Source organism: Pollicipes pollicipes, unplaced genomic scaffold, assembly GCF_011947565.3.
Source record: "Pollicipes pollicipes isolate AB1234 unplaced genomic scaffold, Ppol_2.1 Scaffold_3447;HRSCAF=4054_pilon_pilon_pilon, whole genome shotgun sequence".
NCBI classification, from domain to species: domain Eukaryota; kingdom Metazoa; phylum Arthropoda; class Thecostraca; order Pollicipedomorpha; family Pollicipedidae; genus Pollicipes; species Pollicipes pollicipes.
Window position 1 is genome coordinate 22,228,783 of NW_023596297.1, and position 142,546 is coordinate 22,371,328.

Genomic DNA, 142,546 nt, shown 5'->3' on the forward strand with positions numbered 1-142,546 from the left:
TGAAATATAACGAATATTGCGCAACCAATTGCAACAACATGGGTTCTTCATTAACAGATAGAGGTGGACATTTTGCAAAATCGTTGATTTCTTACAGCACGGTCCGTATTACAGCCCCAACACACGGTAATAGGGTTGGACCTCCATTCCACCCACTCGTATGACAGAATCCCGGATGGATCGTGGACGCCTACCCGAAGGAACTAGCATCTCTCCATCTCACCGACAGATGTCAGTGTCGGCAGGAGGCGGAGCGTGACGCCGTTGAGCGCGATCGTCAGCTGCGTCAGCTGGTGCAGGTACTCGTCGGCGGGCGGCTCGGGTTCGCCCTGCACCCGCAGCCGACCGATGCCGACCTGGGTGTGACACACACGCCGGTCCGGTGAGGCGGCGCGCCGTCCGAGCGACCGGCGCCGATCCCGGCCGGGCGCCAGCGCTGCCCGCGGACGGACAGGCAGTGCGGCGCTCTTGCGGGCCTCCAGCGACCTCGCCAATTAAAAGCGAAACATCCGGAACAGGTGCATCTCCTCTAATAAGACTCTAACCAGAATGCAACCGCTCGGAACATGTTGACAATGAAATCTTTGCTTGGTACGGTTTTGACTGTTAAGTTGACCCAACATAGCATATTATAACCAAGGGTCTCCTGCCAGCTCGGCTTGGCGACTTCAAGCTCCCTGCCAGAGCCTCGGAGCTGCCCGTCTCCCGTCAGCACAGCGGTCCAGGCGGAGGAGCGCCGCCGCCGCCGCTCACAGTCGCTCACCGCCTTGGAGAGCCAGCGCAGAACGGAGACCGTCAGCTGGTCGCGCTCGGCCAGTCGCTGCAGGTGCGCCACCACGCCGGCCGGCACCTGGCGCGGACAGAACGCCACCAGGAACGCCGCCACGTGCGCTCTTTGGTACGTGCTGGGGAGGGGCGCGTCGCGCAGCTGCGCCTCGAGCCGCGCCAGCAGGGCCGCCTCGAGCGCGGCGCCCCGGCAGCCGGGGTGGCGCTCCAGCGGACGGTGGCCCAGGTAGAGGAAGGCGATGTCACGCGACAGGCGATCCGTCTCCTCCGGCGTGCTAGGCTGCCGGCGACGCGCGCCACGCGCCGGTCACCAGTCCAGACGAGTCAGCCCGTGTGGAGAGCGGCAGGCCGGCGTGGGCCGGGACAGACGGCCGGCTCACGGGACAAGGACGGGGTCCGAACTCGAGCCGCCAACCCAGTTACGGTCTCGCAAATAAAAAAAAAACGGACTGCAGAGCACGACACGGCGAGTTGTGTTACTCCCGCTTGCGCAAGGAACGACGCAAACCCTAGATAATCTGCGTGAAACGAGAGCACACAATTGCTATACGTTTCACCCTGTGTTTTAACCATGGGTGTTACCAATGAGGGGGGGGGGGGGGGGGGGAGACGTTTTCACTCTAAATAAAAAAAACGGATTTCGTCTCACGAATTTCGACCGTAGAATGCAAGTGCCCCAGTCTTCCTCATTCAAAATGTCCGCTTCAGCCAAGGTTGACTGTAGATTTCAGTTTAAACCCCCTAATCCCGACGCGCATTCCTCCCCTCCCAAAGGAGAAGTTACACCCATGCTGCGTCCATCACCTCACACCTAATGATTGGGCGATGAACGGAGGTCTTCAACAGCTCAGCACGTTGTTATAGCGTCAGACACATGCGTGCCACCATCTAACAGCACAGCGCTGACCTGCTGAAGAGCCCGGAGGCACAGATCCCACAGCGACTGGTGCTCGGCCGGACGCACGGGTCGCAGGTCGTTCAGAAGGCGCTGGACGAACTCGATGTCATGGATGAAGGTCCACCGAGAGTTCTCATCCTCCAGAACCCCGGGAATGGAAAGGTTCTCATTTAGAGACTTAAGTTGACCCCTGAAACAGGCATCAACGTGTTACCCCTGACGACATTGGAGCAGCATACTGCGCCCCATAACGTGAAACGGAATGACATAACACTGATCCCAAGACAAGGACACAGTCCAAAGCGTTGCCCTCATGGCTCAATGAGCCGAACTGAAAATTATCCCAATGCACATATTCACTCCCGAGCATTGCCCTCGGTTAAATGGGCGTGCCTAAAACAACGTCCACTGGACGGCGGATCGGCTTTTCACCATGGATCCAATCCGAACAATTCGGTCAGCGCCAGCCGGCAGGTGTTGGCGCGTCCTGTGCCGCCTCTCACCGGATCGTGTCGACGAGGTTCTGCTGGAGCCAGCCGGGCAGTATGCGGTGCGGCGCCGCCGTGAACACCAGCCAGATATCCTGGCGCGTGCGCGGCCGGTCGGGGTCCACCAGGGCGGCGGCCCCGCTCGGCTAGCAGCCGCTCCACGGCCGGCGTCGCCTCGCGGCACGTGAACACGGCCTGGCCGAGACGCGCCGTGGCGGCCGGCGGCGGGCGCGGTTCGGCACGCACGTACAGCGACACCAAGTGTCGGCAGACGGGCGACAGCCAGCGGCGCAGCTCGGGTCGGCTCAGCACGCGCAGCAACTTCAGCAGCGCCGCCGTGTCCTCCGGCTGCGCATCCACGTGCAGCGCGAACCGGTGCACGAGCGACATGAAGCGTCGCTCCGCCTCGGCCGACAGGTAGCGGCGCGCGCTGGCGAAGGCCGTGGTCACCAGGCTGAGCTCGTGCCACGAGCCGCAGGCGGCCGTGTGCGCCGTGAGGGCGCGCAGGTAGGGCAGCACGAGCCGCGGCGGCCAGACCGGCCACAGGTGCACGCTCGCCCCCAGCCGGCTGAAGGCGGCCAACGGGAGGTCGGGCAGCCGGCGCAGGGAACACTCGAACAGCCGGCGCACGGTCGCGTCCGAGCGGGGAGCGCCCAGCCGGCCCAGGCTGAAAAGAGGTGCACCGTTACCAGCCCAGCAAGGACAGGTTAGGTCGGTGGGTCGAGGCTTGGCTGGCCCTTGGTTTCGCATTCTGTTTGATCGCGCACAGACGGTGATCACAGAAAGTCCGCCCCAGTGGCCAGTACAGGGGGCAGACCTTCCCCAGACAGTGACGCGAGGTCGGCCCCACTGACCAGTACAGGGAGCAGACTATCCCCAGACAGTGACGCGAGGTCGGCCCCACTGACCAGTAGAGTGAGCAGACGAGGCCCAGGTCGTCGCAGTCGTCGGCCCGCTCCAGCAGGGCCGTCTTCAGGCGGCGGACGTCGTCTGCAGGTGGCCGGCTTGGACCCTTCTGCAGCTTGTGCACGTCCCACAGTGTCGCCATGGCCTGACAGAGATGGCGCGGCTCGAGCGAATCGCCCAGCGCGGCGAACACCTCCTCCGCCGTCGACACCCTGGCGGCCGGCACGGAAACCACTGTCGACCAGCGGCGGCGGTGGGACGGCCGGGGCGCCTCGTCACCGCCGTCAGCCTGGTAGCGACGATCGGCCCGCGCCAGGTCCTCGGCAATCACGGCCACGCAGGCATTCCGAAGGTGACCAATGTTCAACAACATGCTCGCGCCACGCAACACCATGTTCGCACGTACTGTTTACTCTCCCCAACAGACGCAATGTCTTGTTCCACTGGTTCAAACAATGCGTACGCTAGTGACAATCTCAGGTATATGTAGCTGCGCCTTAGTCCACCCCTGCAGGACACTCGACAATATATCTGGTCAGCCTTACCAAGAAACCAATGGGGGGGGGGGGGAGGATGGACACTGAGAATGGAGGCGACGTCCTTACAATATATCGAAATCATTACGCACAGGCCCGCTGCCACCAGAGACTAAAAAGTGTGCCAAAACAGATCCAATGCCTTTGAAATACCCAGGCGTCTCCCGCAGATGAGGCATCTATCCATATAACCCAGCACGCGTCGAAACGTTCCGAACAGTGACCGGCACTTCACAGAACCAGCATGATCGGTGTGATGTGACAGGAGCAGCCGAACACTGGTCAGTGTAGTACAGTGGCCTTGCTCACCTGGCCAGCGCCTTCAGCACGTGGTCATCAGTGTCTGGGTAGAGGTGGACGCGGACCGAGTCCAGCTCGTCTGCCTCATCAAGCAGGCTGGATGACTCGTCCGGCTCATTGCCGGAAAATGGCCGCGACAGCGGGCTCGCGACGGCCGGCAGTCGGCCAGACCGCACGTGGCCACGTGGGTGGCCTACCATCCAGCAGAGGGATGAAATGATCAGACAGGGCTACAGGACATGACACTTCATCAGCAGCCAGAAATACAGCCACCTATTGTGCCTGAATGGGCTAGAATGTCATTTTCCTGCATGAAATCTACAAAACAACAAATCATCCATCATCCATCCATCCATTTTGTATTATGTATGTGAGGCCTGATCATGCCCAGTGTGTGTGTGCATGCTTTGTGAACCAGATTCAATGATCCTGTCAACCAGTTCAGTTTGGTCATTAAGTGGAGTTGTGTGGTAGGCTGCTATTACAGTTGGAATAGCATGTTATACTCAGTTTGATGCTTTACTACTTCAATTTTCAAGACCAACAGTGGTAGCATGACAATGTAGGCCAAGAGTTATATCTGATGCCTGGATTTTCTGCCTGCTGTACAAACATACATATATATATATATATATATGTATATATATATATATTTATATATATATATATATACATATTTACACACATATATATATATATATAAATATACATACATGCATGTATATATATACAGTTCAGATTTAGTTTGTGTAATTACAGGCATGTATATGCCTTTCGCATGCAATGCCCATGGCTGAGCACAACAAAGTGCATGAAGATCACAAGACCCAGTCATTGTCTTATGGGCAGAGTGTGAATAGGTGCTCATTTTCACAAGCTTAAACAATCACATTTCCAATTTTGTTGGTGTCAAGGTTGGATTCATGTGCATTGCATTTAGGTGCAGAGTATTAAGCTGATGCATATTACTCAAACAGCAAACAGCCTTTTGGTGTTAATATCAGGAGCATAACATTGTGTTCAACTGAGTTCAGGGTGACAAGAATACAGCTGGGGGGATGTAGAAATTTCACAATTTGATGTGTTCAATAACCAAGGACAAGGAAAGCCATGCATTTATTGACATTCATTTCTCGGTAGTGTTAGGATCCCAATATTCCTCACCATCCCAAAGTTTTCCTTGGATGTTGACTGAAGATATATGCCTGATATACGAACTACGAGCAAGGCAAAATCTGGGCCTATACCTGAGGAATAAACGAATTATGTGAAAATTGTTGCTAGGTCTCATTACGCCCCAACGACGATGCCACCGGTCATACACGCGCTACCCTTCGACCCTTGCGGTACCCTTGCAAACGAGCACGCGCCATTTGTTGTCTTACATGCGTATATTATGTCGCGTCAGAGCCTGTGCGATATAGGATCGTTGTGTTAACAGCTTTGCATCAAACAACCAATTGGAATACACTCCTTACTGTAGAGTGCTATGAAACCGCTGTGAATGCTGTTGATAACAAAAGCGCGTATACGTAAACAGACTTCCGTTGATGACGTCTTCTTTCATATCATGAGACAAAAAGTACACTTTTACTGATTTGCTTCCAATATATGCCGTCTGTTTGATCTTGACGCGTTCTAGCTAACGATCGTGTGCATGGTGTCGTTTCCACTTGCTGTCTCTCGAAGATGAGTAGGTGCGCTCGCGGGCGTCGTGCCATGGGACACAATGAGCGATTTCTGGGTGCCAGCTTGGACTGTCTCCGTTGTCCGGCTGGTGCAGACAGTAGGAATGGCAGACGTCCTGTAGCTGAGTGGTTGCGGAGGGTATTGAAGCCGTCAAATGCATCCGGCCGAACATAAAAACTCGCGAAGTGTTTCATCATTTCAGATGCCCCTGGTGTGGCACGCAAAAACAAAATGGTGCTACTATCCGCTGTACCAGCAACCTCAGGCCTGACCATCCATCGAGCAGTGACCGGTCACTGCACATTATTAAATACGTTGAGCGAGAGACGACCAGGGACGGAGACGCCGTCTTCCTGACTGGCTGGGCGCAGCGAGGGCGCTAGTATGCAGGTTTAGCGCTGAAAAGGCGCTCTGGACCTGAAAATACGCGCATCGTGAATGGAAGGGCACCCTAAGGGTTGATAAGGTTCCCCTCAAGTCTGAGACTGTGTCCAAATGCCGATAGCGCGCCTCTGAGCTGAAAATGGGACTTTCAGATCACGAACAACATTCTCAAATCGACGACATGCCACTTAGGCTGAGTGCACCCCCAGACTTGAAGACGCATCAGTGGCTTGAATGATCGCCCCAAGACCAGAAGTGCGCCCGAGAGGCTTAAAAGGTTAACAGGTAAAAGGTTAAAACATTCGCGTCGGGGATGCTCAGAGACGTGAGGAGTTTCGCCAGAGTCGGACGAATGGTGATCAGCGTGATGTGCTTTTATCTATGTTCTCTAAAATTGGGCGATCATAAAAATATACCAAATTGCGCATGGCACGTGACCTGGCGCGTACAGATGCGACAACCGGCGCAGCGTGAGAGCCTCTACACTCCCGCTCCTCAGCCGGGAGGGATCGCCGCAGGAGCTCGGATCTCAGTCTCGGTTCGCGAGGCTCCGCAGGTTCCGGAGCACGTGAAACTGTCAGTTCGCTGTGTTGCGGTGGAGTGATTAAACCGCAAAGTGACATGCGCCTTATCGCGGGTGCCGTCGGGTCTGCCGGTGGAGCCCCACCTCCTGCAGGAGCGCCGGCTTCCGTCCCACCCGGCTGCAGGCGTCGCGCCACTGTGCCGATCGCCTCCGCGCGCGCCGCTGGACGCGGTGCCGGTGCCGTCAGCGGCGGCGTCAAACGTTGGGATGTCGAGACGCGCCACGGGCGAGCCGCTCTGTCCGTGCCGGCTTGGGGCCCAGGTCACATGGACCGGGTCGGGTTTGGCGTCCCGGGTCACGGGGATCGGGCTGGGCTCGCCGCTCCAGGCCACGTGGACGGGCCGGCGGGGCCTGGTCACAACTACTGGTGGATGACAGCCGACCAGGGATTTGGTATGGGAAGAGCGTTTCCAGAAACCGGACGTGACTGCGGTCTTGAAAACATTCGCCTTGATTCACGCAAACCCAATTGTTGGGTCGAGGCGGTATCATAAACTTGCCACAGAGATAGAGTCAGCGATTTTATTAAAAACACCTGATTAAATACGTAAAACAATGCATCACAAACACTCGAACACGTTGATATAGCGTTTCTACGAACGAAGTGGGTGAAGCACATGGTCCTATAGTAGCGGGTCTGGCTATGTAATCACCTTCAGTTGAAGCCCCGCCGTACCGTTGGAACGGAGCTACCGAGAGTAGGTATGACCTTCACAAGACAGCAGTCACATCACAAGAGAGGTGCCCGGCCGTCACGTCCGACGGCGTCGGCCGGCAATGCGGCCATTTTGCCACATATAGGTAATACAAACGCACAGAGATCAATCAATAAATAAGCGTGCGGTAACACCAGCGGGACGTTACGATGAAGCACCAGCGTAGTATACACAAAGGCAGCCGGCCCTGTGACTGGGCAGTGTTATCCGTCGGATCAGCAGCCCGTACCCCAGAGACCGACGGCCGTCGGCGTGGCAGGGTCTATGCTCTACCTCCCGCGCTTGCGGAAGGCATCGTGCTTGCGGTGACGTTAGGGATTAGCGAAACTGTTAATAGGGAAGCCACACGCCACCGACGCGGAACATTCTGTCGGTATAAATGAGAAGGCATAGAGAGGGAAAATCCAGCAGTATGACAGGAACGCGCGGTACACACTAGATCTGACAACATCGGTCCATTCGGTTGGCCTACGGTGAAGGACTGAGGTAATGCAACACGTTCTGGACACTTCACTATATCAATACTCGTACGTCGGCCCAGACACAAACCACTTGAGCCCATTATCATCATCGGGAACCTTCGGGCACGTCCCTGAACGTAAACCATGCAACGAGCTGTCAGTGAAGAGCGATGATCTTCGCATGCGGGTTGTAAATTTGACCACAATTTCCTTCTAATATATATATATATATATATATATATATATATATATATATATACTTACATGTTCATGACGAAGAAGCTCAATGGAATAGGCAAATAAGACCAGACACTCAACTTTACACCCACGTATGCTAATTTCTATACAAATCAAGTGTACATATAAACCTACTTTGTGCTCACGCACCTTTGTGTGCAAGTGTTAACCATGAATTGCCGCTGTAAATTTCACCGAATTGGTTGAAGCTACTTGTCAGGAGCATGTGCAGCTGCTTTTCAGGAACTCGTTCTGTGGATTGCATGTGCAATGTATGACTTTAACAACAGCAGTTTTGTCGACGCCTTCGATAAGCCAGGCAATTCGCAGCCAAAAAATTCCCTGTGTTGACTTCTGATATTGTTCAGTCAGTCCAGAGGCTGAGCTGGCGGCGAGGTCGACTGGAATGAGTCATCGGCCAGGTGGTCGTTTGAAATGTATGCAATGCACAAGGATTTGCAAGTGAGCGACATCTATGAAGCATCCGTTTAAGCAGCAGCATCCCACAGACATGGTCCAATGACGTCTGGCACTTTGCCGGAGGCAAAGCACTGAACCAGCCGTCAGGCCTGGCCAAGTCGAGGCGGAGCAAACAGCGCACGAGCTTTCGTATCACAGGCGCCGACGTTAAGGTCCATGACACGTCAGATAGTCAACAATTCCTACGACTCATTTTGTAGCCAGAGCTCAAACCTGAATAGATTTTGAAATGATATGTCGTATGTCACGTGGACGTGATAAATAGGATGAAAAAATAGCAGTGTGCCTCGCAGGACAAGAAGCCCAGAGTTCATAGAGCTGGCAGTACTGAGACAAGGCACGGCCAGTACCGGCGATTACGCGTTGACGAAAATGTGGTTGTGCCAATACCTACTGGTATGTTTCATACTGGAATAAGCGCAACAATCTATTGAATACCCCACAGGACGTATGATGCAACATTTTCAGCGTATGATAACGAAAGCAAGAACCACAATTTGCATTAAAACAACTCGTAGACTTCTGCACGCTTTGACTGAAATCCCAGCTGGAATCCAGCCGTCGGTGTGGCGATGTGCCAGACCATTGCAAGGACAGGCTGGCTTTCAGCTTTCCACGCCTTACAACAGCACTGGGATCTCGACGTGGCATAGCGGTGCAAACCTCTCGTGAGGAGCTGGGGCGACATCCACTTCTAGTGAGGCTCGAGACCACTTCAGCTAACATTTGTTTGTTGTTGACCGCGATGTTTGGATGTGCCGCCTACTTATATCACGCTGCTTCGCTTTGTTTCGCGACCAGCCATTTTCGTTTTCATTGTTTCTACGCCGAAAGAAAGCATCTATTGGCTAGCAGGCACTTAGTTACACGGCGGGGTTATATTACGCAGCACGGGTGAAAACGTAAACTACTGTTAAAAACCAAAACGCACTGCTTTGTCTCATCCGGGTTAATCTGTGCCGGCCCGTTGTTCCCATACATTCCAAGGGAGGTCCAACTGTCGACGCCTGTTTCTTTTTGGAAGGTGTCCCGACGCGCGCGCATGCCCTATGACGCACGAAGTTGCGCTAAAGTTGGCAACGGCTGTCCCGCGGCCGGGATCATCTCTTGCGCGGTGCTATCCCTCGCTCGTGAGGTGCGCTGGTAGGATTTTGTCTCTCTCAGACTGAAGCCGAGCGTGGGATTTCTTGTCTCACGCAGCGCTAAGCCTCTGGGATGCAAACTCAACTACGGAGCGGCATTTTGGGCCAGCACCTGATAGACACGTCACAGCAACGAGGTTCGTAAATCTTACGCGAGTAAGTAACGTTGAGGCTGCGACGTCGTGATTCACTCCGCTTAAGAAGACTGAAGGGCACATTGTCTCTCACTTACCGCGCGGGAATCCCGACTGGTCTAAGGAGCAATTTCGGCGTTTCAAGAGTCAGTGACGCGACCCTTGCCGAGAAGCACCTACACAAAGCTGACTCTCAGTGCGTTGCGCGTGACGGTCCGTCGGCGCCTGGGACCGTCTCAGGCGGTGCCTCCCTGAGACCTGGCGGCGGCGCGCTGTGTCGAGCTGCTGTCGGAGGTCTCGCCGTCTGCGCTGCTCAGCGAGAGCCGGCGCTGCTCGCGCTCCGTGGAGTCGGCGTGACGCTCCTTGGTCCTGGAGCCCGGACTCGACAGGCGCCCCTGCTCGGCGTCCCTGAAGGGCGTCACAGGGCTGTCCGGGGTCATGCGCAACTCGTTCTGGAAGTAGCTGTGTTCCGAGTCCCTGAAGTTGGCCAGAGAGCTGTTGGGGAACCTGGGAGTCGCGTTCTTGAAATTGCCGTGTTCAGCGCCTCTGAAGTTTGACAGGTGATTATCCGGAACTCTGGAGGCTGTGTTCGTCTGGTGCCCGAGCTCAGAGTCCCTAAATCCCGTCAGATGGCGCTGCTCTGCGTCTCTGAAGCTCTTCAGGTGGTGTTCCCCGTTCCTGGGGGCTGGACTCGTCAGGTTTCTGTGCCCCGCGTCTTTGAGGTTCGTCAGATGCCGCTGCTCCGCGTCCCTGGAGGTCGGACTCGTCAGATGTCTGTGCTCTGTGTCTCTGAAGTTGGTCAGATGCCGCTGCTCGGCGTTCCTGGCGGCGGGACTGGCGAGACGCTGCTGCTCGCCGTTGTGCCGCTCGGCGCCGGTGTCCTGCCGGCCGGGCGGCGTGCCCAGGCTCAGCTGGCGGCTGAGGCCGAGCGGCGCCCGGCCAGCGCCATCGCCGCCCTCCGAGCCGGCGCCGAGCGTCACGTAGTACGGACTGTTGGCGCTCTGCAGGGTGCGCGCCTGCGCGGCGGCCGCGTGTCGCGCCCGCTGCCCGTCCGTGCCGCCGTGGCCCAGCCGGCCGCTGACCGAGCTGGAGCGCGGGCTGCCGTACTCGCCGTACGTGAGACGCTGGTGCTCGGCGCCGCCGCCCCGGCCCGCCCTGGAGTCGAGGCTGCCGTACGTCCGGTCGGCCGCCAGCTCGCGGCGCGAGAGCTCGCCGTCACGCAGGCCGGCCGCCTCCATGTAGGAGGGTGCGGCCGGCGGTCGCGGGAAGGGCTGGTTCAGCGCGCCGGCCTGGCCGTCGGCGTTGGCGGGACGCGGCCGTGGTCGGCCGGCGGCGCGGTTGGGCGAGGAGTCTCGGCTCTCCGAGCCGCTGTCGGTGGCCGTGGTGGCCGGCTCGGACGGGTCGTCCTGCGGCGCCGGCCGGCGGCCCAGCGCGTTCGGGTGCGGCGAGAGTCGAGAGCGGCGCGCCGGTGTCACGCGCGCCGTCACTGCCTCGCGCACTGCCGGCAGACGGCGGCGGCGGTCAGGGCGCGCCGTGGGCAATGACGTGCAGGCAAGGGCGCCACTTGAACGCGGTGGAAGGACGTAGCAGAGCTTCCACGGCAACGGGCCCACCACACGTACAACACTTATCTGACCAGGTACTGACACCTTATTTGCGAGCGGTCTCACTCTCATCTTGTTTGTACTGATCCTATCAGACCCGTGCGATAATCTGCCTGATTCTGTCACAGCTCTCACCAGCCACCCTCTCGGATCTTAACATATAATGTCACTAACGTCATGAGAAACTGAATTTGCCCAAGCTCTAACAGATAGTGCCACTTTACTCCAACAGACACTGGTGGCCAGAGGCAGCGCCACGGATTATGATTTGGGGGATAAAATTTTTTTCGGGAGGCGTCCTGGACAAAATAGGGTCTCTTTATTCGGAGAAGGGGAGGGGTTCTGAGTGACGATATCGTAGTAAAGGGTGAGAAACACGTGTCCCTTGGCAAATTGTTACATGTATTAATATTACTTGAATAAATGGTGATAATCTAGAATAAGCAATCTAGAATAGAAAACTGCTGATCAATGCACAGATCTTTGCGACCAACCCCCCTCCCCCTCCCTATCAGAGCAATGGTTAACATACAAAAGGGCCTATTGATTCTGGCACGTGCTACCTAATCCATAAAGGGGTCTCCTGACCTAAGCAAAGAACGTCTTGCTGCGGAAAAAGTCCTCCGATTCCGATTTAGAGCCCGACGATCTCTTGCTGATGGCAGCACGCCTGTTGCGTAGTGGGCCGGGCAGTAAGGAGCGGCAATAACGGATGGCCCCTCACCTGACTTAGTCGGCCAGATGGTGAGCAGGTACTTGAGAATGGAGATCGGTCTCTGGAAGTCGATCTCGGTGCGGCCGATCTCCGAGTGCAGCATCAGCACGGGCCCAAAGCAGATGGCCACGTTCTGCGGCGTCATCTTGTTGCACTGCGCCTGGGAGGCTACCAGCCGGAGGTGGTCCATCAGGAACAGCAGGGTGCTCTGCGCGGGGAGGGCGTTCATCAGCGGGCTGTGCTCTGCGCGGGTAGAGCGTCTGTCAGTGGACTGTGTTCTGCGCGGGTAGGGCGTCCGCCAGTGGGCTGTGTTCTGCGTGGGTAGGGCATCCGTCAGCAGACCGTGCTTTGCGCGGTAGGGCGTTCATCAGCGGACTGTGCTCTGCGCGGTAGTGCGCCCGTCAGCGGCCTGTGGGTAGAACGTCCGCCAGCGGTCTGTGCTCTGCGCGGGTAAGACATCCGCCAGCGGACTGTGCTCTGCGTGGGCAGGATGTCCGTCAGTGGACTGTGCTCTGCGTGGGTAGGGCATCCTTCAGCGGACTGTGCTCTGCGTGGGTAGGGCATCCATCAGTGGACTGTGCTTTGCGCGGTAGGGCGTCCTTCAGCGGGCTGTGCTCTGCGTGAGTAGGGCATCCTTCAGCGGACTGTGCTCTGCGTGGGTAGGGCATCCATCAGTGGACTGTGCTCTGCGCGGTAGGGCATCCTTCAGCGGGCTGTGCTCTGCGTGAGTAGGGCATCCTTCAGTGGACTGTGCTCTGCGCGGTAGGGCATCCTTCAGCGGGCTGTGTTCTGCGTGAGTAGGGCATCCTTCAGCGGACTGTGCTCTGCGTGGGTAGGGCATCCTTCAGCGGGCTGTGTTCTGCGTGAGTAGGGCATCCTTCAGCGGGCTGTGCTCTGCGTGAGTAGGGCATCCTTCAGTGGACTGTGCTCTGCGCGGTAGGGCATCCTTCAGCGGGCTGTGTTCTGCGTGAGTAGGGCATCCATCAGTGGACTGTGCTCTGCGTGGGTAGGGCATCCTTCAGCGGGCTGTGTTCTGCGTGAGTAGGGCATCCATCAGTGGACTGTGCTCTGCGTGGGTAGGGCATCCGTCAGCGGGCTGTGGCCGTGCGTCGCGGTGCCAGCGGTGTCGGCGCGGAGGAGTCTGACTAGATCAACGCCACGAGGCTCGCTGTCATTTACAGGAGACAGTGTTGTGATGGCATGGTTTTTCAGATTACTTGTACCTCTACCACTGCTTTAACTCCGATGATCCGCTTTGCGTGGCGCCTTGCGGCCGACGAGCTCGTCATGAGCTCCGTCGAAGGGAGACGGGATTGATTCATCTCCTCAATTTTCCGGTAGAAGGGGACGTCCACAACCTAATCGAGATCACAGGGTAGTTCTGCAGCAACAAAAACCTTTGGCACGTGTTGGTGACAACAAAGATCGTTCCGTACACGAAAGTTTTAAAACGACTTAAGTGATCTTTAATGGAAAAGTCATTCAAAGTTGTGCTCATTAGCATCGATTTCCTTCTAAAGAAAGAATCCCATTCAGGTCCTCCTGAAAACTTTTTTCGTTGTTTATCTGAAACCATGGGTAGAGAATGCTGATAAGCGTCTAAGTGACACCCTTGGTTCGCCAGCTAGCGCGGAAACTTAAGTTTCACCCGCGGACACTCGAATCCGAATCTCTAGAAAGTCTCTGGATCCTGGAGTAACTGAATAAAAACAGTCTCACACAAACATAAGTATTTCCAGGTTGAGGCATGGCTTTAACAAACATCTAAATTATAAGTTAGAAGCCACATCTAGCACGTCAAATGATGCTAGAACCCGGCAGATGCCACACCGAATTGTTCTAGCTTCAACGCCCAAAACCAAGCGGAGGTTTCAACGAGTTCGCTCGGAACACTCATAGGCGCTCATAAGCGGTTACCTTTCGTTCGGGAGGTGCAGTTTTACTTGGAGTCCCATGAGGCATTCTGGATATTTTTACCGATGAACGAAGATCGTTGAAGGAAAATGCCACTCTGTGGCTACCCTACTAAAGGAATTACATGGCAAAGAAATGTCGGCCCATTGTCGACTAGCATTGGCCGATGGCGGAGCGTTTGTCCTTGACTAACATATAATATTACGCTCGTCCGTTTGCCCACGACCATCGCCCAGAACAAATGCCCCTCCATCCCGTCCCACATATTTACCTGAGCACAACAGCCCATTTCCTTTCCATGAACTATTCATGACGACGTGTTTGATCACAATAGCTGTCATGGCGAGTCTCCTTAATCAGAGAGGAAACAAGGCCATTATCTGCGGCCTTCAGGGATGCGTGATGGCATTCTTCATCGGCGCTCCCAACGGTCAGATCGGACCGACCATTCCACTACTGTCATCTGCAGTCATCCACTCCCCCTAGCAAGTGCTCGGGCCCCTTGCGGTACGCACCCATAAGCACGTCGTACGCATGCGGGGTCCGCGCTCTAGGAGCGACAGAGCCGGCCGTACCAGTGAGCGGCGCAGAGCGAGCTTTCGATGCGTACGCACCCGACTGGTCTTCGGCAGACAGTCGAGGATGGAGAGCATGAGCTTGGCGTTGGCGGCCGAATCGTCGGGCAGGCACACGGACAGAGCGTCGCACAGCATCTGGTACAGACACTTGGTGAAGAGCGGCTCAGGAAGCTCGCGCAGGTAGTCCTTGAGCACCCCTGCCGAGATGGTGTGTACCGGTCAGGCGTCTCATGGCTGGGCGTCTTGGATGACTGTATCCGTTAACTCGGACTGTCTGTGTCGAGAAAATATTATGAGATGGAGCTGACATTGACGGGGGCTGGTCGAAAACCCGTTCTAGAAAATTAGTTGCAAATGAGCGTCCTTTGTGAACTGAGCCGAAGCTGTGGGTCCAGCATTCTGATCTGGCAGAATATTGAGGACACATCTTTAAGGGTGGGATTGTGGACCTAATGCACGCATACGCGGCTCAGGTAGAGGGAGGGAGAGACAGAAACGCGGCCAGAGCAGCAGCGGCAACATCAGCAACAGCGGAGTGAATGAGAAAGCAGCCAAAGACACAGGAGGTGGAGGCTGGCCGTGAGCGCCCGATGCAGCGGCACACTCGCCTGTGATGACGTTGATGTCCGGCACGCTGTGCGGGGAGAGGTCAGCCGTGCGCGCGCCCTCCTCCAGCTGGCGGCGCAGGGCACGCGTTTTGTCGGCCGACCCGCACAGCCGGTACAGGCCGATGATGTCGAGACCGCGCCGCTCCACCTCGTCCACGCAGCGCTTGACGATGAGCGGCACGCTGAGGCCAGAGCCCTCGCGCGCCACCGTGGTCTCCAGGTCGACGCCGAACAGCGCGCCGGGCCGCGTGCTCGGCAGCCGCTCGAAGCAGCGCTTCGGCTCGGTGTAGCGCAGGCGCACGTACAGGCTGCCGTGCGGCTCGACCTTGAGCGCCAGCTGCTGGGTGCCGCCGTCGCGCGGCAGCGACGCCACGCCCATCGAGCTGCGGTAGCAGAGCTTGTGCCGGAACTGCGGGTCCCACGAGTAGATGAGCACGTCCAGCTGGCGGCTGGCGATCAGGTCGAGCTCGAACGTCTCGTCCCAGTCGAACACCAGGTCGCCGGTGCGGATCACCGTGCGCGCCTTGTGCACGTGGTCGCACTCGAGCACGCAGTAGAGGTCGCGCAGGCGGTGCTGGCGGCCGGCCGGGCGCAGGCCGCGGCCCGACAGCAGCTGCACGGACAGCAGACCGGACAGACCGGCCTCTGAGTCGGCCGCCGAGGCGCGGGACCAGCTGTGCCGCAAAAACTCTGCCGGCAGGAGGTGTCGCGCCGGGGTCAACGGTGGGGTGTGTGACGCGTGACGGTCAGGTCCGGGCTCGGGTCTCATCGGGCGCTGCGTTGTGCCATGCGGCAATGGGCGTGAGACACTGAGACACTAATGATGACACACTAATGATGACACTAATGATGGGATCGACAGGGCCGGTGCACAGCTGAACAGCTGCGAACAGCCAGCACCAAGTTCGCCCGTGATGCCGTGGCGATCTCACAGACGGGGCCGCAGCCAGCTGCCTGCGGAAGCCCTGTTTGCCTGCCGTGGCTGGACGCGCCCATGCTCACCGGCGGGGTTGATGTCGAGCACGGAGAAACGCGACCTGGCCTCGGGCTGCGGCGCCGGCGTCACGCAGCGCTCCTCGGGCCGGCGGTGCGGCAGCTGGGAAAGCGCATCCGGACGGCCGGCCTCCGACGGCGGCGCGGCGCGCGGCGCGCCCGGCCGCGAGCCGCGCCAGTACTGCGGCGACTCCTGCGGCCCGCGCAGCAGCCCGTCACAGTCACGCAGCCGGTCACAGTCACGCAGACGGTCACGGTCACAGTCACAGTAGCCGGTCACAGTCACAGTCACAGTCACAGCAGCCGGTCACAGTCACGCAGCCGGTCACAGCCACAGCAACCGGTCACAGCCACAGCAGCCAGTCATAGTCACAGCAGCCGGTCACAGCCACGCAGACGGTCACAGTCACGCAGCCAGTCACAGCCACAGCAGCCGGTCACAGTCACGCAGCCGGTCACAGTCACGCAGCCAGTCACAGTCACAGCAGCCGGTCGCAGTCACGCAGCCGGTCACAGACACGCAGCCGGTCACAGTCACAAAGCCGGTCACAGTCACGCAGCCAGTCACAGCCACAGCAGCCGGTCACAGCCACAGCAGCCGGTCGTAGTCACAGCAACCAGTCATAGTCACGCAGCCAGAGCGGCGGCGGCGAACTTAAGTCAGGCGAACTTAAGTCAGCCAGTATTCGCCTGTCAGTGGTGCGACCTCCTGAACAACAAACACCAGTCAGCGGTATTCTAGCCGAAGATACTTCTAATCCAGGAACAGGAGATCATCTGTGATTCATCTATACGTGGCCAGTCCATACTGCACAGATGATGCGTGCCTGGAGGATCCAACCATCCGTTCGTGAACGTCTTCCTATGCTCCTAAACTACATCGCCTTCAACGCGACCCGATCTTGTCACCTGGTGCCCGGCTCCAGCGCGCACGGAGACTCCGCGTGTCACTCCGTCACGGACTACTGCTCAACAATCCCACAGTCTGGTATTGACCGCTGTCCCGTACCACCCGCCGCCCCTCCCCCTCCCCCTCAGCCCCCGCTGCCCAGCTTACCGCCATGTCGGCGCCGAGGTTCTCAGCGCTGTACGTGAGCGTCACACCCCGGCGGGCGGGCGGCTGCGACGCGTCCCGGTACTGGCGGATGCGCTCGTAGATGGCGCCGGTGGAGGGCGCGCGCGACAGCCACTGCTTGTAGTCGGACGTCGACAGCGACGCCGGCGCGCGCATGCTCGGGGGCACTCCTGTGAATCGCGTGCCCAGTGAGACGGCAGCACGCCATCACGCGACGCCGAGCGTCCGCGCACCCGCTGCAGTCGAGCAAGTGGCGCAAATGGGGATCATTGCATCTCGATGTGCTATGCGTCACAACTAGTCGGGTTTCGCAAAGTCCATAGTCCATGCTGTCCTAGCACTGTTGGCTTGATGCCCGGTATCTGTAGCGTTGAAACGCTTGAGCGGTTGAGCCGAAGCACATCTCTTCTTTGTCCGAGCTTGCCTTTGCTCAACTGCGACTTACCTCGGCTGAATGGAAGCTCATCTCGCTTTTGTTGCAACCCACCAGTCCGTGGCTAGATCTCGCTTTTCCCAGAAAGCGGCTCACCATGCCTGCGCGACAACTCACTTCTCCTGGGAATTGACCTGTCCTGGAACGCTGCTCACCTTTCCCCTGTCGCAGCTTAACTCATCCTCACAGCAGCTCATTTATCACCCGTATCTAAATGGTTCACCTGAGACCACTCACCGCCACCCGCCATTCACCAACCTCTCTATCGCTCTCTCTCCTGGAGCGCAGCCCCTCTCCGCGGGCGCAGCTCGCTCTGTCTGAGCATCATCCCGTCTCTCCTCCATCGGACTCACCTCTCCGCGGGCGCAGCTCGACCCATCTAAGCAGCAGCCTGCCTCCCCTCCGCCGAGCTCACCTCTCCGCGGGCGCAGCTCGCTCCATCTGAGCGGCAGCCTGCCTCCTCTTCGCTGAGCTCACCTCTCCGCGGGCGCAGCTCGCCCCATCTGAGCAGCAGCCTGTCTCCCCTCTGCCAAGCTCACCTCTCCGCGGGCGCAGCTCGGGCGCGCTGACGGCGCCGTCACTGTCATCCGTGTTGTCAGCCGGTCCGGCCGAGCCGTAGCCGCTGACGTAGCCGGGCCGGGTCGCCAGCGCCAGCGGCTCGCCGCGGCGCGGCAGTGAGCGGCTGCGCTCGCCGACGGCGGCCAGCGGTGCGCCGAGCCGACGCGGTGCGCCGAGCCGCCGGCTCGATGTAGCCTCCGAGTCCGAGGCGTACTCCAGCGAGGCCGTGCGTCGGCGCATGGCGCTCAGGCGCCGCATCGTGTCCTGGTAGCGCATCGGGTACTGCAGCGACGCCGGCGGTCCGGCCGGCATGGCTGGCGGCAGCGCGCTCGTCCAGCTGTCCGAGCCGTCGGCCGGCAGCAGCTGGTCACTGTAGGTGCGCGTGACGCCGCGCCCGACTGCTGTCGCGCCGCGCTGGTACGTCTCCGCGCGTGACAGGCTTCCGTAGCCGGCGCGACCGCGCACGCCGTACAGGCCGGCGGCAGGCGGCGCGTGTGCGGCCGGTGAGACGAGCGCGCTCGAGAACGGCCGCTGGTAGTGGGAGTAGCCGTGTGGCTGCTCGGTCACCACCGGCGGCGGCTGGTAGGCGGCGCGCCGGCCCGACACCGCCACCTCCTGGTAGCGAGGCGGCGCGTCCGTCGGCTCGGCCATCCCCAGCCGTGCGTAGCCGTAGTGCAGCGCGTCACTGGCCGGCGGGCGGCGCGGCGGCAGCGGCGGCGGCGCCGCGCTTGCCTCCTCCGGCAGCTCCTGCTTGATGACGACCACCGGCGGTCCATTGGCCTGCAGCGCGCCGGGCGGCGGGCTGGGCCGGCCCGGCTCGTGTCGCCGCCGCCGGGTGGTCAGCACCAGCCGTCGCGGAATCGACATGATGATCACCACGTCGTCCAGCCCCATGCCGGCCACGTCCACCAGATTGACGGCCAGCACCTCGTCGCCGACACGCAGGCAGCCCGAGTTGTAGACGGCCGACTCGAGCGCGATCCGGGAGACGAACACGCCGTCGGCGCGCTCGCCGCCGTCGCCCTCGCGGATGTAGAGGCCGAGCGTCTGGCCGGGCCGCTTGACGATCTCCACGAACTGGATCGTGTGCCGACCGTCCTGCGGCGGGCCGCCGGTCAGCAGGGGCCGAGGCAGAGGCAGAAGCTACGGCGGCACGGGTCGCCGACCGGGCAATGACCATCGGCCCATCGTCCGTCGGCTTAAGTAAGGACTAATGCATAGAGGGCAGATAATTTAGCCAGTTTACAGAAGAGTGACTGATGCAGTGACGAGGCTACCAAGGCGAGAAGACACGCCGAACACCAAGTTGTTCCTCCGGACCTAGTGGCCTTCACGCTCCTGCAGTAAACTGCCAATGACCGCACAGCTAATACAATCGGACCATGCCGCAACGCTCTCTGGAGGCTCGACACAAATAATAAATGCATTGATCGAGAGCCCACTCTGGCCCGTCTGCCCGCGGACTTACGGCGCACCGAGGATGGAGCGCAGGTGGGGATCGGGGCGGACGCCGCAGCCTCACCTGCTGCGCCATGAACCCGGTGGCGATACGGTAGGCTTTCTTGGAGAGACGGCGGGGATCGAGCGAGGTGACCATCATCTCGCCTCGCTGCTCCACCAGACGCAGCGCGGCCGCCGTCGACGCGTCCAGGTCGTTCTCGACCGTCTCGATCTGGCGGAAGATCTCGGTGGAGATTCCGCTCACCTGCCGAGCCAGGGCGTCCCGGTCAGAGCACACCTTCGTCGGTACGCATCCACCCACCCAGGCACACCGAAGCGCAGAAGTAACACGGCAGCGAGCACCGCTCTGGACCCGGCTCCGGTCTTACTGCGCCCGGCTTGTAGCCAGACTCGTGGACGGAGGGGCAGTGCGACGATGTGTGGCATGAGCAGGCCGACTCGGGGGAGATTGGATCCTCGCCTTTCTGAAGTCCTTCTGCACCACCATCTGGGGCATGCCGAAGCCGGCAGCGCTGTCTGGCTGATCGTGCTGCTGCTGCTGCTGCTGCTGCTGCTGTTGCTGCTGCTTGTGTCGCGGTGACCTGGACATGTCGGCTGACTGTTCTGAGCCATCCTGCCAGCAGAGCGTCGACGCACGTCAGGCGGGGCTGCGCTAGACTCGCCGCCACTTCAGCACACGTTCCGCCCGCTGGCACGCGCCACGCTCGATTACCTCCGTCTGAATGAGCCGCTTTGTGGACCAGGCCGCTGAGTGGCACTTGGTGACCGGCGCTTGGAGTTATACGGACCGAAACACGCGATCGGCAAAATTCCTCCTTTGCCCACCAGTGCACAGGCCGTCTACTCGAGCCCATCGGGACCGCGAGTACAGCACGAGCTCATGCAGAGCGAGCTCAAGCTTTCATGTCAAGGCAGCCGTGTCCGCTGTCGACGGCTCGGTGCTTCCCGCTACTATGCTGATTCACTAGCAGCTTGGGTTTTCCCATGGCATCCAGAGAAGGAGGCCCGAATATATGTGCGGTTCGAAATTACTTAAACCCGTCGACAAAATATGCAGCAGACGTCGCACCAAGAGATTCGATTGCGATTCTACTTGCTTATAAGAATGAGGCTGTCAGTTCAGGTCTACCGTAGGGTGCCCGTATGTTTCACGAAACGTTTGTTACGACGTCTGGCTTACGAGCGAGCTATTTTTGCCTGGAATGAAATTAGCACTGACAATTTGTCAATAATAGAGGCACACGGTATGCTTTGAACAATCACAATGATCGTGCCGTACAGAATGCATTGGCTTGATGGGGATGAGTAGGCACACAGAAAGGAACGAGACCTTCATCCACAACATAAACAGTAAGCAATTTGCGATGAGGGGCACTTGGCTTCAGTCTACTAGCGCTTGTGTAAGGTGGGTACAGGGTAAGTGCACAACTGCGTCTTCGCAGTTTGTTGTCTAAGCTGTCAGCGAACATACCGCTGAACATGACAGTCTACGTCTGTCGGGCTTTCGTCTGGGAGATGATTGGGCTGCTGTGTTTGGTGCAAGACTGTAGCCGTCGCCCGGCTTCCGCCGCCGGGCGGAGCGACCACACCGTCGCGTGTCAAGGTCACGGGTCACACGCAGGCCGCCCGACCAAGACCTCGGAAAATCCGCCGCGTGCATCGTGCAGTGAGGAGTGCAGGTGCTGCCTTCGTGGCCTCAGCCGGATGGAGTCCCTGCCTTTGAGCGCAGCCGCCGCCTGTCGCTAGCACGAGACCCACCTTGGCGCGTTTGGCGGCTCCGTTCCTGAAGAGCCACACGCAGGGGTTGGCCTTGACCCGGTTGAGGTCGCACACGGGCATGGCGGTCGGCGGCCGGGGCGGCGACGGCCGGCCGACTGGGGCCGGTCGTCGCCGCACTGGCGATCGAGCGGCAGCGGGCATCGATCGCCGGCGCTGCAGCCGGCCCGGCGGGCGGCCCGAGCCGGCGGCGCCGCCACCGCCAGGCACCGGCCGCGGTCAGGACCGCGCCGCGCCGGCCGCCGCCGCGCCACGGGCACCGGCCGCCTGCCCACCCGCCGCGCACGCAGCCGGCAGGCTCGCCTCGCACGCCGCGCGTACCTCTAGCTGGCGCGGGACCAGTGCACCCTTTGGACGGGCGCTGACTCCGTGCACTCATGGGACTCTGACCCACTGGCTCGTCCGACAGGCACGGGCCCGCCGCATTCACCGGACAGCCGTAGGCCCACTACACCTCTGCACGGGCACTGAAGCGCCGCACTCGCTGGACAGACCCTGAGTCATTTTACTCATAGGGCAGGCGCCAATCCATTGCACTCCTCCCGTCCTAACAGTCTGTTATTACTAAAATAAAAAGATGATTATTGATCTGTACGTGGATGTGGTGCAGTCTGGACAGCCGCCACCTAAGCCAGAGACGCGATCTAGACCAACAAGACCATGGTTTTGTGCAGGCACTGCTTTTCGTTTCAGTAGGAAACTGTCGCTGTTCAGGATATGGCGTGCCTGCTGGCGAAATCCAGCTACCACAATCACTGAACTGCGCTTGTGGCGGGGTCGCTTTCTAACGTGGCTCCATCTGTTTGTAAATGCGCTGTGTTTGTGCAGCACGCGAGCTCAGAACTGTTCTGAAGATGCTTGAACTTTGTATACATTCGGGATTGGTTAACATAATTGATTAACAAGGCTTGGTCAACTCTTACACATCTGGGTGTGCCAATAAACACTTTGGTTATTCATCAGTGTAGATGGTAGGGAAATGTCGCTTAAAAAGCTTTAATCCGTGTGGCATGGGCAGAGGCCCTCCTGCCTCCCCACAACATCTATAGAAGTTTTACCTACGGAGTCTTTCCATCAAAGGTGGCACCATGTTGCGGAGTGATTGTCACAACATGTAAATGTGTCGTTCTCTTCAATTCCTAATCAATACAAAAGTGTACTCGGTGCAAGAATTGTGTTGACAATAATAAAATGACAGAAAGGAGAGCGTAACGCAATTCGTCCACGTTCGGCAGTATAGCTGCCTTTACTAACCGTGACCAAAGCATATTATCGCGCAAACAGCGCGGAGCACTCGTTGGCTCGCGGCGTGCACTGGACTGGTAATGTGCCCATTGAATGGGTGCTACAGTACTCGCCATGCAAGCACTGACCTGCTGTGCTAATTAGACGGACACTGACCGCCCGCACCCATCGGACAGATACTGATCCACTCACAGAGACAGGCAATGGTCCACTCCACCTGATCCACTGGACCGGCCGTGACCTGCACACGCAACGGGCAGGCCCATGACTCATTACCGGGCCAACCCTGACGGCAATGCCGGCGGCGGCCAGCCGCGCGGCCCCGCCGCTGCCGCCGGCCGATTCTGCCGAGTGGCATCCGTCAACGGCCCCGCCGCCGCCGGCCGATTCTGCCGAGTGGCATCCGTCAACGGCCCCGCCGCCACTGGCCGATCCTGCCGAGTGGCATCTGTCACCGACCCCGCCGCCGCCGGCCGATTCTGCCGAGTGGCATCCGCCACCGGTCCCGCCGCCGCCGGCCGATTCTGCCGAGTGGCATCCGTCAACGGCCCCGCCGCCGCCGGCCGATTCTGCCGAGTGGCATCTGTCACCGACCCCGCCGCCGCCGGCCGATTCTGCCGAGTGGCATCCGTCAACGGCCCCGCTGCCGCCGGCCGATCCTGCCGAGTGGCATCCGTCAACGGTCCCGCTGTCGCTGGCCGATCCTGCCGAGTGGCATCCGTCAACAGCCCCGCTGTCGCTGCGCTCCAGACAACAGACGTGTCCGAGGAACCCACACTGGGGACGCCGGCCGTGCCCAGTCGGTCGGGCCGCACCCGGCGAAGAGGCCCTGTCAGCGCCGCGGCACGTGAGGTCGGCCCTCCGCCAGAACGTGACGTCGAGTTGATGGTGCTCATGGATCAGCACCCGGTTAGGTCTGGGTCAGACATCGCCGGCGTGTAGGGCGTGCTCCGGGCAGCGAGCGGCGTCGGTGGCGGAGGCATGACGCAGCGGGTAGCGAGTGGCGTCGGTGGCGGAGGGATGACCCAGCGGGCAGCGACCGGCGCCGGTGGTGGAGGCATGACGCAGCGGGCAGCCACTGTGGGCTACGGCTTCGATGACACGTGAAACGAGCGGGGCAGGGCTTAGGGTGGCAGACAGCCCATGGACCGGTCGTTAGGCATCCATCGTTGGGGAAGATGCCACTGCACACTGGCACATCACTTAGTATGCTTTTTCGGGGGCACTGGCTGAAAGAAATGCAGAAATTATGTCGTAACGTTTGGTACATTGGGTACCTAAAGCATTATTTTTAGCACCACGCTCATTTTGTACCAAATCTTATCCTGTAGGTGTCTAATGTTCTTGTCATATAACTCCTGTATATGTCAGGCCAGACTAAAATTATTTTACAGATTGTCTACATGCCAACACCTGGATTGGGATAAAAAAACAACACTTTATTGCAATATGCGGCAGCTTTTAAAAGTGCGGGGTAGCCCCCATAAAAGTTAGCCAATGTTTCCGTCGGCCTCGACGGTGGCAGGTGTACGCGTCGTAGTGCGCAGTGTTGCCCCGCTCTGCTGGAGCCACCCTCGTCCCGGTCGGTCCCGTAGTCACCCCACTCTACGGCCGGCCGGAAGGGAATCAGGGCGGTAACAGCGCAGCGCTCTGAGGTGATGCTCACAAGAGACCCGTTCTCGTCCCCAAAAGGCCCCTTCTGAAGCCCTCAGCCTTTGCCTGCTCCATCTAACAGTTATCGACACATCTGTTGAAAATGTTGTGCAAGCTCAGATTTATTTTTGTTTATGGGTACGTCTTGGAAGCGTACTTTAAAAAATTATCGCAGGCTCTTACACGCGTGTTTTAGGCCGTTTTACATAAATCCGTCATTTTGCGCCTCGGGTCACCTTCATGAATTATGAATGACATCTACTTTTGTTTATCACAAAGGCTCCAGCGACTAAGATTTTGTTCTGTGGGTTATATCCCGCTCTATGCTTTTCAGAAAAATGCGGCTGCCTTGAGATGGGAAATTATTTCTTCCCAGCAAAACAGTTTTTCAATCCACGGAATGTCTAACACAGTATTTATTTAATTCTTACTTCGAGGAGGCAAACTAAAGTGGCAGGAATTCGAGGAGAAGTTACGTTTGTTAGGTTAGGTTTGTTAGGTTAGGTTAGGCCAACCTTATCGGCTTAGCCCCCCCCCCCCTCGTTACCCCCAATCGATTTTCGAGTTACAACCCCGCGCGCACAGGTTTGTTTCGCGATTCCGCTTTGTTTCTTTTGTTTCGGATTAAAGTCCTTTCGCTCAGTAATGACCATGTTACGCAAATGGAATGGGGGAGAGTGGCTCAGAGTAATGTTTGGGTTAAAGCCTTTTTCGGATGGATCATTTCAGGGTTATGGAATGAGGGGGAGTAAACAACGGTGGTGCAGAACTACATGCACCTGATAGTCCGCCGAGACATAGCCTGCGCAGGCACTCCTATACGGGCACGTGCTCAGCGCTCCGATGGAGTTCCGCGTGGGAACACTTAGCCCGCTCATGGCTGATGCATGCGGCTTATCCCGAATACAGGGGCGTCGCCAGGATGCATGATAAAGCATGAATGAGGAAAGAAGGACGAAATCTGCGACACTGAGCCTGGCCATTGCTACCGGGCTTCAGCACAGTGGTTTGCGCCCACCGACACCCAGTAAATATATAACCCCGTCCTGCTCTAACTTTGACTGGTGATGATTTGATCAGAGTGGAGCGGTGCAAGGCATCTGACGGCGGTCGGCCCGGCCGGACGTGTTCCATTCGGCTCCGGTCCCAGCCCAGACAAGCTCGTCCCGGACAGCGGGCCGTTTGGCTCCGGTCCCAATCGAGACGGACTCGTCCCGGACAGCGGGCCGTTCGGCTCCGGTTCCAATCCAGACAGACTCGTCCCGGACAGCGGGCCGTTCGGCTCCGGTTCCAATCCAGACAGACTCGTCCCGGACAGCGGGCCGTTCGGCTCCGGTTCCAATCCAGACAGACTCGTCCCGGACAGCGGGCCGTTCGGCTCTGGTCCCAGTCCAGACAGACTCGTCCCGGACAGCGGGCCGTTCGGCTCCGGTCCCAGTCCAGGCAGACTCGTCCCGGACAGCGGGCCGTTCGGCTCCGGTCCCAGTCCAGGCAGACTCGTCCCAGACAGCGGGCCGTTCGGCTCCGGCCTCAACCCAGGCAGACTCGTCCCGGACAGCGGGCCGTTCGGCTCCGGTCCCAGTCCAGACAGACTCGTCCCGGACAGCGGGCCGTTCGGCTCCGGTCCCAGTCCAGGCAGGCTCGTCCCAGACAGCGGGCCGTTCGGCTCCGGCCTCAACCCAGGCAGACTCGTCCCCGACAGCGCGCCGTGCGACGCCACCATCTACATATGCTTGCTGCTTGGCCGGAGCTGTGCTCCGCTCGATTTCGGAGATTCAGGAAAGTTTAAAGGCCAGGTTAGAGCTTGCGGCGCCGGTAGACAATATGGCGTAGCGAAATGGGCTGGCTTTGCTGTTCTGTTCCCATGAAGCTGGAGCGCAGGCTGGCCCGCGGCCAAGCCGCAGCCTGACTCCAGTAAATGGTAACTGTCCTGATTGACCCCCGTTCAACCAGGCGTGACATTTATTGAAGCTGCAACGTTCCGGCCCCGGCAGCTGGAGACTTTGCAGCGCAACTCAGAAGGCGGTGGGCCTCCGCACCTGATTTCCATCGGCCTCAAGTTTCCGACCATTTGAGTCGTGATTATGTGATTGCACATCGCTGCTCCTGTACACCCTTCTCCGGGTGTGCAGTAGCCTAAAGAAGCACACCGCTCGCTTCAGAGCCGACGTTTCCAGCCACCACGGCACGCTCAGGAGCGGAGAGACACCTCAGGGTGAGGATGGAACCTCCTAAGATGCAATATGGATTTGGTGCACCTCTTCTGTCATGGGTGCATGCGTGACTTTCATATTGAGGGACACAGTTAAGAGTTTCTCTTCGAGCGGTCCAATTTGTCGTCTTATTTCCTCATCGTTTGCGTGTAGATAGTCCATGAGGGTTACGTGCCTCAGAAGGCACGGATGGCTACGGGACTGTGGTCCTGCTTACACACGCCGCTGCCGTCTGGTACACACTGGCAGGGCACCTGGCGGCGGGACACGCACCTTCTCTGGGCCGCAGCAGAGCATGGCGGCGGCGGCGGCCGTGTGGCGTGAGTGGTTGGGCTCTCCTCTGGACCTGGCCACCATCGGACGGCGAGAGGCGGCCACGGCCGGCCGCAGACGCACGGCCCGTCAGGCACCTGGTCACAAGAGAGCTGCCGGACGAACAGGCAACGAAGTCACCGGGGTGCCGAGACAACGCGGCGTCGAGTCGCTGAAACCGGAAACACGGGAACACAGCGACACGGAGCACCGGAACACGGTCACGCGAACAGTGGCGGGTCGCTGGAACGTTCGTACCGCGTCAGTGGAGCATAGCCACATTGGATGCATGTTTGTGTATCGCAGAGACAGTACGCCACGGAAGCACAGAGACCGGAATCACTGGAACACAACTCAAATATATCGGGTCACTGGAAAACAGAGACACTGAGTCACTAGAATGCGAGATCAGTTACTCACTGTAACTTAGACACATACCACAGCCATTGGAGCACAGAGGCGGGCGCCAACAGAGCGCAGAGATGCTACGTCATTGGGAGAATGAGAGTGAGAGTGTCAACCACCGGAACACAAGAGCACCGATCTTCGGACCAAGAGGACGCGATGTCAGGGAGTAGCCGCCAAGGACCGAAATATAGAGACACTAGATTATGGATGCAGAAAGGCACTGAATCACCCGCTCACAGGAACACAGGGGCACAACGACACTGAGCCGGCTGGATAGAGATACATTGAGTCAGAGGAACGTGTGCAGCAGGTTACTGTCTCTGCAGAAGCATTGGCCTACCGGATCTCAGGGAAGCTAGTTCAACAGGACACGACACTGAGTGACCAAACGGAGAGGTTCGCCGGAACAACAAGACACTGAGTCACTGGAGCACAGTCACGGAAGCACACTATCGACACTAAGTGATCGCGGCACAGGTCTGCCGGGCCACCTGAATACGGAGACGCTGTCACCCGAAACGCGATATGTGACGCTGGAGAGATGGCTCGAATCAACAGTAGCGCACGCTGTTTTCTGGTATAGATTGTGCCCACCAAAGCAGCCTCCTCTCAATGACGTCAAAGACGACGAAAATGGAGCATCGTCTCTAATCAAGTTGTTTCACCCGGCGTCGGCTCTTCAGTGCCTGTGTTCGCCCCACGCGCAGATTCACTGACGAGCCGCAAGGGAGTGGCCGAGGGCGCAGCCGTGGTCAGTGGGCTGGCGCGTACTCCAGGCTGGATCCGGAGTGAGCCGCGGCAGCTGGTCCAGCTGCCGGCTGGCGGTCCAGACTCAGCGCCGTTTGTGCGCCGAAGTGGCTCCACCCTTCCCAGGCCCGGGCTCTGACAAGCACCAGTGGCCGTGTCTGGCGGCCGGCGGACGATTCAGCGCAGCTGCGCGCCAGCAATTTACTGCTCGGTCGCGGAGGGGTCCGGTCGGCGGCGGCCGACAGGAGCCATTAGCCCGGTGCCGAACCCGAGCCGCCTGCGCGCGACCTTTGCTGCTTTACCGGGCGCCGAAAGGTCGTTACGACTACCGCCGGGTCCAGCCGGCTGTTTCCAGCCAGATGGGAATCAATGCCGAGGCCGGATTTGCTCTGGCCGTTGGTCTTTAAGCGCCGGCATTCAGAGGAATCAAAACTAAAAACAGCTCCGGCTCGTCCTTGCGCCGTTGTTGCCACAAGGGCGCACAACGTGCAATGAAGAAGTGTGCGCCGTGCAGGAGCGGAGGGGGGGGGGGGGGGCGTGAAAATGTTAACTAATGCTACTGTCTAGGATATTGATTCCGATGAGCATTGTCAACGCAATGCAGTGTCCGTCTTGCAGAACTGATTAAGTGGGTCGAGGGCTTACAGAGGCATACACTCGCTCTTATCCATAAGTCACCTGCATGGTTAAATGATAAGCGGTGGCGTTTGTCTGATGTTGTGATTTTGTCAACATAAAAAGCTGGCCTTGGTTAGATTTGCTTTCGTTTGTTGTGGCCGAATACTTCTTGGAAATAAATGGAAATATCGTAAGGGATATTAGTCGGAGTGAATTGGGCCTCAGGGCTGCGCAGTTCGCGTTACCCAGCCTCTCTTGTCACATGAAAATATACAGTTGCAAATGTGGTGGCGGTATCTCGGTTATCTGGTACTTGTATCTCAGATATGTGGCAGTGCCGTCAGTTGCATAGTAGTATTGTCAAGTGCAGAGTAGTGGTATCGGTTACACCATAGCAGACACGCGTCATTATCGTCTGCCCACCGACGCATCTTCATAAACCGAAACATGTTGAGGCGGATTAAGTATTTCATACCGTACAGTAGCCTGTGCAGTGTAGCTCGTGTCGCCTCTTGACCTGTTTTAGCTGCCGTGACCTCGTCGGCCCACCGTCGTCGGATCCTTTGTTCGTGCTGGGGTGAGCGTGGCGAGCCATACATGTCAGACAGCTCTAGCCAAGAATGTCACCCACTCTTTCTTCCAGCAAACAGTGCTGTTCTCGTGTCAAGGTGACGTCGGATAGCTGACCGTGACCCCTGTGTATACCCTCGTCTCACAGATTTTTTACGCAAGTTAACATTTTTGCGTTGCCTTTGTTAATCGAATGGGGAGGCTAAATTGGTGATGCTGCAAAGTTTCAGGAAATTCAGTCCTGATCGGAAATCGGAAAGCCAGATGTTTTTCTGTTGTTGTTTTCCAGCTGTTGAACGCAAACAACTGGAAAATACTACAGCACTGCTTTTGAAGGTTTCCAGGCATTCTAACATTAACACTGCATGACCCTAATTGCTCCTGTCTGTCATACTGATTACAAGCCCATCAACAGCGTGACGTAGCCGGCTGGGCCAGGCTATCAAAGCTACCAAATTTTCGGCTGGTCGGCTTTTGGAAAAGGTCAATTTGTAGCTTCTTTGGTCATTTTAAATATTACCTGAAATTTTTCCCGCACCTTCAATTAAAAAAAAAAACATTTTCACGTGGATAGCGTTGGGCCTTCCTGAAGGTGGCCGGTACAAAGGGATGATGCGGTAAATCGCCGAATTCAAAATATTTGTGATCATAGCGTTGCTGCTATTTGGGTGGCCCATCGCTTGGTGACGTACACAGATGAGTCATGCTCAGGCAGTGGTCGCCAGATACGGTAGTCATTGGTAGCCACAATAGCAGACGACTGATTCGCCCTATTCGCCACTCCATTATGAGCAGTAGGGTCATATCAACACTAAGAGTAAATGCATCTGCAGTCACGGGGTTTCGATGAGTAACCACCCGCAGATGCGTCTGAGCTCGGAGCCCCCGCCGAACGCCCGCCATGAGCGCGCACGACTGCGCCCTACTCACCCGACGGATCCTCCGAGCTGCGAGCTGAGCGCGGCACGACAGGCTGCCGTCTGGCGCCGAGAGGTCCGCCACCTGTGGCCGTCACAGGGGCAGCACGTCCTGCGGCGAGCGGCCGGTGCGGCGGTGCTGGGGCGGCGTCGGCGGCCGCGCGGGCCCGCTGCTCTGCGGCCGGTCGGCTGGCGTCACGTGCCGCGCGCCGCCGCCAGCAGGGCTGCTGCGCGCCGCGCGGAGCCGGCGTCTGCCGGGCCGATCAATAGTGCCGCCGCCGCCGGCCGGCCGACGCCCCCCGGCCGGCCCCAGCCATCTCCGGCAGGTACCCAGCGAGAGACCGACGCCGCCGCGCACTCGATACGGGGGTAAGGAGGGGGGGGGGGGGGGGGGGGCAGCCGGCGGCGGTGGCGTGGGCGGGTGTCCGTCGGCACCACCTCACCCCCGCCGCCGCCTGGGCACGCGACGCCACGCGCAGGCGTGGAGTCCAGTTAAGCCCCTGCTGGCGTCGCGTGCGGCGAAGTCGGACCACGGCACCAGGGGACCGGTGCGGGCACCATGCAGACGTCACCACCAGGCACTGTAGCTGTATGGCCTCACCCGGGCAGCCGGTCCACTCTGCGAACCTGCGAGCACAGGGTCTCGTGACAACACTGCACAGCGTTGGAACAGTCATTTGTACACACCATGGGGTGGACCGATGTGGCGGCAATACGCTGCCGTGCCGATGTTTGCATGGCGAAGCTCTTTACCCAGCTTGCCCGCCGTAAGCAGGTTGTGTGCGTCGAAAGGTATTGCAATAATGTGAATTGCGAAGACATCTCACACTGATAATCAGTTGCTCACAGCCGAGCCATTATGACGTAGCGCAACTGTTACCCAGGACTCTTTAATGGCGACTTCATCCGTCGTTTATCCATCATGGCCCCGGCACCGACTGCCATGATTCCATCGGTTGTTTGTGCAGCATGGCCCCGGCACCGACTGCCATGATTCCATCGGTTGTTTGTGCAGCGTAGTCTCGGCACTGACTGCCATGATTCCATCGGTTATTTGTGCAGCATGGCCCCGGCACTGACCGCCAGGATTCCATCGGTTGTTTGTGCAGCATAGCCCCGGCACTGACCGCCAGGATTCCATCGGTTATTTGTGCAGCATGGCCCCGGCACTGACCGCCAGGATTCCATTGGTTATTTGTGCAGCATGGCCCCGGCACCGACTGCCATGATTCCATCGGTTGTTTGTGCAGCATGGCCTCGGCACTGACCGCCATTATTCCATCGGTTGTTTGTGTAGTATGGCTCCAGTACTGGCCATCGAGACTTCATTGGTAATTTGTGCAGTATGGCTCTGGCAGTGGCTATCGGGACGTAATCGTTTGCTTGTGCAGTATGTCCTGGGCATTGGTCGCCGCGCATCAACATCACGCGCAGCACAAAGTGGGAAATCCTGGCGTAAAAGCCCCGGGGTTGGTGCCGCATGACGTCATTTCCACCAGCCTGTCTCAATCTCTACCAAACGAGGATAGCGGCGAATCTGGAGATTCACACGCTCGAACGGTACGATGGTATGCTCCGATGCCTGCTCGCGCCGCTTATGTCCGAGGCTGGTGCAACTCAACGTTCCATGTGATATCAGCTGATTGGGAAATACACGTGCTTCGTTTTCTCCGTTTATTAACCCCACTCCAACCCAGCAAAAACTTATAAAAGTATAAAACTATCAAAGGCCAAGACACGCGTCCACCAGAGTAATGATCCTCGGGCCTTCGCGAGTGGCAGCGTGATAGCACCGACACGCCAACAACAATCGCCACGACCTAAATGCGTATGCGCCCAATGCTTCGATCAATGGCAATCTAGCACCAACAGCGCCGAACTAACGGAGTCAATAAATAGATGCGATGCCAATGCCACAAGCGATGTCCCTCAAAATAGGTCCGGGTGAGTGCAGCTGCAGTGCGACACAGTTCGTGTCCACTTCTTTATCCTGAGGTATAGACGACATGACGATATTTAAACTGGACGTTCGGTTCAAGGTCGACTGCAGCCTGTCCCAAGCCCACACCCGCACATCCCGCAACCGGCGCCGCACACCCAGGAGATCAGACGCGGCGGCTGGCGGCCGCGCGCCGCGCCACCACCAAGCCCCGCACACCGGCACTCAGAACACAACGCTGTCGAGTCTCCAGCGCCAGGCACCGGGCCATAGCCCGCCGGACACCAGGCTCCAGGCGTCGGACGCCTCGCGACGCCACGCGCCAGCGGCGGCGTCACCAGATGACGGCGCGTCACTGCTGCTTGGCCATCAGCTCCTTGATGTCGTCGATGGTCATGACGTCCTGCTCTCCGAACGCCTCCTGCGAGTCGGCCGGCGCGAACTCTGGCGGCTGGTCGGGCTGCAGCGGGCGCAGCTGGCTGTCTAGCTGGTGCATCACCGACAGGGCCTCGGGCAGCTGCGCCGGCCGAGACAGCGCGTTCTGTAGCACGTTCAGGGGCGGCGGCGCGGCGGCCTCCTCGTCGCCGGCCTCGTCCTGGCTCACCGCACCGATCTGTGATGGGGTCACAGGTCACAGGACGTTTTGATTCACTGCTGTGATCTGCGTCAGGATAGTTTGTGATATATATAATAATAAACGGAATGTCCTGCAGCTCACTGATGTGATCGGCATCAGGCTAGAGTCACTTACACGGCGTCGTAGCTCAGCGCGCCTTTCTCGGGATGGCCGTGTTGGTTACGTCACGTTTACAGAGCACACTGCTGCTGGCATCGCGTTTACAGAGCACACTGCTGCTGGCATCGCGCTTACAGGGCACACTGCTGCTGGCATCGCGCTTACAGAGCACACTGCTGCTGGCATCGCGCTTACAGAGCACACTACTGCTGGCATGAGAGAAGAAAAACACGGACGTCTTCAAAGAACTTATCAGGGTTAATGAGGCCGCTGCATTTCGTTTGTTCGCAAGCATTAGCAGTTTAATGCAACGTGCGACTGCATGCAAGCTGCGGCTTGCGCACACGGATCGGGAAAACTGGGCGCTGGGGAAAGGCTCCGCTTCTTGTCAGTCTTGTATAGATCCGCGCCACAATACCCTGCGGTGCAGTGGCGGTGCTACCGGGGAGCGGGGAGGACGGAGAGAAGAGACGCGTCCCCTATCGTCGGATAGGTGGGGAAAGTCTGCTCTCCTCCAACCCCATCCTACCCCATCCTCAAAGCCTTCGTGCAGAACGCAGGTCAACGCAGCAGCAGTGCGTCACGTACATCACCTTGCCTGTATCGAATGGATTCAGCTCAAGCCACAGTCACTCTTGCCAGTAAGAAGTATGCAAACTCTGTGATCATCAAGCCGCATGTCGTTTGGAGGTTTTCATCGCCACCATAATAAATGGTAGGGTTTCCTCTGTTGTTATGTTTCGATAAGCAAACTAGAATCTTGGACTCGGGTGTCCAAGCCACATCGCAGCTGTGAGGTAAATGTGCACAAAATATCACCATGCGCAGCTTTAGTCACCGTATAAGCACACCTTTATACACGAGTATATTATATGGCCAATCGGTCCAAATGATATCTGCACCGTGTAACGAAGGCAAGTAACGAGAAACAAGTAACGGAACTGCAATAACTTGTTTTCCGCCAAAATTGGGCAACGAATATTTGTCTACGTGGCAGAAAAAGAGGATGACAGCTGTTTGGATTATTTCTTGCCGGATAACGCACACAGGGCCAATACTAAATTTTCAGAAAGCTGTAGGCCCATTCACGGGTCCATTTGGGCTATCGCATTTGGGCTAATGGGCCCTGGCCCATTCCCGGTTTCGCGTCTCCATGCCCTACGGTGGTAGGGCATGGAGACGGTGCCTTGTGTGCCTTGCGCTACGGTGCAGCGCAAGGCACATCAGGAATTGCCCAGCAATGATCATTTATGAGAACGCAAGTTATTCAACGCATGATTTATCACCCACTTTCGTTCAAGACGTGGTGTCATGGTTTTACGACCTCGTCGCGCCACACCCACCCCCTTTATCAAAAACCTGCGGCTCCGGCCCTGCTACGGCGTGTCTTCAACTAACATCTACGAGGAGACGGAATGATGCAGGTTTCCCGAAGCAGACCCAAGGCAGCGCTGAGTATTTTCCTGTTGGGACCGTGACACAGACAACTCTCCGCCAAAGTAATGCTGCGTTTCAACAGCATAGCGCCATCACTAACCGTCTCCCAGCCGCGCACGCCCAGCTCGTCTCCCACACTGCACGCTCAGCCCGCCGGCTCTCATCGCGTTCCAGCAAGTTCAGCGTGACTGGCCAGGGTCATAGAAGCAGCTGGACCGGCACGGTCGCGGCCTGCAGTATTTTCCCGGGGCAGCCGTCCATCAAGCTGCAGCCTGGGTCGTTAACTCGCTCGTGGGCTCATTTCCTCATGGGACATATGCAGACGGCTGGGCGGCGGTACGACACAACGTGCCCCCGGTAATGTGCTCACCTCACGCTGCGCTGTCTCTGTGCGCCCTCTTCACACGGGGGTCAGGGGTGAGCCAGGAGTGACCCAGAGGCGCAAATACAAGGTGCTGTCCTCGACAGCGGTCAGAGATTAGCTGGCCAGGCGTGCCCTGCAGTACCGAGCAGTTATCAAAATGTCTTCCGGTCTAGAAGTCTAGCCAGACGTGTCGTGCAGTACCGAGTAGCTACCAAACTGTCTTCCGGTCTAGAAGTCTAGCCAGACGTGTCGTGCAATACCGAGCAGCTACCAAACTGTCTTCCGGTCTAGAAGTCTAGCCAGACGTGTCCTACAGTACCGAGCAGCTACCAAAATGTCTTCCGGTCTAGAAGTCTAGCCAAACGTGTCCTACAGTACCGAGCAGCTACCAAAATGCGTTCCGGCCTAGAAGTCTATCCAGACGTATACTGAAGTACGGAGCAGCTGCCGAAATGTCTTCCGGTCTAGAAGTCTATCCAGACGTATACTGAAGAAAGGAGTGGCTGCCGAAATGCCTTCCGGTCTAGAATTCGAAACGTCCAAGTGTCTTACTCAAAATGTCATGCCGAATAAGAAACGAGCACGGCACGAACGAGTTTTCTGTAGGAAGCATGTCATTCAAACCGTCACCCGCCTTGTTGCGTACGGATGTTTTGCTAATGCTGCTTGTTTGTACAATTTTGAGTACAGCTGATATCAGAAGGAAAGGTCTATTGGGAGGTACTGGCTCAACGACGTTACGAAGCAAACAATGGCAAGTTTGACAAAACTTCACTCACTCAGTTATGGATTTACTGAACGGAATCGCATAAATACAACAAATGCTCGCTTCCTGATGTCGTTTACCAATACCTTCTAGTAATTTAAAGGCCGATCATTGTCAGAACAAGAGCTCCCAGCTTAAGAACAGCTTTTTAGTCTATGACATGGAATTTTGTCATCTTAGCCGTGTTCACTTTACAAGGTATGATGGCTTTCTTTCGCGGATTTTCGATAATATATGAATGCATATTTAATAGCCATGTGATCTACAGCGAGCAGACTTTATTGGTCTGATTGGTCCGGTCAGGTTATTCGTGTAGCCGTTTCCATAGCACGGGAACCTTATAACTCAATTGCTGACCTTTTGCAGCCCATTGCTGGGAATCGCTTTGAAGCCGTCTTCGCGTTTGACTCCGCTTCTTGTGGTACATCCTGCCAGTGCCCCCGAATGTAAACTCACTTACAGTGAGCAAATGCCAATGTAAACGTCAATCTCAAAAATCGCTCAGGCAGTAAAAAAGGCCATTGCTGGCTGATAACACGGACCCAGTACGACAGCGTACGGCAGCGGCCCTTCTATGTCGATATGAACTGTAACTCCAGCCGTCTGAGCCGAGCCGATGCAAGACGCGAGCAAAAGCTGCGCACGCAGTCTGCTGTTGACCGAGGATGTGTGACCTCTGCACTAGGCTGGTATCCCTCAGAGGGGATACTGTAACTACCGCTACAAGAGGACCACGAGGTCCGGCTTGGACTCAGCGCGGGACCATGCGGGTGGAATGTGGGTGGACTCATGCTCGGCACGTGTGCTGGCAAGCGGAAGCAGCTGCTCACTCCGATACCGACACGGAGCAGCGCCACCTGCATTCCGTGTCCGTGTGTGTTGCGCCACCACAGCGCGGTATCGGCGCAGTCGGGCATTCAAAGCTTGTGGGGTTAGCCGGCACGATAAAAGCGTTAACGGCAGAGCCTGTGGCAGTTTGGCCGACGCCGACTGCGGCAGCGTGCCATCTCGTCCGCTTCCGTGCGGACCTCAAGCAGCGTCTCCACGTTACACCCGCGCGCACTGGCCGGAGGAGCTTACGTGGTGTCACTGGCTTCGAGTGTGGAGACGGCGCCCCTGGCGGCGGCGGCGCGCGGCGGCCACCTGGTGGGACGTGGCGGAAACCTCGTCAAGGGTGCCGGGCGCTGCTGCTGCCACCTGTCGGGCCGCCGGCTCGGCCAGCCCTGCCACGGTCGGAAGGTGGCCGGCGGGCGCGTCCACGGCCGGAGGGTGGCCGGTGGGCGCGGCCACACTGGCTGGCGTGGTGTGGTATTCCACCAGGGGATGGGGAGGGTGGCGGGAGGACGGGTGGTGGCAGCGGGCGGCCGCCAGCCGGCCGGCGCCGGCGGTACCTTGGGGCGGCACTCGTGCAGCTGGCAGTAGTAGTCGCTCAGGCCGTCGTTGTGACACCAGGTGCCGTCGGGGAAGTACGTGTCGACGCCCATGTCGTTCAGGTCCTGCCGCGGCGTGTACCACGTGCCGCTGTTCAGCTTGCAGTATATGGAGCACGCGCTCCACGGCTTGCCTGAAGAAAGGTCATTCGGTGAGCTGACTCCGAGGATAACCGTAATCATACCTAGCAGCCCGGTGAAGCTTTGAGGTAAAGATGTGCTCTTAAAATTTCATGCGAGATCATCTGCCCTTTTTCCTCATTTTAGCTGTACCCTGCATCCTCGCGACGCCCCGCTGATCCGGGGCAAGCCACATGCATCAGCTATGAGAAGCTTAGGAGCACCCTGGCGAGCGGGCGCCGTCCGAGCGCTGAGCGCATACCCCGCACAGTGGTCCTCGTGCGAGCTAAGGCTCGGCGGATGGACCACCAGGTGCATGCCGTTAGTCTGCCCCACCGCTACCCACTCCCCAGCATCCCATAGCCCTGAAATGGTCATCACTGGCAGGAAGGGATATAATCCAAACCGAGCCAAATCATGCGACAAATAATTCCCGGTGGTGGGCTGTCGCCTTGCTTGTGACCCGTAAAATCATGCATTGGCGCAGATTTTCAAACTTAGGACTCTCGTGTTCTTAAGTATTTACCGCATTTCATATGAGTTGGACTGAGCCAAGGCACAGTCATTTGAGCGTAAAAGTTTCCAGACATTCAGCAGCAGTAACCATATCGGACGACCATGAAAGACATGTTGGAGAATGTTTCCTCAAGAGCATTGACAGCTAGTAGTCACTTGTGTCAGCACATCATCGAACAATTCTTGTGGGGCGGGGAGAGCCGTATCCAGGAATTAACAACCGGGTACACAATTCAAGGCCGCCGGAGAGCGAGTTGAATAGCGCTATGTGAGAAACAGCGTAAAATGTCGCCCATTATCTTGATCTTTTCATTTGTACGTCTTCAACTTCATTTTTTATTGTCAGTATTGGTTTCCTCACGTATTGGTCCGTGTAGTGAAGGTAATGAAGGGGACCATGCAAACATGACATCGAATATCATCGTACAATTACGTGCTGATGGAAACCAGGACACTCCCGGCAGGAGCGCTTTTATTCGTCTCCACCCATCCCAACTACGTGCCGATGGCAACCAGGACACTCCCGGCAGAAGCACTTTTATTCGTTTCCACCCGTCCCAATTTCATTGCAGCTCATGCCCTGATGTTATGTGGGGTAAGGGTGTGTGTGTGTATGTGTGATATCGTCGCCTTGTCAGCTTACTCACTCTCAGTGTAAGGCACCTGTATGCCCACTCCACTGGACCGGATGTCATCCACCAGCTGACTGAACTCGCGACACTTCTGTGAGGCGAACTCTTTAGCCGTCAATCGGTAGTTGCAGAGGGTGTCGTCTTCGCAGAACTCCACGTGACTTGCGGCCCCGAGGCAGCGGTCCTCCGTGTTGAGCGGCTTCGGGCTGTCGCAGCGCCTCCGAGCTATGGAAACGCCTGGTGGTGGAGGCAGAGGAGAACAGTGTGTAGGTGGCAGCACTGATGGCGGTGGAAAACGGCGGCGTGTGACGACGAGAACGCTAATGTCTGGGATTAATGCAATGTAGAAAGGATGTTCAAGATACACAAAGAAAAAAAGCACGTGAAATAACATCGCGGGATGAGAATGACTCATATCTTTTACCTTCGTAAGTTTGCTCTCAGTGGTTTATCTATTTTCACTGGTTTGTCCATTTTTACTGGCTTTTACAGGCAAACCACATGCAACACCACAACCTTCTTCTGTTTTAAATGTTGCTTCAAGCGGAAAAGATCCGGAAAATAAACTGGCCACGGGGATGCGGAGCATTCATTCCGCTATGATTTGCAGTTGAAGGCGGACCCCAGCCAGCGTTCTCACCCAGAGCCTTGTCGACGCAGCCGGAGGCGCAGGCGGACACGTTCCATTCTCCCCAGCCGCCCTGGATGACGGGCGGCGCCGGGTTCGACCAGGGTCGGCAGCTGCCGCTGATGCACCACTGGTGACACACCAAAGCGCGAGTGTGATCGGCCTGAGGTGCACCGGCTCCCACTGGTTCATACCGGCTCATAACGGCTCACGTCGGCTCATACCTGCTCACACCGACTGATACTGGCTCATACCGGCTCACACCGGCTCATATCGGCCGGGCTGGATCAGGGCCGGCACCTGCCGCTGATGCACCACTGGTGACACACTGAGGCGCGAGTGAGATCGTGCTGAGGTGCGCCGGCTCACCCCGGCTCACCCCGGCTCACATCGGCTCATGCCAGCTCATACCCGGGTCACATCGGCTCACACCGGCTGAACACCGGAAGAACGGCGGGTTAGCTAGCGGGCCTGCCCACCAGGGCAAAGCACGAAACACGCAGGAGAGCGAAGCGCATCTTCGCCCGTTTTCAGGCAACAGCGCGCCCTGGCGGCTGGACCACTCCGATGACGATTGTATGAGACCCTACACCAACAGTGTGATCAATAGAGCCCTCAATACCGGCGCCGCCGGCAGATGGAGCACGTTACCCGTTTGTTGCCGCAGAATGTCCCCTCTAGCGCCGGGCCAGCGTAGTAGTAGCCGATGCGGTTGGGCGACTTGCACTTGATCCGTTCGCAGCTCTCCTGGGGGGCGGAGAGTCGGTGACAGCGACTGTTGCGATGCGTCGCTCCGAGTGCGGCGATAACGCCAAGTGGCACATTGCCGCAGCTGCGGCGATTGAAAACTGAGCGCTGCGAGGTTAGTGTTCCTACGAACCCCGTCGCAGCACACGTAGCTGACAACACGTTCCATCGGCGGCTATCACTGCTATTATCACGGCTATCACGGCTATCACTGCCACCATTAAGACATATTGTACGCGTTTAACAACAAGCGTGTCACGACCCAAAGAACGGAGCAACGTTACAAATGCATTCGATGCAAGAGGCTGGTCAAGAGCATTCGATCATCGATACTTGTCGACATCAGGCTCCACCGACGGATAACCGCGGCTCCTAACTCCGATGGTCATGGAAGCAGCCTAAAAGGGATTCAGTCACTGTGGAATGCAATGTCAAAGGCACTCTCGTCAGAACCCCAAGCACGCATGTGGCGGTCTCTCGCAGGGCCTGCTTGTTCTCCCACCGGTAGATTTCTGACGCTGAAGAGCTCGGCATCCTTGTCCTTCAGCAGCAGCTGGCACTGGTCGTAGGCGTCAAACACCTGTCCCGGCCTCTCGTGGAAGATCCTGTGGTTCTGGACGGCTCGCTTCGACGGCAGATCGTCCAGGCAGTTGGGGCTGTCGACCACAAGGCGTTTTGTGCACTTCTCATGCATTTTGATTGATCAACTAGATTGCGTCGGTTTTAAAGGCCCATGTTCTGTACCGCACAGGTATGATGCCATGACTGCTTTATGAGAAATATGTAAGGTGTTTTACATAATAAATGAAATGTCATCAGTTCTTTGTAACCAGCTCGATGCGGTGATTGTCACCTGATTCTAACAAATTGTTGAGCTTTTGCTTTTTCCTTCAGAAACTTTCAAGCATCGTTTTTCTTGTGTTGATTGTTATCTAGCTTGCATCAAGCAATTCCAACTGTCGTATCACGGCTGATTGATAAATGTTACACTGGGCCCAACGAGGTGGTGGGACGTCTCCCCTACTCACGGCATATCCGCCAGCACCTGTCGACTGCAGGAGGACCAGGTGGTCTCGCCCTTCGTGCCACGGCTCGGCGACATGATGAAGCCGTTCTTGGGGCAGGCATTCCCCTGCGAGTCGTGGAACATACCCAGGTTGTGGCCGATCTCGTGGGCCATGATGTAGGCGGCGGTGAAGCCGGCTGACGGGTACGGCTTGCCCTGGCGAAGTGACAGGCGTAAGTTGTGGCAGGCTGCTGCTGCCGAAGCACGCGTTCGGCAGGTGCCGGCTGGCGCCACGCCTAACGGAGACAAGTGCGATGAACGATGAGATCTTTCCTTGCTTTTCGCTACGAAACATCAGAAACGCGTATCATATCGACTTGCGTCACATGAGTTTGGCGTTGAGCGCATGCCAATTTTCTCTGAGGCTAGAAAGCGGCGTTCGCAGGATACGCAGCTCATTATCGCGGACGGTTTACCTGCTCGTTGGTGGTGCCGAGCTCGCCAATGACGCAGGAGTACTCGTCGAGGCAGACGCCCGATATGACGGCCAGGCCCATGGTCACCGGAGACCTGCGGCCCTTCTGCACGGCGAAAAAGTTCAGTCTGAAACACACCGTGCGCATGAACGGCGGTGGAGCCAGCTGGCAAGGATGAGACGTGAGACCGAGACGGCACGCGAAGACGTGAAACTGGAGCGTGAGACGGCCGTGGGGCTGAGACGTGATAATGACACGTCAGCCTGGGACGGCAAGTTCAGGCGTGGGACTGAGACGTGAGGCTGGGGCATGATGAGGTCTCTCTGATGTTGAGAGTGAGGCTTCAGCACGATGCATGAGGCTGAGACGCGGGACTGAGGCATGCAGTTTGTGCTTGAGACTGATAAACGAGATTGAGCCGGAAGACGGAAGTCTTGCATCTCAGTCTCCCCGCTCTGTGTCACGTCCAAGACATGAGAGGTGCTGTGGAGCTACTACGTGGGGCCAGTTCGTGAAGCTGAGACGGTAGATACGTGGGACGGCTGATGTGAACAGACACACGGGACTGAAAATGACGCACAAGCCGCCTGGTACGAACCATAATTTGGCAGCGATCCTCGGATTGAAACGACAAGCGCGTGATTTGGAATGAGACAAGAACCCGAAACTGAGGCGGAAGACTGCGATACCTGGCTCGGACTTCGCACCGGTTTGGTGACAACACGGGAACAAGTCGGACGCCGCCGCAGAACCTGCCTGGGGACAGCCTGCTACAGCACACAGTAGGTCGCTGGGCAAGCGTTGGGCGCACACATTGCCGTGACTCCCGTTTGGATAGCGTTCGTGCCTTTCTCGAAAGACTTCCGGTAGACGCTTTGTTACGGAGAATTTCATTGGACCAGCGGCGTACTCACCCGGATAGGTAGAGGCCCATGTCCCACTGATTATCCTTGGCTTTCCCGTTCATCAGAGTATTGTATTTGCAGAACGAGGTGAGAAGCTCGCCCCGCTCCCCTCCGTAGTGACGCATCTGCTGGGTCTCCATGATTTCCAGGTAGTTGATGGTGATGTCCACCTTGACGCCCAGGCTCGGCAGGTAGTACAGCGCCTGGATCTGCAACACCGGACGGCACAACGACGATCACAACGGAACACACGCACCGGGAGCACCGCCACACGCAGGACCTGTGACATGAAGTGGGCACAGACCGCCGAAACGTGACAATCCGTCGATTTATCTCGTAGAGCGAGTGACCACTCAAATAGCAAACCGAGCGATAACACCAGCACTCGCCTGGTTGATGAAGCCCAGGATGAAGTCGACGAACGCGCTGAGGTCGTTGTCGAAGAAGGGAAGGAATGTCTCCCGGGCCGGCTTGTCCACGTAGAGGCCCAGCTCCAGCGTCCGCTTATTGCCCCGCTTGTAGCGGTCGAACGGCGGTGGCTGGAGAACCGGGGCCCGTGTTAAGGTCACTGCCGCATGGAAATGTGTACAGGCCTGCGACGTTTTCGTGCACATGTTTTGGGGTGCACCTCACGACTGGATTACCCATGACAATGTTGACGTTGGATACTGAGCGATTGCGCTCGATTTTGCATTGATGCACCTATTCCTTTCAATCAATACACTGTGAGTAGCGCAGCGGCCTGCAGTAGCGGCTCGTGATAAGCGACTCAGAGGTGACCGGCACCAGACGCTCGCCTTCGATGCCTGATTATTGCTCTCTCTAATTAAGCACACTGGCAAAGTCATTTTTGCGGTATCTGAGCTTCAATAAACCGGACAGAGAGCATTCGTTCTTACCCCCTTAAACTCCAGCTCGTCTTCCCCGGTATTCACGATGTTCTTGTTTATGTCAGGCGCATTCGGATTGATAAAACCTGCAACCGGAACCGGTATTTGAAGTCAAGCAGAAACACCTGACCACCCCGCAACACATGTCCCCTAGTCACGACCGTCTAACATTTCAATATTTTGAAGAATCCACACAAGACCGCCGGCTAACAGATCGTCGTTTTCCGTCGCTGCTACAGCTCCTGCTTCTGCATGGCTTGCGATGGTCTGCAACCCTCAGCGGGCCCGTTACCCCGCGCGCCCCGCCTGGGCGTGCCCACGGCTTGGGCGATCACTGCCACCTGCATGTGTTAAACCCGCAGATAATGGCCAGGCGAGACCGGGTGAGACGCCCGGTATGCTGCCACAGGCCTCCATTGAGGTCCACGGCGCGAGGCGGGTGGGACCGTCGAGCTGACCGCTGTTCAGATGAAGCGGCAGGCTCAGACTGGGCAGCTCTGATAGACACGGACACTACTAGCGCCGTGGGAGTATACACGAACACTACCAGCGCCGTGGGAGTATACACTAAAACTACCAGCGCCGTGGAAGTATACACTAACATTACCAGCGCCGCAGGAGTATACACCAACACTACCAGCACCGTGGGAGTATACACCAACACTACCAGCGCCGTGGGAGTATACACCAACACCACCAGCGCCGTGGGAGTATACACCAACACTACCAGCGCCGTGGGAATATACACCAGCACAACAAGCACCACGGGAGTATACGCCAACGCTACCAACGCCGTGGAAGTATGCAAATGAACTGAACGCAGGCGTTAAGTCATTCCTGATGCTTACTGGGGTACACAAAGTCGTCGCTGATATCAAAGCCATTGATGAAGGAGAAGACGTCCTCGAGCATGACGCGGCGGGCCAAGTGCGGGTGCCCGTCCTCGGAAGCGGAGCGCTTCCGGCGGGCCCGCACCAGCCGACTGAGCCGCCGGCTGAGCGGCGCGATGTCCAGCATGGTCTGGCCGTCCGACACGAACCCGCGCTGTAACCCCGGGTCACAGCAGGTCATCAGAGGTCACACTCGGTCGTCAGGGATCACGCTCGGTTATCAGGGGCCATCCTAGATCATTAGGGGTCATGTTTGGCCATCAGGGACTACGCTCGGTCATCATGGGTCACGCCAGGTCATCAGAGGTCACGGTCGGTCCTCACGGATCCCACTCAGCCATCGGGGTCATGCTCGGTCATCAGGCATCACGCTTGATCATCAGGGGTCACGCCCGGACACGCAAATGTTACGCCAGAGTCAAGCTGGGGTCATTTCTGGATGGGTCTGAAGTCCCACTTGGATTAGAGAAATCACGGGTTTTACATCCGGATCAGGGAAGGCCCAATGCCAGAACAGACGGACCGCGCATGCGGATAAGCTTGTGACAATGGCCCAGCATACAGCATGAGGTGCGCCCGTCTCCCTCGGACGTCGCCTCCCCTCTGACCGTGCAGGTAAAACATCGGACCTCGGCCTGATCTGGCCACGGAGAGCAGTCCTGCGTCACACCACACTAGCGAGGCAATTTCCGGATGGGTCTGAAGTCCCACTTGGATTAGAGAAATCACTGGTTTTACATCCGGATCAGGGAAGGCCCAATGCCAGAACGGACGGACCCGATATGGGGATAAGCTTGTGACAATGGCTCAGCATACAACATGAGGTGCGCCGGTCCCTCTCGGACGTCGCATCCGCTCTGACCGTGCAGGTAAAACATCGGGCCGCGGCCTGATCTGGCCACGGAGAGCAGCCCTGCGTCACACCACACTGGCGAGGCAGTGCACAGCGCCTGGTGGGGCGGAGGCGGGGCCAGTCATTTGTGCTCTTTAGCAAACTGAAGTAGTAAATGCTCCTGTACGTTGTAATGTGAATGTTCGAAGTCACATGCATGTGGCCTCACCGTACCTCCGAGTGCTGATCTCTCCTGGCATTCGACTGTCGGTAGAAGGAACTTCGATCTAATCTGATACAGAGCTGCAGCTGAATAAGCTTACGAATGATGTGCTTGTATAGTCACTTGACGGTTGCACAGACTTGCCTTAGCAGCACCGTCTGGCAGCAGGGTCCGGGCCTTGATGACCCTTGTGAGCCTGCTTCTACAGACCGTAGCAAAGCTCGCTGCACGCGCGCTCAAACTCAGGTGGTGTTAGATACGATACGGCACGTGATAAGAATCAGGTCTCGGTGTGTTTCCGGCGGCGCGTGTTCGCATACAGAGTGACCCGCGCCGGGAGCAGCGTCCCCTGCCGCCAGGGGCCTCCGTGCCGTGCAGCCGAGCTCGGGTGACAAATGACTCACGCCGTCCGACGCTAACTAGCGCCAGATGAGGCCGCCTTCTACAGAGATGTGATGTATGATTGTTCTGAGCGGCCGGACGGCGACACGCTTCAGGTTGCGGTACCTGACGGAGCCGGCTGGTCGACGGGGTCACCCGGGTCACTGACCTCTGCGGGGCGGGCTCCCCAGCAGACATCCAAACGGTGATCCCCGTGGTGCAACGCTTCGCAATCAGATCTTATCCACAAATCCGTGCGCTCAACATTTGACAAATGCGGAATGTAAGCCGTGGATCGCGTAGATATCATGCACTAGGTCCTCCATACGTAATGCCCTACAGCGCAAATGTCCCGGCGAGTGGACAGTTGTGGGATCCAAAACATTGCTCGAGTATGCGTGATGTGCGTGCAGCTCGTCGTGTCAAAAATGCTGGCGCAAAGCCTCCTGCTGAGACTTCGCTATAAAATAGACATAATGGATGGTCATGGAATGCTTTATCGGTTATCGGAACCATAGTTGATTGTCTTAGAAAATCGGCACGTCTTTTGCAAGCAAAATATTGCGTAGTGAAAGAGTTAGATGCATACTTTTGCGACAGTTGATGCACACGCTTGAGCAAGCATTGAGCATACCAATGGTCTGTCATATATGAGTTTCTTCGAAGTCCATATACCCATCAAATGCTAATACCATAGAAATCCTCCGGCAGGTTTGAAGAAAACGAAGCATGATACAAATGCTACAGATCTGAGACCCCATACAACTACAAAGAACAAAAATGGGTCGATAACGACTTGGTGCATTGTTACACCACTAAATGGTGTTAAACCAGATTTGGCGGCTCAAGTGTATGATCCGCCTTGAAAGGGAGCATGCCACGTTTTTGCACTTTTCACTTATCGTTTGATCACAAACGTACCACTTGATCAGTAGTGCCAGCTTTCTCGAAATCCCTCGGAATAGCTCGGAGTTTCTATTTAACGTAGCCGCTCCTCCGGAAGTGATAAATGCTACGAAAGCTCGAAGCACTCTGTTTAGACAAAAAGATAAGCAAACATGGAGCTATTGTCTGACGAACTCAACGAAACGCTATACTATGGCTATGATTTCTCTCACCCTCCCCCGTCCCATTGCGTTTGGCCACAGTGGCTCTTTTCGAGACACACTGGCTTTTCGAATGGGAGTGCCACAGGGTCCAAAATGGCGCACTGGTTCAAACTTGAATCACTGTTCTTCTTGGTCACAGGCACTTGCCGCCCGCTGGACCAATCACAAACGTTCTTTTATTCACACCGGTAAAGGTGCAACGGCGGTTTTCATGACGACGGCAGTCGTGACTGCAGAGAAGAAGCGTTTTGGTGTTACAATGCTTTGACAGCGTAATTTGGATGCAAAAATAATTAAAATCGATATCCTTATTGTGCCTTGACGGCACTGCAGTGGCACTAGCTAGTGCTATTCGTAGACATAATTGGCCCTGAGGTTTCACTAGAGGTTTTTTATATGCTGCAATGGTGGGGCACTACTTTAACTTTGAATTTCGAACGTCGCCCGCCAATTGTCACTGTTGGCCGCGTTATGTTCGAACAGCCTCAACGGTTCTGGGGGCCGTTCCACTGCAAAGGCTAAGCCCCACCGTCTTACAATAGCGTTGACATCCATCTGGACAAACTACTGTCAGAGCCGGCACGGTGCCCGCCGTGGGCGTGGTGATGTGATTTACGGCAGCGGGCCGGACCCAGAATCCGCCGTGACCATGTTGGTGAGGCCGCACCAGCTGTACGGGACCACTGGAGCTGACCGTACCGACTATCCGGGACTGCAGGAGCAAACCGTACCAGCTGCCCGGGACTGCAGGAGCTGACCATATCAGCTGTTTGGGACTGCAGGAGCAAACCGTGCCAGCTGTCCGGGACTGCATGAGCTGACCGTATCAACTGTTTGGGACTGCAGGAGCAAACCGTACCAGCTGTCCGGGACTGCAGGAGCTGACCGCCGCTGTCAGGTCGGAGCCGGCGTGCAGGTAGTGGCAGTCTCCCGTACCGCGCACGTACTCTCGGGTGACATCTACCGACAGCCGCTCAAGTATTCGGCTTGTGTCGCTCAGTAGATGGCGGTTCCGCCGCAGGCGAAGGTTATACGGTCTGTGGGCAGATGTGTTTGAGCAATGATCACAAGTGCGATGAAAGAGACGAATGGCAGACGTAAAAGACCGTATACCAGGACGGGTGAACAAAAGAATGGACGAAATATGTCAAAGACGAATGGCAGCAGAACACTGTCTTAACCTACGGTATAAACGCAATCCAAAATGCCATACTAACGGGCTGCGTCAGTTTATGACGCATTCAACTCAAAGGGCCTCTTGCAGCAAATTCCCACATCGGTTGCCGCGGGTTATGACGAATGCTGGCCCGCGTTCTCCACAACCTCCAGAATGCCAGGGACGTCTCCCCGCAATCTCATAGACTCAGAATAGTCGAGCGCATGTCCAGGTTCTGGTAACGTGGGTGACATCACACAATCTCACACACATTACAATAACTTGGTACGGCTCTTCACGGACGTATTTAAGAGGGGCCGGTGGCAGTGGGAGTACGTTCCCCTCCCTTTTCATTCTTTCACAGATACATACATGCACGCAAACAAGTGTAAACGATTAGGACATCGAGTTAACACGTAAAAAAATCAGGAAGCCAAAACATACGCTACTATATGTCGCCTAGCAGGAGAATTCGTGCGCCGGTATTTCAGTGCAAGGCCTGTGTTTGTGGCCCGCCCCACCATCGCGAAATACTGCACACGCGACAGCGACTCTACTAGGCGATTCGCCCCTGGCCGAGCGAGTCGGGCCGGGGCCTGGTTTCATGAAGGAAAACTAGTAATCTCGGCATTCTTGGTTGTCTTCGTATGAATTCAAAATTAAAACATCCTCGTCTAACGAGCACGTCATAATACTCAACGACTTAAAAATAGAAAGATCAAATACAGCATATTTGTTCCGGTTGGGATGCCTACACGACGCATTCTAAAAGTCAGTGCATTTTGTATTTATGAAACTAGGCCCAGGTCATGCACGTGACGTCATGCTCGTCCCCCGCGCCGATCGGTGGGCCGACGATGCGGGACCCGCGGCCTGACCTGCCGGGCCGCAGCAGGCCGCGGCCGCTTATCGGTGGATGTACCATCGAGATGAAATTTTGCATCTCTTTGCAATATGGAACTTTCCACGACTATTTGTCCGTTGTTTGTTATACTTAAAACTCCAAGCTAAACAATTTTAAACAGATTTTAGGCTGTATGCGTCTCTAGCGTCTTGAGAGACGTCAACAGTAAACGGTAACAGTAAGCGATTTCTGAACTGTTTTTCAGAGGGTTCTCTGTGCTTTGAGGTGAAAAGAGGCACGCGCATCACATCTCATAAATATAAACCTGAGGTCATCCTCGCAATCAGCGTGCCTGCGAGGTCATGCATTTACTATATCCCTTATACGGCATCGGTCATCTTTGTAACGGTAGACCAGTAACGCCTCGCGCTGCCTAGGTCACTGGTTTGAGCAATAGATGTCCGACAGGGCAAGTGCTAAAAGATCGTTCGATGGCTTTTTTAGGCGCACCGCATGCAGGTAAAATGAAACGAATTTCCCCTTTAAGGTGACGGGATATGTCAGCTGGTAACAAGTGGACAAGGTATCATTGATTGCTGCTAGATTTCCCCTTAAAGGTGGCAGGGTATGTCAGCTGGTAACAAGAGGACAAGGTAGCATCGATTGCTGCTAGAAGTATGCGCGTCACGCTTCTGAACCCGCGAGCCTGGACCTCGACCCTAAGTCCTGAACCTTAACGCTTGCAAGCCACTGAATTAAAACTCAGTGATGCTCATACCTATGCATTATTGAACGCAGACTTCCTAGATTTGTGTGCTGGTCTTGACACCGTCACTGGCAGTCTAGCAACGTTCTGGCGCTAATACAAGTGTGCCTGTTAAACTTCCGGAATCGTTTTGATGATCTTTTTTCTTGTCTTCTAAAGTAGTCTGATGTTCACCGACAGATGGAGACGTATCTTCGACGAATATAGCGGTGCATCTATCATTACAGAACATTACCACTGTTATCAGAATTCATATTTGTTGGCACCGCCAATAAAAGTTCCTAACTATTTAGCACACCAACAAAAAATAAGAAATAAACGGCATACGCTTTGGACCATAGCACATGCAAAAGTTTGACAGATTTGTCTGAGAAGCCCGCGTATTGGGCATACTCAGGTCACCTAAGTTCAACCGCGTCTCCGTCCCCAACAACCAAAAATACGTCACGCCGCCCGTGCCTCCAACGCATGACTGTCCAAGCTCGTACCGCGAGTGGGGCACACGGCGCCACGTCCGTGAACTCCAGGATGGCCGGGATGACGTCACCGGTGCCCCACTTCCAACCTCTCTCCTTTACCACATAGTTCTGACACGGTCATTGCTGACCGACAGAGCCCTAACCAAACCGGCCCCGTGACACGGTGCTTCATGCCTGCCCTTTTGTTGCGGGTGATTGATTGTGCGCCGAGCTGCTCTTGAGTTCATGCTCAGTATTGGACTGAGGCCCACTTAGAATTGATCGAGCGGTGGACATGACAGCGTTCCAAAGGAATTGGAAATACCTGGCCTGCTTGCTCTTATTTCAGCATTATGGACTTAAGTAAGATCCGGAAGTAGATGTGCAGCAGCCGACATTATGCGTGACATTCATGGGGCCTCTGTTGTGGAGCCTCATTTATTCAGTTTTACGGTGGCGATTTCAAATGAGAAAGACCAAAGGCCCAAGGCCCTGACCAAGACCGCTCTGAGTATCACAACATAAGAAGCCCAGTGCAGTCCACGGGGGGGGGGGGGGGGGGGTGAAGCATTCCGCGCCTGCACCGCCCGCCGCGCGCCATGGCCGGCTGAGGAAGTGCCTGCCACCGCGGCTACAGCTGCTGCCGCTCTCGGCACCTGTCGATGGGCCCGCCGGCGCCCACCCATCATTCTCCAGCGACGGCCGAGTCAACAGCGCCGGCCGGGCGTGGGCACAATGGCGCCTCTTGAGCGGCCCTGCCAGTCTGCACTCTGCACGGTCCGGCCCCTCCACCGCCCGCCACTGGGTCAAGCCGGGCGGAGGGCGGCGGCACGGAGCCTGTCGGAAAGGCGACGCCACCGGCCGGCGGTGATCGATCAGACCGCGCGCGTGCCACTGGTGCCAGGGGCCACCGTGACACGGCTGCGCTGGGTCAGAGGCCTCTGTGACGCGGGAGGGGCCGCTGTGACACGGACTGGGTGGGCCAGCGGCCGCTGTGACACGGACTGGGTTGGTAACATGAGCTGGTTTGGGCAAACAATACCCAGATTTTAAACGCCTGTGTGACCCGATGTCAAATTATTGCTGAACAATGCAAAGGTCTTCATGCGACAAATGCATTACACATTATCCGAATGGGATGTGGACAACTTGGGTCCTGAAAGGTTTCGGGAATCCAAGCTTTCATGACTGGTTCATGAATCCTGACGGGGTGTAGATAATCTCGAAGATCATTTTTCAGAATGACCAAACATAGAAAGGCGAATTTCTATGAGTTTGTCGGGTTACTGGAATAGCGCGACAAAATTATCCGACATGGTGACCTATCCTGGCAAAGGAAATTTTCGTTGAATGGCAGACTTTACAGCCGTTTTCTGATGGAATACATTACACGTTTCGCCCTACTGTAAATGTTCACATAATTGGCCCCGCCGGAGTGGCCATTTCCTAACATCGCACCCACGTGAAATTTTCAAAAGTCGAGCCAGGCAAAAGAGCCAAAGCAAAATTATCCGAGGACTTGAACCAGCACAGCTGAGGTGGTCAAATAAATGTCATGCGAGCGTCTTGTAAAAAAGATGCTTTGAATGCACCATGTTAAACCACACGTTATGTAAGACTTTTAGGAAGCAAGCCAAAATAAACGAGCGCTTCCAAGCATTAGAGACGTAGCATTGGCAGCGGGACGGTTATTCCTGATTTTATCAGCCCACTCTATCAACTGCATAATCAACCCGCTTTAGGAAATACGCTCAGGGACACGCATAGCTCGGGGATGCACACACATCCTGAACATTATGCATGCATCACTAGCCAGAGCTGAAATCCATCTGCTTCCGACAACGTGCAATTGTCTGTGATGCATGGCGGGGCATCAGTCATCAGGGTTTGCCTGGCAGGGACATCAGCCACCGGACTTTGCCTGTCAGGGGCATCCGTGGCCAGAGTTTGCCTGTCAGCAGGGGCATCCGTCACCAGAGTTTCCCTTTTACGAACATCTGAGTTGTTGTTCTGCATCATCTGTGTTGTTTTCTCCTGAGTTTGTCCGTCAACGTTGTTCATCACCGGAGCTTTCTGTTCAAGAGACATCCGTCATTAGAGTTTGCCGAATGGGCATGTTTCACCCAAGTTTGCCTGTCAGGGTCGCTGGACACAGTAGCTGTATCCGTCTCCGGCCCCTCTTACGAACGCGCGTGGGCAGGGACACAGAAGCCGTATCCGTCTCCGGCCCCGCTTACCAACGCGTATGGGCGGGGACACAGAAGCCGTAATCCGTCTCCGGCTCTGTTTACCAAGGCGCATGGGCACGGACAAAGTAGCCGCATCCTATGGAGGAGGAGTTTATTTATCGGCCCAAATGAGCGTGGAGTAGACGCGATGACGAAGAACCCGTCACGTCTCACGACATGACCAATATCTTCGAATAACCACAAGAGCAAGACCACTACGTGTCTTGTTTCAAACAAAGCATGTCGTCTCAGCCCGATATGGACACCATAAACGTTCCTGAGTTATACTGAGCCCATAAACCATTTTGATCTACGGTCATGAAGCACCGCCACAAAATAGCGATGCCAACTGTGACGAAAGGCCGAGCGAGCTGTCTGAATGTATGAAGTGCGTGGTACATACGAATGACGCTGCAAATCTCTTGCGGAATGTGAAATGTGCACCGTTTACTCCTGCACCCAAGCAGGTCAAGCACGGCGATACCATCGGCAAAGCGAAGTTGCAACTGTTAAATCAAACCTTGTTTAGCTTCATGAATCCTGAATTGTGTGTGATATGAATGTCAAGTCGAATGCGAGAAAGCGTTTGCGAGAGGCTTTAAAACGCATCGGTAGCAATGAACTAAATGCATTTTAGTTTGCACGCTATCAAATGACTGCACCAAGGAGTGCAACATGCTTTCTGCTCACATTGACGTTTACTGAGTCCAAGTTCTGGACACGCCTCAGTCCGTCCTGCTAGGATTGCCGGCACACGCAGATTATGTGGACACTATTGCGGCGGATGCTGGAGATCGAGCAAGTTCCGAGTGTTGCGGCGGATGCTGGAGATGGTGCAAGTTCCGGTACTGTGGCGGATGCTGGAGATGGTGCAAGTTCCGGTACTGTGGCGGATGCTGGAGATGGTGCAAGTTCCGAGCATTGTGACGGATTCTGGAAATGGTGTAAGTTCCGGTACCCTGGCAGATGTTGGAGATGGCGCAAGTTCCGGGTATTGCGGCGGGTTCTGGAGATGGTGTAAGTTCCGGCACTGTGGCGGATGCTGGAGATGGCGCAAGTTCAAAGTATTGCGGCGGATGCTGGAGATGGTGCAAGTTCCGAGTATTGTGGCGGATGCTGAAGATGGTGTAAGCTGCGATCACCCGAGCAACAGCGTTCAGCAGCGCATCCATCGGCCTTGATAACCAGATAGGGAAACACAGCCACACCCCAGCCATGGTGAGCAACAGGCACGCAGCCAAAATACGCGTGCGGTGAGCAAAAGCTACTCAGGCCAAAAGCCAGCTGCCGGCCGTGATGGACAGGCAAACGTGGCCGAAGGCATTTGCGGTTGTTTTTCTCTTGCCTGATAGAAGGCACATTCTATGGTTTCTAAAATCACGGCTCGATTAAAATCAGTTGGAAGCGCTGCGGACAGGCATCAGTCGCTGGCGTCACTGCGGACGAGCATTAGTCGCTGGCGTCACTAGCGGACGAGCATTAGTCGCTGGAGTCACCGCGGACGAACATTAGTCGCTGGCGTCACTGCGGACGAGCATTGGTCACTGGCGTCAATGCCGACGAGCATTCGTCGCAGGTGTTACTGTGGACGAGCATTCGTCGCAGGCGTCACTGCAGACGAGCATTAGTCACTGGCGTCACTACGGACGAGCATTAGTCGCTGGCGTCACTGCGGACGAGCATTAATCGCTGGCGTCACCGCGGACGAGCATTAGTCGCTGGAGTCACCGCGGACGAGCATTAGTCGCTGGCGTCACTGCGGACGAGCATTGGTCACTGGCGTCAATGCCGACGAGCATTCGTCGCAGGTGCTACTGTGGGCCAGCATTCGTCGCAGGCGTCACTGCGGACGAGCATTAGTCGCTGGCGTCACTGCGGACGAGCATTAGTCGCTGGCGTCACTGCGGACGAGCATTAATCGCTGGCTTCACTGCGGACGAGCATTAGTCGCTGGAGTCACCGCGGACGAGCATTAGTCGCTGGCGTCACTGCGGACGAGCATTGGTCACTGGCGTCAATGCCGACGAGCATTCGTCGCAGGTGTTACTGTGGACGAGCATTCGTCGCAGGCGTCACTGCGGACGAGAATTAGTCGCTGGCGTCACTGCGGACAATCAGCATTCGCTTGAGCCCCAGACGGCTGCAGACTCGTCGACATCCTTTGATCACAATACTGCGGCCATAATCCACAATCAACAATCCTTAAGTGGCGACCGTTACTAGATCAATTCTGACCGGGCTGGTCTTCGGAACTACCCGTCAATGGAGCAGACAGAGGCTGTCCTACCTCGCCAACAGAGGCCATACGCTTTTGAAATAAGCTTGCTGACGTGCGCTCGTTCTTACGTCGCGGAGGTGCTGATGGTTCCGCCGCTCGCTATGGGGCCATGCCCTGTGCAGCACTCTGCGCAGCACATGCTGGCGCTCTGCAAATCCGTGCTGAGTGTGACACCGCTATGCTCTCGTTCTCGGTGTTGCTCCCTTTCATCCCCTTCTCTCTCTCCCTCTCTCTCTCTCTCTCCCTTTCTCTCTCTCTCTCTCTCTCTCTCTCTCTCTCTCTCTCTCTCTCTCTTCTCTCTCTTCTCTCTCTCTTCTCTCTCTCTCTCTCCTCTCTCTCTCTCTCTCTCTCTCTCTCTCTCTCCAAGTCTCTCTCTCTCTCTCTCTCTCGCTCTCTCTCCTCTTCTCTGTCTCCGCTCTACTCTCTCTCTCTCCTCTCTCTCTCTCTCTCTCTCTATCTTCTCTCTCTCTCTCTCTCTCTCTCTCTCTCTCTCTCTCTCTGACTCTCTCTCTCTCCCCTCCCTCCTTCTCTCTTTCTCACTCCTACTCTCCTCTCCCTGCCTAACTCTCAACAGGCACTATTTGGTATGCACGCTGCATAGCCAAGGTACCGCCAAGCCGTCTAATGAGCGGCATTCATTCCCTTGATTTGCAACGCGCTTCCAATAATACAGACCGAAGCTGTGTTAGGAACTGATCAGTTTTGTCAGTCGGCTGCCTGCCTGCCTGCCTGCCGATGTCAGACACCTTGGCTGTAGCTGTCGTAATGCATGAGGCGGGCCTGGTGCTGGTTTCATGGGAAAGCAACATCGGGTTTGGTGCGGTGTACGAGATCGGTGCTACCTCTTGAGCTGTCGTTCCAAAATACTTTGCTTGACAATAAGGCCCTCGAAGGTGCGACATTAGATCACTGGATGTTTGGTCCTGTATTAAAAATACAATATCACAGGAGAGACGACCTCTGTAAGATACGATTCCGCTTATTCAGGTTAAATGATAGTCCTGATAGGGGCTATGTAATGCAACTATCCGTCACCATATTTTCTGGTAAGGTGATGTAGCTCAGGGCCTTCCATTTGCAATAAAATAAAGTTAAAAATACCAGGAAGGTTTGACAGGCAATCGTGTATCGACAATTACAACGTAAACAGATATGTGTATTTCCTTGTAGAAAACGGTACTCATAATTGTATGCTAAAACGCCGTATGATTGCTGATGGGCCGTTCCAAAATGAATCAGTGGCGAGACTACACTTTGCGAGACCCCGATTCGACACAAATCAAACTACTGAAGCACGAGATAGACCAACAGAGTGTTAATGCCATTAAGTATAGTCGCTTGCACGCTGAGTCGTAAAAAACTGCAGAGTGTTTCACAGATGCGCTTCACGCCAGGAGCGCGTCTTACCTGCCGAAGGCCTCGAACAGCACGTCCTTCTGGCGAGTCGGTGTTGCGCTTGTGAATGCTAGAGTTGGTGCCGGCCGCGCGCACGTAGATGAGCTCGTACTCGGCGAGCTCCGAGCCGAGGAAGTGGCGCACCTCTTGCGGCGTCATCAGCTGGTGCAGCTCCGGCGGCAGCTGGAACAGGACGGGAGTCACGTCCGGAGGCGCCTGCGCTGTACCATTGTCATCGCCACTCGATCCGCCGCAATGTGACGGGCTTATATAACCCATCGGCATTCATCGTACTCCCCGCCAAGGTTAAAGGAAGCTCTTACGGCGGGCATCAGTCTGCTAGTTGTCCTTTTTCTGGGACATATTTATCTCGATGGATGGAAAAGGTTTGGTGATGGAATTATAGCCAGCGTTGAGCGACAAAAATAAACCCGTATGGACACTCGCCACCTGCGTGTGCTGCAGTGTGGTCGAAGCGTGACTGTCCTTCGACAGTGGCACGTGCAAAGCGCCTTCTAAATTCAGGTGGGTCGGGCACCCCAACGGCGTCCCCGTCAAGCCCGCGCAGGACTCAGGCCACCCCCGCGGCAGACTGGTGTGGTGTGATCCAATACCGTAGCTATGTGACGGGCATGCGGTGAGAGGGCATGACACAGTCCTAGCTGGTACCTCTCTTCCAGACTGTACGACAAAAATAGCCGACGAAAGGTGCCTCTGCAATTGGCCGCCGCCTACAGTAGGTATTCACGGATAATGACGATTCGGAACTCTCCAGTTCCCCGACAATGCAGTTACACTGCTGCAAGTGTTACTAAAGTGAGATGAGGGTCTGATTTATTCCGAATGCCACGATGCAGCCTTCCTGTCAAGGTATGTGCACACTGCCATATTGCGTTATTCTGTTATTATGGGTGGTCCTGTTACTGCCCAGCGCAGAACGCACACCCCTAGTTTTACTCTTCTAAGGCCGGCTGTCATTTTACGTCACATATTTGGCGGTACGTCGACCCTGGACAACACAGGCGCTCAAACGAGCTCTCACATGCGCACGTGTATGTACGCCCACAGAAGCCAGCGGTGCAGTGCAGTGCTACCACACATGCAAACGGACGGCGTCGTTGCGCTCCTGCCGGCGGAGCTGCAAACAGAGCCGCATTCTCACAGCTAGGGCTTGCACCATTCCGAAAGAAAGCTATGTCGAGAAGCATGTCAACTGGGCCAGCCAGCGAGGAGCGGCTACTTCAAGGCATTGCCCATGGATCAAAGGGGCCGGAAATCCTACCGAGACAAGTGCAGATTACAACGTAGTCAAAATTGCACCAGCTTACGTGATCCAAGTAAATGATAACAGCTGTCAATAGGTAAATGAGCATGCCTTCACGCTATGACAAAGCAACATGTGCTTGGATATATTGATAATATGGTATAATACTTTATGGACAATAGCTTTAAGCCATGCCAATGTTTCTTTCAGGATTTCCTATAAAGGAAAACGATGCCTGAAGACAAGACACCATGTACTGGAATGTCAGCGAACGACCTGTCAAGAAGTTTATCTGCACCTTATATTCCCGATGGCTTTGGTACGGGCATCTAAGCTCATGTTGCATGAGGTATTCAGGAATAAATCAGGAAATCAGAACACCGTTGTGCCTGACCGGGTGTGTTGTGCTATCCGGTCTGTTCAAAGCCACGTTGAACTTCAAATAATGGCATTTCGTGGAAAAGCAAAGCAGCGGACGGAATATCACGTGATCAGCAGGATGGGGATACAAACGTTCCGCGTGCCAGTAGTTATTGAATTCCTTCGAGTTGAGCGACCCCGCCGGCCGGCCCGCAAGGAACCGGCACGATCCCGTGATAAAAATGCCAACAGTAACACATATTATGCCATGAACTGAGCCCTGACGTGCGCGAAAAGTTTTGTCGGAAAGTAGTGAGGATACAAACATCAGGCACGTACGGCGAGAAAGTCCATTTCATGTCCGAAGGTTGAGGCATTCAAATGTACGTGATATGTGGATTGAACTGCGGGTAAACTGGACGAATGCGTAAGGATCAATACGGTCCGCATTTACGAGTACAACTACGTTTACATATACGAGCTGCTTCCCTCACTGAAACTTGGCAGGGGATTTGACAAACATTTCTTTTCACAGTCACCGATTCTCAATACACATAGCGTTGCAGTCGAAGTAATCAACCACAGTAAATAGTAGTTATTTGAACGTATGTGGCGTACGGGTTCGGCACGAGAAGCATTCTCCCACTGATTATTAAAAAGCGGTGTTTTAAGATACTGGCCTGAGGTATGCCAAAACGCAGCGATATCACCCGTGTATCTCTAGCGTCAAAAGATGGCATGTACGCACACCGGGGAAACCCACTGGGCTCAAAGGACATGGTTTCCGTTATGTTCGACGTGGTGAGCCGTGTCACACACACTACCTCAATTACCATGACGAGACAACAGCACGAAGCATGCATTACACATCCGAATAAGGCTTTGACGGAACATCGCGAGTCATCAGCCCGATCCGGCGGCTTCCGCCGTCAACCGAACAGCTGATCTGGCGACTGCGGTCAGACGTCTGAGGCCATCACCGCAGCCACCTCCCAGCAGGCCCGCCACTCACCTGCGGCGAGCGAGCCGCCACTCCGAGCAGGGCCACCAGCGCGGCGACGACGACCAGCGGTGCGCACCCCATGCTGGCGCGTGCTCCGGTCCACTCGGCCGCAGCCGGCGGCGAACACGTTTTATGGCCGCGCCGGAGCCCGCATGGGGAGCAGGGTGCCGGCGGGCGGCGGCAGCGCGCGGCGACTGGCGAGCGGCTGGCGCCGGGGCGCCCGGTCAGCCGCCGCGCGTCATCCGGAGCGCGCGACACTCGAGCGCCGACGCCGGCGGCGGCGCGTGGGCGCCGGGCAGGCCGCCGGCCGGAGCGGACCACACGCGCGCGGTGACTCCGGCGCCCGCTCCGACTCGGGCAGGCCGCCGGCCGGCGCGGACCACACGCGCGAGGTGACTCCGGCGCCCGCTCCGACTCGGGCAGGCCGCCGGCCGGCGCGGACCACACGCGCGGTGACTCCGCGCCGCTCCGACTCGGGCAGGCCGCAGGCCGGCGCGGGCCACACGCGCGCGGTGACTCGCGTCCCGCTCCGACTCGGGCAGGCCGCCGGCCGGCGCGGACCAACACGGCGCGAAGGTACTCCCGCGTCCGCTCCGACTCGGGCAGGCCGCGGCCGGTGCGGACCACACGCGCGAGGTGACTCCCGCGTCCGCTCCGACTCGCCGGCCAGGCCAAGGCGCCGCCGGAAGTGGCGACCGAGAAAGCGCGGCGGCCTATATTGATCAGCGGCGCCGCTAGCGGGCCGTTGCAACATTCCTCCGGCTGAGCATGGCCGATTAGAGAGGTGCTCTCGACCCGGAGCCATCACGGCGGCGTGTAACGTGCGGACGGGCTGCGCGCCGGGCCGCGCTGTCTGCTGCGGTCGCGGCCGGACCGGCGATCGGTACCGGTCCGCACGGCTGACCCGCTCCGTCGCCGCACCTGGAGCTGGTTTGCCCGACCGCGGCGCGCCCGCGCGGTCGCTGGTGCGGTGCTCACCGGGTGCTCGAGCTGGCGGAGCTGGATCGGTCACGGGACCACTGACTGATCGCTCTCCGGGGGTCACTTTGAGAAGTTGGGGACGGGCAGTCAATATGGGCGGTTGAGAGAATCTTGGATGACCTTAGTCGGGAGATGGGGGCCTTATGGTAACTTGACACGGTGAATGGTGCGCACCGGGAGTGTGGGTGATCTGAGTCGTATACACGTTTTTTGTGTTCAATATAAAACCCATCGATAAGCTTGCACTCGTCACACTAGCCTAAAAGCATTGAGTAGTGGACGTTCAATATCAGTTTAATGATAGTTGCTCACCTCAGTGCCAGAGCCTGTGCGCACTGTTCCAGACGCATACAGAATGAACCGATACGCCTGCAGAGTTGTAGGTCGATGCCCCTCACAGGCACGATCTTGGTCACAATTCACATAAGGGGATGTTTATTGGTAGTCATGCGTGGAAAAGAAAAGGAAAAATATTGCTGAGATCGAGCCTGGCGTGGATGCAAGATAGTTGGTGAAGAAAGGCAGGTTTGTGAGATGCGATCAATCATCAAGGAAGTTGCCTTCTGTCACCGTGAGTAATAATTGCTTGGGCGTCATGCACGGGCTCCCACACATGCAGCACGCCGTCGGAAAACCACTGGCACCGTCTGGTCACTGTCGGCTTTGTTCTGGTGTGTCGCGAGCATTCAACCGCCGGATTATAGATGACCTTAAGCCATTCTTACAAACAAAGTGCCGCCGCCGACCGTACTGGTTTCACAACATTCCGCATAATTTGTTCTCATAACCGGCGCCCTGGAGCGCCTGTTGGAGTGGCGTAGCCTGGAGGCGGCGGTGAGATCGTCTCTCGCTGCCATCTTTGCTCTTAGTCACGCTAGTGTGACGAGATTTTCGGAGAACGCGGACTGCATGCTAGCGTGATGCGTAGTCTGTTTCAAGACGTGTTATCCTTGCAGCTATAAAGGTATGACTGGACTTTATCTACTGGATGGTGATGACAGACTGAAAGCGATTGAGAAGGTTTGAAAATTACATAAGTTGTTAAATACACCTGCGTGGAACATTCTGCACATAGATAAGACAGTAGTAATGCCTTATTACCCAGGGAAAAACCGGGAGAATGAAGGTACAGATGCGCTGATATTTCGGTAACATGCCTTTATCAAAACGAATAGCAGAAGAGAAATTCAAAATCGCCTGCCACTGATCCTGCCTGATTTTTCAAGGCTTTTAAAAACAGCAAGCCACAGTTTTTACTGGGACACCAACATTTAGGAGCAATTGCCTGCCATTGCAACGATACAGTGCATATTTGATTGAGGATTAGAACATGCGAAAAATAGGTGTACATTCAAACGAATTCAAACAAACAGGCATCACACATCGCGCTTCATTCAAAGATGTAAGTAGAAGTAAACAGTAAACAGTGCTTACTTCAACTCGATTGCATGTTTGAATGAAGCGTGATGCGTGATGCTTGTTTACCTTAATTTGTTTACATGTACACCTATGTTCTGCGCATTCTAATTATTATCTAGATATGCACTATATCGTAGTAATGACTGAAAATTGTTCCGTATTTCATCCTCTGGATGTTGGTGTCCTGTAAACACTGTGGCTCACTATTTAAAAGAACCTGCAAAATCAAGTAGGATTATCGGCCAGCAATTTTGAATTCACTTCTGCTATTCGTTTCGACAAAGGCATGTTGCCAAAATATCAACGCATGTATATTTCCCTTCTCCTGGTGCGTCTCTGAGGAATAAGGTTATTACTACTGCCTTATCTAGGTTGAAAGTTAAGAAGACAGTCAAAGCCAATAAAGCAGCAACACCGTGAGGTGTCCGCACTGTGTGTGTGTGTGTGTGTGTGTGTGTGTGTGTGTGTGTGTGTGTGTGTGTGTGTGTGTGTGTGTGTGTGTGTGTGTGTGTGTGTGTGTGTGTGTGTGTGTTTGTGTGTGTGTGTGTGTGTGTGTGTGTGTGTGTGTGTGTGTGTGTGTGTTTGCGATACTTGTTGCTCCTGATATAATCAGGTAAGGCCCTGGACTCCTATGGGAGGAGATGGAGGGGGGGGGGCACTATGGGTTTGGAGTCCTTATGCTGGCAATTACAAGCGTGGCTAGAAACATCGAGTTGTAATGAATTTACGAACGTTTGTTTGACAAAGTTTTTAATCTACACCTTCACTTGCGTTGAAGGTCTACTATGATCAGCATCAAAACGCTAAACACATAACCGTATTAGTTGTCCCACTGCCATACCAACATTAAAAGGTCAGACAGACGATGTCTCGAGGCATCGCGGCTAACACCATTACCCGAAGGCAAGCGTGCTCTATAATTTATCCAATCGATATAAGACACACAATTTTCCCAGACTTTTTAAGGCTGCTTATACCATAGCACCAGCCTGACTGGCGATGCACATACTTTAAACGTGCCGAGGCTAACTAATGAGCTTATTTGGAAAGTTGTGAAATGCTTAGTTCCGTGGTGTTCATTTTTGATTTAAGCATTATGAACTGAGCTGTGCTACATCGCGGCTAGTTGCAATCAGACAATTCGAGCTAAGTTCTGCGCTCGTGAGAATAGAGAATAGATTGCTCCAAACGGTCTATTCAACATAAACCCGAGCAAAAACAAACACCCAGCTACCCCGAACACTCCAACCCGTCAAAATTTAGCACCGGTAAAACGTCTCGTGCTGCATGGGTCGAGCCCGGCAATAACAGACTTAACAGACAATAACAGACAGACGCACCAGCGTTTTCCAGCACAATTGTCTATTCCTGCTTCTTTAGTATTACTTATCCTTGCGTTGCTACGTCAACTGGTCGAAGTATGAACCTCATTTCGACCACTATACTAGCCTCTTTTGCTGCTGAAGACATTCTCCGTTTTATATATTAAATGAAGAGACGTGTAAAATCTTAGGAATATTAAATGTTCGTTATGCAGCTATATAGTGGTTGGCGTAGGTCTTGTCAAACGGGTTGCGTGTTAGGCACCACAACTTTAAAACTTACGCTTGATGTTGCTTACAATGGTGGGCATGACAGCCGTGACGATGGGACGGGTCCAGGCCGGCTCAGGGAAAGCCGGCCCGCTCAAGTTGAAAATGCTCTAAAGGGCCAACTGAGACACGCCCAGTTTGTGGGCCTAACCCATAACCAATACATTATAGCACTTAGATGAACAGCTGCTCATCGTACCCGATCGAACATCGAACGGTTGTTCGGAACGTGCTCCTTGCCCTGCCATAGGATCGATGATTGGTTGATTAGCTTCCTATGATATGGTTATTTTTTTGTTCAATCCCAATCGTTCGCATACATGGTTTTGGGTTCAAGATCCTTGTTAAGCATGGCTTGTTGCGCGTACCCAGAACAAACCACCCAAGTTGTGCCATCCAGCTCAAAAGATGGTTTTGGCTCCACCCTTTCGCCAGCCAGGACTGCAGAGGGTTGTACGTGCCGTGCAATGCTGCAACCTGACCGCCCCGGGCCTGGGTTGACCCTCGTTGGCCAGTTGCCAGATGACCTTTTTATTTCAGTCGGGTCAAACAATGCGCCCGCCGTGGGCCCCGTGCCCAGTGCCGCTGGATTACGAATACAGTATCTGTATCCACGGTCACGAAGACGGCGATGATCAATGCATTTGGTTTAATGGTTAATGCATTTACCGTTCCTTGTACCGAATATAAGTGCGTGTCGTTGGTTTAAACGCGACGGTGGCAGCACTAATGAGAGGTTATCAAATAATGGAAGCTGGGCTAAATCTTCTACTATATTTAACTCTGCTTTCGTTTAGTTCAAGTTGTGCTTTCAAAAAGTTACGCTGAGGCGAACGTTCTTATGGTTGTCATAAAGGGGATTTGCCATGCAGCTTAGAGATCACTATTCATAGGGCATGCGTTCACATTCTGCTGCCCACGAACAAAACCCACCATGGTCAGAAAAAGGTCACAGGCAGGTCAATGACCTGACATGTCTTTAACCGTCACGGGATCAGTGACTTTCAATTAACTTTTTGATTCTTTCACGTTTTAAATAACTATGGTATTGGTGAGGAAAGCAAAAACTAACGTATTTATTTAGGCCAGTTATGTGCCAACCATACGTTAACATCAAACCACGTGTTCTATTGACCATAAGTTGCGAGGAATTGATGTGTACATGCCCAAATTACTTTATCTTTCCGCAGGTCAATTATTTCAAAATGATTATCTGAAAAACTCCAGCTGTCCAGCATGATTCAATTCACCGATGTTGGCAATTGACCTATGACCATTACAAAAAAACTATGTTGAAACCTCGGCTTGGCTTTCCTTGGTGTTTGTATCGTCTTGTAAGTGGCTGAAAGCATTCAGTTTGCTGGCGGAAAACTTATCGCAAGACGAATCTACATGATGAGTTGCATGATAAATCAATGTATGGACTCTCAAAAATGAAAGTTTATCATGGATTCGACTCGACAGGTATAACCTTGGCTTTGACGCTTAGCGTCTCGTCGATGACGAATTTCCATCATTAGACTCGGCCATTAATGACTGGAATGAAAAACAGACCAGAAAACTTCGCGTTTTTTACAAGCGCCGGGTGGCCGGTTACATATTATTCCTCGGGTAGGGAGTTCAGTTTAAACACTGATATCTCAGAAATTGAAAGAGCTAGAGACACCAAACTGGCAGAGTGTCTTGGTGTGTACGTGAACTCGCCTAGGTCAGCAATTAGGCTTCTTAGGCTATGATCTTCAGGTCAAATAAGGTCAAACAAGGTCAAACAAGGTTCCAAAGTAAACCCAGAACCTCTCACGCAACCACCGTGAGCCTAAATACCTGCTATACGCAAAAGGTAACTAGTCCTTGCTTACGGTCAGTGAACTTGTGTGATCTTTCGAATGTCATGGTGACCGAAGTCGTAAGAGACTGCTTCAATTTTCGTACTTTGAATAAGCATCAATGATTGCGCTAGGCAGCATTTTCCTATAAACAGCACGTTGACCCGGGTCATTTTTAGGTCAGTGACCTATTCCGACCTTTGGGAAATTTATGGAAGATGTATAATGCGGTTCCTGTCATCAATATATTCAAAATGAGCACTAGAAACTGCCCCATGCAGCGGACTTTAGTAATAAAACAGGTTGGTTTTGACCTTGGACTGACTTTCATGCCTGACCCTAGGTCAATGGAATTTGTTAACTCAATTGTTGTGCTACCTAGGAAACCATCACAGAAGTGCATAACTTCGTCCAACACTCGAATGTTGCATAACATTGAACGACTCCCATGAAATTGTCTTTGCTAAATCTGTGGCCTGATTTTGACCTGCTGTAGGTGAGTGACCTTACAAGGTACCTCTAAATTTTTATACCAAACGATTTTATAATCGGTTGTGTACAGCCATGCTAAATCTTGCATGGCTATGCTGCGTCGCTCGGAGACCATTTTGGGAAAACCTTCGGGAAGGGTCAAACTGACCTCTACCCGAGAGCGTGTCAAAGCATACAGCATATTTTAGTGTTCCAGGACAGCCCTCTTCACTGTTTCTTTTGCAGAACCAACGCTTTTAAGCAAAAACATTTCTGTTATTTTCGTTCCAGCACGCCATTCGTAAACCTGGACTGCTTTTCGAATTTGTTGTATAAATTTTGGTGCCAATGAGTGCGTGCCAATTCGGCAAAGACAGACAATTTGCCATGGGGCCGTAGATGTACCACAAAACCAAAGATTCATAACACATGCATGTTAACGTGCATTAGTCAGTGGTACTTTTGGCGAAATAATCAACGGAATACCATGTCGGTCGGTAACTGCAACCGAAAACGTTCAACATTTAAGACTTCAACACCCAAGTCAATAGCCAGCAGCCACGCTCGTTTGCCGATAAGGTCGTGCTACGACCGCGGTGAACGGCGGACCTGATTTTGCCATGCTGTCACCACACATGCATCCGGACAATCTGACTTCCTGCTACCAGCCAATCTGGATTTATGTTATCAGGGGATCTGGCGAGCCGACTATTCGGCTTAATCACCCGTGTTCACTCATCAAATATGCAGTGCATCAAGGCTACTCTCTTGCAGCGTCTTTGTTGTCGCTCCTGGAGCGGGTGGGAGGGGCAGACTGGGCAGTGATTTGTTCCTTCTCCCGGCACTCCCCTGACATTTCCCTGCTGCTGAAGCCGTGCGTGGCTACCTGTCACCGTCAGCCAGCTGACAAACGCTAATGGGCCCTCCCGTACCAGCATCGCGCCCCGACACGCTGGCATGCTGGTTCCTTATGTGCCACAAATGGAAATCGACCGGTCGTGTCATTGACTTTTTGCTGCCACCGTGTGTAGTGTAGAAAAAATGATTCTGCTTCGTCACATGCCCATTAGCATGCCTGCATGTTACATATTCATTGGCCGTCGTGTGCGAACGACGTCCGCTTTGATGGCGACAGGTGAGGGCTTCATCGCACCGCTATGCGACTGCAGAGTTTCTAAAAGGTCCTCTTGCTCATCATGACAATGCGCAAACTTAAAAGGTGCAGTACGCCCAATGACGAGCCAGCTATTTTAACTTTTAGTGTCCGTTGTAGTGTTTTTGTGTTATGCTATTCTGCCAAACAGCATACGCAAACACACAACCATGTGCAGTAATCACAATGCGCTGCTTTCAAGAGAGTTACTGTAAATACAGAAACATGATACCAAAACACGCAGAGGTAGCATCAGTACAATACTATGAATATCATACACTGGATGTTTATGCCGCTACGATACCAGGCATCCACCTTTTACCTCCTTTCACCTCATTATATCACATGATTCAACATATAGCACAAACGTACACATGTACACCGCAGCGCGGGAGGTGTTCACGTCCCACGCCACCGGCTCTCTCCCAAAGCCCTGCAATCCTCTCAGACCCACAGCCGCCGTTCACCGGCTCCCTCCCAAAGCCCCGCGACTCTCCTAGACCCACAGCCGCCGTTCACCGGCTCCCTCCCGAAGCCCCGCAACTATCCCAGGCCCGCAGCCGCCGTTTATCGGCTACCCTCCTGAAGCCCCACAACTCTCTCTGACCCACAGCCACCGTTCATCGGCTACCCTCCTGAATCCCCGCAACTCTCCCAAAGCCGCAGTCGCCGCTCACCAGCTACCCTCCTGAAGCCCCGCAACTCTCCCAGACCCGCAGTCGCCGCTCACCGGCTACCCTCCTGAAGCCCCGTAACTCTCCCAGACCCGCAGTCGCCGCTCACCGGCTACCCTCCTGAAGCCCCGCAACTCTCCTAGAGCCGCAGTCGCCGCTCACCGGCTACCCTCCTGAAGCACCGCAACTCTCCCAGAGCCGCAGTCGCCGCTCACCGGCTACCCTCCTGAAGCCCCGCAACTCTCCCAGGCCCGCAGTCGCCGTTCAGCGGCTACGCTCCCGGAGCCCCGTAACTCTCCCAGGCCCGCAGTCGCCGTTCAGCGGCTACGCTCCCGCAGCCCCGTAACTCTCCCAGGCCCGCAGCCGCCGTTCGCACTACGCCACGCTACTAGTTGCGAGCATACACCACAAACAGCCGCCCACGATGAATGTATAAGACGCCGCAGGCTCAGATGAACCGCAGCACCACAGAAACCAGCGCGGTTGGTTCGCAGGCGACGGAACTCGTCCCGCCACCCACGATAGTTCTCACGCGACAGAACTCGTCCCGGCGTCCACGATGGTTCGCACGCGATGGAACTCTTCCCGTTGGCCACGATGGTTCGGAAACGACGGAACTCTTCCCGTTGTCCACAATGGTTCGCAAGTGACGGAACTCGTCCAGGCGTCCACGATGGTTCGGAAGCGACGGAACTCTTCCCGTTGTCCACAATGGTTCGCAAGTGACGGAACTCGTCGCGCCGTCCACGATGGTTCGGAAGCGACGGAACTCTTCTAGGTGTCCACGATGGTTCGCAAGTGACGGAACTCGTTCCGGCGTCCACGATCATTTGCACGCGACGGTAAGACGGCGTCTTTAAGCAGCCATCCGAGTGGCGCCACCCATTAGCTGTCGCTGATGGAAAAATAGCTTCTAAATGTAGAACTAGTAACCTATGGATAAGAGATCGCGCTCATGCGTCAAAATCATGAAATTTTGCTACCTTTTTTTAGATGATGTCAGCCGCCCGCAAAGCAAAGCAGCCGTCTCTTAGTTTCGACAACCCGTCTGAAGTGCCTTGCAAAGGCGTCAAAGCTTATCCGCTGTTCTTAAAACCTCCCATTGACAACAAATTGCGTACGATGGAATATGACAAGATCTGACCATACGATTTCTGAAATTCAAGGCCGCAAGTAAAGTATATTAGCGGAAAGACTTCCGCAAAATATTTGTTGAGTAAAGCGTTTGTATACTGAAGCAAATCTTGCCGAAGCTTATTAACAATTCGACAGGCGACAAAGGATTGTCGTAAGCTGTCGCAATGCTCACGTAGATCAAAACAACCTGCATCAGCAAATCAGCGTAAAAAAACACTTTCAGACTTTTCCTTTAAGAAAAGCTTTACAACATACTGCACTCCAAACTTCGGTGTTTGGTCAAATTTTTAGTTAAAAGGCAGCTCGTTAACTTTGCACGAATCTCGTGTACTAAACCTTTCGTTTGTTCGTTTCGCTCGTGCAGCTGGCAACAATATATCCGTTGAGATGATTTGAGTGTGTCAACCAACTCAAGATATTACTTGACCTTTTAACGTCAGGCAATCGCGAAATGCATAAGCAGTTAAAGCGAAACGTGTTTTCCGCGAGGCAACATCTGAAGCGCATCGGGGCTAAGCAGACGTCAAGCGATTCCAGGCAAACCTGGAGTCGCTTGACGTCTTCTGCTCGTTGTGATTGCACGTAGGGCCGTTCAATAAGTAGGGTGCAATGTATCGTACCTGCTTTTTTTTTAGTAAGGTAAGGTTTTTGTTCTCAAGGCTTTACAAGCAACTCCAGCAACGCCTCCTCCTCTGCCTCAATCTTGTGCCGATGGCTTTCGTAAATGCAAAGAATTAAAGAAACTCCAAGCTAAATTTTTGGTCTTGTGGTATTGGTGTATGGTTCTTGAAACGAAAACGTAGATGCGCAAGTCGAGGAAAATTATGTAAAACTGTTGTTCAACTAGTACAGCAAATTTTGGTCCATCTCCTCTTTTTTCCAGCTCAGTTACTGCGTCAACGAGCAAAAAAAAACATCCTTAAACAAAATATTCCCAGGAAGAATAAAAACAGACATGAAGAGAATGTACCAATATTTCATGATGGTTCAGCCCATAATTTTTTTTAGTTGGTTCTATCGCTTTCACATCACATTCGTATAAACCTAGATAATTTGTTGTTGCTTTCGCTCATGTTGCTCCGTCAACAACATCATATCATAAATATTGGTCGACGTACATCGATGATATGTTGCAAGGGGTGGGCGATCCTAGTTCTTTTTTGCTATAACGGACTGGAAACTAGTAGAAACCCATCCCGATTGTGCGTGTTTTTCATGCAGATAGTAAAGCGAGCCGAACTCAAAAACCAAGGGTGCGATGCACCCACTGCGCTGGACTTGAAGCCGCTTTATGACACCTGTGGTGGGTATTAAGGAAGACATTGCCTAATGTTCTCACGAGTGTCGCACCCCGATGCCAAGCAGACAGTTGCTTTTTTGTTTCGCTCGATAACACGTGTCCTTGGTGTTTTAGTTGCCCCACGACTCCTGAGATGTGTCCCAGATGAACTTACAGCTATGATTCTGATCGGTGTGGAATGAAAGGCAAATGTTTTAGGGGTCGGTAAGATGAATCATCCAATCAACCAGAAACCTTACAGTTGTCGGTTAGATCCAAAATCGCAGCACTAAGCCAACTCAGGCTTCACTTCAAAACCCAGTACGCCCCTTGTCCAAAAATAGTTTTGCGCTTGTAGGAAAAGTTCCTGAAAGCCTGGTCTGTACTGTGATATACAGGTGTGACATGTGATGGGACACACACACACACACACACACACACACACACACACACGCACACGCACACACACACACACACACACACACACGCACACACACACACACACACACTCACGTGTGTGTGCGTGTGTGTGTGTGTGATATACATATATCACCACAATACGGGAATATTATCACTAAGGACCCATCAAAGCCCATCCAAGAGATGGACCAGAAAGCCGCTGCCAGTCACACACACGTACGGCAGATTCCAAAAAATGACCCTCAATTTGTCCCCCTAAAAAGCCGCAGAAACTGGCTTTGAAAAAGAAACAGTAAGTGGCATTTGCCATCCGGCTGAAGACAAGGCCACAACTGATCCATGATTAATGAAAATCGCCTGAATCAGCGACAACACCAGCTGCCACTTGAATTGGGCAGGAAAAGTCAACACCGGCTGGTAACCTACTTATTTATTAGCTTTCTTGCTACAACTTACTTTTAATACTGGCAAATACACCACCGAACAAATCAATGGCGGCACCGATCATCTTGTTGTTCACGTTAGCACACCCCACGAAAACCAAAATGCGGCACTTCACGCGCAGCTGTTAAGGGCACGGCGCCTGACCCCAGACGGCGCAGCTGCAATCCGGGATTGACCAAAATAGGACATCATTCAAACCAAACGGATATTCACATAGGACTGATTCAGCAGGGTAAATATCTAATCAAACACGCCCCAGACGACCAACGGAGACATCCACACGCCCACGATACAAAGCCATGGACGGCACAAACATCGATCTACCGTCCATAGGCGACATTCTATTGGGGGGGTATCTACCGTCCATAGGCGATATTCTATTGAGGGAGGTATCCTCAGCAATTAAAGCGCCAGGATTACCATTACGAGTCGCCTAGAAGGGTGGGTAAACTTGAGCTGCGTACCTGACCACCTCAGCACTTCACCTACCAACCTGCCCAGTGGGAAAAGGCCATGCAATTCCTGCGCTGCGGAGTTGGTGGGAAATTGTCACGCAAAAAAGAAATCCTGTGTGCCTGATCACTTGCTAACTATGCAACACGTCCTCAGACATCTACATTGGCAAGACAAAACGCATCGTCCGGGAGCGTTTTAACGAGCGCATCCGAGGTGAAAAAAGCCGCTCCACTCAGCGACCAACCCACTGGCGCACGTCATACGGGAATCGTCGACACAAACTCGCTCAAAATATCCATCCTGCAGGTATGCAAAGATATCGCTGAGTTAAAAATCACAAAATCGATTCAAATGAGAAATTGTGGAGCTCTGCTGAACACCATGACTTTGCTCTATGGCCTTTTGAAGCCTGTCCCTCATGGCACCACCTGGTCATGCAAGTTCTCTCCATTAGAGTAGCTCAATATAATGAGAGAACAGAATGCTTTTCTCTGCTGCTCGACGTTTGCGGTTTGATCGAACGCTTACTTAATCCTCATGCGGTGAGGAAAGCCACGGTTGGTATATATATATATATATATATATATATATATATATATATATATATATATATATATACTTTTGAATAAACGTATGAACATAAATACGTTTTTCTGGACTAACTCACTTCATTACGGGCATAAGATAATTTCATTTTCCTCCGCATTGCACACCGGTTTTGGACCTGGTAGTTGCCAGCCTGAGAGCCTGCCACACAGCCCTAAGGTGACAGCGTGGTGTGCCAATAGTTCCCGCGGCCTCATTGAACCTCCCTTTTAACGCACAGATGGTTTTACGGCCGCGGCCAACGAGGAGCGAGCGGCACGTCGGAATGCTGGAGCTCTTCTGGAGACAGCTGGAGCGAGAGCCTGAGGGCGAAAGGGAGGATGTCGGGTCCCAGCGTGACGTGGCGAGTTACCGCGTCCAGAACGGCCCTGACCGGGCTGGAGGGCCACTTCAGAGAGCGCACCGTCAGCTGGAACATGGACCACTCGCGGCCGGCTCACTCTCGGGACCTGATCCCAAACGTGTTGATCTGTGGGGATTCCTGACATGTCAAGTCCGCAGGAAAGGTTCTTGGCGCCTCGGTGATCTGGATACTGTCACCGGCCAAGTGGGACGCAAGATTACACCTGACACGTGATCGCCAGGGTGATCGGTGGGGGAGATGAAGCGCACATACCTCTGTCACCTTCGGAAATGGTTCACCGGGAGCACAGGTCGCAGAGTTCCTTGAAGATAGCGACGCGTGAAGGATGCAAGACACAAATCTACATTGTTTGGCGAAATTTTTGCATCCATTTGTCAAAGTGGTATGTCATCTTATGCTATTGGCAAACGAGACCAGAAAATAATTTCTTTCCACTTAAGCTTTTCATTCATTTTTGTAAATTGAGCATCAGCTCAGTCCGCCCCACAGCATTGGGTTAATGAGAAGCGTTGGGCTCTGGAGGGATCTTGCAGGTGATAACCCTCTGTCGAGTGCCCACCACCGTCTGTTGTTGTCATATCCCTACCATCTATCTGTCATATTAAACAAACACAAAATGCAACGATTTGCGATGCATTTGAACCCTTCAGCTGAATCGCATGACTGAGCCTCCGCTTGTGGATAAATATTTGTTTGGTATGTCAACCTCTTCTTTAAACGCTAACTTTCATCAAAACTTTCCACGAGCTTCGAGGCCTAGCAAAGACGACACCACGCATCTGCTAAGATTCGGTCAGCATGGTCAGCTTGACGTCTGAGCTCAACTGGGTCAAAGCCACCGGTCAGCGTGCCGAGCCGATGTCTGCTCCGCGCCATCTGCAGGGCCGCCAGCTGGTGCGGCGTCCCAACAGATGCCGCTGCTGTCGCGCGCTCTCTGAAGCAGCGGGGCTTCCAGTGCATCCACCAGAAATACACCTGACTCTAGATATTCCGTGTCGGGGACTGATTTCTGGTTCCGGAAACGGAAACTAGCTTAGAACAAGGTCGGAGATTCATCAACAATTATGGTTCTTGATAGGTTTCAGGCTTTGTTCCAAGCTGGTCCAAACAAGTATGGTGGTTCCAAGCTGGTAACGCTGCAGTATCGGTGTCATCAATACCAATATACCAGTGGGTGCAGTTTAAGCGACGTTAAAGAACAAACGCAGGCTATGTTGAAAGGAATTCGACGCTTCAAGCTGCGCTCACGGCCACGAAAGATCGTAAATACGACTTGAAATATCCAGTACACTCATGAGCATAAGCAAGGTACTGTCAATAATAATTTAATGTAACAGTTTTGGCTCTGTAACGTCACTTAACCGTTTAACCAGTACAAACTGGTATATTGAATGTGGATAACTCAGTATATGAGCTCTGAACTCATAATTCCGAAACACCAGAAGCTGAACACCTTTTACGCTTAAGTCAATTTTGCCGAGGAGTTAACTGGAACCAAAATCGAGCACGGAGCCATGGAAGTCAACAAAAACCACGATCTTGCCACAAATTATTGTAAGAAAAACAGCGCGTGTTGACGCGATGGAAATAACAAGGATTTTGTACTTTTAAGCTGCAAAAATAATATGATGATACATACGTAACTGTTAAACGGTAACCCAAGATAATTTTTACGAATGATCCTATCAAAACCAAGAACCAAGGCTTGGTGTGCTGTGAGCGAACCGAAAGGAAATGGGATATGTTGTCTACGAGAAACCAATGGGAGCAAAGAGCCAATGGAAACTAAAACGTAGCGTGGGTTGGTTGTGAAACAACCAGTGCGAACCAGGAACAAGTGTCTGGTACCTGAGAGAAAAATGTCGATGTTAGCCAGGAAGTACCAACTTCTGGAGGCTGGTAAAGGAGTCGGATCCAGGCGCCAGTGCCTGGTGTCTGTGAAAGAACAATAGAAAACCATGAACCGGGCTCCGTTGTCCACAAAGCAAGCAGCGGGAATGAGCTGGGTGCCTCTAGCTCCTTTATTGTGGCCACCTGAGTAGGTACCACGAATTGCTGTTTACGAAAGAACAAATGGTAAGGAAGATGTAAGACACAATTTTGAAGAAGGAGCAATTGTGATTCACATACAAGCATTAGGAATCGTTCCCATGTCTGGTCACCACCATAACTTTCACGGGGCCCGAGGAGGCAGTGAGTCAGGAAGTATGTAGGATACCGATCCCACCACGTGCTCATACATGATCAAAATACGTTCCCCGTGTGTGCAGCATGGCTCGGCCGGCGGATGGGGAATAGGTTAAAACTCACATCAAAATAGCGGAAAGACACGGCGTGGGGAAAACCGTTTCAGCAACCAAACATGACCCAAAAGGAGCATTACGCTGCATGGTCAGTGCACGTCGTGAAAGACGTATTCAACGAGGATCTTATCAGTGTCACGGCTGAAGAACACGAATAATCTTCATTCTAGATGCTGTAGTCATGACAGTTATGGTCACTGTCATGCTTGGGCCTGACTAGATAACAAATTTTGCGAAGGCATCTGCTACGAGATCGCTAGCACGAGGATATTTCTGATGAGATTTTATGTGACCACCAAGGGCGATGCATGTGACAGTTGCTGTTGAAAGAAACCACTGCATCGTTATCTACACAAACTCGGGCATCACGAGATTGGCCTGCGTTCGCAGGTAGGTAACGAGCAATGTCATTGTAATATTTCAGGGGCTGCGAACTCACTCCATTCTCCCCCCCCCCTTCCCCACCCACGCGGTGCGTTCTATTCAGCTGATCTGGGCGCGTGTTCAAGGCTTGCGTTTTTGAGTGTGTGGTTAAATGTCACTGTCGTCTCTTGAGTCAGGAAGCTGCTCCGGTCACATAATGGCCATGCGAAAATGGCCGTTCAATACGCTACTCGACTGTAAAAGCATGGTAAAAGCAACTGAATTCCTTTATAATGCAAGCACACGAAGATCATTACAAGGTGAGGCGTACTGCAGCAGTATTTCAGAGCTAATGGAATACAATCATGCAAACGGCACCAGCTTAGCTAAAGTCGGGGCAGGCACGTGCCGGTAAGCGGAGTCTCTGTGAACACGGCCGCGGTATCACCACGTCTACCGTGCAGACTGTCCACCAGACAGCCCAGATGATCTCTGAGGGTTTCATCGGGCGCCAGTGCCAGTGCACTGCCAGTGGAGCCGGGCTGTTGCGCATGGCTGCACGGCATGATACCGACTGTAACCCGAGGTCTCTCTCCCGTGCCAATCAGTTTGGTTGGTGGGATGGTTTATTGAATGACTGGCACCGCGAGCCGGCCCGATGGTAGAGACATGAGGGCCATCAGCCGTTCCCATCCTCATATTTGACACCGCTGTTTGTTCGCGCTGCAGGTGTCTGGCAAGCGCTGTTCGATAACGTCCGAGGAGCATGGCACTCGCTGATGGCTAGAAGTCCAGCGGAGGCGTGGACAGCAGGGAATCAAGCTCACGCGTGCTGCGGTGAGTCGGCTTCAGAAAGCGGCGATGGAACAACCCAGGAGATCTACGTCCAGGAGACTTGCGCTCACTGAACCTGCGCTTAGGAGATCTACGCTCGCTCGACCTACGCTCACGAGGCCTACGCTTACTAAACCTACGCCCAGGCGACCTACTGCTCGCTGGGCCTACGCACAGGAGACCTACGCCTGTTTGGACCAACGCTCACGAGGCCTACGTTTACTGGACCTAGGCCAGGAGACCTAATATGACGTGATGCCCACATTATCGAGTCACTGTTGACAGGCCCATCGCCACCTACCGTGGAGAGGGTAAGCGAAAGCTGACTATTGAAGGCATCACATGGCGTTGTCCGCTGCTCCATGTGTCTGCATCGCACCTCAATACCGTTAACGAAACAAAAGCGAGAGAAGAAAGAGGAGGAGAAAGAAAAGAGGAAGAGAGAGAGAGAGAGAGGAGCGAGAGGGAGAGAGAGAGAGAGAGAGAGAGAGAGAAGAGAGATGAGAGATGAGCGAGGAGGAGAGAGAGAGAGAGAGAAGATGACGTAGAGAGGAGAGGAGAGAGAGAGAGAGACGAGAGGAGAGAGAGAGAGAGAGAGAGAGAGAGAGAGAGAGAGAGGAGAAGAGAGAGAGAGGAGAGGAGGGAGAGATAGAGAGAGAGCTCTCTCTCTCTCTCTCTCTCGCGCTCTACTCTTCCTCTCTCTCTCTCTCTCTCTCCTCTCTCCCGCCTCTCTCTCCTCTCTCTCTCCTCTCTCTCTCTCTCTCTCTCCCTTTCTTCTTCTTTCTTCTTCTTTCATATGGAAATAGATGGAGAAGATATTCATTCCACAAAACGCCATAACATGGACATTGAGGACATGTCCGTTTCAGCGGACTTAGACATCTGGCTAATTACAATGTGGTATGTGATTTTTCCAGACTGCCGATTGACAACTATGGCCGGAAGGCGTTGCAATGATGCGCTCGTCCCAAGGCTATACAACGGTTTTGCAACGTGTGCACGAACTACCAAATTAGATCGATGTTCTGGAACTTATAAAAGCTACCTGCCGTCATTAGCCCAACGCCTCATTAGGTGAAGCTTCTCACGCTATGCACCCATGGACACATATTTTGTCTCGTCGCCACCTGACGGTGCACCTCTTTTGGGGTCAGGGGAGCGAGGTGTCCCCGCCCCGACGACACTTGCCCTCAGACACAACGGAGACGGGCTGGTCTTTCACTCGGCTAACAAAGGTTGCAGCGGGCTCTGCCCGGGTGCGGCGGGTTAGCTCATGTCAGCCACGACGGCATTTTAGGCTGCACGGGCGGCAGCTGAGGCTTCGTTACTGGACATCTCGAAGGCTTGGAAGACGCGTTAGATTTGAAAATTCGAAGCTTCAATTTCCTTCAACATCTTCAGTTTTTGCCACTCTTTTGCAGAGGACGTGGGTTATGCGCGTGATTGATTTGACATTGATTGATTGACATCACTTTGCGTGGTCGCATTAGGGGTTATGGCCTGCAGAGCCGGCCATCAAATGCCGGTCAGCAGGCCGTTTGTGTCGATCGGAGCCTTCTGAGTCGACGAGGGCCTGTAGGGTGAGGGCGAGGGCAGGCACCACCAGTACAGAACAGCCGGCTCCGTGTCGGTCTGGGCCTCAGGGCATATTTCTCAGATAGTCAATGAGGTTCTCCCTGTGTCGGTCAGGGTTCTAGGATGCCTAACTGGGGATTCTATGTTGGCAAGATATCTCAATTCGGCCAAGGGTAGTGTTTGCGGAGCACAAACAGAGGCCCTTCGGGCCCTTCGGAACCGACCATAAGTGGCCTGATTTAAGGGTCCGAGAGGCTGGCCGGAGGTCGCATCAAGCCCGCAGCCACAGCCCGCAGGACCGTGCTCTCAAATGCAAGTCAGAGGGCTCAGAGGGCTTACACCGATCGGGAGCTCCCGGAGTCGATAAGTGTGTCTAGTCGATAAGTATGTCTAGTCGATAAGTGCGTGACACTTACGGCCTACAGTTGGCAGATTTAGCTTGGTTGGATGGTATAAGCCGCTTTGACGCTTTAGGATATCCAGCGAAAACCTGGCTCAAAAGCCAAAGACCTGAAAGAGTCTGAGAAAAGACCTGAGAGAGTCTGAGAAAAGACCTGAAAGAGTCTCACAAGAGTCTGAAGTTTCGTTGAAACGTTCAATGCACTCTTGTCCACAACAGACGTCGCGCTAAGAAGAACGCATAATGTAACGGTAAAAACGGGTTCAAATCTCGGACGAGCCTCGCTAATGCTAATTGTCGTGCACGTTTTCTTCAACCCTCCAATGTGCTGCTAAGCGTGACAGTGGAAGGCGTGCAATATCTCGGCTCGTCCGGTATTTGAACCCGTGACCTCTCTCACCCAAAGCGAGAACCATGCATCTAGACCAACGGGCTGACAATACGTGTCCAATCATGCCAGTTTCAGCCTCTGCCATAATGCTCACATCATGCAAGCAACAATTGTCGGCGCATTGACCACACCCAGCGTTGCACAGGCTCGTGACGTAAAACGCTGACTGCAGACTGTCGCCAAGAAGCATAGCCTAGGGAACAGAGTTACTTCAATGCGTAGAAGAGCATATTGGTTTCTAGGTTGTTTTGCACCTCGTCGCTGTGAGGCCGAAGTTGTATGCACTTTTGCCAATGTTTGAAACAGATTTATTGCAATGACATAAACAAAGTCGCCGGTCCAAAGCTCATTCCCGCCATTAAAAACGCATGCAAGTCTGAAGCGTTCAGTGCAAACGGCATGAGCCAATATATAATATTTATTGAAAACTCCCCTCCAACCCATTGCGTCCAAGCTTTTCGCAGTCCTCCTTGATCGGGGCCCAGACACAGAAACGGGCTAATGAAGTGTAGTGATGGTGGTAGTGGTGACGTCATTGTCGTCGTCGTCGTCGTGGTGATGATGATGATGATGATGATGAACATGCAGCCGATGTCATGGTGAGTTGCTATTTGTTCGTGAGAGATCCCGTCTATCCCGTGGGTGTTCATCGACACCTCTCTGTTATTGTATTCGATGATTAAAAGAATTCTCGGTCGGACTGCCTCACACGCAGCGGTGAACTGCCGCACACGACGCCGACAGGGAAAGATCCCCCTACGCGCACGAGCAGCACTTCTTGCACTCCTTCCAAGGCTCATACCCGCAACACGATCTGCGTTCGACTGTCCGGCGCCACCGTGACGCACCGCCCCGAGCCGTGATTGTTCTCCTCACTCAGACATGAGTCATCGCCCCACTCGCCTTACATGCTGACACTCTGTCCCGGGCATGGTCCACCGCTACAGTTATCCTGGTGTATACTTCGCGTACAGTTTTGGCGCTCCATGCGGTCGCAAAATCCGAATCCCGTGGGGTAGTCAGATATATCCACAATATTGAACGTTATCGAGGACTTCCTGGTGACCAGCCCGATGAACGCAGTACACTAGTGCAAATTACCTTTAAATGTCGGTCCGCGTTTCGTACATACCTTTAAATTCACCGCAACAAGGCCCGGAATGGCCCAGATGTTCGCATGCCATTGTAAAGGTGGAAGAGGAAGCCAAGTGACTCAGAAAACACTAGCCGGGATAGTCCGGGATATAAAAACCGGGACCCCTCGCACCCGAAGCGAGAATCATACTCACAGACCAACAGTCTGATGGCTCTTGAAGTAATATTCCAACTGCCACCCGTATCGCTTCTTTCACATTGTACAGTTGACGGGTGCGGGCTTACTGGCCACATCCACCGCCGTCTTACAACAAGCCCATGACGTGAGGCACTGGCTGAAGAATGTCACCAGAAAGCATAGTCTTCCGATTAAGAATTGAAAGGGACGATTTGAATATCATTGATTTGCAGTGTCATAATTTAGGGCCTGGTGAGGCATGGCAACAAATGAAATTTAGAAGCTTTTTCATGTCAGCGAAACACTGTTTTAACTTCAACTTCACATCTCTTCACTTTGCGAGACAGATCTGCTAAAGCTGGCCGGCCGTCTCTCTTGCCCCAGGACAAGGCGGTGGGACAGAGAAAGGTGTTGCAGGACGGGCAGCACACAGGGCGCTGTGTAGGACACCTGGGAGGACAGGAACGGTGACTGGGCAGAGCGGAGGACACGGCAAGACACAGGATGGAAAGGACAGAGCACAGCATTGGGACGGCGCAAGACAAAGGACAGCGAACAGAAGACGAAAAGAAAACGCAGAACAGAGAACGGGGTGGAGGGCAGAGGCGGCGACACTTGGCATACGACCACATGCCAAACGTGTGCATATGTCATATGGACTGTTGGGCGGGGCGCAGTCCAGAGGGAAGAGGACAGAGGGCAGTACCAGCCAAAGAGCAGGAGACAGGACTAGGCAAAGTCGGCTCTGTTTTTTTCATCCTTTTTTAGGATCGATTCTGTTCTGCCATGGACAATAACAGGACACAAAAGGATAAGGTAAGGCAGGCAAGACAGGTCGCACCATGTCTCATTCCGTCCTCTGTTCCTTTGTCTCGCTCGTGTTCTGTCCAGTCAGCACGGAAATACACCACAGAGCCGTGCGCACTGCATGCCCATCGCGTGCACGACACTACCAACGGCGCAGCCAATACCCTTACCAGAAACATCCCAACGGCGGAGCCCCGTAATATCTTCGAAATGGTATTTAACACCCATCGGTGTCGCTCACAATCGTGCAGCCCGAAGAGTCGTCCTGAAATCGGCTGTAGCGCCAAAAGGCAGCACCAAATCGTCCATCACACATCTGATTCTGATCGTGTCGAAGTTTCGTGGTACCGGTTGAGTTATGGACCACCGGCCCGTTTGTGTAGGGATATGATTCTCGCTTTGAGTGCGAGAGATCCGGGGCTCAATACCGGACACGTGCGTTCGCTGTTGTCCATCGTATTTAGTTTCCACTCCGATGCTTCCAAATGTACATGGGTTTCCGGACCTCGGCCACCACGCACCTGTGCGTTTGGAGGCATCAACGCTGGGTGGACTTACGTTTGAGGGTGGATTGTGCTAAAGTATTATTACCGTCATGGTGATGTGCGCATCTGGTTGAACTATCAGCGATGTGGCCACACAGCACTCATCATTATTGAAATATTTTATTATCCAATGAGAATCGACTGTTCTGGCCAAATCGCTGCGTTAAGCAATAGCTGTATTTACTACCTGGACACAAGAAGAAAATAGAGTTCGCGATAAGTAACCACGATATCTTCGAGATATTCCGCGAAATAATGAAAGCTGCTCGTCGTCATACGCACGCACTCATATTAGTCATATTTCAGTATCACCAGATCATCATCGTCTCTGCGGCTATCACTTAACGTCTGCGCGTCACCTTCACGCTGAGCCTTCAGCTGACGCGCACGGATAGGGATTCTCCTGGCCGCTGTCAGGCATCGAGCCATGAAGGGAATACGGCTTCAGCGTCGCAACTTCGCGAGACGCTCGACGCTTCGCAGCGCTCCGACGACCACCTGAACTGCTGCGCACCACAGTAGCAACCGTACCTTCCACAACAATAACCGGGCTCGTCCGGGATTTGAACCCGGGACCTCTCGCACCCTAAGCGAGAATCATACCCCTAGACCAACGAGCCGACAATGCCGCTAATAAGGTCCCAATGCTGGGCCGCCCCGTTACTTTCACATCGTCCAGTGGACGGCACCGAGAGCACGCTGGCCACACCCTCCATCGTCTCACAAGGCTATAGCGTAAAGCGCTGGCTACAAACTGTCGTGAGGGAGCAGAACCATGGAGCCGAGGCAGGCCGTGATCATTGGGGTTGCGTTGGCGGTGACGGTGACGAGGCTCAAATTATTTATGGCGATGCATAAAATGGAAAAACCACTAGAACAGAAGGCTAGGACAGCAAACGGGCGAAAGATAGAGCAAGTCATGGCCGTTCATGTCCTGTCCAAAGCGGGACGAGACGGCATGGGACGGACAGCAAAACAGCAAGCATTCTGTTTGCATCTGTTCTCTTTCCTTGTGTTAGCCTCGTTATCTGTCCTTTCTCTTCTGATCCTGTCCCCAATCCTTGCATTTCTGCACTTTTCCTCATGTGCTCTGCCCCTCTGTCCAGCCTTGTCTGCCGTGCGCGCTCGTTCATTCTGTCCTGTGCGTTGTTCGCATTGCGTTCGCAGTCGTGTCCTCCTGCCCGGTGCTGTCTGTCTCTTTCTACATCAGTGTTCGGTGCACCAAATTTTTCGACCCCAAGCGATGTCACAAGTAATCTCACGTTGTGGGCTTCTGACTCTGTGTTGGGTGCGGACGGTGTGCCGGGAACCGTTACCTGAAAAATTTGAAGAAACGGCGCGGTCCACAACTGGGACGTTTAAATTGGTGTAATCGGCTTGTTGGTGTAGGGGTATGATCATTGATGCATATATGTATATATATATATATATATATATATATATATATATATATATATATATATATATATAATATGTATATGATCATCTATTTATATATATATACACATATATATACACACATATATATATATATATATATATATATATATATATATATATATATGCGTATGATCTAGGGGTATGGGGTATGGTCAGCTTCGGGTGCGAGAGGCTCCGGGTTCAAACCACGGACGAGCCCGGTTCCTGCTGTAAGAGTCACTCGCACACCTCCTCTGAGCGTACAAACGCATTTGGGTTTATGGGTCTTTCTGTGTCTCGTCTCGGCAGACTTTTTCACGCAAGCATTATCAGACAGACGTTACTTTTTACCAACTATAACATCCGCTAACCATTGGATTAGCTGCAACAGGACCATAATTTGTCGCCACGACTATAAAACTAGCCATAACTTCTCACAATGGGGGTGCGGGGGGCGTATAAATTCGATAACCATATTGTTGAACAGCAGTGATGGTGACGGGGCAAATTTGGGCTTAAATGTGGACTGTGACAGCCAGGTGTCATTGATGCCCTGAAGCTTCAATTTTTTATGAAAACAAATGGTTGTAAAATGCAACATATGGTGTGTGGCTCCTGCCAAAATTATCGCGGCTTGGCTTCCATTGCTGTTCGGCTCCGCAAGGATGCATTGCGTGAGGGCCAACTGTGAAGAACCTTGGCGTGGTGTTCGACAAGCACCTCATCTGGGTCTCTCACGTATCTGCCCTTGTCAAAAAATGCGACGGTATCCTCATCAGGCTGTCCCACGTGCGTCATGTCATCACATCCCGCCTGACCCTCCGCCTATCCTGGTCAACGCCTTGGTCCCCTTGCACGTCCCGCTATTGCCTTGCCGTCTGTGGCAACAGGCCGGAGAAAAACATACAACGCCCTCTAAAGATCTTGATCTTTGCGCCGGGTATTGTCACCGGCCGTCGCAAATGGAGGTGGGTAAGCGGCACGTGCTGTAAAGTATCGTGCGACTTTACGACACTTTCCCTCCGGAAGTCCAGACTTTATCACTCGCGTCTTTTAGGCGTGAACTGTGCGATCATTTAGCTGGAACTTGATGAATGTGTTGTGTACCTGTAAGGTATCTCTGTGTCATTGTTGCTACGAGTGTCCTCTTAGCATGTTTTGTTTATAGCATGTTTTTTTAGCGGCATGTTATTAGCATGTTTAGCATCATGTCAGGCAGAGCCTCAGTGCGAAGCGCTCTCCCACAGTCAAAGCCTGGAAGCCTGTTTCAGAGCTTTACGTTCACAAATCATATGGATGATGGTATTTCTCCAGAATGCACTTTCAGCGTTGTGTGCCCGTGTTCTGCCTATGTGTGTATAACCTATATTTTTTACGCCAGGAGACCAGGACCGAACGACATGTCGTTTAGTGTGCCTTAGTTCTAATCGTCCTAATGTTCTATTGCTTCTGAATCTGTGTCGTGATTATTTGTGCGCATGCTGTTTGCTCACGGAAGATGGGTTATGGCCCTTTAAAGGTGGTTACGATCTTAAAGAGATCCTGATTTCATCAAGTTCATTGCGTAATAGGCACCCCCTCGCTAGGCCTATTGACCAGCAACTTGCGAACATGCACTAGTTCCTGACAACAGCCTCAGGTAAGATTCTAGCTTTTGTCGGTTTCCTTGATGTCGGTTTATGTTAGATGTGGATGCAGTTTAATTTCAAGCTCTGGGCCTGGACGCACCCCCATCGGTTCACGACCAAAAAGTCGAATGAACAAAGGTGAATGACAAACATATATAACATGGATAATAAATACAAACATATGTAACACACACACACACACACACACACACACACACATATATATATATATATATATATATATATATATATATATATATATATATATCGGACCTTAGTTCCTGGTTCCGGGTAGTTCTTTCATAACTACCAGCCCTTGGTTCATGGCTCCCACTGCATCATCCGTAAAGACCATGCCCCGAGTTATAATTCCCACTGGTTATTCACAAACACTGGACTCAGGCTTCTTGTTTCCAGTGGTTCACGAAGAAAATACCAGATCCCAGCGCTGGTCTCTCATTAGTTTTTTCGTGAACACCAGCTCGGGTTAGCAACCGGCAGCTGTCTGCCACTGACCGCAAATCGCCTGAACTGAAAGATGTGTTGCATATTCACCCTTGATATTTACAAGTGCAACGAACATACATTGGGTGAATGCACTGGGGGATTCCCACTAGCTGATGACAAGAGTTCCAGGTAAGAACTGGTTATCACTGGTTATTTTAAGTTTGAACTGGATATTTGTTGTGACTTGATCCTCAGCCAAAAATCAATCTGAATCTAGTCTTGTTTAATTTCTGACCATATTTCAGGTTGGATCATAATTTTTGCGTGTCATCTTGGCTAAATCCAAGACTGGATTTTTGGTCTTCCTGGATCCCTGTGTATCTTCCAAGCCAGATCTCGGTTTTTGCTGAATCCCCTGGCTTATGGTCAAGTCGGATCCTAGTTTTACCTGGGTTTCTCGACTCAGTTTTGCATACTAATGCAGTTCCTGTTGAATCCCGAGCACGATTCCAAGCTGATTGTTTGGTTCTTTCTCGTTCCATAACCAGGAGCTAAGAACCGATCCGCGGAGGAAATCTTAAGAAACGGACACAAGTATCACTGTACGTATACTGCAGTACAGCACTTACAGCATATCATCAACGGCGACAAACGCACGAAAAACGCCAATTTCCTTAACATTCACCAAGCAATCAAACCGAGCATAAAAATGCCAACACCCTAGTTCCCACGACTTTCAAACGATAACAGAGCATGACACAGTTCACAATGCCTCTGTAAAAAGGCCTGCTCGGTATTCAGTTATATGTGGTATAGCTAAATGCGTTGTCATTACTTTGGGAGAACTTTTCTTGCTCTCGCCTCAAACGTTACCTAAATTTGACGCATCGTTATCTGTCGTCACATCGGTGGCATCTTTACTTTCAGCTATCATTGGGTGCCGTATCTAGTACCCAAGTAAGCACATGCAAGCGCCCTGTTTACAGCTAGCAAAAGCTCCAAATTTGGACATCCAGAAAATTTGTTCAGATAGGCTTTACACAGGGAGTTATCACAACAGGGTATTAAACATAACGTTCATGGTTAATCGATGCACTTCTTATTGTCCACTAGCTTCAATAACCTCTTCTGGACGTTTGAGAGTCCTCCCTTAACCTAAAATATGTATGGCAACAAACGGCAACCCCTGCAGGCTGTCCCAAGCAGCAACGGATAACGCATGCGATGTCCTCATGCGCTCATTTAAGCACTTCGGCACTTAGACCCCCTTAGTCAGTTCATCTGACCCAAAACTCAGCCTCGTCAGCGCTCTGAATATGCAGGGTGCACATGTCCGCCCGCCGCTCAGTCGACGGGGCCTCAGCACTTAAAAAGGCCCAGACTTAGGCCCCAAACGAGGCCCCAGCACTTCGAAAGAGGCGAGCGTGGCACTCCGAGGGAGCCGGCACGGGCCATGTAGATCCCTTCAACTCAGCCGACCCTGGGCGTCTGCCCACCGGTGCGGACGGGCCCTCAGCCGAGCGGCCCGCACGGGGCAGAACAGGCCGGCGGCCCGGCCACGCTTAGAACAGGCTGGCAGCGCGGCCACGCTCAGAACAGGCCGACCTGCTTCTTCAGCTGCTGACGCTTCCAGGCGGGCAGCGCGCCGAACGCCTCGGGCGTCATGCCGAACACCTGCTGGAACTCTTCGGGCGCCAGGTGGCGCTCCTTGACGGCCGGGTCGACGTCTGCCGGCAGACGATCCGGCTCACGCACGTTCAGTGCCGCCAGCGGGTAGGTGGGCAGCGGCTGGGCGCTGCTGGCGGCCAACACCTGGCGCACGCCTCGGTTGTCGGTCGCCACGCTGCGCCGCACCGCCTCCCAGTCGGGCTCGCTCTCCCACAGCGCGTCGTCCCAGGCGCCGAAGAAGCCGGTGAAGGTGGGCGGCTCGCCGGCCTGGCGCACCCGCACCACGGGCGTGTCGGCGCCGCGCCCCGCCGGGTCCGTGGCCAGGTACTCGAGCGCCGTGCGCTCGGCCAGCTCGCGCTCCTCACGGCGCGACTGGGCGCCCACCCAGACGAACACCACGCGCCAGGCGTCCAGCAGCATCACGTCCTGCGAGCACAAGTCGGCCTGCTCAAAGTCGACCACCTCGGTGACACGGAAGCGGCCGCTGGCGTCCGAGCAGTGGAAGAGGCGCGGCGGGTGTGCGGCCGGTTCGGACGCCGCCGGCCGCTCGCCGGCGTATGGAGCGCGGCCGCCCAGCGCCGCCCAGAAGGCGGTCGGCTCCTGGCCCTCGGACACCGTGTCCGGCTCCGGGTGCAGCTCGGCCGCCAGCCGTTTGGCCACCTCGCGCTCGTCGCCGGTGGCGCCGCGGCCGCACCACACGTACACCCGCGCGCCGTGACGCAGCACGAAACAGTCGCCCGAGTTGAGCGAGCCGGCGCGGCAGGGCACCTGGACGGCGCGCGCGCCGGTCGGCCCGGCGCCGCGCACGTGCAGCAGCCGCGGCCCGCCGTCGGGTGGCGCTGTCAGCACGACCAGCCGACCGCCGAACATGGCCAGGAAGTGGGGCGGCTCGCGACCCTGCACCACGCGCACCTGGACCGGCCGACCGTCCAGTGAGTCGTCCAGCTCGACCGCCTTCAGCGCGGCTGCACCACGCTCCAGCTGCGAGGCGCGCGCGCCCAACCAGTAGTAGAGCAGCTGGCGGGCGCTGCCGCCCGCCCGGTACGAGTATAGCACCAGGTAGCAGCAGCCACTGAGGAAGGTGCCGTGCTCGGCCTCGTTGACCGGCTGCAGCTCGGAGTCGGCCACGCGCCACACCTCCTTCTGGCCGCCGCCGTTATCGACCATCTGCGTCTGCGCGGCCAGAGCGCGGTTTTCGTGCAGCGTCGACGCGTCGAAGCTGGTCTGAATGGTGGGCGCGATCTTGCCGAGTGCCGCCATCTTGCCGAGGCCGACGGGCGCGTGCTTGTCACGCCAGCTCTTGAAGAGGGTCTTGAAGTCGGTCGGCTCGCCACCATCGATGACCCGGGTCACGGGCGTGCTGATTGGGTAGCCCTTCTTCTTGATGAAGCCCTGTGCGTTGCGCATGGCCTCGGCGCGCTCCTTGGCGCTCGCGCGCTTGCCCACCCACACCCAGATACCCTGCGGGCCGTTGTCGATGATGAACGAGTCGCCCGAGTCGAGGTCAGCCTGCATCAGCGGGCCGCTCTTGACCTCCACTACCTTGAGCGTGCCGTCCTGGTCGCTGCAGCGGTACAGCTTGATGTCCTCGGCCCGCCGGCGCTCGTGCCGTTCGTCGGCGTCGACGGTCGCCTCTGACTTCACCTGGCGCTGCCGCAGAGGCAGCAGGCCGTCCAGCAGTGCCCGCTCGCTCGCCGGCAGCTCCTCCTCCCGGCCGCTCTCCACGATGATGACGTCAGCGCCACCGTGCTCGCTCTTGAGAGCCTGCGCCAGCCTCGCGCCCTGAATCTTCTCCATCTTGTTGGCGGTGCGCCCCGTCCACACGAAAATCACGTCACGCGCGTCCACCACGAACACATCGCCGTCGTTCAGGTGCTCCCAGGCGACGGCGGGCAGCTGGCGGATCAGCGGGTTACGGCGGCCCTTGACCGCGTACAGCACGGGCGCGAACGCGTCGCTGACGTGCGTCAGGCCGCTGGCCGTGCCGCCGTCCAGATGGCGCAGCCCGGCCGGGAAGTAGGAGCGGAAGCGGGAGCTCTCGGTGCCCTCCAGCTCGCGGTGCTGCACGGCCGCGCCGCCCAGTAGCTCGTCCAGCTCCACCGTCTTGTAGGCGGCCACGCCAGCCTCGTCCACCGACGCGCCGGAACCCAGCCAGAAGTGGACATGCGTCTCGAGCGGGCCGCGGCCGGCGCCGGGTGCCGCACCGCGCTCGCTGCAGCTCAACACCACGTACGCGTCGCCGCGGTGGAAGCGGCCGTGCTGCTCGCGCGGCACCGGCGCCAGCACCATACTCTCCACGCGCCAGACGAGGAAGCAGGGCGCGCGGCGTGGCACGCTCCGGAATGCCGGGTCGGTGGCGGCCATGGCGGCCCGCTGCACTCTCGCGGCACTGCCGGGCGTCGGCGAGACCTGCCGAGCTGACCGAGCTGCCGTCCGCCGCGCCGCCGGTCCCGCGGCGCCACCCGGCTACACTGGCGCGCCCGCCGCGGCCGGCCGCACGCACCACCACGGCGGCAGCGGCGGCGGCCGAGGTGGGGGCCGCGGCGGGTCGGCCGCGCGGTGCCGTTAGGTGACCCCGGGCGGGCCGCCGCCGCCGCCGCCGCCAGTCGGCCAGCCGGCCGGCCGGCCGCTGACTCACCTCCAGCCGCCATCCCTGGCGATCGATCGGAGGAACCGCTGTGGTCGGCTCGGCCGCGGCACCAGGAACTCACTGTCGGGGTGACTCACTCGCAAGTCACGTGGTCGGGTAGGAAGCCACCACCGCATCCGGCCAGAGGACACCAGCGATAACAGCGGAAGCTTTCCGTGCCCTAAATCATGTTATGAACTGGCTATCCGTAGCCAGAGTAGGGCCGATCTGAGCCGATCATGAGCCAGTCAAGACTTGAGCCTCGCGTGAAACGTCGCCCAATATTTCCTACAGATGATACGTTTATGCCGCTAAGTAAACCCTTAGCAAATTATCAACACAGAGCCTCTCCCTCACCAGGTCTTGTGACTGGCTGGTATGTAGAAGTGGTCTGAAGCCATAACAAACACGCAAATATGGTCCTGGGCCTGTTGGTGGGAGCGCATGACCTAACGCGATCAGACATTGGTTATTTATTGACATCTTTGGACCGTGTCCAAGCGATGCGGACCAATGGTACGGAGTTCTTTTCGGACCCGAATAAGGTGACACGATAAAGGCATGCATTAAGCGTTCCTAATCCGAATGCCGTTTCCTTCGTGTTATGTTCGGTACTTTGCGGCGTCTTGGTGTTGTGTTTTGTATTTTACGGCGCCTTGGTGCTGTGTTCCGTATTTTACGGCGTCTTGGTGTGTTCTGTATTTTACTGCGTCTTCAGCTTCGCCCGCGTTGCCGCCTGCTCATGTCCTCTTTCCGACTTTATCCTCTGCATTCGTGGCAAATGATCGTTATCTGTTCCAGCTTCAAGCCGTTTTTTAAGGGCAGTATCATGATGGGACATCGGCTTAGGTCGCTGGTGAAGTGCAAGGCAGCACGAACTGACAAGTCACACTTGCCGAACACGTAACCCCACACATAAAGATGTCCATGAAGTTAGCGACTTGCTTAGCGACTTAGTCGTTATACAGCTGCTATCAAAATATATAGGTTGCGACGAAATTCGATTTCAATGAAAAGGCGCCAGAAAGTCAATTGCGGCACAAGAAGACTACATCTGGCGTGTGTTTTTTTTTAATCACATGCACTTCGGGTCAAATTCAAGGTCAAATGACGGGTGCATGCGGTACATTCAGATGGCGTTTCCGTGTGGTACCCCTGGGAAGCTCATGCCCCGGCATTCCGCACAGTTCAGTAGCAATAACGAGACTAAAGCTTTGCGTTCTGTTCTTGTGGATCTTGTGGACCAATGGGTGTGATTCCATAAGCCAATGCCAAAAACAAGTCATGGCATGTCAGCGACGAACCAGTCTCTGTTATGCGATATCGACAAGTTCAAGGGGTGCACTTACGCACGCAAGCTCAGACACTTAGGTGGGCGAGCTTAACCCCACGTAAGTGAGGTCAAGCATTTTATGCCAGTAAAAGCCAAGCAGCAAGACCGCATCAAGAGGAAGTTCGATTTTCCAGCTGAGCCAATACCGTATACGCAACGGAGAACCAACGGACGGACGAGGAACCAACGGAACCAACAGACCGGCGCAAGGCGCATGTCCGCAGTGGTCGCCGGACAAAATTTCTTATGCGAACGGTAGAACGAAAAAAAAACATAGAACGTAAATAACGGATAACAGAGGGGTAAATAGAGGGGTTAATATTTCATTGGGGTTTTCTTTCCACTTTGACTTATTTTTCATCGGTCATCCGCTCCATTCCATTGCTCATATTTGCTTCTTGTTGTTTCTGAATATATGCGTCTTACTAAGTTCTGCTCAACCATTGCCTGCGTACCTACCGCAGTTATGTATAAGATAATGCGTAAGAAACAAAAAGTTGGAATGTGAAACAACAAAACTGACCACCAGCTAACGCTGACTAACTGGTGGGAAGGCATTAAACATTCCAACCGCATAAGCAACTACGTAAACGCACTCAGTTTACTTGCTTCGAGCAGATACCCCGCCAAAGGAGTAGGGGCTCCGCCTTCCAATTTTGGATAATATGGAGCTATCGGCAGGTGTGGTTTGCTTACATGACACCAAACGGGAGCATCATTTTCTGTTCGCCATTTGCTTAAAAATTGCCGGCCCCGCGTGCCTACACTGGAATTAAGTATTTATGTCTGATGACTTTGGCTTAGAAATATTTCAGCTTTGATAAAACCTTTCAAGGTGCGAGATAACTTGATCAAGTTATTTAAATGTCACTGGGTACTGCTGGATACAAAATATTCAAAACTGATATTAGAGTTACAAGGAATATTCAAAGGTACAACAACCGATTTTCAGTGCCAACAAATGAATATTCCCAGTGCTTTAAGCAAAGTGCAGTGACAAGACATTATTTTAAATGATTCAGTTCAGAGATACCAAGGGCAAATCCAGTACGTCAATAACAACACTAAAAGGAGAACATGTTTTGTTTTTTCCAAGACTTAGTGGTCTTGAGGCTTAAAACTGCGATGGCCTCGTTATCTGCTATGCAGGTAAAGATGAAGGACTGCTGGCAGCTTTAGATCCACAGCCTACATATTTGTAGCGATAACGGTTTGCAGCCACATTTCGATGTTAACCAAATGCTGGGCTCTTGTGTATAGTATAACATCTGGCATCAGCACTTTTTGATCAGAATAAGCATTTTTGACTGCGGGCCGAAGTGTTTCACTAATTCACGTGCCAATGGTTATTCGGACAAAATACGACCGGAATTTGTAAAAAAAAAGAAGAGAACTATGTTGGACTGCGATTGCTGCTGAAAAAGCTTCGCAACCACTCAAAGCGGCGTTTGGTCTTTGGTGGCGAATGGCATTTGTATGCACAAGTGGTACACAACTGTGCATTTCCGGAACGTTTTGATGTTGATAGCTATGGTGGTCATAGATGGCGACTTGGTACTGCGGCTATACTGAATAAACTGTTGTGTTTCCAATCCGCGCGCCAACAATTACGTTGAAAAAAGACTGGAATTTGTAATAACTAATTCGGACTGTAGTCGTTACAGTTGAAGGTTGACAGCCACTCAGGATAGGAAGCCTTTGAAAATGAATGACATTTGTGGTGATGCATCTCCGAATGGCGTATTTCCGATAAGTTTCCTTGTCGATAGCCGCGATGGTCGTAGATGGTGGCCCCTTGCTACGGCTGGACTGAATGCACCTTTTATTAAGTGCTCATGGTCGTCTTCTCCGATGTCATGATTAAAGTAGGTATGGTGGGAAGAATGGCTTTGAACTTCTCTTCACGCTCCGTCACAAATCTCAAAAAGGCATCCACACTTAAGCCGAAATAATTTTCCAAGACTTCGACCGTTGTGAAAGAGAAATTGCAACAGCAGCCTCAGTTCTGAAAAATTAATTTAGCGGCCCTACGTGCTATCATGTAACACCCTGATGAGCTTTTCTCGCTGACATATCGTCGTTGTACGCTCTGTCGATCATTAACCTGAAGAAGGATATCTTGTCATTGGACACATTTTGGCTCCAATTTTCATTTAGTAACAAACACAAGTCATGCCAGTTTTGTCCTTCGCTCATTCTTTCACTTTCCAGCCACACCATAGTTTATTTTCCATCCCAGTTGCTATACCTTCCTCAGTTTTTGCAATGGTCTTGCGGATTGCTGAAGAAGGAGAAAGAGAGATATAGAGAGATTTGGAGAGAGAGAGCGGGGAAATGGGCAGATAGAGGGAGGGGAAGGTAAATAGATATTTACATGCATATATGTATATATATGTATATATATATATATATATATATATATATATATATATATATATATATATATTCATTCATGTCTCACGTGATCGACAACATCGACCAAATCGCAGATTTGTTCGATATCTCTCCTGTCGACATTTCGAGCTTCGCCAAAATCTCGCCTGAGGCATGTTTCCCGGTCAACATGCACCCCGTGGATTGCACCAAAAGACGACTTCTTATCATGTTTACCAGAAATTTTTATGTCTCCAGTGTTCGTTAAAATAAAATTTATTTCTTGCAATATTTTTAGTTAAGTGATATTTTTTCTTCGACCAATTTCATGAAATCAATTTGCGTTTAGTTATTGGCGGTTTATATTTTCATACGAGTGCGTAGTTTTTTCCCTGATGCACTGTCAGCGGCGGTTTCAGATTGGAGCAATGATAAATTTAAGAGGGGATTGATGATCCAGGACCCATGGTCAGCTAATGCCTTTTTGTGAGGCGCATCACGTTTAGCGCTATGTAAAGATATCATTATGTATATTATATATGTAGATATTAATACAATATCACGTACACATTGGTCTTAATATTAACTCATGGCACCAATAGATCAGTAACTTGGAGCTCTCGGCATACAGGATCACCACATGTTGGCACCTACAGGCTGCAGCCAAATAAAGCTTAAAAACTGTGTCAAAATCAGCGTAAAATTTGTCTATCTGTGTCAGCTCCATGCGCCAGCAAATATTTTACAGGATACACATGGTCACGTGGGCCCGGCGAGATAATTCGTCGGCTCTTGGTTCCGTGGGCCGGAGATCCAGCTGGCGCCGTGAACGGAGGCTGGTGGTCTGTCTGCAGACTGAGCCGTGGCACGCGGCGGCATGGGCAGCCGGGTCGGTGGCCGAGGCTCGTGTTTTTGCTGCAGCCGCCGCTGCGGGGCGGCCACGGAGCGCACAGGTGTTCGGGACGCCGCGCCGGCGTCTCGCGAATGTCGGCAGACACGGGGCGGCCGGAGCAACAGGTGTACCGGTACTCAGCAGTTTGCTCGCCGGCTTACGTCAAGGAATGCAGGAAGACATCGCGCCTTGGATCACATACGGACGAGTAGAAAGCGTCCTATTAAGAGAATGAAGGTTGACTATTTACAATTGCAAGTGTGACAAAAGCGGGGGCATGGATGGAACTGACAATGAGCTTCAGTATAGCCGTCACACAATCTTTCTGAAATATTTGGGTGGACCAGCGTACACTGTAAGGAGGAAGCGAATAAAAAAGGAATGGGGCCCATTCAGAAAACGTTTCAGAGACTAAATGGTCCCGGAACGAGGCAAAAAGAGTTTTAAACACATTCTTTCAGCCCACGCAAATGCTGGTAAGATGGTATGTGGCCGTTTTGGCAGTGTTTTCTTCCCATGATCTCGTCGTGACGCCCCCGCCGGGAGCTTTACCGGGCTGGAGAGCGCCACCCACTATATTTGTCATATTTGAAGTGCCAGTATCGCCCCATAGGGCTGCGTGTTAAAGCCGTAACTTCGTAAAAATATGATGGCCTTATCAGCGAATGCTAAGGAACGGCCCGCAACATCCCGCGAGTCTAACTGAAAGGTAGCTCTGTTTTAAGAGGCTCCATCTTATCTAGCGTCAATGTCCCCACGTAATGGGGCCGCCAAAGCCAAGCAAAGCAAATGTGCAGGAAGTGTGAACGTTCAAAAAAATGCTGATAGCCTTTACCTATTTTCTCAAGAGTTCAGGGAAGCTCCCAGCTGAATGGTTACATTTCATAGTTAAAGAAGCCTATGCAACTGCGCATGTATTGCCCCTCTCCAACCCCCGAGGTGGCGCGTGGGCCCACCAAATTTTCTTAAAAGTCTCCACGTTTGAACGTACAGCCTTCCACAAGATGGATATGCGCAGTCAGATTCTACCACTGCCGGGCACCACGCCGCTCGGAAAGCGATCACCCACAGTGGGGCGGCGGGCAGCGGCCGCACGACCCTGTGCAGATGATATGCTCCCAAGATAGCAGACATGTGCCTGGAGCCCCAAAGGAGATTCCAGGATCCGATTTCAAGATCCCGTTAACAAGGAACCACATGGGATCCCGGATCCACCCTTTGGATCCAGGCGCATGCCTACAACATGACATGGTAAGATCGAGAGCACATCCCTTCAACGGCACCGGAGGCATATTGTCGCAATGGGTCGTGCCCGCTGGCGCATCGCGGCCGGCTGCGTGCTCATCCCAGGATGATGATCCCTGTCGTCCTCCAGCCCTCCGAGCAATCTCGCACACGGGACCACGGCCGCCGTCAATCCTCCCGCGCGCTGACGACTGCCCTTGAACCGAGGCTCGTGGTGAGGCGCTGGCGGTAACGAGTTTTGGCGCTCTGTAAAGTCGGGGGCCGCGGTCTGCAGGCAGCGCCGTCCTCCAGCGATGGTTGTGGTTTGGATTGTGTTCAAATCGGGTGGCATTCCTCGGCCACGTCGCTTACTCGATTGCAGACGGTGGCGTGCGGAGACTGGAAGTGCCGCGATTTTGCGGCTGACATGGTCCGCATGGACCGCCGCTCCCCCGATCAGGCTGGGCTCAGTTGGCGTGTCCTGCTGGTTTTGCAGCTCAGCCGTGGTTTCCCACCCGATGCTGCGATCACGGCCAGCTCCGATGTGGTGGCTGCGAGCTGAGGGAACGGGCGCTGACGCAGCTTGAAGACATTATTTATGTACGTGCACCGTGGCACGGGCATCCAGGCATGTTACCGGTTCCAGGTCATCTTGCGTTTTTTTTTATTGCCTGGTATGAGGCCGTGCTGGGATCGGTGCACGTACAATAGTTAATTAGGTTTGACCATTTTTGGTCGCGTTGTGATCGACGGGTTATTGGCACCAGATTAGCTTCGACGCGGGCGAGTTGAGATCGGATCGATTGTGAGGAGGTGGTAGCTGTACCCAGTCGCCTCATGTTGATCGCGACCAAAACTGAGCTCCCCTAAGCGACATCACGGCCACTGTCTCAGTTCCCGCCAGTCCGCTGCATTTCAACCGTGGGTGCAACCCCTGGGGGCGGGAGGTTCAGGGCTGGGGGACATATTCCTTCCAGTTTTGAAGGTAAAAGATTATATATCCGAGGCTGGGCATCTTGATGTTTCCACAAGGGTACACATGAGCCGCACTAGAGAAGCGCCCTCCTGTGGCGATCAAGCAAAGCGCCGTGATGTAATCGTTGATGTAAGCGAGAAAGGCCTAGAGATTTTCGTTCTTCGGCACGAGTTGGAAGTACTTATGCCAACAATAAGTGGCCTTCAGCACAAAAGCAGGCACTGGTTACACGAAATTATAAAAATGCATGATGCTATAGCGATGTTTTGTTAAAAAAAAGCATTGCTTATGTGATAAAACATATTGATACAAGCGTCGCTTGTGTTGATAAAATCGACATCTCAAGCTCTGTTCATGGTCACGAGTGAGTGCTTCTTTCAAAAAATAAACAAAAAAATGCCGCGTGGATTTGGAAAAGATCAGACAAGCGGTTCTCACCTGCTCCTCTGCGTGAAGAAGTGACGCTGCCGACGCTGGTGTCATCGCCATCGGCGACGAACTTCGAATCGTGTCTCGAATATGGAGTGGATGTCAGTCAACACTCGTGAGCAAATTAACGCTCATGGTCATTCTGGATGTGTAGATACGCGACTTTCGATATTCAAAAGGTATCATTCAGTCAAAGCTCACCTTTGCTTCGCTATGCAAACAACTGGTGTCGCCGGCATCGCTGCGACGTCTCCATCCACTTCACATTGATCGGCATCTACTTCTGCACAGTACCCTGATTAGTAAGTGGAGCCCAAAACCATTCCTGTGTATATTCAGTTCTTGCCTTCAATGCACGTGTCAATTTAAATTTTCGGCGCATCGGGCCGTTATGTGCATCGTTGCGCGAGCTTTGCGGAAGTTTTCGACTGCTCGGCCTTTGCAGAATGTATTGCTGTTGCATACACGGTTTGGTGGAGGGACGAGGGACACTTAAAGCAACCATCCTTGCGGAAGAAGCTACGCAGTGGTATGGAAGTGGGGCACGCCAGTCTTTGTCGCTAATCTAGAAGCTCAGGAATGTTTCTGTGCGGAGCTGGGCCCCCTTAGCAGCCTGGTATGCATCCTTGTCACCCGGCACGTTTGGCGGTCGGCGGTGACTCTCTTTCTCGCTCCATTGGGACGTTTGTTAGGGTGCGATTTTGTCACCTCAACTTGCGATGCTTTTCCACTAATTAGACACCTGCACCTCAGTGGTTTTGAAGCTCGTCTCTATGGTTCTTGTTCCGTCTTCACTTCCTTTAATGGACAGCTCTCGTAATAGGAACGCAACTGCTCACACGGAACGAGGTACTGATGCCCACTCGCAGCGAGGCCTGACCAACGACTCTCCGTTAGCCCTCGGGTCACGGCCCGGGTCAATTGGCACAGAGGGCAGCACTGGCCGAGATCCAACAGTTTTCATGTCCCAGTGGTGTGTTATGCCGACGACCGTCTCACCCTCTCCAGCAATGCACATCATCTGAGTCGCATGCTTTAGGATTATGTTCGCCGTCCGATGGCGTTCGAAGTTTGTGAGCCCCGATCCGACATGCACTAAAAGTCATTGTTTTGTTTTCGAATTCAGACTCATGAGACAATCTCACACATCTCACTCTCACTCAAGACTCACAAATCTCACTCAGACAGATGTGCCGGATGGCGCCCGTGCGGGAAACGATCAGCCGCGCGTGCCCAGAACAAACATCCGCGTGTCGCACTCGATCCGGAGCCGCGCGGCGGGCCCAACGTCTGCACCGTGCGCGTGATCCATGCTACGCTCTGACGCCAGCCTACATGCCGAGTCTATGCCTTCCGGTACAGGGGACAACTTTCCTGTGGCGCAGCATTGTGGCCCTGACTCCTCGCTGTGGGAGAGCACAGCTTTTTTGACCGCAGCTGCGGACGTTGAGCACATGGAGACCTAACACACATCTGCCTCAAAAGTAGCAGTCAGACCGCCGCGGTGAGCGCACAACACAGCCCTTCTCAGGGTTCTGTGTGTCCCGCAAGTACAGTCTGGGGTATGATCTGCCGTGCTCAGACTCGTTGTACTGCTGGTAAGTTCAACAGCCTGTTACGCTCTTCACATCACTTACGTCAAGCCCTTTTGAGGGCTCTTGCCTTACTTGCCTATCGCCCGGGTGAGCCTGCTGAAAGCTTTGTCTGATCCGCGTTTTTGCTCTGAGGAGAAGACTATATGCGGTAGTTAACTTGGCCTGCCGGAGGATGGACAGCTGCCTCCTTTTTCCAGTGAGACTCCAGTGGTGGTCGTGGTGATGATGTCGATGATGATGATTATTATTATTATGGTGGTGGTAGTGGAGGTGATGGTGGTGGTGATGATGATGATGGTGATGATAATAATGATGATAACGGTGATGATGACGATAATGACTATGTTAAAACGTCTCCCTGCTAAATGCCAAACCATGCGTCTTTCGCGTGTGCCGCGACCGATGCCGGCACTGGACGGGCGTCAGATTATGTCATGTGGTTACTTATAGTAAGTGGAGCTTCAAGGCGCTTCGACTAAGCGGTCATATAACGCACATAATGTATGTCCTAATCAAAGTTAATCGAAAAATTCAAAGTGACCTGCCATGTCCTGCGGACAACCTGAGTCCGTATATATATATATATATATATATATATATATATATATATATATATATATATATATATACAACGGAAGTTAACAAGCGACAGGAGTTTAAAGGGATGTCCGATGCGTATTGAGTCGTCGCCGAGTGAACTGGAAACGTGAGAGACGGTACAGTCGGACCGAAGTACCGCAGACGTTCAACACGCAGTGCGGACAAGAAGCGAGCGCATGACGCGCAGTAAGCGTTGCGTTACATTGGCGGTACCGAGGCGGTTCATCGCGACACAAATGGTAGCTATGGCGGCGTAAGTACGGCCAACCCGCGAGTGCCTTTTAATGACTTCCTGTCACCTTGCCTTCCGGTAGGATGACTGGCATTATAGGACAACCGGCTAAAATAATTCCAATTTGCTGGTGCCTTCTGCATTCCATGCGCTCTGCCAACGGTCCCGTATAAAGAACGATATAATTGGGTAACAGGCCGTGGCTGGTATTGGATATGCTCTTGTGCATGGACGAAGCGTTGCACGCTTCGCGGCGGCGGCGTTTGCAAGCTCATTTCCAGCGATTCCTACGTGGCTTGGAATCCAGCACTGTGCTATAATCTTCTCGGCCTGGTACAAGTAGTCGAGACGTCATGAAATGTCCTGTATAAAGGGATTTGTGGGACCAAACGTCTGAATGCCAAGAGATTACTTGTGAGCCCGACAAAATCACGTGCAAGGCTCTTTCGCCGATCTGTATAAAGCAGGATGCCTTACTAATCACGAGGTCTGCCGTACTTACAGACGAATGCGTCGTGAGCGTGAATGAACGTGTGTGTTAGCCGCGCACAAAAGCGCAGCCAACGCCCGTGTCCGTTTTAGAACCGTTGGTACACGTGATTTTATATCCCTGAAGCGTTTCGATAGATTGTAAGGCTGTAGGTCCAGCAACACACGGTATGGTATCTTGTTTTCGAGCATGCGCCAAAGACACGTCGATGGCTGGCGATGTAGGCGTCTATGGAGGGGCCGGCTGACTGGATGGGCGCATCACACCCAGAATACTTAATCTTCTGTCATGAATGAGTACGACACGCTGGAAAAAAGATAAGTCACTCCATGTTTGCTCGCCGTGGAAAGCACCCTATATTTAGCGTGAAAACATATCAGTATGTGTTGGGTTATCCGAGAATTGTGACAGTAGCGTATCCCTAATAACTTCTTTAGGATCACTAGCAGTGGTGCATTGGCTTAAACGAGCAACACGGCTGCAGGAGGCGTCCGAAGAGTAGCAGTAATTTTTTTATATTTTTTTGACAAAAACTAATTTTTTTGTCAGCCCTATACCATGCTCACATAGTTCACACGGAAGAATGTTCAGGAAGTTTGAGCATCTTTCCCAGAGAGCTTTAGCACGCTGGTGGTATGCCAAATGACTATCAAGCTGAACTCGGAGAAAACGCGCACTTGGATGGAATGGTATCAACTTTCCCGTATGGCTGAATTTGCATGTCGAAACACTTCCGACGTGGACAAAAGTGGTCACTTTTTGTCCTTGCCGTCGAGAACCGGAACCCGTTAAGTACGCCCCAGGCCTCCAGGCGCCTGGCGGCGGTCTCAAGCTGTCGCTGCACAATCGCTGTCCTTGATGGACATGACCAAATGACAAAATTATCGACGAAGAGGGATTGGCCGATGGATCGCGGGAGTGTTGTGTCAATACCATTGATCATTACAACAAGTAATGTCACGCTTAAAACACTTCCCTGAGGTATTCCATTCACCTGTGACAATAAATGTGAAATATGTTGGCCGACTCTTAACGTAAAAAAGACGTTTCGACAACAAATTCAGTTATTCAATATTCATAGGGCTACGAATGCCGAGTTTAAAGAGCTCGACTAGAAGACCATGACGCTAGGCTGACTTGTAGGCACTCTTTACATCGAAGAAGATGGCATCTAAATGGCGATGCTGTTAAAATGCAGCGCGTATAGCGGTGTCAAGTGTTAAAAAGTGGTCCACCGTGCAGGGGTTTTTCCTAAAACCGCAATGAATGCTGTTCAATGTGCGTTTGTCTTGCAACAGCCATGACAATCTCATGTTTGCCACATTTTTCATTAACGCACACAACGATGATGTAAGAGAGATGAGCCTGTAATACCGCATATCTAAGCCCCTCCTACCCGGTGTAAGAACGGGCATTGTCGAAGCATTCCACCAGCCTGCCGGAAAATTGACTCTCTTCCATAACAAGCTAAAACTATACTAACAGGAGCTCCAATGCTCGACGAAGGAGTTGTGTTAATATCTTGTTGTGGATGTGATCGGGACCTTCCACTACGCTCCGCAGAGTAGAAACAGTCGCGTGGTAACCAAGTTCCTCGGACGTTAAAAAATTAACAGAAATTGTCTCAGCGCGAGCCCTATGACGTAAAACTTGTATGCTACCGCCCCCTGCTTGGCAGCGCTCCGCTAGTGCCCGAGCGATCGCATTGGCTGCAACGATGGGTTGCACGACGTCTTGGTCACGTACGCGCAACATCGGTAGTGGGGCGAAGAAAAATGATCTGAAGTTCGTTTGATCTGTGACCACACCTGTGATGTCGGGGTGGAGCTACTTAGTGGACTAATGTATTCCCCCCAGGAAACACGCTTCGCCTCACAAGTGGTGCGTCTTGCTGCCGCTCTAGCTTAGCCCAAGGCAATCAGATCAGGTCAAGTGCTACTGCGGTCAAAAGCCCTGAAGACACGTCGGCGTGCACGAATAGCATTTCGACGCCCCTTTGCCCACAATGAGACGGGGGCGCGGCCTGGTACCCCAGCAGTTTTTGGAATTCATTTATGAGTGACGTTTAAAAGCCAGGGCGTGGAGACGTTGCCAGATAAGGACTCTCTAAGTGGGTCAGCTGGGAACAAACAGCTGAGAGTCTAACCGAGTTTCGAACCTACACCCCTCAACTTGTCTAAAGCTCCATCCCTGCGCCCGAGGCCCAACAGCAGACCTATCCTGGTAGCTCTGCCAGCCACGAAAATGACCTCTGTCCATGGGATTGTCGACGACATGACAAGTAAAAGCCGAGGGCTCAAGACTTAGGTTAGTGGCAGACTTCTGGCCCGAGGGCGGCGTAACGTGCGTCTGAGCCCCAGTATTTAAAAGACACAACGATGCATCTATGCCGTGAACCGTGACAGTCCGCCACATGTGCAACGGCGTGTATATAACACATAACCACATCGAGTATAAGTTTAGAGTATTCTTCACCACAAACATCATGCATTACGGGCATGGCGCGAACAACACGAATGTCTCGGCTACTCCAGCTCTCACGTCTTAGCACCCAACACAGGTACTGCGCTAAGGGCTGTCTGCAGGACGGACGGTTAAGCCAAAAGGTTTCGGTGCCACGTACAGAGTATAAAGATAGAGCTGCCAGCGGGCATCAGTGTTCACTTCGAAGAATAGTTACTCTTATGAGCTTAATTACACATTGTTCAAGCCAGGTCCCAAAACGTTCGGGTGTTCAGACAGGGAGAAAGATTTCGAGTGTGGATCAATTCTAATGACCCTGATGTCCGTGTTGTCTTAATCTGTTGCTAAAATTTATAACCCAACATTAGTATTTGTTACGCTACGCTCTATTGCTGCACGTCGGTCTACCGTGTGTTCCAATCGCAGTGTGTACGCTCTCAGTAAAATGTGTCTCCAAGGTGTTCCTTCACCTAGTCATGAAATCTGCGTTTCGTTACAAGATGTGTGGCACATGGCTGTGGTTACAAGAAATATCATATAATGTGCTTTTCCACATGCATTTTCTCAACGTGTTCTCATAGGAGTTAGATTTGCAGCGCAGGTAATAACGGCATGAAAGGAAAGTGCACATATCTCGTCGTCTTGGGGACTTTACGACGCACTCATCTGCTAAGGCTATGTGGTGTTGTTTGCCTCTCAACCTGGCAGGAAGGGCGGGCACCGTGGGGAATCGAACCCCGTAACTCTGGTCTCTAATGCGTGGAGTGGTGGAGCGGAATGCATGTCCCTCCACAAGAACGAATTAGAGGAATGCCAAAGCAATGCAAATTGTGGTCGTCGCACATGACCTCGTGTGCTAGTTAAACGCTCACTTAACAAGCGATATCTTTTCTCAGTCACTACCCACTGCCCATAAAAACGGCAAGCACGAGACGGAGTTATACATTTAGCCTATGGCTGTGTCCACTATTGCCTCACATACATCGGTTGATATGATTCCCACCAAAAAGCTGTCCGACTTCCACGGATCCCGGGAGCATCGTCTTAGACCAAACTCCGCCGCGCCCAAACGAGGAACGCTCAGAATGGAGAGCCTCCTTTATCTAACGAGCACCCGATCAGTATGCTTCAGAAAACTAAACTTCAAGTTCTCATAACTCACACAAGAAGCACGCGATCTGTCCTTGCGGTTGCTTCACCAAAGGGTTTGAGCCGAACAAACCTTTAGACAAAACTCACAACAGCCAGAGCGATTGCATTTGCGATGCACCGCTGAGCCAACAGCCCACTCGTGCAGGCCAAGAATGATGACCATGCATCATTCGCGGTCGGGTCAGCGGTAGATCAGACAGCACAGATGGCCTCGTCATCCATGGCTCAGGCCAACCGATGGTGACGAGACACGCGCTCCCAACACCACCAATCCCGTGGTAACGGGTCGCATGCTTCGTGATGATGTTGAAGATCTCCGAATGGGGAAGGGGGACAGATAACTGTGCTTTATTGTATACATAACGCCAGCGAATCAGGTAGTAGGTATGTAGGTAACGACGGGGGTAGATAGGTACCGACAGCGTTATGCCTACAGGTCACTACGCTGCTGACTTCCAATAGCATAACCATATTACTCGTAGCGCGTCTCTTTACTCGATTTCAACCATGCCCATGCGCATTTTAGTGACGTCGGCGTGTCCCGCATCAACGCAGATGTAGCGGGCGGCACACAGCCGCATTGTTGCATACAGCCCTCATCAACCGATCAAAAGTGAAAGCTCTCCCTCATCACGTCCTCATTGCGCATAATTAAACCCTTTCGGCCACGTAATACAGCAAGCGCCCGGCCAGCGTCCGTAGCGGCACCTCGCCCAGAGCCGGCGCTGGCCGAGCGGTCGCTCCCGCCGCAGACGCGCCCCGTCCCGCCCCGCCGGAGACCGCCACCGATGTGAACGACGACCTCTTCTGTGGCGCTGCGGCGGCATGTCGGCGGCGCGGGCCTGCCTGCAGCTGGATACCACTCACAGCGCCAGCTGACGCGCCGACCGGGGCGACATCTGCGGCGCGCCAGCGGCGGTGTTCAGCGCACGCACCGCGCTGCGCTTCATACCGAGGTGTCCGTGCGGGAGAGGACGTTAGAGTCATGGGCGCTTTTCATTTGTGCGGCTACCGGAGTCTACTTGGCCATCAGTATTGCACGATAACCTTGCACCGTACCCCATCATACCGTTGTGGTCGAGAGAAGACTGGATGGATGAGGCATTGTTTTATTTGTATTTTGAAATATATGCTGTTGATGATACGCTGCTGTGCGGTTTGCAGCTGTCGTTCCGTCTGATTCAGTCAAAATAAAGGCGAAAATAAATTCCAACAGAGGCCTGTATTGATGTCCATTTCCAACCAATATACATGAGACGTAAAAAGAAGCACAGATGTCGGGACGCTCCTACTTCTCCGATGGCCTGGAACAGAATAGCGCCAGTGAGCACGGCATGTGCACTTGATATCAGAACCATGAAGTCAGCCACTCAATACCCAGGTCTGGTACGTGCGATCTTGAATATGGCTAATTACGGCAAATATTTTGTTGGTAGCGGTATGGTATGCTTAAATTCAAAACGTAACTACCCGGGATCTTTCGCTGAGAATCCAAAATGCTCTTTGCGCTTAGTTTGCGCCAGGATCCTTGCCCCTCCCAGTTTCCGATAACATCAGAGGGCAGGCCTATCCCTCAGCCGTCCAAGAACGACCCCACCCCAGCCCACGACACGGGCACCCGCTCGGAGCGCACGACCTCGCGAACGCCGCGGCCACTCGCTCGCAGCCCCCACCTTTAAAAACGGTCGACACCGACATGGACCACTCGACAGTGAGAACGCCGTGGACTGAACACTCGACGGCCAGTACTCACTTGGACCACTCGACCTTGAGGATGAGATGGTCGTATCCGAATCCGTTGAGTCGGCGAATCGCCTCCTCCGCCGCTTCCTGGCGATGGAAGCTGATGAAGGCGAACCCCTTGGAGAGGCCGGTCATCTTGTCCTTGGCCAGGAAGGTGCGCGACAGCGAGCCGAATGGCCGGAACAGCTCCTCCAGGTCGGACTCGCGCGTGCTCTCCGACAGGTTGGTCACGCGGACCGTGGCGTAGTCGTCTGCCGGGCGGCGCCGCCAGCGGTCAGAGGCGGCCGCGCCGGTGGCCGTCACCGGCGGCGGCGACGGTGAACGATGGCGACCGATGGCGATGGCGATCGGGCTCGCGGCCCGCAGAGGCCGCCACTCTCCGCCCGCCGCCGAGGTCAGCGCTCAGGGCGAGATGCAACGCGTGCGCACGCGGCGGGCGATGGGGACGGCCGGCCAGCCTCGCGGGTGTTATAACGTTCCACAACACACCGCATCTTAACAGAAGCAGATGGCAGCAAGGCCAAGTGCACACGTAAATACTAAACGATTGACAGCGACGAGCAACTGGGCTGAGGAATATCATCGAATATCGCAGTGTAATCGTACGCTTACGGTCATACACTAGATTTACACAACTACAAAACGTTATCAAGCCCGTTTCTGCCTACTCACCACACGGCAGATGCCCGTACTATTACGAGCATCAAATGGAGTTAATAAAACGAACCCTATATGGAGCAAAGCAAGCCAAACAAAACCGCAGGACTGTCGTGTTTTGTAGTCATGATTCTGGCTCCAGGCCTGCGTTTTTCATCAGCTCCCACAAAAGCTTACCACTGCAGCTCGTTCACGACGTTGTCAACTCTCACCTTCAGCCATCTCTCACCGAGCTGAATCCTCTCACCTACGCCCTTCTTACATTACGTTGTCTTCACCCCGCTCGTCACACCGTGCCGCCTGCACCCGTCACACCGTGCCACTTCCACCCGTCACACCGTGCCACCTCCTCCCGTCACACCATGCCACCTCCATCCGTCATACCGTGCCGCCTCCGCCCGTCACACCGTGCCGCCTCCGTTACACCGTGCCGCCTCTACCTATCACACCCTGCCGCCTCCACCCGTCACAGTTCCGTCTCCACCCGTCACCGTGGCGTCTCCGCCAGTCCTGTCACGCCACCCGTCACATCACGCTACAGTCTGTCGGCCGCTCACCTCTGCCTCTGGAGCTCATCATGCTCTCGCCACGCATCTTGGCGCCTTCCTTCATGAATGGTGGCACGTACTTGCCGCCGGTGGACGTGCTGCCGGCCATCTTGCTTGCCTCCTCCTCCTGTTTCGCCTGTCGTCACAAGAGCACTGAACTGTGAACGGTGCGCCGCATAGGGACACAACAGCGCTCACACGGGGCTAAATGGCCCGATGCAGATCAAACGTAGTGGAGGCATTGGAAAAGGGTGGTAAAATACAGGAGAAATATTTCTCTTCAAGATCACCCATGACCACGCAACATTGCTTATCTAGTTATCGAGAAACCACAACGCAGTGCCAACAGCGGAAGAAATTACACTTACCCTGCTAGTGCTAAGCTGGTAAAAAAATCACGAGTTTGAGTTTACCTCGCTGCTCTCGCGTAGCAGAGAAGGCGCAGACAAAAATCAAATTACACACACACACATATTATATATATATATATATATATATATATATATATGATTTTCCGAGTGCATTGAAGAGCATTGCACAGGCAAAGTGTACGAGTCATCCATGGGCGTCAAACAGATTACGAATTTAAACTGTGATTTGCTGCATCCTGTTAGACGCGAGTCCAACGTTGCCATTGGTGGCGGTGCCACCGGAGGCAACGGTGTCGCCTCCTCGCGTGGCCAAGGAGACGGAAACCGCTTGCTATATGCCTGTGACTGGAGTATTGACCGGTTCTGAGGTTACCGAGCCGCGGCAAATCTCATCGGCGAGCTGAATGAACTGGAAATAGTTCACGTCTTTGGTGACGGACTGAAAGCATTATGGAAAGACGCCGAAATTATACGTGGACACTGGTCTCAATAAACCTTACTAAGCCCCTTTGTACTTTCACTGGCCGATCTGTTTCGGCGTAGGCCACGGCGTATTGTATTTGGGGTCGGTTTCAGAAAGGGAGCCGCTGGTGGCTTCCTGGTCAACTACCAGCGCAGCCATGCGTCAGACATTATTAACGCCTTCAGTGGTTTGTATACGATACGCTGGCCTACACCGCCCTGCCGCGTTGGTCGCTCGTTTCTTCTGAACATCATGTCTTCTCCACCTACTCTGGTTACCGAGGTGAAATAACAATCCTTGAACACGTCGAAAAAGGACCTTCCATGTTCATGCACGACCGCGCGTGGGAGTCTGTATACATGTTTCCACCCCTGCCAGCGCAATCTCCCGATTTCTCCTCTATCGGCATTAGTAGGATGTGTGTCGCCGCGACGCCTCGTCGCCGAGATCTGGACCCGTTCTCGGCTCGCGGTCTTCAACTTGTCCGCGATTTGAGAATACCACGTTACTGATGCTCATCGAACGGGAGGGGGGGGGGGGGGGGTGAAATGCGGGGATGTTGCAACGTTACATAAATAGATCACCTATGCAAGCAGCACAAGCATTTTCAGTGCCTTTTAGATATAAGCATACAACGTTTGGAAATTTTTACTAATTGTTGCTGAAGATCTAGTGAGTGCGATCACGGCTGCAAAGATACAGGCCGGTCCGGACCTACAGCCGGCCCGGCCGGCTGAAGTAACAGCACTGCAACTTAGCCAACATGAGGACTCGCACAGCCTCTGGTCTCCCTCAAAACAAATACGCCGATTTAAACTGCACATGCATGAGCCCAATGGTCCAGTAGCTTTGGCAGTGCTCATGTGCAGCCAAACTCATCTACTCAAGTCATTTTGTAAGCCTACATTCTGCCAAGAATCTTATTCAGAGCACAGGACATGCCAATAGCTGAATCTTAAGAATAAGCATCAGAATATGCATGCATCGTTTTTTAACTACGGGCAGCACTTATCATCTAAAGGCACGCCCTGCCAGATAAACACGAGGATACTGGTTCTAGATATGCCGTGTCACCTGTGCCAGGTCGCTTACCTCTTCCAGGCCACCGATCTCCTTGTAGGGACACTGCGTGGTCCAGTGGTCGCCCTTGCAGTAGCGGCACTTGATCTGGCCCTTGTTCTGCTCCTTCAGCTTGGCGCGCATGTCGTCTGACTCGTCCTTCTCCTCCTCGTGTGCCGTGATGAACTGCATGCTCACTTCCTCGGCCATGATGGTGGTGGCCGTGTTGGGACCCGGCTTGTCGCCCTTCGAGAGGCCAAATTTGGACCACACTTTCCGCTTGGCCACCTCCTTCGAAACCTTTCTGTTCTCCACCTTGATGGTGGTGACCACCTGGGCAGAAATAGTATGGTCAGCAGTGTGGAAACGGAAAAGTCGCGACTGGTTGGTCTTAATCGTAAACATATCAAACCATGCTGGAACCGAACATACATTGGCGTACTGTCTGTATCATGACCGCCCCCGTGGTCTGAAGGAGAGATGCTGGACTCGTTATCCTGCAGCGCTCGGCCCGACTGCCGGAGCTGGCGCACTGGCCCGACCAGCAAGGCACCGTCGGCAGGTAAGTGGCTGAAGGGGAGTCAACCCTGGCTCGAGGTGGCCGTGCTGCAGCATTGTACGACACGCAAAACAACATGCCGTCTTCTTTAGCAGAAGGGTGAAAGCGTTATTATCTGTTGCGGTTTGAATGGGAGGAACAACAGGAATGGTGGGTTCAGGCATGGTTGGCAGCAGCAGGCTGAGACCAATTCTGACAGCGGTTTTCACAGGTTAAAACTGCCTAGAAGAAATAATGGAAGCAAAAATCGGCCTGAACTAAGCCAGTGGGAAGAAAGTGAAGTCTGAACATAGCAATATGGCTTATGGCATGACTTAGGTATGATATGACTCAGACATGATATGACTTAGATTTAGCCATATTCATATGCCATGTACCATTAATATGGTGCACTGTTTATTGACAAGACTATGGTTTGAATGAGGATTGTTGGACAGCAATTGTAGGATGTCAGAAATTATTAGATAGATAGATAAATGGATACACGTGTGTTTGAACTGTCCACGATAGACTCGTGGCTATTCAAACTCATCGTCACAGCATTAAAACAATGCATCACTCGTACAAACGTCAACACACATACACACATACAGCTCACAAACATATGCACAAATACACCTGTTTGCACAGAAGAAGTGCCGCCCTCAAGAGGGAGGGAGCAAGTAGCTGCGACATAAATGTCATGACATCGCATTACCAAAACCACGCTGACTGCGATATTAAAGATGATTTCGTTATGGTAGTTAGAAATTGTCGCCAAGTTTATTGTGGTGACAAGCAAAAGAAAATTAGATATTTGTTAAAAATTATTCACTTGTAGCCAGAAAAATAAAATCAGTTAAGTTTGCCAGGCACCTATCTTTTATGTAAATCTAAAAAAGTTTCTGGAGGAATATATTCACACCTTCAAACAGGTGAAATAAAGTAAGAATAAAACATAACCAAACTTTACACAATAAGGACAATTCAAGCCTGTAGGCTATAACTGATTTGAAACACATCGGAATACATTCAGAACATAATTTTAGGAAAAATAATGATGCTACACACATACTGCAGTCATATGATACCACAACGAATATTGTGTTAAATTCGAAGCAAGGAGTCATGATCATGTACGGCCCATGTCTGCACTGCAAGATTTTGTGAAGGCCAAAAAATGTGTAGAAGAATACTTGCCTTCTCTTTCTTGCCGTCATTGATTCGGTACTCAGTGACGATTTTCGTGCCATTGGGAAGAAGCTTCTCCTCGGTAGGTGGCAGCACTGGCTCTGACAAACAGAGGTGACTGTAAGTAAGTTCTGTGGGGCACCGACCGCCAAAGGCCACCGCCGATCGGTCGCATGGTACCGTCAAAGGGGTGGTGTTCCCGAAACAGGCAACGTTCCGTACATTTCACGACTCTCTCTCCCCCACGAAATGGTGAGCACCATTTCCGACGCAGCGCTGCACCCGACGGGGCTTTGATCAAATTTCAAGGCAGATATGAAAAACCCCATGTGGAGTCTGCCGATGCAGGTCCACTGCCAGCCTGGCTCCACCAATGCATGAACAACGTACGCCGGGGCGTGCTCAGCTCGTGCACTTATGTACATACCGTCACTCTCCTCCACCTCATCAGCCCACGAAGTCATCCTGCAAGACAGATAACAACATCATTACATCTCCATATGCAAATGACTGCAAACATGAGGGCCCCAACGCTTTAAGAAAATTCGAAACTTTACTACGCAATTTCTGAAATGTCCTTCATAACTTCGTTAAGGTCAAATATATCAAAATCATCAAAGGCCCACCCAGCTTCGGGCGTGTGCTAAGATTTGCCTGTAACTTGACGGGAAGTTTAAACTATACTTAAAAAACCCAGTTTTGCATGCAGGACTTCAAATTTAGGTATGACCACGTGTTACGGAGCCTCACGCACAAGGAACGTGTGCATGCTTTATTCCATACATTATTGGTTACCCTATATGAAATGTAATGACCGAGGTTTAATGTGTTCCACGGACCACAAGCACGGTGGGGTGCACGATATCCTTGGACAAAAAGGTCACACAAAGGTTACTTATGGTACTGATGACAGGCCAATCCGTGTTGGGTTTCATGTCCGTTTAGCTGGCTATGCGCTTGACTCGATGATATGTTGAACTCTATGCTACACAGTCATAATGCAATTCTATGTCACATGAGAGGCATGAATAATGGCATGACATAGATGGCACAGTCTTTAACCGCAATCGCGCCCTGTGGCCTTGGCACACTGGAACGGGCAGTGGTAATTCTTCCTGGATCTCCCCTTTACAAACAACTCATTATACACTCCATCGATTTGAGCACACCAATATGTCACTTTGAACAACCTTGTTTGCTAAATGAGCAAGAAACATTTGACTTTCTTCTAACCCACAATTTTCAGCATGTCTAACTATTGTTTTGGAGGGTTTGTCACCTTCTCCACAATGGGTTGACACAAAGACCTTCCAATCCTACGCCTAATGAGCCACAAACAACAAAGCCGTCAAGGGGTCAGACATCCATACGACCTCAGCGGCTCCCAAAATTAGGTGTGAGTACCTCAGCCTGTACGGCTGAACTGTCAGGTCAGGATACATGAAAGAGCAATGCTGTTTTCACCATCTGACTTCACCATGTCTCCGGAGGCTGGGGCTGGTTAAGCTATAGCATGTTGCCAGGCATCTCTGACCACAATGACACTTGTAAGTTATAAAATTGTCCAGAGGTGGCCTTGAATGGCAAAAGTAATACAAGAAACCAACATATGTGCCTTTTCAAAGGATTTCCAAGCGCCATTCCCGACAGTATCAGGGCATGACCTGGCATGAATTTGCCCTTGCAATGCCCAACACATGGTATTAGTCATGAGGAGACCATGCTCAATCCCATGGGTATAAGATATGATCATAGATCAGATCAGATGTGATTCCAACTCAGCTAGCTCAAATTTAATCATGATGCATTCAGCAGTCTGGGATTACACTGGAAAACAACTAAAACAACTCTTGAATACTTTGTCCTTATGCTGGGTAGGATCTATCTGCTTGCCTGTTGCTGATTCAACATGTCATATCAGTTTTCCCCCACTTTGCCATACTGCAGATGCCATTGCTGGTGAGACTGAACTGGCTACAAGGCTCATCAGTTGTGGCTGGGTGACATGCTCAGTGACTGGTATGCCATTATATTAGAAAACCTCAAAAACATAATTTTTGCTTAAAATATTCATCCAGATTTTCTGATTTATTGCCTTCAAACTTCACTGAGCCCAGTGATGGTTACAACCTTGGTCATGCAGGTTGAGACAATACAACGCACATGTCAGAGTAGTGTATTGTTTCACTTGTAGCTCAAAACAAACATGCAAATGCTAAGAGTATAGCAGTTTGGACACACTGTCTAAGTATGACATGGTGTTGGTTTATGACCAGGTTTTGCTAAGTAATGAGACTCTGAAGGCAACTCTAAGGCAACCATTTAAATCACCAACTGAACCTACATCATGTGAAAAACAGCCTTGGAAAGAGGCAACATCTGCACCACATGGTGCAGCAGAACAATGAGGAAACCATCACCCCAGGTCTATCTAACATCTGAAAGCATCAGTTCAAATAAGGAAATACAACATACTTTGACAGACTTGACTCCCTTCTCAGTAGGCTGTGTCATATGCAGTGTATGGGTGGGATGGGTGGGAGAGTGGTCTTGCATGTCACATGTGACCTGTACTGTGACCACTTGAATTGAGGAGGGTCTGAGAATAACCCAATTGTTGTGGACTGACCCAATTATGTACAATACAATCATGAAGAAATGTACAAGAACCCTACCTGATAGCATAAAGTAGACATACAGGAGTATATGTATCACATACACACAAGCACGTCAGCAATACTGGCCAATTGTACTCTTTTCTGTTTTATCGTAACAGCATCAGCAATGTGGTTGGCATAAGGGGCACATGACAAACATTTGTTTAAAGTTAAGGATGTGTGTACTAGTAGACAGGTATGTATGTACAGACAGACAGGTATGTACAGACAGTATCGGAATTCTCAGCATAAAAGCTGCATTGTAACACAGACTTATGATGCTCTCATTGCCTTTTTGTCCTATTCCCTGTGTGATGCTCTTTTCCTACAATGCAACATAATCATCACAGCATAATGTTGTTATAAAGAACCTGAGCCTGATATTCATCCCCAGAAAACACCACCACCAATGCCTTAACTTTGCCATCATTGGGGCTTTGTGATGCACTTAGCTGTTGAGGCTATATGGTGCCACTTGCTTGTCACCTTCACAGTAATAGCAGCTTCACAAGTGCACTGATGACATGTGAAAAACATTATTACTGTGAAAAGTCCATAACATCCAGTGTTTTAAGTTCAAATGACTGTGTGAAATACTGCAAATAAACATGGTGGAAATATAAAACAATCCTGTGATCTACACTAAACATTGACAGCAAACATCAGAGTGAAAATATACATATAGCAGTAAAGCTTGATGACACAATACATCAGCCAATCAACGTTACCACACCGCTACTAATTGTAATTGCATCAGTAGTGAATTTTACCATCAGTAAAGGGCTAAGAACTGTTTTATCTGATGGAGGTGGTCCCACCAGTATGTGGCTGTGTCTTGCTGTCATCTTGCAGCTGAATTATGCAGTTTCTTATAAACATGGTGCAAAATCAAGGTATCATCTATGATCTTCATATTTGGTGAGTTGTTGGCAATAGTAATCAACTATGTAAAGCTCTAAAAAGAGGTTTCCACATCTCACTCCTTTGAGAACAAGTTGTGTCTTTTCCTCTGTCTCAAACTTATGCCCCTTTTACAGTATGCACACAAACAAATAAGCAGAAAATAGCATGATTGCACCATCTTTCATTTAATATGCAATCACCATTGACTCAGAATGCTCTTGACATTATTTACACTATCATAAGTAAACACAATGATAAGACAATATCAATGTGTAAAGGTCAGACAGCCAGACTGCGAAAAAACACATGTTAAAGGAATGTGCCCAGTGTAACTGTGATATCCCAGCAACAATTCCAGAACCCTACAGCTTAAGCTGGGAGTGCTGATTTGGGCACAAAGGCATCACCAATTTCAGCACATAATGGGCAAACATGATAAGAATTATGACCTTCCAAAGGTAATTTCCAGGACAAATTCTGATAAAAAATTTTCAAGCAAATATCATTTGAAAATATAACAAAATTTGAAGCTTGAACACTTAGCACAATTTGGCTTTGCCTGCATTTCGTTCAAAGGCTTGTAGCGTCAATGTCACGAAGGTGACTAGCCCAGTGGACATATTTTGTGGCAGATTGGACTGAAATTTTTTATGTTGAGACATTTATGTAGTCCATCTCAATATGATTAAGACACAAGGCCGATCTCAAGCTGGAGTCTCAATGTACAGATGTTGTGCACACCAGGGGCAGAGTCCATGTCAGGCTTTACTCCAATCAAAGCCTGAGAAAGAAGACCCTGATGTAGAGCCAACCATACATGGTGAGCTAATGTACTTTCCAATTATCATTTGATTCCTCCAGTGCACATGTCCTTTAATTAATTCACCGTCATTGCAGGCATAGAAACAAACCACAAATTGGTAAAACTTGGTTTTAAACATGCAGACAAGTTGCACACATCATGCCCTCGTAACTATTATGCTACGTCATGGGGAAACGCACGGTATTATCGCCAGGACTGCTAAAGCATGGAAGCGTATTATCTTAGGACTTTGATCCATAGGCACCACAGCAAGCCATGACCACGAACACAAAACTTTATAAACACTGAATTAGCAGGTTACCAAATGCATCACTCATTCTCTAACCTATAGCACATCAAACATATGGACGACGTTCTGGAAAATGCACTCACTCGTTGTCCAAGGAAGGCATTGTATGGATTTCGGCTTTCCTCCAACAATAGAGCAAACCAACTCAGATTGATGAAACTCAAACTTAGCGAAGCGCTTGTAACTAGAATTGAATATGTCAATCTAGAAACAACCGACAGTAATCCAGCAGCCCGCGTCACAACCCCACGCTGCTTCAAGCTGCACGCTTATGCCACTCTGGTGGTGAACGAACTTGAATGCCTTTGTGCGCCATGATGAGTGACAATGAGAATGGCAGGCAGGCATGGATAAATTGCTACCAAATCAAGAATAAAGAAACGGTGTGGAAACTTTCGTAAAGATAAAATAAGATGCATGTGGCTAAAAGGTCGCGATCCAGCGCAGTGGCGGATCGGCCTCAATCGTCACTTTATCCGATTTTGAGTCCTACGATTGTCACCGTGGCTGACCTTCTTCATCACAGTGCATGAATGAATAAATGACAGCTGTCGGACGCGGCAACATGTGGCGCGAAAAAAGCGACCCTTCCGGCAAGTACCACGCCCGGAGCACGGACCACAGTGGTTCGCAAGTTGCCTAGGGAAAACAGCCTCGTGTGTCGTGCAACTTCGGGTCGTAATGCAATTTTGCCATTAAACGACCCACCATTTGGCCCGGGCACGACGCAACGCTACTGGAACAATGGGAAGGACAGACGGACGGCGAACGAACCGACGGTCCGTCTGCCAGACAGACGCATTCTTTGTTTACAGTATATAGATGTGACAATATTTGTATTCTTTTTTAGTGCCCTGGCTTCTCCAATGCTGAGTTAGGTCCCCTAGCTCTTCCCAATGTTTTTGACCGTCACTATATGGAAGCGTAGATAATAGTTGGCCACCGCACCAAGACTGTATAATTTGATCTTTTTGCACAGTGGCGTCGTCATGGGGGATGCGGTGGGTAAGTGTATCTCAACAACCACAAATTTATTTTCTCAAATAATGGAAAACTTAAGGTAATGAGTGTTAGACCATGTTATAAATGGATTTCTTTTTTGTCCGTCGAGAGTAACCCAAAAGTAACGCCTTTTTTAACGTCAAAAGTAATGCCTTTTCCTGCAACCTGAACGTGACATTTGCACTCCTGATTCACAAATCTCATGGAGACTATGTTCAGCGATATTTTGTCTGTCGCCCATCGGACGCTACACACCTGACAACATTGTTTACAACGCTACGCTACAACATTGTTTGGCCTGAAACCCGAAAATATTTGCTGTATGGCCTCGTGAGAAAACAATTGGGTAACATAATGCAATTTTTGGTGTGACACTGGTTGAAAATGCAAGCTCAGCTTTGAAATGGACATACATTGCACAAAACGGAAAAAGAAGATATTGCTGGGATCGATTATGAATCGCATCCCGTGCTGAAAATGTGTTGCTCGAACTTGGAACTCCTATCTCAATGATGCAATGACGGTCATCTGACGCATTCTGCTTCGGGCCCTTGTCGAAATAGCACGAAAGGACAACTGTCGTGTCATGCAATTGCACGGCTCTCGGCTACCCTGTAATCAGGCTGACACTGTTGAGCCAGCGATGAAAGTGCCACCTTTGGCCGGCCATATACAAACACTTGTTCTGGAAAGCGAACCCGCCACCACGCGGTTTGCCACGTCGCGAATGTGGTCAGCATAACTTTAGCGCTCTACCAAAGCTGTGGCTAAGCAACGACGGCTGTTGTGTCTTTAAGGCCATACAGTTTTTGCGAAAAAATTTCGAGCACAGTGTACGCACAGACTGTAAGGGAAATGCATCGGTGTGCGCAGTAGCAAATTTTGTCATTTAAAATACGCAACCGTGTTTATTTAGAAGAGACTTACTTTTCGGGTTGATCTGTTGCTACTTTGTAATCCTGAGGGGAGTCAGCCAATACGGAATAAAAATATCATACATTGTCATGCATGTTAAATGTAGCATACACGTATTTCGCGGACATATACACGCACCCCAGACGCGCAAAGACAGTTAACATGAGCACGAGTAGTCGGTATCGGTTGTGAGAGGGCAAACTATGACGCCTGGGGTAAAGATCAAGAAAACCAAAAACATTTTGACTGTGTATGAACTAACTTGGGAGTCGAAGTTTAAGATAGACTAGGTCAAAATGCCTGTTGACGTTTAGGCCAAATAGGTCAGACTCAAGATCGGTATGCGAACGGCCTCAAGACCTTCTCATGCAACCGCCTTGAGACCTGTCCCATAGACCCAGAAACACTAGAGACCTGTTCTAAGCCGAAGGTCGCAGGTGCTTATTTCAGGTCAGCGAACCCATTCGAACTCAACGAGGTCACGGTGAACAAAAACATCCTGATAAACCATAGAATCTATAAGTCTCAAAAAAGTATTGAAAACCTATAGGAACTTAAAGCCTATGTCAAATTGCTTTGCTTGTTTTATTGAGATACGCATGACGGAATACGTCATGCGGCATGTCCCTAGACAACGGATGATAGGGGTCACCTTAGGTCGGTGACATCCTCTGCACTGCAGGAATATCAGATAAGATGTCTGTTGACGTTCATTTGATCAAAAAATTCGAGAGAAGCATCAAACACTACACCTTGAATCACATGGTTCAGTGAAAAACAGTAAAGTCTTGACCTGCCTGACTAAAACTGACTGACTGAGTAAAAACAGTCTGACTGATGGTAAGATTAAAACTAACTGACTGAAAAACCGGCTGACTGAAACTTATTAACTGACTGACTAAAATTGTCTAACTTCATACTTGATTCGAGTTTGGTGGAGTTAGTTGTAATTCTAATCACCAACGGATAACTGTAGAAGAGCGCGCCTCATAATCGCTTTGTTTAACATCTTGTTGTTTCACCATATTAAACGATTCCCCAGGAATTACTTTGCTGACAGTCATTGCCTGACTTTGAAGTGCCATAGGTCAGCGAGCTGACTATGTACATCTAACTTTCTTTACTACAGATCCGTTGTTCAATCGCCCACAGCTCTGCAGTTCGGCGTGGCTACGCCGCGTCACAGCATGATCGTTAATGGAGCAGAATGTTTATCTTCCCAAAAACACGTGTGCTTATCGTATATAGCGGTATACAGGGGCGCAGTTTCACGAGATAAGGTCGGGGGGCTGAACAATGAAAAATGACAAAATTTGCCTCCAAAATATGTCAACCAAAAGGTTTTTCTCGGGACTTTGCCAATTTTCTTCTCAAAATTAGTGACGGGAGGCTGAAGCCCGCTCCCCCAACTGATTAGGAAACTACACCCCTGGCTGTGCACCTACCAACGCTAAGGACGGCTTCGCCGCGCCGGTCGGTAATTATTCTGAACGACTATCGAAGGGGGCTCGGCCAAAGTGGCCCCCGATCCGCGACCGCGGCAGCGCGTGTTGGTGGTAAGTAGGCATGTGGCGATCCTGTTAAAAGCACGTGCATTTTTTACACTACAGTTACAGTCAAGTCATCCTCGTCGCTGTTTTCCATGTAAGTATTGGTCGGTGTAGCTCGTTGATGTCATGGCAAAAAGTTGAGCTAAAAATGCTGTACAGCGTCCAATTGAAATCAAAATTTCGCACACTGCTCGCATGTCACAGAGAACCATGACTTCAATAGAGCATTAATGTTTTCAGGGGCATGGGGCGTTGTGACCTAGTCCAAGGACAAAAAAATGGAGTAGCTTGCGTAATTTGACCAGAAGGCTTGAGTCTCAAATCCAGTTGTTGGATCTGTTAATGTAGCCGGATGTTTGCCTTCTTATAGAAACGTATGTTTTTCGTACATAGCTCTGCGCCTACTAACACTAGAACCCTCCCTCTCCGTCGTAATAAAAAAGTTGTGGCTGCTCGCACCAACACATGAAAATCGTGGCTACTATGCGGAAAAACGATGCATTAAGCTTTACATACCTAGGGTCATAAGATATTCAAAGGTTCGTGAGATAAAAGGGAAAAGCTCTGAAGTACGGGGATGGCCGGAGACCTGCATGGCTAATCCTGTACATGTCCTCGCAACCAAAATACATGCCGCCTTCCATGGTCGCCATAAAAGGCGCATACGGTGCCGTAGGGCGGCCTCTAAACGGGCGCCCTCACTTCCCGATCAGCAGCGGTAAGTGCATGAAGTCCCTGCTCCCTGGATCCATCCCTGTATGATTACTATACTGCTTGGAATAATTTTTTATGAATTGTGCAAAATTGAAAAACACATTGCATTTCTTCAAAATGAAGTGGAATAAATCCGGTAATATAACAATGAGGGTGGGGTTTGTCATCGGGCCTTCAGTTCGGCCTCCCTCAGAATAATCACAAAAGTTGACACCCCTGATATATGGACCGGGGTGCCGGGGAGGAGGAGGGGGGCGGGCGGGCTGCACGAAGACGTTGATCTAACCTACCCACGACATAGGATGTCGCCTAGGATTTCGGACTGTTTGCTTTGTGTCCCGAGTAAGAATTAAAGAAGTTACAAAGCTATTTTATATTGTTTTTGTTTTTTTAACAAAAACCTCTCTAAGATAATGAGAGGCCCGAATAAAAAGCTCCAAATATTTCGCATATTCAAAGCTTTTTTGCTGTGGAGGAATGGCTTTCAATTTTAAGTGGATGTGAAACTGCCTTTTCATGAAAAGCATAGAATGGGCTGTAATAGATGAATGTAAATGGGGTATTCGGCGAGCTGCATCAGGAGCGGCTGGAGCGGTCTCAATGATGATTTAAGCGTCTTATGCTAGAAGAAAGTCCCGGCCGTATCATGAGAGACCTCGACTTCTCACACTTTCTTCGTTGCGTTGATGTCGTTGTACGGGAGAGTAGATGCGGCGTCCCATGTGTCTCACAGAGGCATGTCTTATCGGCGAGTCCTTGACAAGGCACGACTCGCGAGTGGCAAAAGAACATCGATGGAACTTGAGAACCCCTCAAGCCAGGGCTTCGTCAGTCGAACCTCATTCAGCTCCCGGCTCGGGAATGATCGGAACGCCCTCCCATCGGCAATGCTATCGTCATCCGTAGCTGAGCAGTTTCAAACTAGGCTCGATTCACGGTGGAGTGGCACCATGTGGGACATTCCGCACCGTGAGATGAGGTAAAATGAGGTTGTTTGGTTACCTGGACGGAATCTCGAAAAAAAAATCGGCATTGACAAGCCAGGTGGTCTTTTAATTCCTGATCACCATTGGATAATGCAGGTAGTTTGGTAAGTTACAATTAAAGCTCATTGATGCAACTGAAAACGTAAACATAATGCTCTCAAATGCACGGTTCAAATGAAATTACTGACTCCACTTGGGTTTTCCGCAAGCTAGCCACGAGATATTCTTAAGCAACCGAATTTGAACCGCTCCAAATCCCCCGCCCCCTCCCCCAAAGATAGCAGTTAAACGTGACCCCAGCTGAACATATTTATGTACCACCGCAGCCCGGCTCAGGCCTTCCAATGCCTATTGCCGTGTTTGAAGCGGATTTAGCTGCGGTGCTGCCCAGAGACCAACGTATGCCCAGCTGGACTTGCAGAGCGCCTCTTTTGACGAGTGCCGTTGCGGAATGTGAGTGGGATCTGGCTGGGCTCGGGGTCAGTTGCCCGGTCGTACTCATTTTTGGGTGCGGCGCAGGCCAATGGCCGCACCACATTTGCATTCGTTCGGATGGTGGTGGGAGTTGTGCTTGTCAACGTGGAAGACATTTTTATTGTATGAGCTAAGAAACCAACTTTGGGTGTGATGCGCCGTGCAAACGTCCATGCAGGCTGACTGCATGCTTGTAAGAACACCCGTTGCCATAATCCTTCAAAACCAGGTAAGGTTAGAAATTATATCTGAGCCGTACATTCAAAAAATTGGATGTACGTTATCCATTCCGTGTATATTAGTATATACTGAAAAAATATATATGTATTTATATATGTATATATGTATGCATATGTATTAGTTTTATTGTTTTTATCAATGAGGTTGCAAGTAAAGTGCTGTTATTATTGCTATTGTATTGTTTAGGTAACAATATAATAACAACATGCATACATATATGTAGCGCTTTATGCATGTTTATAGTATAACTAAAACTATGACTTAACTACAAGCTACTAAATTACCTGCAGCACACAATGGTGATCAGGAATGAAAACATCACCTAGCTTGTCGATCTCGGTCTTTCTGAGAACATGCTCAGGTAACCCAACAACCTCGTTCTAACGATGTGGTCGGTGCGGGACGTCCCACATGGTGCCACTCCAGCGTGAATCGAGCCTAGTTTTAAAATGTCCAACTGCGGATGACGGTAGCATCGCCGATTGAAGAGCATTCCGATCACTCCTGACCCGGGAGCTGAATGAGGTCCGACTGACGAAGCCCTGGCTTGAGGGATTCCTAGGTTCCATTGGTATCCTCTTGTTGCCTCTGAGTCGTGCCGGGCCAAGCCAGGTGCGAAGGAAGCGTGATACGACTCCCGTCAGGGGGCTGATTCAGACGTACAGGGAGCGTGACGTGCTTGTAGTACAACCACATCGAGCGGGTCGATTCCCGCCGTCAGCCCTCGCGGAACGTCAATGTAGTGGGGATCGCAGAAATTCAGCTGACGCCAAGCTCCTCTGAAGACACGCCCAGTGCTTCGCCATCGACCTATGGCAGGTCAAAGTCAGGCCATGGCTGTCAGCAAAGAGCATTTCTAGGAAATCGTTCAATGTGATTGAACTGCGGGGTGTTAGACGAAGCTGCATATGTGCATATGAGATAATTTATTAGCTAATAAGCCTACTGAATTTAACATCACAACGAATCCCATTGAGCTAGGGTCAGGCATGATGGTCAGAACGAGATCAAACTAACCTGCTTTTTTACTCAAAAGCTCAGTTCTTTGAGGTTGTTTCTGGTGCTCACTTCGAATTTATTAATGACTGGGACTGCAAAATACATTTTTCATGGATTTCTTAAAGGTCAGGGCAGGTCACTGACCCAAATGATCCATGTCAACATCTTGTATTTAGGAACATACCACCTAGCATAATCCATGACGCCCACTCAAATGACAAAACAGAAGCAGTCTCGTAGGTGTGTGGTCACCTTGACCATATTAAGGTCAAACAAGGTCATCAACAACACTGAGCTTTTGCCTACAAAAGGCATTTGGCTTTACAACACTGGCATGAAGAGTTAAGGGCACTTGAGACACCAGTTTGGAGTTTAACCTTCTTTGACCTTATTCGACTTCATGGGTATGAACAAGAAACCAAAAATTTGGACACAAGTGCGTTTTCGTACTGGTCAAGCTGCCCAGTGAGTTTGGTGCCTATAGCCATCTTAGTTTTTGAGACAGCCGAGATCGCTTTTTAATCACTAGTACATAACTTGGTCGTATGAGGTCGCCCCAATCGCCCGTTGGAGGCGCTACTGTAGTTCATCGTCACGAAAGGAGACCTGGCGTTGCGATTTCAGCTCCCAGTTGTTCATGGCCGCAACAAGCGACATACGGACGTGGCTTGTGAGCGGATTTTGCTTTGCTTTAAAGCTCGACTTTCATACACTGATGATTAGATACCAGCGTTTGACCAGGCGGCTCGCCAATACTCCCGTCGGAGAGCAGCACACCCCTACGAGGGGCCGGCTTTCCCCAGGTCTCGCGCAAACAGTCGGCACCGCCTCGTCGGCCGGCGTCGCTACCGTCCGGGCCCAATTAGGCTGGGATTAATGCCGGCGCGCTCAATTAGACGCCCCGCATAGCCGACGTCGCGCGGGCGACACTCGAGCCGGAGTAGGCAACCGGGGGCGGCGGGAGGCAGGAAACGCCGCTCGCCGGAGCGTCCGCCGCCTCCAGCCGGCCAGACAGGTCGGGGTTCTGTTACCGGCGCCGGGGGACGGCGACGCGCCGCGTCCCGTGGCGCCCAGGTCTCGTGGGCTGTGGGAGTGGTGTACGTCACTTGTGACGATACGGGCACGGCGCGGCTCAGGAGGTTGTCATGCCAATCAAGACTGTGACGTCACGAGCGGCGTCACAAGTCGGTCACGGCGTGACGTCACGAGGATGTATGCGCCTGAACCTTAGTGGTGGATGTCGGATCCCAGGAGATCATACAGGGACAAAATTCAGCCACCGAACTATGGCATCTACTTTTTCAGATATTTGTGCTCACAGTCAACGCCGTAATCTTGGCACAAGTTACGTCACGCCGTTAACCGCCACTACAGTAAATAACTGGTAATGTCACAATGTTGACAGTACATGAAGCGATGGGAATATCTGTTAACCAGCCCACACGCAACGCAACGAGTCTGCTACGGGCCCGTCACGTGTGACGCCGCGAGAAACGTGTCAAGCCTGCCCCGGTCACGTGACATCAGGAAGTGATACGAGGTTTTGCGGCACCGGGCCCACGTGACGAAGTCGATGACCTGTTGCCAGTTCCGTAAGTGAGACCCATACCGATCCCATGCGTCAGTGTTTCAGCCGACCCTGCTGCTTGCATACCTGAATTGGCGTAGTTGGTCGGCCCTGTTGCGCAGGTGCGATAGCAGAAAACGCGGATGTGGTGCAGGCGGTATGGCTAGACAGATGTGAGGAGCGTCATTTATGTAACTGGAACCGCCATCACTGTGAAGGATAGCCAGCGTGATGGGGCTTTGTTTACTGAAATGGGACATAATCCTTCGTCGTCCAGCACGTGCGTCCTCCGTCGACATCGTTGCTTCATCATACTGTGGTCTGGCTGGGTGCGGCGCGAGGTCACCAGGATTCCTAAACATCTGATCTGCCACTGCGCGTATGCTGACCCACAACATTTGCGGGTCAGCCACCGTTTTTGCTCCTTTTTAAAATTTAGTCCGAGCTTTTTCAATAAATGGATTTCTGGGATCAGAGTTCACGCTGAGCACTGCTTGTTGTGTGAAGTCTGGCTCCCGCCATCCGATCACGCAATGCTAGGTCAACGGCAAAATTTTGTGGCGAAATCTAGCTCGCCGCAATGCCCGGCACGGTCCGACCCGCTCTCTGAGGTCGCCTGACCTTCAGCGCGGCCACTGCCACCGGCCGCAGGTCATCCTGTCACGGCCAAATAGAGAGCACCTAAAGCGACACGAACCCATCCCGCAAGGGTGGGTGGATCGGAAGGCAGGCGCTCCAACCGACCGAGTCATCGGCACGGACTCTGGCGACTTCTGAGAGGCAATGGGCTGGCCGGACACTGACGCCTGGGAACACACCACAGCGGGGACCGCAGCCGGTCCGTTGACCTTTGTCCACTTGCCTCTGTGCGTACTGGAACGGCTGGCCTAAATCTTGTTTTCGGGCCAGAAATCAATGCAGGTCCATCGACCCCACACAAAAGCAGCAGTACCATTGGCGGCCTATGGTGGCTCCCTGCCTTGTCGTGGTCAATGGTGCCCTTTCATGTTTCGCACCAACGCAGTGGTGCTCCTCCCGCACCATGTGCGCGGGATGGGAGGCCGAAGGTCATCCAAGGACGACGTCTCAAGTACATGCTGTTTACAACGTTGGTTATAAACACTATACGTTGCTCAGAGTCACGCACGTCGACGAGTCACGAACATGTGATGTGGGTTCAGAGTCACGAGGTCTGTCGATAAGGCCTTACCGCCCGTGCACCGAGCGCCTACCGCCGCAGCCGGCACTGGGTGATGGGCGAGTGAGGGGGCGGGCTGGGTCGGACCGAGCGCGAACTTCTGGCGTGCAACGGCCCATCGATGATAATCCCCGCACTGCGGAGCAGGCACATTACGGACAATCCCTCGGAGTGTTGCACAGAGACTCTGAGGGAGTGTCTGTGACGGCGGCAGGTGCGGTAGAGGTGGCACCGTGTTCAACTGGCTGTTGTCCGCACTGCTCACGTTGGCGCGCTGGCTGCTGTCGCCGCTCCCGCGGGCGGCGCTGGTAGCCGCACTCGCCTACTTTTACTCCCACTACACCAAAAATTTCGACTTCTGGCCCTCGCGCAGCGTGCCTGGACACGAAGCCGGAGGTGCCCTGGGGCAGCGAATTTGGGTTACCGTTCGCCAAGACGCACCAGCTGTCAGAGTGGTTCTGTTCTCGGCATGGTGGTAAGGAGTACTGCGGCTACATGGAGATGGGACAGGCCGGTGATACTTGTCAGAGATTCAGACCTAATCCGGGCCATCACCGTCGAAGATTTTGACTGCTTCAGCGGCGACCGTCGATAATCCTCTCCCCCCCCCCCCCCCCCCCCCCCGACGAGCATCTGATGGAGGTGCTGACTGTGAAGAAAGTGGTGGAGTGGAAGGAGACGAGGACCGTCATGTCAGCTACCTTTTCCGCCAGCAAGCTGACAGCGATGCACCAGATGACGCTAAACAACGCCCACAATCTTTCCAAGCATGCCCTGAAAGAGGAGAAGCGGCAGAGTGATACGATGCGCTCGGCCGCTTCGCCATGGACAACATTGGATCCTGTGCTTTCAGCGTAAACTGCAACTCTTTCGTCGGTCCGAACTCCAGACAGACAGGAAGGAGTTTCTCCTCGGCCCGAAGGCAAGGAGATGTCCTCTTAAGCTGGTCACCAGGAGCAACGATCATTTGTGGAAAGGCGGATGCCAGTTCTTTGCCAGCAAAAACTTAATGTTAATCCTAGTATTACGTGGGAATCGAATCACCTCCAACCACGGCTAGTTTTCTCTTGCAACTGTATTGGAGACAGCTGGAAGCATATCTTTCCACTCGGGTGACATTTGTAATCGTCAAGCTAGTAGATGCCGACAAGACCTGAGTTTTCACGTCACCCAGATCAGAATCGGTGCTTGATGGTATGTTGCAACAGATGGGATGTGAAGGGAAATATACGGTCGGTCGCGCCTTGTCTAAACCCGACCGATGTTTGCCTACCGTGAAGTATGACATCATTTTCGTCATGTGTTACTGCATTTATAGGTGGTGTGCGGTGCATGCAGTCCGACAAGGGCGAATCAAAGGTAAATAAGGGGTGGAGTTTGAGCTCAGGACGACCTATTGCGACAGCTAGGCGATAGTTAGATGGCAGTTAGATCGAACGACTTGTGGAAACAGTGCTCCCACAAGTCTGGTATGCTAGCAATTCGAACATCAGCGACAGACTTGTATTGCGAACTGAGCCGTCAAGTAATGTTGTTTTGTTGGTATTGGTGTTGGGTTTATTAGCTATATTAGCATTGCTAGCAGTGTAAAAGTGTTCAAAAATAGCACTATACACACCTGGTTGTGCATAGAGGAATGCCAACTGCGTTTGCGTTTTAAACCATCGGAGGATATCATTGAGCTTTGGTGGCATACTAAAGACAAATATATGCAATTACGAGTAGCAAAGAGCTCGAACAGCAGCATTTTCTTACGGAAAGCGGCGAAATATAATTCGCATGCTTAAATGCATACATTTGTTGTGACATGCCGTCATAGCCATTGCAAGCGTTTTGCAAAAGGCATGCTTAAATACCAGCGTAAAAATGCTGAGAATGCAAACGCACGGATCTTGTAGAAAACTGGCAAGTCTGAACGCCGAATGGAAAGGTTGCATTATCCCAGGGCGCCTCTGGCCTGCTGCGGCGTAGTCGGACGCTGCAGGTACTGAGTGATCCGGCTCGATGAGAGACACTGGGGGTACCGCCGGACGCTGGATGTGCCGCGTGAGCCGGCTCGGTGACGGACGCTGGGGTACCGCGTGAGCCGGCTCGGTGGTGGACGCTGGGGTACCGCGTGAGCTGGCTCGGTGACGGACGCTGGGGTACCGCGTGAGCCGGCTCGGTGATGGACGCTGGGGTACCGCGTGAGCTGGCTCGGTGACGGACGCTGGAGAACCACGTGAGCCGGCTCGGTGACGGACGCTAGGGTACCGCGTGAGCCGGCTCGGTGACGGACACTGGGGTACCGCGTGAGCGGCTCGGTGACGGACACTGGGGTACCGCGTGAGCCGGCTCGGTGATGGGCGCTGGGGTACCGCGTGAGCTGGCTCGGTGACGGACGCTGGGGTACCACGTGGTCCGGCTCGGTGACGGACGCTGGGGTACCACGTGGTCCGACTCGGTGACGGACACTGGGGTACCACGTGGTCCGGCTCGGTGACGGACGCGAGCGTCGTCACGCGAAGCCGCCGTTTATTTTTTCTCCTGGCCAGACCGGCGATCGGTCTGCGTCACTTATCGCCTCGCCCGGCCGACATTCCGCCGGTGACGCCGCAGGCTGGGAACAGTGTTCTCTGCACGACAGTCATGCAGTCGCGGGTGCAACGGGATCAAAGTTAGAGCAGGCTGGAGAAGGTAAAGCCTGTAGCGCCCAACCGCAATCGTCGATACGTGGCTGAATTTCCCACTTTTAGTAATATCTCTAAGGCCACTAGTCAGCGCGATCAGCTGTCTATCGTGGCATAGCTGATCCCAACACGTGGGAGGTGTGCTTTTAAGAGAGCCTCCAAAAATGAGCTGATTCAAAAGTGGTGATTTATCACAAGCATGGGCAAAGCACCTGTGGAAGCTTTGCACGACGTGTCCTGTTGCTGTTTTGTGCCACACGATTACGCAAACAATATCTAAAATGGCACCATTTGCGCATCAGAGCTGCTTTGCACCTGTTAGCAACGTCGCGCGCCATTGTAGCTACACAGAGTCCTTTGGCGCGGAGGGCAGACGTGCTTGTCTATTCTGCTCATCAGGCTGTTAGAACCTGACAAAGGTCAAGATTCCGCTCTTGCCTAATTTAACTAACTGCATTTGTATCAACTGCCTAAAATTGGATAATGTTTCCTTAAGTCGTAGCAAGCACATTTACGGACATTTGACAAAAAATAAGTCCGTGCGAGGATGCAAAGAGTGCCTCCGAGCCCCAGGAACGCGCCCATTATCTTTGTGCTTTCTGGGCCTGAAGGCCATCTTCCGTTATGCTTCTTAAAACACCCACGTTGAATCAAAGACAGTGATGTTTGGCAAAAAAAGTATCAATGAAAGGAAGTATCACACATTTTTTCACTTGCTATACTAAGTTAGACCACTCAAGATCGATCTGATTGGTAAAACCAGTTTTCTAGAAGAGCTCGGAAATTTTATATGAAGTGTGCATTTCGACGGAACAAATCCCATTGGACTTGCTTTTCACCACCAAAATAATTTATATTTGCCTGGCCTTTTCCAATGTGTGTGTTATGTGATATGATCAGCACAAGAATTCACCCAAATCCTTATGTGCTTCGACGAAACGTTTGACTATTGGGTTGAATTGCTTATAAAACAAACATCGATGGCTGCTGTTGATGCTGAATATCAACTCCAGACTCTAGTCTGCCCAGCTGCTTCACCGTACGGTGCTGATGTTGTTCTGCAACCACCATGAAATATTCTGGGAAACCAGCCATTGCATGTTCAGCGGAACATTGCGAATATCTTGGTAAACGTCCTACACAATTTCTTATGCCTACCTTTTGCTTAAATGTGTTCATAGCCAACCAGCAAAGGTCTTGGTGTATTTGGTCACAAGTATTCACCTTTGCTCCCAAAAATTAGATGAAATAGCAGCATCAGTGCAATGAACTCAAACCAGCAAACCACGTATCAGTTTGTTGTGATGGTAAGAGCACATACTAATGAGTGCTACATTCCTTTACTCATGGCTTACACTCTTAGCTTTTCATCCCTTCAGCTTTACCTCGTCAGTTGTTGTCACTTTATTTGCAAAGCTTTACCAAGTCACAGCGTAGAAGTTTGCACTGAATGTTTTATTGGTATCAATGAGATATAACGGGTACAAAACAGCTCATTTTATGTGTTCATTATTAACATGCCAACAATGGCATATGGCTGAATTTACATGTCACCTCCACTGTCTACATGCCACCTACATTAATAAACAACCACAACTCCTGATTGTTGTGTTTGAGCGGACGATCCGACACGGGCTGCAATGTTGTTCCGCTATGATGTTTATGCAATGTTTTGAGAAAACAAGCTATCACATGTTGAACGGGGCCGTTTCAACACCTTGAAGATCCTTCACTCAAGATCCATCAGGCCTTCATTCGCAATTTGCATACGGTGAATCCGAGAGTTATTTAAAAATATCATGAACTTCACGATGGTTGACGCCAGCCTACGGACGCTACAATCGTCCAAGGCCTTGAAATATGTATCGCCTTCTCGCGGCATGGCATATGAGGTCTCTTAAAGAAGAAAGAAGTCTAGGGATGGCCTGAAATGTTTAACGCGTAAGTACGGGAAATACGCACTCGGCCTCGAAAATAAACATAATTAATACGAATTTGGTACACTGTTGGTAATACGGCTTCGCTATCCAGTGCTATTCATGTCAATGAGAGGTTTGAGAGTTCGCCAGACCAGGTTTTTGAAAAATGTTTCAAAGCTGGGACACTCCCTTTAACCTTTGCTCTGATAGAGAGGTCGATGAGCCCCTCCTCCACCGAAGGTTTTCTGTGAGTGCTTGTCATGATATAATAAATATATGCCTCCAGGATCACTAAACACTGAACAAGGTCATGCACAGGGGCGGTGTATAGTGTATGTACCGATTTTTGGTGGGGGGGATGAGGTCGTAAAACCACCACGGCCTTTGCGTAGCAAGAAATGGGTCATGCGTTTCATAACTAGCGCTTTCGTAAATGGTCATTGCCATACCAAGTCCTCATGTGTGTTGTTGCACCCCCGTAAGGCATGGGAAGCCAGAACCGGAAGTAGGGGCAGACAGCTTTTCGAAAATTTAGCATTGATCCTGTGGTCGTTTATTGAAAGAAATGGCTATCAGCCCATCGCCCTCTCAATGTGAAAGCACTTGCGCTATTCCATGCCAGCTGAAAAGCGTATCGCAGTGCTGCAGCTTCTCCTCAGCGAAGTGCATATTATCTTCTAGACCAGTCGGCCATGTCGCTTATCAGTGCATAAACGTGTGTATGTACAGTGGCAAAAGTTCGGCAGGGTGATTTTGCGCGTATTTTTACCCCGTAGCTACCCTACGGCTTGGACGTCCGATTCCAAAGCATTTTGTTTGCCTCTGGGAAAAAATGGCAGACTAAATCTGGCCACTACGGCGGCGAAAAAGACACCACAACGACGCGCTGATCGAGGATCACAGACTCAGCACGCTCCTTACAGGTCTGCACCACCACCGTTTATGGTGTGGTGCGCAAACCTAAGCGCAGCCAAACGTTCTTTGGTCTGGTGTATTTAAGCTGGCAAAAGCGACTGCAGTATGCCTGCATCCATTTGATGTGGCAAAAGCGGGCACGTGACGCACCCCTGCCACGTTGATTCCCGTTTGCGACACCGTAAGCAAACCAAGTTTTCAGCCCTGTCGCGTGCTTAAACTGTATTCGGCTGTGGCTGAACTGACGGGCGGTGTCATGGGAAGACGAATAAGTTTGACGACTTTGGAGATGGATCTCCGCACCTTGTGACTCGTATTGTGGAGAACACGGTGTCGATTTGTATTCTTTTGTGAGCGCCCCGCCCCCCCCCCCATGTTGAGTTGGGCCGCCCCACCCCCCAAATGTTGGCCTGACCCCCCGCAAATTTTTTATTGGAATTCTACAAAAAAACGTGAGAAAAATATGAGCATAGCACAAAGGCTATCTTTTTTATCTTTCTGCGTGGTGGCGTCTGGTACCACTCTCAACAAAAAGTCATGGTTGCTCTCACCACAACATACAAATCGTGACAGCTAAGCGGATAAGCGATGCAATAAACTTCGTATACCTAGCGTCATAAGACAAACGATGGTTTGTGAGGTTAAAGTGAAAAGCTCTAGAATATGGGGATGACCTAACTCCTTTATGGCTAACCCCGCACCCGTCCCCACAACCAAAATGCGTGCCGCCTCACCGCCATAGAAGAGCGCCATCGTCGCCTTGAGGCAATCTCTTAAAAATTCGCCTTCGCGTGCCAATCAGAGGAGGCACGTGCGTCCAGTGCCTGCTCCCTGGATCCAACCCTGCATTACTTCTATACAGCTTAAATTAAAGACTCATGGATAATACAAGGCGTAATTTACAAAAAGTCATTTACCGCGTTTAATCAAAATAAACTGGGCTAAATCTGGCTGTACTTGCTTGGCAAATCACAATGGGCGGCTCCTCCTTGTTGTTCAGGTGGCGCTGCCTTAAGGTATGTATACCAACGGGGGGTACGTGTGTAACCGTTTTTATGTCGATGGCAACTTTCACAAATATGAGCAGAAGAGCAGACGGCGAGGGCTGAAGTTTTAATCAGATGCGTTCATGCTGTTTTTTTATCGGCTGCCGTCGCCGCAGTACATCAATGCGCGCCGATGTAAACGGACTTGAATAAGCACGGTGGAAACCCGGGATTATTTGCAGCGTAGCCGTTCTCGACCTCCGAGCGCGGACCGCGCCGGCGAGACGGGAGCGTGACCTTGAGGCGTGCCACCGGAAGCGGGGCGTCGGCGGGAGCTCCGCAGCCTGCAGACGCCAGCACCTTGTCACAACAGCGCCGCTTGCGCCGCTCCTCGCCCCAAACGCACCGTAAACACCACTTAGCCGGGCGCGACATGGTGCAAAAAGCGGCCGGCCGCGGCGGCTGTGTGCCGAACAGCCAGAACTCAACGCAGCACACACGTGGGAGGGGGGATGGGGGCTCGGCCTTGCACGGCAGATGGCCGTGTCCGAAACTTGGTCACGTTCAAAGCGGAGCAAGAACTGTCCTCGGGGCAAATACGAAGAATCTGGACCGAATCCCTGCAAAGTCGCTCAGCGTATGGTGTAAAACAGTGTATCTAGCGCCGTACTTAGTGTGGTTGTATATGGTAGAGTTATCTAGTGTGCTTCAGATAGAAGACATGGTCTCCGTGCCCCCCCCCCCCCCCCCCTCTTCCTGGCTACGCGCCTGATAATGACTGGGGCTCGACGCCGCCTCGTGGCGAGCAGCATGACCCGGGCACAGGCGTGCCAGTTCCGCAGTAGCAGCAGCAGTTTTAATTCGGGTGTAATCGCCCAGTGAGGACGCGCTACCTGATAAAGCGATATGGGATGATGCCGTCCACTTGGTCGTCGGACGAACGCCATCCAGTCCTCGGCGAGGTTTCACCCAGTGCTCAGACGAAACGAATCAAGCCCTCGAGGCGGCTACTGGCCATCAGAACGGCAGAGCCGGGCTGACGTGGCGCTGACTCTAAAGAGTGCCTTCACAGTCAGGACAGGCGTTGATAGCCAAGGACAGGAGCTCGGAACAACAGAGCATCATGCAGACGTAGTAGTCCTTGGCATCGTAGCTCTCACTAGCCATGAGGACTGTGGCTGTGGCCAGTGTCGCATGCTGCCAAAAGTTCTCGTTATGGTGCAGGGGGCTTCAGATGAAATGGTCATGACTGGGTCCAACACATGTTGGCTTCCAGCGTGTGTTTAACTGCGAATTGGGTTATAATTCAACATGCACTGAAAGTGTATCAGTGAGCGCGTCGACTGAATGTGTCATTCAATGACCGAGTCTTTCGGACGTCAGTAATATCGATATAAAACTGCTTCTGACACCCGTGGCGAGACAGGCTAGCCGTATATTGATGTCGCCTCTGTCAATACAACCCTTCCGGCCGGCGGCAGGTCACGAGACTACAACGTCTGCACCCGGCACTAAACAGCCCGAGGAGATGAACAGGCAAGGGCATTATGCCGGCGCTCTAGGGTGGCCATGGTCCCATCCAATCTGTCGTCAGTACGATTGGCAACTGGAATGCGTGACGTCATGCTTGCTGACGGAGCGACGTGAGGGCTGACGTGAGACTCGGTGTGAAGGCTGGCGGGAAAGTTTCAACGTTACCTTCCTTTTTCCTTTATCCTTGTCGTACTTCACACCACAAACTCACTCTGGTTTACCGCCGACCACGACGCACTTCCAAAAAAGTGGTGCTTGGAAGTGTGGATCCTGCTCTGATATTACTATCATCTGTCCCATCGGTAAGTTGAGTGTTTTTTTCCCATTCTCATTGCGTTTCAATTTCCTCCATTCTCATTTTGCGTGCTCACTCATTTTTTTGTGTGGAAAAGGTCTATCAAGCTTTCATTCCGATTTGTGCTGGCATGAAGCCCATCCTTTCATTGAAGTCCCAGCTGTGCTGACAAAGCCCACGTTCGCGACCTGTGGCGTTTCGTTTCTGATCTCTATCTTTTACGATCAATCCAACGCTATTGATTTCCTGGGGAAAGCAGCCACAAACCACATCAGTGGTTGTCATTCACCTTTCCATGGTCTCTCTTGCATCAGACAGCCAAGTTTCCCCTTACCTACGTCGCATTCCCCCAAAATAGGAGACAAACGCCCCCACTCCACCCAACATACTGGCAAGCCCAAGAAGTGCCATACCAAACTCCCGCCTCTTTGCCAGGGTGATTTATTCACTCTGGTAGCGCTGTCTCTCTAAGCTGACGGGCTAACAAAAAATCTCGGCAGCAGCGTCAAGCGGCGCGTGACGTCATAGACTACGTGACTTTGTGTTCACGTCACGTGACGTAGGCAGAGTATTGGGCCGTAATTCGTGCTGAAAAATGTGCTGATGACAGATCAGACGCGACCCCATGACTGGTAGGGTGGGCGGAGCTGCTACAGGCATGCATGTTTGAAACCAGCGGTCATTCTGGACTTAAGCGGGGACTAATAGATTACTAATACGGAAAGTTGAGAATATTTTCTGAATGTCAGGAAAGCATTTTCGCACGCTTTTGTATCAAAGTTTCTTGCTATCAAAACCACCCAGACGTCAAATAGATGTGAGCCATGCAAATGCTACGTTTCAGTTTAAGGCATAACAATAAATATTATTACCATGCATAAGATCACAGACCGGAGTAGTCTCGGGCAGCGGAGAGATATAACTTATAGTATTTCCAGCCCAATTCAGCCCGACCCGACGTAGCCTGACCATGGCGCTATTCGAATGAACACACATGTTGCAGTTTTGCGTCGTCGGACAGCTTTCAAAAGCAGGAAATTGCACATTCTTTTACATTTGCTTCGTGCAATATTTACCATCCCTGTACGTGCAAGCTGTAGGATTTCACAACTTGACACGCAATGATGATATGACACAAACAGGCATATTTTAAGAGAGTTCCTCTCTCTCAAACAGTTTGACGCGTCAATCGCAAGTCTCAAATACAAGAAAGAGAAACGAAGAAGATGGTGCTCCCAAAATAAAGTGGGCCATATGGGGGGGGGGATCTTTCATTGGGGGAGGGTCAACGACAGGTGGCTTCTTGTGAACCCTACGTGTTCCTCCCCCCCCCCCTTACCAAGGCTCTGGCTTGCACCCTTGTCAGCAAATTTGCATGCTGTTCAACAATGTTTCGATGGGCTAGCGCAATTAAAGATCTCACTAAGGCCAGTTTACATCTTCATCCAATCATTTCGTTACAAATTCATGAAGATTGAACTGTAATTTACAAGTCAATTTGTACCGACAGTGTTGTCTGCCCTGATGGTCACCTCACCACACTGTTGAAATGCCTGTGTGTGTTTACATCCTCGACCTATTTAGTGCCGTATGCAGGCGTAGTAATCACGTGAGTTACCCACCAGTCGGGAGGGGCCCATTGGCAGAGGCAATGCCATGGTCCCGGTTGGTACCCCATGCCCCGCCGTGCGGTGTCAGATTCAGTTTTATGTCGATATGACAGCCGAAAGTTTCTGTGATTGAGTGATACATGCAGCTGGCGCTCTCACTGATGTGTTTCCAAAGCATGTTGATTTATGGCCCAATCCGCAGTTTAACGCCCGCTAGAGCCCAAGATGAGCCGGACTCTGGTCATGAACATTTCCGCTGCGTGGTCGATTGCCGTCGCTACGCTGGTAAAGGCCATTTTTAACGTGAAGCTGCAGTCATAGAGCTACAGCCGTTCCATATCGGTCGATATTGTGGGTGATGACGCTGACAGCAGCATCCGCCTGGCAGCAGCGGCAGCCAGAAGAGCTGTCTCAAGGCGTGCACGTCAACGCTGGGGCCGCAAATTTGCATTTTGCATTGGGGATGCAAACGGCGTTTTCATTGACGGTGCGCAGAGACAAAGATTAATCTGAGCGTGTGTATAAGCATTGGTAAAAGCGGTGAAACAGTAATGGATCTTGAAAAGGATTAAATTCCAAGGTTTAAAAGGTACTTGAAGTTATACTGTAACGTTTCAAACAGATTTGGCTCAAACTGACAATATAGGCTATATCCAATCTCGTCGGTGACAATAAACTTTCTCCCCCTGAATGCACTATCGGTAGCGTTGTGGGCAAATATAATGCATTATTACACTTATTCCCTTTGTGCATAAGGCTTGAAGGCATGCAATTTTGAAGCCTCTTTTGCATTGTGAGTTATGTTGCTTGAGCCTGCTCGGTGATGGTTTTGGCAATGCACGACTCGCTTCCGAATCTTTCCAAGTATTTCCAGCGATGCAACGATTCCCCCTCGGGCAATTTTTAGCACCATAGTCGAGTTCGACTCCAGTGTAAACTAGCCACAAGTTCCCATGCTCTTTGAGACCAGCCGTGCAAATCCCAAATCCCTAGCGCATGTAGCAGCGGCAGGGGCAGCGCACAGGCCGGCTGCGTCGCGCTCGGCCATCCGTTCCGACGCCGGCTTCCCTGGGGTGGGATCACGCGCGCGCCTCCTCCGCTCCTCCATCTCAGCCGTCCGCCGGCCTCGCCGCGCCGACGGCCGCCAGCCGTTGTCGATACGGTCTCCATGGCAACCGGCCGCTGTCAAGTCCAATCAGACGCCGCATTTGTCTTGGGAGGCTCCGCCTGCGCTGCGGCGGCTGGCGGCTGGCGGCAGCGGCGGCCGACGGCGGGCGGCGGTGGCCAAGCACCCCGCTGTGTTTTGAGAACTGATTCCGCTGATGCGAAACTGGAGAGGGGAGTTTCCGGGACGGTGGGGGTTGGCGTCGAGTGAAGCATGGGATTAAACGGTGGCCTGTGCGACGAAGGGAAGTGCGCCGGAGACAAAAAAAAACCAAGGCAAAAGTGGTGAGAGTTGATGAATTGAGAAATACCACATGTGGTTCAGCTATTGGAATTTCGAGTGGGTGCTGAGGGACTGGGGCGTATTAACAGGCTTCTGCCCAACAGATCGCAGTTGCCCCCAGCGGCACTGGAACACTACAGCAGTGGTTATCGTTCAGAGATTTTGAGGCGAGCTTGGACAGTTGCGGTGTGCTGATTGCGAATATCACCTCAGTTTTCCTCTCTCATGCTCGGTTTTTGAAAAACACACCATCTTTTTTATAAAACCCCGCATAGCACACGCCGCATTATGCACTTGTGCACTCCAGCTCGCAGGTACGCTAAAATTAATGGCACATTTGATAGATTTGCGTCATATGATAAATACGCTTCTAACTAGAGGTACTCTACAAGTAAGGAACGTGCCTCTACTGGTAGCAATCCTTTCTACAAATAAGCATATAGGCGCTCGGCTGGCCTCCAGCGCCAGGGCGCTGAATGCTGGTACAACGGGCGGCAGGCGTGTGTCGGTACGATCACGCTGATGTCGCGAGGCCAGGTGAACGACCCTGACTTGTTTTGCTACATACGTGGTCTTTTCATTCCAAAACGGCAGAGACGCAACATGACGGTACTCATGAAGGCGTCATATTTCCAATATTTCGGCGTGGAAGAAAGCGGCCAGGACAAGCGTTGGGCGCCTGTCACGTGTCGCGTAACGTGCCCGAATTCACTTCGTAACTAGTTTGCAGGCAAGGAAGCACGCACGCCACTTGCAGTTTTATTCGAGTAAAGGGAGCCCACGGACCACACTTCAAATTGTTTCTTCTGTGTGACAAACTTGACGGGTTTCACATCCAAAAACATGGGAAGCATAGGGTATCATAACGGTACTCATGAAGGCGTCATATTTCCGATATTTCGGCGTGGAGGAAAGCGGGCCAGGACAAGCGTTGGGCGCCTGTCATGTGTTGTGTGACGTGCCCGAATTCACTTCGTGACTAGTTTGCAGGCAAGGAAGCATCATGTAGAGGGGACCCATGGACCACACTTCAGATTGTTTCTTCTGTGTGACAAACTTAACGGGTTTGACGTCCAAAACAAGGGAAGTATAGCGAATCGTAACGGTGCTCGTGAAGACGTCATATTTTCAACGGAGCACAGCGTACCCAGATGTCCTGTCTGCCACCACACCTGTGGATCACTCCGAGCACCCACCTGCCCCAGCAACACTGGCGTGTGAAGATGTCCTGCCTTCAGATGATGACGGCGAAAGTGCATCTGAGACAGTAGACACAGCTTCGGCTACTGATGCAGAATGCGAATTTAACGGGCGGAAGCTGAGGAGGCACATTTGCTGACCCAGAGTGATCTTAATGGCCTTTAATGGTCACAAATATGTTCAGACTTCCTGGGTCACCATTATAGTGCTGACTAAGCGGACACCATCTAAGAGTTTCTTGACGCCTGCCACCAACTTGGTTGGCGCATGTCGTTCAAGAGCCACTACCTGTTCTTGCATCTCGATTTTGTTCCATCGAACCCCGGTGATGTCAGTGAGGAGCAGAAAGTCTTGTTGTATGGTTGTCAACAAGCTGATACAAACGAGCTGAACCAAAACACAAGTCGAAACCGGTCAAAAATAAGCTTTATCATGTTTTCATCACAACTGCTGCTGTTAAAAAATAGGTGAAATGAGTTGAGATGATGTTCAACACATGGGCTACTCGGAGTCAGGTTAATTTGGTTAATTGCATGGCAAAGGTGGCGGTAGCAATTTTGCAAGAATCACTGACTCACAAATGCTGTTGTAACACAAATAGGTTAGACAGAACGAGACGAGGTAAGGCTTCTTTAGGTTAGGCTTAGCTACGTGGTTATTTTCATGGAAATAAGCTTTGCTATATTGCAAGAAACAGTGACATAATATTTGCACTTCCTGGCACCATCTTACCAGAGGCCAGAGATATGTTTGTTGTTTGCTTGATTTGGTGATGTGTTGATGGGTAGGAGTCCGATACTCTTTTGTTTGAATGCTTTACACTTGTTGATTTTTGGTGTTTTGTTTTTGTTGTCGAATTGCTTTGCTTAGTTTTGTGTTACATTGATCCTGTGGAAGGGAAGTGAAAAGTGCAGCATCAAACCAAAGGTGTTTCATATTTTTTGACTCATCCCACTGTTACGAAATTACTATTCTTTAAGGTATGCTGCTTCAGTGTAATGATCTAAGACATTAAAAACATTTTTTGGCGTTTATGATATTATGTCCATGCCCAATTGAAATCTTTGTTTGCTGGAGCATCACTCACTGACTAAAAGGCGCCAACTTTTTTTAGTTGAATTTTCCACTCCTATACGGTCTTGTTGCGGTAAAATGTTTCACTATCTCCTTAGTTCGAAAGCGATTCTAGCTCACCGCTGGTGGCGGCTTATTGTTTGAGCCTGGTGCGGGAAGGCACAGGGAGGTGTATGCGGAAGTTGCGTCAAAGTGTGGTTTAACCTCATGCGCGTGTGCGTATGAAATTACGACGAATATAAAACATTTGAGTTTATGATATTCGCTGTCATAACCACCATAGGGTTTTTAACGCGGTAAACAGCAAGAAATTAGCCGTTTTCATGATGTATTAGTGCACTAAAATGCAGAATTCTAGCAATTTTTTAACGTTTCTGGGAAGTTTTAGGATTTACCACACTCTTTCACCAGGAAAGGTTTGTTTTCATGCAATGCCGTCAGCATGCCATAGGTACAACACGTGCATCCAACTAAAGAATTGATCGTTTATAAATATTCCTTCAGCTCATACTTTCAGCTCACCCAAATTCTACGAAAATGCTAGGCCTGATAATCAGCAATGTTAGTCGGTCGAAGGCATTGAATGCCGGGTGCGCCATGGCCGTTTACATCGGTGCTGCGAGGGGAAGGCGGACTTTCAGGATTATTTCATTCAAGACTCATTCATCTTGGATCAAGTTAAGACATTTGGCCCTGTAAGCTCTGTATGACATGTGAGCAAGTTCCGTGAGTACTGTAAATAAGCTCTGTGAGTACTGTGAATAAGCTCTGTAGGTACTTTAATACGCTCTGTAAGTACTGTATACCTATGAGCAGGGACGCTACATGGATATAGGAGTTTGTTCTGTCACGTCTGCGTCAGAGATGTCACCGAATGTTTTTGATAAGCTTTGAGAAGGTTCTTTAGAAAGATTCCTGGCGTCATATCTGTCCATAAAATCATGATCTTGGTCATAGTCACTTAATCCCAATGTCAACAAAGTATGTGTCTGTAAGCATGTTTTTGAATCTCTGCGAAACGCTTCCAACATAAAATCGCTCATTGAAGGTGCTTGGCTAGGAAAGAAACGCTTGGAAAATTGTTAATTTTTGAAAGAATTTTGGACCGTAACCTTTGTGAAAACGGCTATTGACAGAATATCTAGACGGATATGCAAGCGGGTAGGCACAGTTCTTACCTGTATCGTTCAACTGAAATCACCAAATTTAGAAAATCTGGACGCGACGTAGCAAACATGAGCCCAGATTCGTTTGATCTGATCGATATGATTGATTCAGATTCATTGCCGTTAGTTCAGCCCTGCACGACTTCTTCCGTTTCTGAACGCCCAATAAGGATCGGTTGTGCCGCACAGTAAGAGGAAGTCGGAGGCGCCAAGGCAGTCTTCAGATGCGTGGTGTACCTTGCATAGGTACACCACGCATTACACAGAAATGCTAAAAATGTCACACAGTGGAGAGGAGGTTTCACTGAAGGTGGGGGGGGGGGGGGGGGGAATGCCCGGTACCCCTCCCGCCCCTCCATTACCGATGCTGCGCCCTTGGCTTGCCACGTGGCGTAGTGCAACAGCATGTCACGTTGTGGGGTAGGAACATTTTAAATGATTTCCTTCGCTTCGGATTTCATGAATGTGAAGTTTGGACCATTTGCAGCCATGGGAGATCTGGCCAGTCAATACAGGCCACTCTGCAAATGCTATGGTCGCTCATCATTCAACGGCATCTGAACTTATCTATGGTATCTTATCCACGTCCTATGTTTTTTATCTTTGCTAAGAATCATAGCACTCAAATCAGAAGGAGATGCCGTAGCTGTCATGCAACGACTAACAACTGCGACAATCTTACACGCAAATTTATCTCGCGAATTCACACCAAGCCTGACTGGGCGAGTTATCTCCTGGGCCAGTCACTACAGCTGGCCGCCAGTGACCGGCGATCCGTCGGCGCCTCGCCTAGCGCGTAATTAATAGAGCGGAGGTGAGCGCCTGGCTAATATCACGAGCATCAACACATGTGCTTGCTGAAGGCCATGTCAGGTCTACAATTCCGAGCCATCTGCAGGAGAGCCGACGAATGTCCGCGATCCCATCGCATCACAAGCGCCATTTGTTGTTGGACGAGTGAATCTGCTGTAGGCCTGAATGCCCCAGCCCTCATTTGTGTCGCACAGCATACCAGATAGCAGGAGACGCATCGGGCGAAGTTGGACAGGACGGTTCTCTTCTGCGCTTCAAGGAGGTCGTGAACGGGGTGGCAGCCAGGCGTCGACCACAGCACCGGGTCAGGAGAGTACCTTCTGTAATTAAATCAGGTCATTTTATCTTCTCGCGCGGTTTCGCTCGCTCGCTCCGTTGCCACCTGGTCTTCCCTCTACCTCCCGTTCCTGATCCTTTTAGATTAAAGTTGCTGACAGTGCAACATGTGCTGGGTTGGGCAGTGGCGACCCAAGATTCCGTCAAGAGGGCGGTAGGCGCAATATCGTGGGGTCCTCCAAAAGAATCCTCTGACTTCGGTCCTTAAATGTTAAGGTTCATATGCATGGTGCTTTTACACGAGGAACCCTCTTCCTGTGTACAGCCCTAGAAAACTAGGCGCGGCTCGTATGCACATCCTTGGAGTGCTTCCGTTCTCCCTAGGCCATAGTGGGTCTTCTCATTTCAAGGCTAAACATTTCGGAGAATATATGGCAAAATGGGTTAAAGTTGGCTGCTAAATTCCATCAAAATCACGCACGTCAACTCATTCTAAGGCTGGTTAGAGCTATGATGGCTTACGACTGATGCGGAGTTTGCTTTGGCTGTAATGAAGAAGCAAAATGTATTCTTACATTGAAATGTGGGAGGAGTTTTTTCATTTTTTTCTTTTCAAAAACAGCTTCTCGCTCACTCTTGTGAGCGAGAAGCTGTTTTTGAAATGTTAGACAGGTCCGTGTCATGACAGGATAAATCAGGCAGACAGACAGACAGGGCCATAGCCAAAGTTCTCGAAGAGGACCATGATTTGCGACGGCAGAGCTGATGTTTATTGTTGAAGGGCAATTTCCAGCCTTATTGGGAGTACCTATACACTGCCAACCAGAGGCGTAGCCTCCCAGAATTAGTTAGGTGGGGGGCTGAGCTTCTCCACGGATTTGGCAAACTTTTTCCTCAAAGTTTCGAGGGCTGGCGCTCAAGCTGGAAGGGACGGGCAGGAGCCACCCTCCACATTGAATAGGGACTACACCCACGCATAGATCTTGCAAACGCCAATAGGTACAGTGCATAGCGTATCAGTGAGCTATCGGTGCTGGCTTGCCCTGGTGCCTGAAACAATTGCTTCGGTTGCGTACCACGCACGTGCACTGTGTTATGCGCTATCGTTGTTACTAAATTACGACCGCTGTGCTCCAGGTAGCTTACATGCTGCTGCCTATGGTGCGTCAAATAGTTTCCTGGTCACCAGACCCCGGAATTATAATCCGTAATGTCGTGGTGAAAAAAACGTGCTCGAACTTAACCGGACGGGGGGGGGGGGGGGAGGGGGGACCCCATCGTGAGCCTCCTCCGCCGCTGGCAGCGCCATTGCAGATAGCTCCGCATACCTCCATGCATGCCGCAAAATCCCATCACATTTTCTCGGCCTTTTTTAAGCGTCCACGTTTATCAGCTGGAATTTGATTGGCGTAGCCGGGTGCCGAAATTTGAGCAGGGACATGACCAGCAGGATGCAAGTAGGATCTCTCCTTTCATTCTGGGACATGTCGACCTGGGTTCAAATCGCTTCCGGTGACAATAAATTATCTGGTGGGTTCTGGAAGCAAGCGTGATTTTCCCTCGGATCTTTCAAAGCAACGTCAGTGTCTGATTTTGTAACGATAAGGAGGCAACGTGGGCAGCTTCCCATGCGTCTCCTCTTTCGATTTCATCGCTGTGCTTGCTCCCTTTGGCTGTTGTGTGGAGCGTTGCTGAACAATCCTTCTTCGCAGTGCAGCGCATCATCGTCTGAAGCGTTGCCTATTGGTCCGTTGAGCACTGGACATTGGTACGCACAAGGCATTGGCCATGCCATTCTCTATTTATCTGCCAACTTTAAACCCGTACAATTTGTTGGTGTTGTACACGTTTCATAAAGCTGTCAACGTTGGTCACATACAAAAATACCACAGATTTGGTATAGAGTGATCTATCCTCCCAGTGATCAACACTCAAAATAGGTTCTGGAAGCTTAGCAGAAGTCATGTCAAAATCACTATCATGCTTAGCACGGCTTAACGTAGCATGCGCTTTTAGTGATATTTATGTCTTGCATTACAGGCATAAAAACATGGTGCCTGACAACATGGCGAGAGGCGACACGATAAAGCCAAATAAGTAGCCAGATGATTAAAGCTTGCATGCCGGAGCCAGCAATGCCCGAAGGATGTTTGTTCTGATTAAACCTGCTGGGTTTCAGTCGAAATGCAAAACCCTGACGAACTAACTGCAGGTATTTTCTTAGCGACATTATATCATGCGCCATATTCGGCGCCTCAGTCCTACCCGCCAGAGCGCAAAAAGTAGGCACCAAATAGCCAACTGTGTCTTCAAACCAGCGTCACGCTGTTATGCCTGATCAGACCACACCTTGCAATGATGCTAGAAATCTTCAACCAGTTCAGTCTGGTTCAATGGACGAATTGCCTTAGAGGCCTTCCGTCATGCCCGCGAATACACCAGTGCACGATACTCGCCTCACCTTCGACTTTCATGCGTCATTGCATCATGCGGTATTTTTCGCTAACATATTCATTCAAGGTTTTTCTCGCTACACCTATCAACAAAACAATTTAGCATTCGGGTTCCTGGTACCTATCGTCAACCCATTTATGGTTGCTTTCTGGTCTCGGTTCGACAAACATTGGCAAAAATCGTTACAATTTTAAGCCAACTGACGACCATTTATTCTCGTGGGGATTGGCAAAGGTGGGTAATAATGATATTTTTTAAGTACGCGATGTGGAACCATCCTTGTCCGTCTGATGCATGAAACAAGCGAATATTCGATGATGTTAGGCTTTGTAATGTTCAGTTCGTGTATGTTGTATTAGCCATTAGCATTTATCTCGAAGTAGTTTTTAACAGAACTGGCTGATTGCTTTCCTAGTTACGCATGTGCCTACACATTATAAAGGATAATGGTGATTCTATCTAGATGTGAAGCTTTGCATGTTGCGAGCTTGTTGCGTGTCTACGTGTTGCCAGGTTTGCACTTACCGCATGCGCTGTATTCATGTTGTGAAGAAAGTGCAGCTTTGTGGCTAACAAGAGAACAGCTGAGCTCATACCAAATATTTTTAGTTTGCATGAATAAGCAGCCAAGCGTGCCAAGAGGTGATCATTTGGCCAAGTACTGGTCGACGATCAGGATAGCTGCACTCACTCAATACATTTCTGGTGTGAATGAACCTTGTGTATGTCTTGTAATGGGCGTTCTGTTCATGGCTATCCCTGTTATTAATGAATATGTGTCAATTTAATATGCTTTAATTTGTGCATATAGAAAGAATGGGAGAAATTTGATAGATTGTTGACTTAGATTCAGGCTTGTGGACTTCAGCAGGTTTTTCTGGAAAACGGCCTTGCGGTGTGGGCGCGGGTTTACAAATGTGACCAGCGGGACTAAGCTGGCTTTAATGATTTGAGAAAGTGGCAGCTCTAGTCCGCCCAGCATCACTTCCAGAATCTTTGGCCCGGTTTCGTATCATGCAGTGGAGAATCTCCGGCTACTGGAGTCCAAAGCAAACCAACCATTTCCGGGTGGCGTTAGGTTCGGGTAGAGGGTAGGTTACCCCGTCAGGGAAGAAGACATGGTCTAGGACCGTTTATCGACTAACAGAACTATGACCGTTTGAAACAATGACCGACTGATAACACAAAACCAACGATTAATGTATCAGCATGTTTGCTCGCCTACCCCCGGCTTTTGCTCGACCGATTTCCACCCCGATCACGTGCGCTGTCCTTTTCCGCTCCACCTCTTGCTTGTGAGAATTACGGAAGCAGAACGCCATGAACACAAAATGTTTTGCGAAAGGTTTCCACTGCTAAAACCGTTTGATTGCGCTGGTTTCTGTATTAGGTAATGCACAGGCGGAGCCGAGGGGCTATGGTATCCCATTCCCACCCCCCACCCCCAGACTGATATTTTTCATTTTTCACCATGGGTAGCTCATGATAGAATTTCAGTCAGCGTGATTGGTTCTCACCGAGCTACCCCCCCCCCCTCCCCCACCACCAAACTACCACCACGTATCCAGAGTTCTGGCTGTGTACCTAGCTACATGTTTTTTTTTTTTGGTTTACAATAACGCACTTTCCGCATTAATTTACCTTCTTTTGTCAACATTCATAGTGCAGCTCCGAAACGCCGAGAATCCTCATAACATACTTCTTATCATCATGATTATTGTTAATGTTCTCATATTCCTTTCTGTAGAATAAAGCACGTGTAACCCGCATCAAAACACCGCAGAACAGAGCCGCGCGTCGTGACGTCACAGGCTTGGCAGTTGGCGCGACATCAGAATGCACTGATAGTGTCCGAGCAGAGTCAGTTCCTGTGCAAACACACCGGTCGGCCGGCCGGACATCTGGACGACGGCAGGCCGAATTCCGCCAGCTCCAGCTGGGTGGTCCGAGGACGGGGGTGATGCGAGCGGTCTGCTGTATATGTTCGTACATACGGACGTTGGCACAGCTCCCGACACCGACCATTAGTTGTGCCGGTTCAGAGTCCGGTCCCGGCCAGCAGCATTCGCCGCAGGGTCAGGGAAGTCGAGTCAGCCCAGCGATGCGAGTAGGGGTGAGCAGTGGTAGATTCTTGTAGAAGATGTGATTAGTAGGGGGAGTGATGGCCATCCAGATCTGGCAGCTCTCGAGAGTCTAGCTGCCAGATCGGGCTGGCACCTGACACTGGCTTCCGATGTTCACGGCCCGCTCGCATTTAACACGGCTGTCATGGATGAAATCACGTGCTCATAAACGGGACGGCGCAATTTATCATCGCAGCCTACTGACAAACAAGGGGCGGGAAAGCATGCCAGGCGGCTCGGAGCATGGCGTGACTGAGCCAGGCGGGACGACGGCTGCCAGGCAGTCAAACTCACGCAGCGCCGCCCGCGGCAGGCACTCCCTCGCACCCAAGGGAACTTTGAGCTTCCCGCGGGGCCTCGGGCTATAACGGGACCCCGAGACGGGGCCCGGGACATTCC

The 142,546-nt window shown here is 52.4% G+C and overlaps 6 protein-coding genes, 1 long non-coding RNA gene and 1 other non-coding gene across 8 annotated transcripts; all 8 read right to left on the reverse strand.

Annotated features, from left to right (window-relative positions):
- Window positions 1-2,495: 2,495 nt before the first annotated feature.
- On the reverse strand, window positions 2,496-20,188 carry LOC119092292 (rho GTPase-activating protein 100F-like). Its single transcript, XM_037215263.1, has 16 exons — window positions 20,140-20,188; window positions 19,741-19,923; window positions 19,047-19,316; window positions 18,383-18,500; window positions 17,210-17,397; window positions 16,162-16,255; window positions 15,160-15,849; window positions 14,588-14,748; window positions 12,069-12,267; window positions 11,156-11,238; window positions 10,823-10,972; window positions 9,999-10,135; window positions 3,924-4,058; window positions 3,081-3,290; window positions 2,546-2,839; window positions 2,496-2,514 (listed from the first exon to the last, which is right to left on the reverse strand). Exons 1-16 carry the CDS (start codon window positions 20,173-20,175, stop codon window positions 2,496-2,498), a joined length of 2,967 nt encoding a protein of 988 aa, XP_037071158.1. The 5' UTR covers window positions 20,176-20,188.
- A 17-nt stretch (window positions 20,189-20,205) lies between these two features.
- LOC119091962 (uncharacterized) lies at window positions 20,206-30,242 on the reverse strand. Its single transcript, XR_005093475.1, has 3 exons — window positions 30,152-30,242; window positions 26,840-26,991; window positions 20,206-20,292 (listed from the first exon to the last, which is right to left on the reverse strand). It is a non-coding gene; the product is annotated as an uncharacterized LOC119091962 (long non-coding RNA).
- Window positions 30,243-31,830: 1,588 nt separating this feature from the next.
- Window positions 31,831-40,534, reverse strand: LOC119092051 (A disintegrin and metalloproteinase with thrombospondin motifs adt-2). The gene is made up of 7 exons (XM_037215011.1): window positions 40,482-40,534; window positions 39,956-40,109; window positions 39,358-39,453; window positions 38,719-38,836; window positions 38,094-38,315; window positions 36,772-36,944; window positions 31,831-32,690 (listed from the first exon to the last, which is right to left on the reverse strand). Exons 1-7 carry the CDS (start codon window positions 40,484-40,486, stop codon window positions 32,430-32,432), a joined length of 1,029 nt encoding a protein of 342 aa, XP_037070906.1. The 5' UTR covers window positions 40,487-40,534; the 3' UTR covers window positions 31,831-32,429.
- A 383-nt stretch (window positions 40,535-40,917) lies between these two features.
- LOC119092293 (uncharacterized) lies at window positions 40,918-56,178 on the reverse strand. The gene is made up of 8 exons (XM_037215264.1): window positions 56,173-56,178; window positions 55,326-55,473; window positions 47,025-47,125; window positions 43,579-43,774; window positions 42,740-42,816; window positions 42,230-42,379; window positions 41,850-42,049; window positions 40,918-41,062 (listed from the first exon to the last, which is right to left on the reverse strand). Exons 1-8 carry the CDS (start codon window positions 56,176-56,178, stop codon window positions 40,918-40,920), a joined length of 1,023 nt encoding a protein of 340 aa, XP_037071159.1.
- Window positions 56,179-79,778: 23,600 nt separating this feature from the next.
- TRNAP-AGG (transfer RNA proline (anticodon AGG)) lies at window positions 79,779-79,850 on the reverse strand. The gene has a single exon. It is a non-coding gene; the product is annotated as a tRNA-Pro (tRNA).
- A 3,465-nt stretch (window positions 79,851-83,315) lies between these two features.
- LOC119092089 (villin-1) lies at window positions 83,316-85,093 on the reverse strand. The gene has a single exon (XM_037215062.1). The coding sequence runs from the start codon at window positions 84,810-84,812 to the stop codon at window positions 84,315-84,317; it is 498 nt and encodes a 165-aa protein (XP_037070957.1). The 5' UTR covers window positions 84,813-85,093; the 3' UTR covers window positions 83,316-84,314.
- A 255-nt stretch (window positions 85,094-85,348) lies between these two features.
- LOC119092294 (advillin) lies at window positions 85,349-86,756 on the reverse strand. Its single transcript, XM_037215265.1, has 3 exons — window positions 86,088-86,756; window positions 85,528-86,042; window positions 85,349-85,373 (listed from the first exon to the last, which is right to left on the reverse strand). The coding sequence occupies exons 1-3, from the start codon at window positions 86,754-86,756 to the stop codon at window positions 85,349-85,351; spliced, it is 1,209 nt and encodes a 402-aa protein (XP_037071160.1).
- Window positions 86,757-101,983: 15,227 nt separating this feature from the next.
- On the reverse strand, window positions 101,984-112,284 carry LOC119091873 (eukaryotic translation initiation factor 3 subunit G). Its single transcript, XM_037214778.1, has 7 exons — window positions 112,106-112,284; window positions 107,778-107,815; window positions 107,360-107,451; window positions 105,655-105,954; window positions 103,738-103,864; window positions 102,534-102,774; window positions 101,984-102,084 (listed from the first exon to the last, which is right to left on the reverse strand). The coding sequence occupies exons 1-7, from the start codon at window positions 112,123-112,125 to the stop codon at window positions 102,069-102,071; spliced, it is 834 nt and encodes a 277-aa protein (XP_037070673.1). The 5' UTR covers window positions 112,126-112,284; the 3' UTR covers window positions 101,984-102,068.
- Window positions 112,285-142,546: the final 30,262 nt, after the last annotated feature.

Excerpts from the sequence above, each read along its gene's own strand:
- LOC119092293 (XM_037215264.1), bottom strand. Across the intron at positions 42,817-43,578 it reads CGACGACTTTGTGTACCCCA|GTTTTATCAATCCGAATGCG; the intron begins GTAAGCATCAGG and ends TTCCGGTTGCAG. Across the intron at positions 42,380-42,739 it reads ACGAGCTGGAGTTTAAGGGG|CCACCGCCGTTCGACCGCTA; the intron begins GTAAGAACGAAT and ends CCGGTTCTCCAG.
- LOC119092089 (XM_037215062.1), bottom strand. The coding sequence starts at position 84,812 with ATGCTGCTGGACGCCTGGCGCGTGGTGTTCGTCTGGGTGGGCGCCCAG.
- LOC119092292 (XM_037215263.1), bottom strand. The coding sequence starts at position 20,175 with ATGCCCCAGATGGTGGTGCAGAAGGACTTCAGAAAG. Across the intron at positions 19,924-20,139 it reads TGCAGAAGGACTTCAGAAAG|GTGAGCGGAATCTCCACCGA; the intron begins GCGAGGATCCAA and ends CTGGCTCGGCAG. Across the intron at positions 18,501-19,046 it reads TGGTGCTGACCACCCGGCGG|TACCCGATGCGCTACCAGGA; the intron begins CGGCGACACGAG and ends GCGTCGCTGCAG.
- LOC119092294 (XM_037215265.1), bottom strand. The coding sequence starts at position 86,756 with ATGGCCGCCACCGACCCGGCATTCCGGAGCGTGCCACGCCGCGCGCCC. Across the intron at positions 86,043-86,087 it reads GCCGGGAGGAGGAGCTGCCG|CGCCAGGTGAAGTCAGAGGC; the intron begins GCGAGCGAGCGG and ends CCTCTGCGGCAG. Across the intron at positions 85,374-85,527 it reads GGCGGCGGCCAGAAGGAGGT|CTGGAGCGTGGTGCAGCCGC; the intron begins GTGGCGCGTGGC and ends CGCGCCTCGCAG.
- LOC119092051 (XM_037215011.1), bottom strand. Across the intron at positions 38,837-39,357 it reads CATTCTGCGGCAACAAACGG|TGGTGCATCAGCGGCAGCTG; the intron begins GTAACGTGCTCC and ends GTGTGTCACCAG. Across the intron at positions 36,945-38,093 it reads ACAGGTGCCTTACACTGAGA|GCAAGCCGTGGAGCGCGTGC; the intron begins GTGAGTAAGCTG and ends ACCTTTCTTCAG.
- LOC119091873 (XM_037214778.1), bottom strand. The coding sequence starts at position 112,125 with ATGCCTTCCTTGGACAACGA. Across the intron at positions 107,452-107,777 it reads TGAGGTGGAGGAGAGTGACG|AGCCAGTGCTGCCACCTACC; the intron begins GTATGTACATAA and ends TCTGTTTGTCAG. Across the intron at positions 102,775-103,737 it reads GATGAGCTCCAGAGGCAGAG|ACGACTACGCCACGGTCCGC; the intron begins GTGAGCGGCCGA and ends GCCGCCCGGCAG.